This window comes from Leptosomus discolor, chromosome 9, assembly GCF_034619465.1.
Source record: "Leptosomus discolor isolate bLepDis1 chromosome 9, bLepDis1.hap2, whole genome shotgun sequence".
NCBI lineage: Eukaryota > Metazoa > Chordata > Aves > Leptosomiformes > Leptosomidae > Leptosomus > Leptosomus discolor.
This window is the reverse complement of record NC_141399.1, coordinates 17,357,506-17,501,684: the sequence shown is the minus strand read 5'-3', so window position 1 is coordinate 17,501,684 and position 144,179 is coordinate 17,357,506. Positions and strand designations below refer to the sequence as shown.

Here is a 144,179-nt window from a genome sequence, read left to right as displayed (position 1 = left end):
AGCACTGTGTAGGACTGTGTTTGCTGCAGCAACCTGCTTCTCCCACTCACCTCTCTGGGGATCTTCAGAGTCTCCACAGGTTCCTTTCACACAGACAGAACATCATGTATGTACCTGAAGTGCTAGGAAGCAACCAATCTATTTGTTTGATAACTGTCACAAAAGGCACAACGCAATTGGTAGTCCTCTGAGATGAGGTGTTAAAGTCTCTTTGTAATGTCAGATGGAAAAGAATTTTCAAATTATAATTGTTAAACTTGTTTCTAAACTAACAGGGAAGAGCAGAGGTAGGAGGCATTTCAGCAACCTCTTCTTTAACATAGTAAGTTTAAAGAAATGAGGGCATTCTCCTGTATGTATAGTCCCAGGGACAGACCTGTCCTCAATATGAAACTCTAAACACAATTTTAAAAGATACTCTCCCCAGTCCTGATCACTGCTTGCTGCGCTAGGATGTTGGAGGTCTCTGCCCAGCCTCTGTCTAGTACCCTAACTGGCTTCAGGACCTTAGACTAGACAAGGCAAACAAGGCCTCATCTGAGGAATCCTTACAGGCATGCTTTTTAGCCAAACTCACCTTTTCAGGACATAGTACTCCACATACATGCACCCCTCAACCTGCCAAGGAGAAAATGTAACCATGAAAGAGCAGCAGTAGCAGGAATCAACAAGGCAGAATCATTTCCCCAAAGAACCAACCTGTGTCTTCTCTGACCAGAATTTTAATGCCTATTTATCTTTCAGAAAGCACAGCACATCTTCCAGGCAGCTTTACTCATACCCTCCCTTTAAAAAAATCAAGCAAAACTCTCACAGGCTTGGCAGAGGGAGGCTAGATGTCTGGCTCACTGGCAAAGATGACAAAAGGAGGGCTCCCTTCCTACAGTCCATATGCACAAGACACACCGGAATGGACGACAACTTTGTTGAAGCCAAACCAGAGACTTAATGGCTTTTCTGGCATTTATTTTGGACATGAAAGCCAAAAAACGCACACAGTCATGAACCAGGATGGTGGGGGTTTAACACAAAACACAATGAGCAAGTTTTGTTCCACTTGAGTTAGCGTTTGCCAGCGTTAATGTACTGGTCACAGTGCAAGAGCTGGAGTGGCTGTGCAGCAGCTTACCCCCCGCACACATCTAAGGATGAAGCAGGAGGTGGGCACTGATAAAGCTACAGTGTGAGGCACTGCTGAGGCTGTTCTTGCCTTCTTAAGGAGCACTAACGTCAAGTCTGTGGGTCCTCTAGCTCATTTCTTTGTTCTTCTGTGGCTTCCTAGCTCATAGCTCAGAGCCTTTCCTCTTCTGAGCCCTCCCAGCCCCAGTGTACTAGATAACCCCTGACTTCTCTCTGATTTTGCATCTAAGCTCCCAATTGAAAGGAGACAGGTCATTCAGAGTAAAGCCTCAAAGAAACTTTTCTCCCTGGAAGCAAAGGAGTTTATTTTAAAAACACAAACCAGATATCTAATATATAAAGCATCTCTCACAGATAGAGCTCCAGGCAGGTAGGCTCAGCCCATGAGCACAGGCATCCATTAGCCCCATTTTCAGCTGTTACACTGCTGAGAATACATGACCATCCCTACAACAAGGAGGAACAAACAAAAAAAACCCTTAAACCAGACCAGCTGGTGACATATTCTTCAAAAACTCTGAGAAGTTGTAACTGTGAGTTTTATAGCACCCACACATCAGCATGCTGTGGGGCACTTCTTACTTCCATGGCTTCCTCAGCACCCTGGAAGCTAGTGCTGGCCTTGTTCAGACACTTTGCTCAGTCCTTTTGCAAGGTCTGCGTGTCTGTGTACATCTCCCACGTCTACTCCTTCTGTCGGACTCAAGCTGTAAATCTTGCTATTGCTACAGCAATTTCCCAGTCTAATCACATGCCTTGTTGCATTACCACAGCAGTGATAGCTGGTTGAACCACACACCACATCCTTGCAATTGTTTCTATTACTCACATTGACTTATTTATTAAATTTCAGCTTGCCGAGCCTTGCCAAAAGATGAGCAAGATCCCTGTCACTGCTCCTTGCTGTTGATCAGAGTGGCAGAGGGCAGGTGAGTAGGCTGCAAGTTTGAGCCGTGAAACATTCCCAGCAATTTTGTAAGGACATGTCTTCTCCAGCAGCCAAGCTCCCTTGCATCTAGACACCAGGGCTTGAGTCCTGGGAAGTAAACTCTTGAATTGCAACAGAAATCAAAAGGGAAAGTAGATGCAAACGAAGCCTAAATTAATTTGTTATTTTAGAGCAGACAATTATTTCTGCAGACTTGCTTATAGCAGGGCACCAGCTGCAGTCCCTGCATGCAGGTCTATCTCTGCACCCACCCTCACTTGCAGATCCACCTAAGAGCAATTCATAACAGAAAAGTGAAGTGCCTCTAGATGCAAGTATCTCTACTTATGGGGGATTTCCTAGTCTTGGAACAAACAGCCTGATGGCTCCTGGCTGCTTCGGAGGCCCAGCCCACCATCTTGTGCCTCAGAAACACTCCTCTGACAAAAGACTTTGACGCCTTGCTTTCAAAGGGGAACAAACAGAAGGCAAGTTCAGACAAGGCTCATGGCTGCTTGCCCAGCCAGGCCTCAGCTAGTCCTTCATAGTAAATATTTGTTCTTAATTACGGTGCCTTTTGCCCCAGGAGCTTGCCTGCGATCTGTAGGAGGGAGGGGGATTATGTTGTTGATAGGTAAATAATAGCTCTTTCATCCAAAGAACCCAGTGCATTTTCCAAAGATGAAAGCCTCCTGAATACCTTCCCCATAGGTTAGGGTAAGGATTTTAAATCTTTGTCCCACGCAGGGGCATGTCAAAAACTCCCAGAGTAGCTTCAGAGAGAGGGAGATTGGAGCTTCACTGTGACAACTCCCCCTCCAGCCTTGCTGCAAGCATGAGTCAAGTGGGACAGATCCAGCACTAGCAATGGCAAAGCGGGTGTTAGGCAGGATCTTGTCTGTCATCGTAACACGAAGTGAGGACATTGCCTGCTACTGATCGGCAGCATGAAGCACATGCTGCTGTGCCATGCCTGGCCATCACACTGAGACGCTGAAGCCAGGTGGCTGACTTCAGATAGAGCCAGGAACAAACTCCATCCCTCCTGGTCCCCAGGTCCTGCTTCTGCCCAGCAGAGAGCCATGCTCCTTCAGGCCCAGCTCCTGTTATGCAGAGAATCCAAGGGCCTGGAACATCTTCTAGGGAAGGGCCAGGCTCTGCCCAAGCACAGAGCAGCCCTGTGAAGCAATCCCACAGACAACATGGGAAGCAGACAGTTCTCACTCTCCCTGAAAGCTGACAAGCCCGAGTTTTGATCTTCCTGCACTCAGCTTCCAAAACATCAAAAATACAAATATTTATCAGTGAGACTAAGGGAAATGTAAGCGAGACAGCTGACCTCTGCTCTGTCTGAGAAGGAGGTGAGAAGTGACTTCCTCCCACCCACCACAAGAAAATCCATCTGACCCTCTGGGAAGAACTGAAGGAACACAAGCATTCCCCTTCTCCCCAAGCCACCTAGCTAATGTCACTGCCAAGGCATCCAGTAGCTCAGAGTCAGAGGTCAGAGCCACGCTAACTCCAGCACCAGAAAACAATACCTATTTCTTCCATAAAGAACAAACAAAAGCAATAACAAAAAAAATGGCCATAGGCTATCAAAACCAGTATCTATCCATGCTACAGCTCTTACATTCCTAATCCGTTTCCAGTTACCAAGTCCAGGACAGAGAGCAGAGGATAAATGGCTGTAAACACCAGAAACAAGAGGAGCCTTTGAAAAGCAGGTCCTGAGCTGAGACAGAGAGCCAGACATGCACAAGTCTGACAATATAATATTTAAAAATCCAAGATAAACTGCACTCCTTTCCTCCCACATTCAGCCCATCATTCACAAGAGGTTTTTTGCATGTCCCAGCTAGGCAGTAGCAGCCACAGAGATGATACTGCACTTTTAATGCCCAAGAAAGCAACACAAACCCTCTAGCACCACCTCTGCTACTCTCCCCCTCTTTGTCTTATCGTTTACAGGCAGATTTGATGGGCTTGGTTTTGTTCCTCTTTCCAAACATCACTCAAGCCTTTTTTTTTTTCCTCTAAACTCTGCATAAAAAAAATATTTTAAAAAAAATAGAGCCATTCCCTCCCCCCAGCTGTTACGGACTCACCTGAAATCTTCTGCTAGAATGCAATAAATATTTGTACAGTTCCTTTGTAACTTCATTCATCTCTCTCTACTGCAACACTGGAATAATTTATCATTTTTCTCCTCTTACCCAAGGTCTTCAAGTTCCTAGACAGAGATTTAATGAAGTCTCCAAAACCCCCCAGTTCAATATCCTCTAACACCCTCTCAGCGAGCAGAAGTTTTTTCAGCTTGACCCATATATGAAATCAGTTGTGGTGTAAGCAGTGGCAAAGAGAAAGATTTGCTCTATGCATCATCCTCCCCTCTACAGGAATACTCCCATAGTTGGGGGACAGTCAGACCCCAGCCTCACATCTGCACACTTACACAAGCCCGAAATCTATAAGCAGCTAAGACAAATGGTTCATTGCATTACGCCCAGTAAAGAACAGCACTGGAGCTATGGGACCAGAAATGTAGCTGGTGTCAAGTCTTTCCTCTGGTATGTTGTTATGTTCTACCCACCTGAATCTCCTTATTACATCCTTTAGATGTTTACTTTGCTTCCTGCCACTAAATTCACCAGACAGGCTTCCTTGCTATTATGGTAGTTATAAGGTACGTGGTTAGAGACACATTTTATAGTGTTCCTAAACAAGGAATTAATCCTATAAATCTATGTAAGAAACACAGCACATTCAGAACTAAAGCCAACAAGGAGAAGAGTTTTGAAAGGCCACTTTCAAATAACCTTTGTTTATCCCTGACTGAGGCTGAACCTTTAACTTAACAGCCTGCCAACAAGTCCCAAACTATCTAGACCCTTCACCTGTAAAAGAAAAAGGCACCTTAAAACCAAAATCACCATTAGATCCATATTGCTTGCCCAGACTACTCCTGAGCAGTCCTCAGCTTTCCAAATACAGATCACTAGCTTACAACCTTGTAAAAGATAGAAGAATGCGTGTTTTCCTTTTGAAAGGGGGGATGGGGGGGGGGGGGATGGGGGGGGGAATGGGTAGCCAGGGAGCATAAGCAAGTTTACATACAAAGAGTTGAAATGGAAAGAAAAAGTGTTCCAACAAAACAAATTACTTTCAGACTAATGTTTTTTCCTTTCCTGATGCAAGACAAAATACTTTAAAATGCTAGCAAGAAGGAAGTGTGTTTCTCCTAACTCTGTTCTCTAACATAGAAGCAGACTACTACGAGGGAAACAGACAGCAGGGTTGAACAGATTTCTCAACAAAACCTATAAGCCTGGAAAGAGCTATCAGGCAATAGCAGCTACCAGTGACTTCTTGAATGAACTCACCTTGAGACCAAAGCAAAAAAAAAACAGGCTCTTGGTCCTTACAAGTCCCTTGAAATAACGAGAGGAATGATGCACATATATTTAAGTTAATTCATTCAAACTTTAGGCACACACCCCCTTACCTTTGGCAATACAGAGCATAAATATTCACCAGTGAATGGAGCAGGGCAGGGGAGACCAGAAGAAACACCACACATCTTGTGAGTCACAGCAAGCCGTAACAGAGGATTCATTAACTGGATTCGGGTTTGCAATTTCTGCACATCAGGCTGCAGAGTAATTAGGGCTGCAATTCAGAAGGATTTACCAGAACATTTTTTATTAAAACACAGTTGTTGTCAATCAGCCTGACTAAAGTCTTCAGAGCTATTAGCCTGCTGCACAGAAGTCATAATTACTTCATCCACTGGGGAAGAAGGCATCAAAGAAACTGCCTGGGATCATCTGTAGGTTTAGAGGACCAAAGGAAAGCCAGGGAACTCAATGGGACATCTCCCTTTGGCATCACCACAGGCTTTTGATCAGGTTTCCAAGTGGAGCACTTGGGAGGCCAGCGGAGAATGTAAGAACATCAAGCCTACACAGGAAGGATTTGCCATCGGAAGTATGCCAAGGCAACACCCAGATGTATTAGTTGACTCAGAGTTACTGCCTAAGTCCTAATTGCTGCCTAAAAGTTTAGTGGTCCACCTGAATTACATGATTTCTATCTGCTGAGGATGTTTGGCCACCCTGCAGCATCTCACAGAAGCAGGGCCCATATTCATCTTCCGGAGGCAGAGCATTTTTCCGGTCAGACAGACTCAGCCACTCCAGAGGGGGGTAAAGGGCAAGTGTCTCCTACCAGAGCAGTGGAGCATAACGGGCTCCTGGGTTTCTTAGCGTATGGCTAGCCGTGGGAACAGGAGGATGCATTGCAGCTCCACTTCCTGACTTCACTTCCACCAGGTTAAAGCAGGCTTGATTTGGGTGACAGAACTAGGCTCAATGAGTCTAGCCACAGGATTGAGAAAGAGCAAGGCATCCAGGCACCTGCTGTCTTGCCCTGCTCTGCTTCCACAGACACTATACACACAGTCCTGTATGAGAGCAGGAGGGCAGAGACACCAACAGAATAAAGAGAAGAAATTATTTCCCTCTCCACCCTCCCAAACTAGACTTGCCGAGTGCAGGACAGGGGCATTGTGAGTCAGACTATCCCTCCTCTGCCACCAGCACCGCCCATTCCCCTTCCTAGCCCCCTTTGCTCAGAGGTTTACTACCAGTACACAGAACATCCTTTCCCAGTTTCATCCCCACTGTACCAGCTGGCATCTGCAGAGAGCACACTCCCGACAGGAGGGAACTGGCAGGCTACGCTGCCTGACTGTTAGACCACAAGACCACACTTTAATAGTTCCTGTGCATCCTGGTACTCCATAACAAACCCTGCCAGACCCTCCAAAACCCAACACTCTCACCCATGTTAAGCAATACAGACAGTTTATCAACAGTCTAAAGGGAAGCTCAGAAAGTGGAACACGACAAAAGAGCAAGTGGAAATATGCATGCACACACTGGCTGTGAGGATGCAGAAATAACATTAGGGCAGTAACAAGTAGCCAAGCCTCACCACAGGCTCTGGAAGGGAGGAGACCTGCATGTAAACCAGGCACCTTCAGAAGAGATACTTTGACTTTTATGTTCTGGAGAGCCAAGACTGATGCATTCTGCTTTGCCCAAGGTTTCTACATAATTGATCTGATGTGCCCCTGAACCACCTCGCCTGGTGCCTGGCCTGGGCTTGCTCTGATGGGAAGAGCATGGTGGACCTCTGACAGGGTCTCACTCAGAAATTACCTGCTTGGATGCACAACACAGAAAGCATAAAGGAAATTCTAACCAGTGCAGGGACGCACCTCTGAAGAAAAATATTCTGTTTTAATGAGCAAGCTAAATGAACATGTTAAATACCTTACTCTTCTAGGGGGAGGGGATATGGGAGACTTTGCCAACTTCCCCTCCTTGAGCATTTCCAAACTTCAGCACACATGCCCTACAGTGTCTAAACCTAGTGTACGTTTTACATCATTAGCCTTGTACAACACCTAGCACAGGATTAACAATGTAATGCAAATAATTAAACATAAAATCATGGTTGGCAGTTGACAGAAGAAGGGAGTTGGTTGGAACAGCTCATAGCGACAGTTTGTTCTTCCTTTGCCCTAATTCCAGTCGCAGAGGTGAAAAAAGCTGTCCCACCTGGCAGGATCACAGTACAGCAGAGAGGAGGATCACTCAATTTCCAGACCAAAAAACCTGCTTGTTAACTGTCTGACCCACTACAGAAGGGATAACTGTCTGGCTCTGACCTGCTGGCATCCTGCCAAAACGGGTTAAAAAAAAAAAAGGAAAAAACCAAAGACATTCCAAAGACTTCTGAAGTCTTTTCTAAATAAAGCAATAATAATAAAAAAATAGATCTGATCTTCTTAAACCATCAATACTGAGCTTAACTAAACATTTTGCTCTTTTGCAGCTGGACAGTAGAGCTAGGTGTACAACTCTGAACCAAATGTTCATCAAATGATTCAGCTCCTTTGTCAGTTCACAAATTAGCCATGAACAGACTTCAGTTTTGATGACTTTACTCATCATGTTCAATTACTCAGTGTATAATTTATGTGAATGAATTTCAGCTAATAGATAATTCACAAATTATTCCTTTGGTCGCCCAAATCACATGGTGACTTTCAAACATAAGATCACCTAAATTGCCTTTTAAATTTGGATTCCAAGTGGAGACAGCCTTAAGGGACCTGGTTTTCTAGACACTGTTGATAGGCTGTCTCACCATTGGTTTGGGGGGAACTTCCACAGTCACTTTTTATAATCTAGGCCAGATTTCTCTTTTATTTTAAATTTGAAAGTCATGCAAAAAGTTTTCAAATTACAAACTCACATTCTGCAGACACTGCTGAGAATAAACTATTAACATTCCCATGAAACTCTTAAAAGTGCTGTATACACACGCAGAAGCCCTATGTGCCGTTTCCCTTTGAATTCTTCTCAGTTTGTTTTTTCTCTTTTCCCTGAAGGCTTCATTGAGCTCTACTGAACATAAATAAAAAAGTTATTTCCTTTTCTGGTACATCACACCAATTGATACTTGACTCGCAGACCTTCCAGGCCTAGAGGTTTTGCATTCTTAAGGGAATATGTCTCCATATTAAAGGCTTTTTGGTATGTTTTCCTGTTTACACTTGCATTGTGTTGCAGTCATAGCTTGCAATTTTTTCGATGCAAAGCAAGAAGCAGTTTCAATTAACAAATTACAGATTCATGTAAATATTCTTTACTTGAGGAGGGTAAAGGAGAGCTTTCTGGAGCAGAGGAAGAATTTAAAAAGTTATTCTATTTTTATAAAATATTGGTTTAAAACTGAAAAGTAAACAGGCTAAGCGACTTCTTAAAATCCCTTTCACAAAAGACACCTGCATGAAGATGCAAAAGGGGATATGCTGAGACCAAACAGCAACTCAAGAGCCATGAAGCTTGCTAAAAGCCATTGGCCTTTATCAGAAAGGCATGCCAACAGCAGAACCACCCGTTCATCTCAGTTTGTGTCTGCAGGAAACACGATAAAAACCTTCACCAAAATACAAATAAGAAGTCAGGACTTGCCAGCTCATTATTTCACATTACAGCCATGCCACTGGGGTGCTGCCTGGGATCATGTCCCTGTTGACTGGGGTACTGAAGAAAATGAAGGGCAAAAGATGGCACCCACCCTAAACTGGCTTTTGCTGCTTATTTTGGAGCCATGCACGTGAAGTCATGTTTAGAGCCAGGAAGGAGGAAGTCATACAGACTAGAGGCAGGCTGTGCTCTCCATTCAAAGCTTTGCTCTGCTCACCAGGAGTACCTGACTGCAGGCAATTAAAACTGGCTCTCTGCTCTTTGGTGTTGTTTGTTGCTTTGTATTCTTGTCTGTGGTCACTGGTAATGGAGCACACAACAAAACTCCCCACTTTCTCCACCCTGCTCTTCCAAACATGGCAGTTCACCCAAACCCCAAGACTGGGGGCTCACTCAGAAAAGGCCCCCACTTTCAGGAAACTGGTTACTTCCACCAAAGCTGCCTTGGTAGCAAGTTTAATGAATGAAGAATGCCCTAAGGAAAAAGGAGACAAGCGAGAGTTTGGCACAGAGCATCCACCCTGCCCTGCTTACTGAACACCAGTCCCTCCCAGTGCTGTGAAGAGCATTTACTAGGGCTGCCCCAGAGCTGGACCTGGAAGTCAACTTGTCCTGAAACACCACCCCAAGATACTTCTGTGTGCTCTGCACCTCCTCCTGGCTGAGCCTTCTCTTCTTGACGGCTTCCCACATGGCTGGATGCTGCTGCCTCCATTTCTCCAGGGTACATTTTCCCAGGTGGCGATGGCTACAGATCAGGATTCCAGCAACAGGGTACTCTGGCATGATACCTTACACCTATGCTTACAGCAAGACTTGGGAAAAGAAGGCTGGGTCATGATGTTGTGGTGATAGCTGGTTTGTTAGAAGCTCAGGGCCCACGCCCTGCTCTGCCACCAACTTGCTGTTGGTGGCTCAGTCCAGGACATCCCTTTCCATCCATCTCCTGCCTGGCTGTACACCCTGTGGCTGGTGTGTGCCTTCCACAGCCTGCAGCACAAGGACTCTCCTTCCTGCAGCAGACCAGAACTCAACAGCACACACAAAACAAGAGTTCTTGAATCTATCTTCTCTCTGCAGCAAGCCTAAACTCTCACTCCAATCCTTCCACCTTCCCGAACTCCAATGCCTCAAGAGGCCACTCGGGGCTTTGCACGAATGGTGACCCCTTCAGCCTGAGTTCTTCACTGCAAGGTATCTGTCATCTGTAAAGGGGGAAATATCACACAGCAGCACCTGGCTAGCAAAAGATCAACATTTGAACATCCACGATACAGAAGGACTCGGAAAGAAAACTAACAGACAAGGGCGGGCTTTGACCTGTGCAAAGGTGTGGAGCATCTGGCAAGGAGGAGAAGACAGAGAAGGCAGCAAATTCCAGTGAGCTCAGCGACCAGCACAGTCAATGTTTCTAGACCTGACTGGCAACCAGGCAGGATTAAAGCTCCACTTATAAAATTACAAGGTTAATAGATGTTACAAGCATGTTACCAGGTGTTGTGACTTGCTGGAAGCACATCCCTGAAGACAGCAGAAGAAATTACAAGCACTCTGTTCACTATCCACCTGCAGGCACTACTTAGCAACTCTTTATCAAAGAAAACTTAGCACAAAGGAGGACCTGGTGTACCCACACCACTGGGTCTGTCCTCTGTGCCAGCCCTGCTACCTGACAGAATTAATCTTAAAAAGAACACAAATGCATCAGTCATTTTAAAATTAAAATATACCAAAAAACAAAACACCAACCCAAAAAACCCACAACAAACCAGCTATTGGAGCCAAACTGTGCACTGTTTATAATCAAGTAGAACCCTTACATCACATAACCTGCTATGGTGAAGAGAAAATAACAAAGAAAACCACCTGGAGAAGGAATGGAAGCCCACATGGCATGACTCTTCTGCCAAATTTCAGGTGAAAAATCAGCTATCTTGGGAGAGCCAGAAATGATAGGAAGTGGGAAACTAAGATACAGATGGCTTAGGGATGGCTGAAAGGCCTTGTCCTAACTCACACAAGAAGCCTGGGACAGGGAACTAGTGTATCACTTGTCTTAGGCCAAGCCTGGTGAGATCTCCTGTCCAAGCTGGACTATCATAAAGGGACAGAAAGCTTCTAGGAAGCAGCAGGGGTTTTGTACATCCCCATAGCTTCACAAACTTGTTCCAAGACAAGGCCTGTAAAGCTTCTGAAGGAAGAAGCAGTGACCAGCCCAGAGCTGGGCAATAAATAAAACATCAACACCATCAAGCACCTGTGAGCGGGACGTATAGTAAAATGCCAAACGAGTCCAAACCCGCAAGGATATGACGGCATTTTCCAGGAACTTGTGACACCGCCTTCAGGGTGGGGCTGAGCCACCAGTGTCCACACCTTGTTGCGCTGTAGTCATTCGTATGGTTATGGGATCATATTTAGAATACCAGCTGCACAAGAACATGTGGTTAAGGACCCTCAAACAACCCTGTAACGACAATTCATTTCTCAAACATGCACATGCTCTCACCCTGCTTGCAAATGAAATGAAATGAATGCAATCACAGCCTCTGTGCATGGTGCCATGATGTGGACAGGACAGGTAGGAGGCAACTCTTCATTTTAACAGATTGTCTAAAAAGGTTCATAAAAGCAACTCTCTGTAGAGAACTCCCCACCACAAACACCTTCGGCACACTCCACCCAGCCCACATGAAAGGTGAGCATGAGGGACAGGCCAAGTCTCTGACTGGTATTGTCTCCAGCTACAGGCCTAGGTAGGAGAAAGAAATACCCCACCAACCCACTTACACTAGAAGAAAAGATTTGTGGTTTTCTGCATTTTCAGAAATGCTATGCAACATTAAATACCCAATGGGTATATTAGCACATTTGCTTCAGGAAAAAAATCACACAGCCTTTTCCCCTCCTTATTTAGTGTTTTATCCAAATCAAAACTGAGAAATAAAGCACTCCATCCATGCACTGCAGCTTGAATCAGTACACAAGTGACAAAAAATTGCTTTTAAATACACTTTTCCCTGTCCTTTTCTCAAGCTAGCCCTCCTCTGGTGACACAAAACAGAATCTGCCTCTTCCTCTCTGCTGAAGATGAGATCAAACAGCAACTTTACCACATAATAAGTTACAATTAAGGCTACTCCTGGCAAAAGATGATCCTTCCCTAACTAAATGCTAAAGCTCTTCCTATTGTCTGTATCCAGACCTGTATTTATAAGATTAGACTCAAATTAGGACAGTTTCCTCATTCTTCCTTCACTCTTACTACAGCCTGGTTCCTGGGAATCTGATCCTATCTTCCACAGAGGTTACTCCCTGTTGATAGGAAATATCTAGTGTATGTGGGCAGGAAGCGCCAACAGGGGATAATGAGGATTAAGAGAGAGTCCTTGTTATGACTTATCACCACAGCAGATCAGGAGACTCAGTGGGCCATTTGATCAACAGGAACATTAGGAACTTGTCTCACGCTCCCACACAGTGTCTCGTCCCACTGTGGTGTGGGTTAAAGTAGCACATGGGAGCTCTGAGGGCACGATGACTCGTCCTAGCCCATCCAGCTACTTCCATGTCATCCAGTTCTTCCTAACCAGAAGCATGGTACTAAGAAGTGATGGGAAAGGACAGATCAAACAAAGCAAATCCTTTCAGAGTTCGTTTCTTGCCCAAATGTTCCTCAGAGGCTTTCCATCACCTATGGAAACTGTTCATTTCAGAGTGACTGGTGCTGGTGAAGAACAAGATGTTTCTGTTGGTACAAAGCCCCTCTCCCCACTTTGGCTGTCCTACACTACATTACAATGTCCCTTTGATAACAGATGTACAATAACCTCAGGAGTTTTCTCCTCCAGCCATGCACTTCAGCAGCTCTCTTCACTGAACAAAGGGAGCGCAATACCTCCAACCTCCATAAAAGCTCCTCACACACACACACACAATTGCAGTGTACCACACATGGCTTATTCCAGGACAGCATCTTCTTGGAAAAGCAGAGAAATCAGAGCCACTAATTGTGGCTGGAGCAAGCTTCATCCTGCCCTGTGTCCTGCCTTCAGTGGTACTTGATAGCAGCATCTAAGGAAGAGTATAAGAACAGTCGAAGCATGCAGCTATGTTTCATTAAAAATGCTTTCCCAGACTCCAGCTACTTGCAGCTGCAGGATCTTCTCAACAAGAGACTCTGTACTGATATTTAAAAGCATTTAATGGATTTTCCTTGCATTAGTTACTCCAATCTCCCCCAAACCCACATAAATGCTTTTGTTCACCACAGATTCATACAGTGCATTTATACAGTTTGTTCTCAGCTCTTTTCCTGGAAGTCGATTGTTTTCAGGTTTTTTGACCATACTCAGAATCAAGCCTTGCTCCTATAGCCCAGTTAATTGCATTTCTGAAATCTCTCTCTGAAGTGACACTACCCCATTTTGAGACCATTGCACTGCACTTTAGATTTAGATGGCTCACTCTTTCCCTTGGATTACTCTGCTTTCCTCAGCATTATAAGCTACAACCCCACCACTCCACATTGCAAGGACTTCCTACACCTGTTCAGTGCAGCTTTTGGTTTTTGCTACTCTGAACAGTAAGCAGCAAACTTCATCTGATACTTACTCCTCTTTATCATTAACAGACACATTCAACTGCTCTGGCCTTTGACAGGCACTTGTCACATTTGACTGATGTCACTTCTCCATTGGGAAAGCTGGCCCTTCACCTCTTAGTCTTCATTTCCCATCTTTAAGCTTATTTACCCATTAGAGACCCCCATGAGATATCCCAAAGCCCTGGGAGCACAATAGGACCTCTGGCTGGCCAGGGCCCAGCCACCTATGGAGTATCTTGAAAAAGACCTGTTTTCCCCACCTGCTCTCTCATCCCAACTCCTCAGCTTGCAGGCCTCAATAACCTACCCCAGTAAGGCTCCCAGTTGAGTCAGCAAGGAAAGGAGAGCAGCTGTACCTCAGGCACAGCGCAGTCGTTAACACTGAGTACAGACTAACACAATATGTAATGGCAGCAGCCAGGTACCAAGGAGGTTGAGCTCCTCTGGCTGAGCATCTTTGACTCTGCTGAACTCAAGCTATGCCAGACCACTGAAAGAAACTCCTGGAGCTCAATTTCTTTTTCCTGGGGGGGAGCTTGAACAGGTCCCCACAGAAACACCACCAGGACTTCCTCCAGCAAGACCCTGGGCTTGGAGCACACACAAAGAGAACTGTCATTACTCAGCAACCCTGCTTGCTCCCAAATCCTGGAAAACATCTGGAGAGAAAAAAAATGTGGCTTTTCCTAATATCCCTTCGCTGGATACTATTTCTCAAACCTAGGGAGACGAACAGAGAGCTGCCTTTTCCCCCTAGTGACAATCTTCCATCCAGCCACCCATCCCCAGCTTCTCGCTTCAGTTGTCCCTGTGGATTTCAGTCTTCACCTCCCAGCCACACCATGCTTTTGCAAAGTGCTCCTTCAGCCTCCTCCATCCCAGAGCTACCTGCATTTCAGCACCCAGACAACAAGTACTGGGAAAAGCACCTTCCTCTTCTTTCACAAGGAATAGCCAATTGCTTCAGAGAATGGCATTAAGTGAACAAGTAGGACACTGAGCAGCAAGATTAGTTCCCACAAAGACTGGGTAGTAATGAGAGTGGTTAAAGACAGGTAATGAGTGGGTGGCATTTGTCAGCTTCATAACGTAGATCATAATTTGTTTATTACTCTTGTTACTGCTTTCGCTGCTGTTGGAATGCAATTAAATAATAGCACCTATGAGTCCTGCCGACTATCTGTCATCCCTGACCTACAAACATCTCTGGGCCTCTGCTGCACATGCAGTAGCACTGGACACATGGTGGCATCCCACGGCCAGTAGGAAGTATCCCACGGCTCAGGAAGAAAAGTTGAGAACTCCATAGACAAAACCAAACATACCTCCCACAAGGAACAGGCTCACAGAAGTTTTGGAGATTCAAGAAAACTAACCATCATCCAGAGTTTCTTTCATAGTTATTTCAGGACAGCGACACCTAGGAGTTATTCCAGACTGCTGGAGATCAGAGCTTGATTTTAACACTGAGGCAGGAAAAGTGTTCTTGCGTGCAACTCGCACAGCCGGCACATACAATCCAGGAGCACTTTTCACAAGACGGATGTGCCTCTCCTAAGAGGATCTGTCTTCTCCCTTCCCAGCTGATAGGGGCTCAGCTAGCCCAGTTTGGGGCATGAGGGCTGCAGGCACCAGACCAATACAGACACTCCAAGAGGAGCAGGGACAGGGAATAAGATGGGGCTTTCCTGGCTACTGCTGGTTTGAGCCACAGATAGGAAGTGACACTCCCATCACATTGACTGGAAACTGTATCTCAGTGGAAGCACTGATTCTGTATCAGGAATGCACACTGGCAGACAGCAGCTTCAAACATGACTGGATTTGTTTTATTAAAAATACTGACATTTGTAAATCTTGCTTCATGCACACGCATGCACTTCTCTATACCTTTACCAGATTTAAAACTAGACCGGGAATTTCTCTAAAACTACCTGACCAGCTGGCAACACAGGAAAGCAACAGGCTGGCTGCTCTGGGCTTTTTAAGATACGGTTTCTGTGCAGTTTAGGCCCCTATCTGGAGCCCCATCAGTATGGCATCCCTCAACACTAGCCCCTTCACCACCATGTTCTGCTGCAGGACTCACTGGGCAGAGGCAGACAGGGTCAGTGGAGAACCTCTGCCACACTCGACTTTCAATAACAACATTCCTGCCCCTCGCCAAACCACTTAACTCCTTCCCTTTGCAAAGAAAAACATGCTGCAAGGACATAAATAAATTTGGCAGCAAATTTCAGCACTGAACTGCACTATCAGTGCATGCTTGGGCACAAGCTAGCACCCACTGAAGTCAGCAGAAGTTTGGAAAGACAAAACACCTCCCACACAAAGGAGAGACAGAGGAAGCAGTCAGAGCTGCAAGGCAGATAAGCTGCCTGTCAGAACAGGCTTGAACTGTCCTAGCAGGAAGATGTTGTCCAATGAGAGGGAAAGCTATTTGGGGAATGAATGAATAGTGAAGGTTCTCTTTTTTTTTAAAAAAAAAACAAAAAAAACAAAAAAAAAAAAAAAAAACAAAACACAACAACACTAAAAAAAACCCTCATAAGACTTTCCCAAACATCTCTCTCTCAGCTTTCTGCCAACTGGATGCAAGGCCAAGACATGCAGGAGCCTGCTTGAACGTCTAGCACAGGCTCATTCAAAGGCAACAGCCTGAATGGGGGCAGAGGGAAGGTGATGAATGGCAGAGAGGACACAGAGATGGAGCTGATAACAGAGCTGATCCTTGTTCTGTCAGAGGACAGGGCAGCTTTCTGTGGGCTCAGCAGCCTGAATCCCCTCAAACTCACATCCAGCATCCCACTTCGCACAGCTCTGAGAGGATCCTGTTTGGCTCTCAGGGTGCGATCCTGCCTGGACTGCTGCCTGCTCCAAGCAGCGGGGAATCTCTCCATCCAGGGAGAGGAAGTGGCAAATTTAGAGTAAGACACAAACAAACTGCCTCACTGGAGCAGAGCTGTAAATCTTCCACCAGGTACTGAGCACTTCACTGGCAGGACTGCATGGTAAAATGACGGGTCCAATTCAGAGCCACATTGGTGAAAGGAAGGAGAGTGCTTATCCCAAACCCAAAGTCACAACCCCTCTAACTGCACCCCTTCATACAAATTTCAACTCAAAATCTCCCATACAGAAAAATGCTGTGCTTCTAGGGTACTGCATCTGCAATCAAACCTCAGAGCTCAGCTTCTCATTGGCACAGGGCTTCCACTAATGCTGTATCTGTGACCAGGGTCTCATCAATGCACCAGTCTGCTCCCTCCCACTTTCTGCAGCGTTTATCACAACGATTCACCTCTCAGAAGAAAACAAGGCAAAACCACAAGCCAAACCAAGCAGTCCTTACAAGAAAAGGAAAGGAAAGAAAAGAAAAGAAAAAGACAACACAGATCTGAAACAAAGAGCAAACTTCATAAAAGCAAAACCCCAAATCATGAAGAATCTGCCCTTGAAGCAGTGATGGGAGATGAGAAGAGTGGGGACACGAAAAGATCAGAGTGCCTGAATGCAGAGATTTTCAAAATAAAGCAGCAAGAAACCCAGCAAATGGCTTTACATAAGCCAGACGTTTCTCCAGGGAAAGAAAGTAGGAAAATAAATAAATCTCTCTGGATTCCCCTTCCTCCACTCATACTTGGTTCCCTCACCATATACTTCTTAAGGCCCTGCATGCTCTTGGATCATTTGCACCACTGAGCAGCACAGAAGTAACACACATCCCCCCCAAATCTCCCCCAAATCACAGCCAGTCTCCATTTTCAACATGCCCCGATGTCTCTGAGAGAAAGCAGAAGGACCACAGCTTCACAAGAGCAGCTACCAGCTGAGTGTACCTCAAATCCCAACGATCTGAAGAAACAGAGAGCAGTAGAGAAACCAGGGAAAGCAAATAAGGATAATGCAGAACAAGTGTAAGTTCAGCTATGAGCACAACCAACCAGAAGAGAGGAAGAAAGGCCAGAGAGCGCTGGTGGTCTCGCCTTGCACCAGGCAGGGGAAGGGGAGGTCCATATTGCCCCAGTACTAGGGGGCCCACACAGCCCACAGAGGCTGGGCACCAGCAGCATGGGGCTGTACAGCCAGCCTAGGTGTCTGCGCCTGCCGCATGATTAATTCCCAACTCATAATTAATCCCCAACCCTTGACTGAGCCATCAAAGCTGAACCACAGCTTCCTCCCTGACCCAGCTCCCAACCTAAAAACACAATCGTGACACAGCTGAGCAGGGCAGCATGGAGATGTCAGGGAGGCACCCAGAGGCACCAGAAACTTACAATTCCATTGCAAGCAGCTCATCATCTCTGACCGCTGGTGCCAGCACCATCACAGCTGACAAGGGCTGCTGCTGCCATCGCAGGCTGAGGGGTTCAGCTGCTGCCAGCCGCACAGAGCCTTCTTCCCCTGGCTGTTCATCCTCCCACAACTCCTTCACAGGACCCAGCTGCATTTCTGTACCACTGTGATGGCCACAAGTCTTTCAGGCCTTCCCAGGCCACCAGTCAGGGTTCCCTTAGGTGCCACCCGAAGTGTCACAGCAGCTCCTCAGGTGTTTTGGAGAGGAAAAAGGTAAGAGCAGAGACAAAGCCAGGCTAGGAAAAGGTGCTCACCAAGATAATTCCCCCCCCAACAAGCCCTGGTGGCCCAGGAAGGGGGGCTAGTGCACCCCCCTCACAGCAGCAGCCACGTGCTATGGAGGGGAGGAACACAAAATGGCTGCCACCGCCCACCCTGGGGAGAGTGCTGCCCTGAGGTCCAACGCCATATTGCTCCCCACCTCGCGGTTACCCACCGATTTAAGGCAGACAACACACAACCAACCATTTAAACTTGAGCATGGCCCCCAGGAAACAGGAATGTTTGTTGCTTCATCATCATGTCACTAGCTGAACCACACGTGGCAGCCCAGCCAGACACAGCAGCTCTCAGCACCCGCTTGCCTCCATCCCGGCATGGTAAGCCTCCTCAGTTCAATGCAACTGCCAGCACACAGCACAGCTGTTCCCCTCACACGACACTTGTCATGGTGTCTCCCACCCAAGTTTCACACCCGGGCTGGGGATCCAGCAGTGACTTCATGGTGGCTCTGGGTGGCCTCACTGCAGCCCGTCCTTTGGGCCAGTGCTGCTGGGTGACATGGCAAGAAGGTCAAAAGACAAAACCAGTAGAAAGGAACTTTGAAGTGTGAATAGAGGAACTCGCAGAAACAGAATACAGAGACTGGATGGAACTCCATGAGCTGCTCTCCCCACCTGCTGAATGTTTCCTCACCCACCCTCTCATCCCCAATTACATTTAGCCAGCCCAGCACTCTGACTTCAAGCATGATTAAGAGAAAGATTTGAGGAAACACAGGAGCAAATGGCACAAAATCCAGAAGAAAGCCCACTTTCACATACTTTCTGAGCAGCCCTGAGCACGACTATTACAGCCTGTGCCAGCTGGCTGTAAATACATAGATGTGTTGAATAGCCAAACTATTTACATGCCTTTGCAACACTGCAAATAGCCTGATTTGCTCACATAAAGGATAAAAAAAAAAAAAAAAAGAAAGAAAATAACAGCCCACAAATAAGCTGGTTACCTTGGAAATGTGAGCACCCAAATTCAGATGGTGGCAGGAAGAGTCTGCTTTCCCACGTGCGTCTCTGGGTGACGCAACAGCAGGCAAGTTCAGAGATGCAGAGGTTGACTTGCATCATGCTCAGAGTGTGTTTGATGCCACACCAAGAAATAAGAGCCTAGGAGAGGGGTAAGGGTAGACACAAGCGAGGGAAAGAAAGCCCAAAGCCCCTTCCCCAAGCTCATGTCCTGCTTGTTGGTCTCCTGATGCTGCCTCCACTACCCCTTCACACATCCCTCCTGTGGTTGGTTGTTGCACATCTCCCCTGCCTTTGTGTTGTCTCTCTATCATTGTCTATGACCACAAGTAATTGTCACTGCACTGCAAACCTACTCCTTGTTCTCCTGTTTCACAAGATGCCAGTCACCCTCATGCTCAGGACATCCTGCTCTCCTTGCCCTCCCTCTCTGACTGGGGTGAGCAGTGAGGCTCTGCCAGGCAGCACAGAGGAGGGCAGGATGGGATGTGCTGCAGAGGGCTGCTGGATATGTTCAAAATCAGCTACCTGGGCTTCCTCATGGGGAACTGCAGAAGTTTAGCTCTACCTGTGTTCAGACCTTTGTGGTTTTGCCATGACTTGAAACAGAGGGAGAAATGCTTTGAAAGAATGCGGGACCTGTTGTCCCCCTAACTTCAAGTCGGAGAGGCAAGACAAAGCCATCCATGAAAAAAAAAAATTCCCATTCGTATTGCCTGAGGCCTTGTGGCATCACAAGTGAAAACCCAGAGACCACAGATCTCTGTGCCCAAGCAGGAGATTATCTGGTTTTATAGAGCAGAGCACCATAAAGCATCTTACAAATAGCTTGTCTGGAATCAATGGGTTAACCTAGGAGCTTCTCCCTGCCCTGCTTTGTGTGGGAAGCCATATCTCCTTGCCAAATTCCACCAATCTGAACATAACCAGCTTTCTCACTCAGCCTGTGCTCCTACACTCGGCTAGTGCTCGTACCCGCCTCTGCAAGGGAGCGTAGACAGACCCTACGCTTTTTTCTCTGTAACTATTTCTCCAGCATTGCCCCTTTCCTGATGTCAGTCCTTGTTTCTTCACTAAATTATAGGACACCAGGTCTCCAAGGAAACCCCTCCAGGCCAAGAAGAACTGTGCAAGACATTCGTAAAACACTAATGGCTGAGGACCAGCCAGGCTGGCTGTTCCCTGCTGTCGAGGCCAGGAAGCTTGGAAAAGGCTACTTTGGGTCATAGAGAAAAAGGCACTTGCAGATGGCAGGATGGTTTTCAGACGAGCCACCTCCTTCCTTTGGCAACAAGGCTTTTGAGTGTGGCAGGACACTCGCAACAGACATGCATCTCCCAGGATCAGGTACCCGAAAGGAGCTGCCTGCTGAGGAGCAATCTGGCAGCTGCCTGCACACCAGCTCTTACACAGAGGCTGTGGCAAATAGCAGCTGTGCTGTTCCAGCCAGGCACAACTCTACCATGCAAATGTGCTTACCGAGCTAATGCTAACTGCTGATATCCTATTCCACACCTCAGTAGAAAATTGTAAGAGGAAATTAGATGGCAGCAAATAGTCATTCACCTGACAAGCTGTTCTGCACTCCTTCAGCACACACCAGCCTCCAGCATGGTTTCATACCTTCCTCAAGAGCTACTATACCGTGTAATTACAAAGAAAAACTTAAAGGTCTTCTCTTCCCTGCATACCAGGTAGATTTTCATTTGTTAAGCCACAAACAGACCCCTAAATCAATATAGAGATTTCCATCATGCAGTACGGAATAAACAAAGAAATTCTCATGCACACACACACATTCTCTGACTATCTCCCTTGCTCCGCAACAGACTCTGTACTCAGTCTGAGCTCCTTCTGGAATAAAACTAGCTATGTTTGGCATCAGCCCTAAGATTAGAAGAACAAGATGATGCACACACTCACTTTGAGGAACTGAACAATTGAATAGATAGTCATTTAATTTCCTGCCATTGAGATTCAAATAAGGAGTGCTGGGGAGGGGGGACACGACACACAGACCCACTCCTGCTCAGTCCTGCCCAGCTACAAGCAGAGGCATGGGGAGCCATAACTCCCTTAGCCTGGCTGCACTCAGACCCCTGGAGCCACCTTTCACCCTAAAGCATCTTCATCAGTCCCTCCAGGTTTCCCACAAACCATTTATACCCATGGCTGGGGAGCACAGGGGGACAGCACCGGCCATGCGTGACACTGCTGGCCCCCAACCTGAGGATGCAGAAGGCAGGTCTCACTCTCCATGAGACCCAGAAGTCATCAGGTGGCTGCCCACAAGGCCACAACTTCTTGCTTTCCTACTGAAATAAAGTCTGCTTTGCTCACAACTGTTGTAAGCAAGGCCTTGCCATGCCTTTGTAGGCCACACTTAAACAGTGAACAAAAGTGTCTTTAGTTTGTCTATTAAGTTTTGGTGCAGAGGAACGGCTGGGGTCAAAGCTAGTCCCATTCTCAAGCTGTTCTTTGTTCTCTGGTTTATCCAACACCCCATATCCCTCTCCTTGCCTTCCCACCTCCCCCTCTCCATTTTACCACAGGTCTTAAAAATTAAGCTGTCCATGAAACTGAACACCACACTTGAACACTGCCCAGCAAATGCTCTTCATGGTCACAGAAGAATACTAATCAACCATAAAATACAGATCAGAGCAGCGTGCCCTTATATGGGCAGAGGCTAGACAAGCATCTGACACAAACATCATTTTTAAAGAAAAAATAATATTTATTTGCAATATAAACAAAGTCCCAATATTGGATCAGTATATATAGGGTCACTAATTTTCCTTCATAACTCAGAAAGCAGAACCATTCCTCACTAACAAGCTCTCATTTGTACTAATCAGAAAATGCATCTTTTTTTTTTTCTTTAAAGAAGAAAGATCACTAACAGCACAGGAAGCCTTTACAAACCAGCTTAGCTGTAATGCAATACAGATGCACTGTCAAAAAATCCCTGAAAAAATAAATTCCTCCATGAGGTAAGATGCAATTAGGATATTTTCAATTTTCTCACTCATAACTGTAATTATGCCCATACTCCCTTCCAATGACCCACAATCCCAACATGGTTGCAAACAAAACCCCACAAACAAACAAACAACCAGAAAACAAGAAAGAGAAGCTCATTCCAACATTCTGGTAACATCTTTAACAAAAAGAACAGTTTCAGGATGTGACAGCATCAAACATTCCTCCAGATGGAGATTTTTTTTAAATTATTTTTTCTTTTTCTGAAAAAGTACAAAAAACTGGATATTTAGAAAAAATCCGTGGCTTTTTTTTTTTTCAGTTACATGAGAGTTAAAGTGGACAGGGAGGGGGGAGAAAGGAGGGACTACATTGCAGCCAATAAAGAAATCTCCAAATCCGTTCTGCCCTCCTCCCAGAAATTATTACCACTTCCTCCCCTCCCGGCTTCGTATAAGGTGTTTGCCAAACACTAGCCAGAAATATAAACAAGTCTTCTCAGAATAGAAGGCACGGCATAAAGTTATTCGAAAGAGGAAGAAAAAAAAAATCAGAACCTCTGTTGAAAGCTCCAATCTCCTCAGAATTTGCCAGTTAATATATATATTCATATATATATATATAAAAATCCTCTGTTACAATGCTCTTCTCATCATTTCCACATCTCTTCACTCCCCTCACACGCTCCACGCATGACGATTCAGTCCCGTCCTGCTATGCAATCCTTGCTCTGCTCCAGGCGCTTGCAGTGTTCCCCCCTCCACCCCGCACACATGGGAAAGAATCGAGTGTGCACAAGAAACGCCAACATCACAACTACCTTCTGTACTTGGGTAGCTGGAATGGTTTCAGGCCAGCTGGATGACGTTAAGTCAGTCAACAGGCAGCAGAGAACGAAGCTGGGCTCAGACATGCTTCTACCAGCTCTGGAGGCTACAAGAGTTTTACCTCTGGCAATAGCAAACAGTGTTTTTGGCAGGGGTGGCATTAAAAAAAAAGCTTGCGGCTTAGTCACCTTGGCTGAATCAGTGCAGAGTTTGTGATTGTGAGTGCAGGAGTGGTGAAGGGGTTGCGTTTAAGCCCAACTGGCCTTCACACATAACAAAGCTTCCTACCAGATGCTAACAACAACAGCAGCAGCATGTATCTCTCTGAAGTACCCAGTAATATGCCAGGACATACCAAGGCTTCACAAAGTGTGCAAAATGCATTTGGTCAATATAAACATTTGATTAAAAAAAAATAAATGATCAAACAAGAAACAATAAAATACTGGTTTTGCAACCTTGTCTGTACAAACAGTCAGGAACGTACATATTTAAAAAGAGTTTGAACCCAAAGCTTGAGTAAGATCTACCTTTTCTTTTTTTAAAATCAAAAAAAGTAAACTTGGGTTTTAAAACAGTCTTGGCCCAACACCTTTTGTTCAAGGTTTCCAAGTGCATAAATCTCCTCACTTTCCACAGCAAGCTAACCCCTGGTAGCTCTTCACATGTGTGCGTGCTCTGACAGTCACAATGCACCCAGGAAAGCGGTTATTGCCGGTAACAGCTGCGTTCAAAATGCTGTAACATCGCCCGTATTAGACAACCCCCTGTAAAAAGACCACCTCTTCAAACCACTTTGATCAGGATACTAATGAATGGCAGTAGCCTTCTTAAAGCAGCAATCAGGCACCTCTGCCCAGAGAAGCTAGTCCTTTCAGAGCTGCCTGGCAAGACAGATACTTTTGTAAGAGTTGAAATGCTCAAGAGAAGCGATTTGATGCTCGAGTTCCCAACCAGGTGGCATCCCCTTCATGTGGACTCCAGAGTGTTCAGCTGAAACAGGTTGTGGTTGGTGGGGGTGGTGAAGTAGAGCTGTTCACTGGGTGAGCGGTTGTCGCAAGGGCTGTTGAGTCCCAGAGTCCTCTCAAAGTCCAGGAGCTGGCCCATGAAGTTAAAGTTTGGGGAAATGTTGGATTTTTTCCTTTTCACAAAGTCATAGGCATCATTCAGGGACAAGTTGAGTTTTTGCATCAAGTAGGCGACAGTGACTGTTACGGACCGGCTGATGCCAGCAAGGCAGTGAACAAGGATCCCACACTTCTTGGAACGGGCCTCATCTGAAACAAGACAAGGGGAAGGGGGAGTCTATTATTCTGCACCAAAAACGCATGGCTTTGGAGCAGGGCCAGGTGGCAGCTGCAAGCTCCCAGAACCAGGACGACTGCCAGAACTGGATCCCCTGCTCCTAGTGGCACCATCTTGTGTCCCTTTGACATCCACATCTCTCCCCAAAGGGCTCCTGAGATATTCCCAGTGCACAGCAAAGCTGCACATCCCTGTTCCGCACAGCAAGGCCAAGCATCTCACATGCTTGAGAAGTATTAATCAAGCCTGGCAACATAACCCTTGCCTAGGGAGCACCAGTACCCTCTATTTGAACAGAGAAATGGTGTAACCCACAGAAGGCAGGTGGGGTTGGAGACTACAGCTCCAGGGAGATGCTGGTGGTCTGGCATAGCACACCCACCGCAACGTCAACTAACCAGGGAAAGCTGCACACTCAAGGCGAGGCTGTAGCCTAGCACCACGCAAGCTATTCTCTTCTGCTGTTTTTGTCTTCCTTCCACTAGAAAGTTACGTGAATGTAGTCAAAGCCAATTTAAGCAGTCTGAAGTGCAGGAACCTCCCTTATTGTGAAATTGTTCTTTAGGATCGACAGAAACGTACTTCACTACAAACAAACGCTTGTGTTGGAAGAGACTCTCAGGATGAATGGTAGCAGGGAACAGGAATGCAGGCTGGACCAAAAAATGGCGAGAGAACAGCGACAAAATTTCCCCTCCCTTGCCACTGACTGAAAAGCACACATACACTCATTGTCTCTCACACAGCCAGAACAGCGTGATCCCTTTATGAATTGACATCTTAGTGCTGAAAGAGGGACATGCCGCTGAGAGCGCTGAATGCACACAAGTGCCCAGCACTGCTTACTTCTGGGCAGCCCTATTTGAAGTCAGTCATTTGACAGAGCTTGGGAGGGAGGGAGAAGGTGGCAGGAGAAAGAGGATCCTTGGGCAAAGCTGGATGTAAGAGACTCCTCCGGCAGCAAGAGCACAGGGAAAGGCAAAACAAAATCCAGACCTAAGCCACAACAGGTTTTCTGCCCCAGCCTCCAAAACAGGCAAGAATTTCCAGTACAGTGGGGAATCATACCCCAGCATAGCCAGCCTTCCTCCCAGTCTCTCCCTGTTCAACGTTGTTCAGAGACATTTTTACCTTTTATCTGACCTGCATCGCATTTCCTGGTGTTTGGTTTTAGAGGAGGTAATCCTCTGTTTCCTGTCATTAACGGGAAAGCACAAGTGCTATGTTCACAGAGACATCGTCTGACTGGAGCAGACAGATCTCAAATGCCACACGACAGCAGGGACCCCGCACCTCACCCCTGACATTTAATACCACGCTCCATGCAGGAAGTGCAGATGGGACATCAGACAGGTCCCTGCTGCCACACTGAAGCACCTGCTTCTGACCACAATAATGTTACTAGAGGACAGAAGCTGCAGGCAAAGGAGAGCGTGTGGAAACCAGGGTTTCCAACAGCTGAAAAGCAGCCAAGGACCTACCACCGCCCTGCCCTGTATCAGCCCTTACAGCACGGCAAGCAAGCGCATGCAGTGGGGTCCAAAACATGGGGGTAACAAAGCAGCATTGAAACAGGCTGCACAGATTTCAGTCTGAAGGTAGAGGTCCCCCTCACCTTTACCTATACCAGGTATGAGACCATAGATCTTCTAATAGTTAGTGGTGCTAATGACTACTTGTGCCATTCACCCCCCATAAATCAGAACTCATTAGGCTAACAACCGTCACCAGCAGACAGCACAAGTCATGCTGGAAGTGTACATCCCTATTCAGTCCAACAGACACTTCTCAGAATAAGAAGCCATTTTCAAAGTCAACACTAGCCTGGGAGAAGAGATCTGCCGCCCTCCCCACAACCAGCCAAAGCTGGTTGTGTCTCAGGGGCTGTCTGCACAGCAGTTTTTCCAGCTGAGCTCTGCAGTCTAAGTATAATCATTCACTCATTGTGTTGACACTTACCTTAGCAGAAGTATCCATACAAGGAGCTACGCTAGGGCAACTTACAGCAGAATCACAACTAGACTAGCAAATCCCCTCAGGGAAAGAAAACATCCCCCCCTAGATTTTAACCACACTAGGGGCTAAGGAATTGTTGGCACCAGTCACATTAATGCAACTCCCATCAACACTCACTCCTCAGAGCGAAGCAGGCAAAGGAGCTCCTCACCACCCTGGTTCAGCCATTTCACACAAGCACAAATCCCCAGACAAGGGCAAGAGACAGCAGGGCCAGGTCCTACCACTTGCAAGTAACCCAGCTGAGGTGCTGTAAGAGGGCTGAATTTTGGAAGGGAAAGGCCTTCCTGAAGCCAGCCAGGGTGACAGGCACCAGAAGCATCACCTCAGCAGCATGATGCTCAGCTGCTAAGCTAAGGCCGACGCTGTGCCCCAGAGAGGTGAGGCCAGAGAAGAGCAACAGCCCTGGGAAGCTGCTTGCCACATTCCCAAGCAGTGAGTATGAAAAGAGATGTTCTGCCAACTACCTACCAATGAAAGCAATGGCCTCGGGAAAGAACTGCGAGAGGTTCTGGCTCCAGTGATCCGAGATGGGGATCTGCTTGTACTTGAACTCTCCATCATGCTCAAACATGTTTGGCAGGTTGGGAGTCACATTCAGGATGTATTTAATGCCATATTTGCCCAGGACGTCCAAGTTGGTCGAATCTTTGGCACAGCCCAGGTACAGGTAAGGTAGGATCTGGACCGGAAAGGCAGGCTGATTGTTAGGGATGGGGCTCCCGTCAGACTCCGTGGCACTGCTGGGTTCCCTGTCGGATTCGCCATCCGAGCAGTCAGAGCTTATCCGCAGCCCTCCCAGGCCAAGGACTGATGCCGGCGGAGAGTTGCTGGGTGAGGAGCTGTCAAGGTTCGTCTCGCAGTGCTCTGAATATTCGGTCTGAAACTTGTTAAACCCACCTGAGAAGGGGGAAAGGAGAGAGGGAAGGGGAGATACAGAAGACAAAAACATATTTTATTCTTCAGAATGGGAAATCCTTCTATCTGGACACACGTCCACATTACTTAGCAAGTATTTGCCAGCAAAAAGTTGGTATACCTTCAACTTCACACCAAGAAAGGCATCTCCCTGCTCCCTCATCTTCCCTGAGCAGACTGCTACGACACAAACAGATCCCAGGAAACCAAAGAGCGTTTCTTACAAAGTTCAACATTGCTTGTGATTAATAGGGGGGAAACCTCAATTGCAAAAGAAACAAACATCCAAAAATAAAATCAATGGCAAGAGACAATCTTGCCTTGTTTATTTTCTCAGAAATACACGTCTGGGGCAGTTTAGGCAAGAGCTATTATGCCACCTAGACAGAATAGCACTGCATCTGAAAAGCTAAAGCAAGAACAACCACCACATACCCAGCCCAGGCACTAAAACACGCCTATTTTATCACTACAAACACGTTTTGCAACAGAGCAGTGTCACAGGTTTGTTCTTCACCCAGACAGCTGCAGGCTTGAGGACGGATGGGACCCTTCATGTCTGCTCCCAAGTCCTTTTCTCCGCCTTCTCCGCTAACCAGCTTGTGAAGGAAGACAGAGAAGCAAAAACCCCACCGATCTACCTCCTTTCCAGGCAATATTAAACCAGAGCTCAGCCATCGGTATCTGACACTGACAAATGGTTTAATTAGAAAGGCCCCCTGGAAACTTTGTTAGTGGGTTCGGCGGTTGTGGCGGGGTCACTGAGCAGGACAGACAGCTCCTGCCACATCCATTCATGAAAAAGGCTCCTCGTCGTCGTCGTCCTCCTCCTCCTCCTCTTCCCCCCCCCCCCCCCCCCCCGCTAGACAGCGCCGAGGAGCCATTTTGGAATTTTAATTGGAAACATTTCCCACCGAGGTTCCCGGAAAAAGGCAGAGAAAGGGGCTCGGCTCCTCCCCTGCCCATCGGGGAGAGCTTAAGAGTAACTTCAAAGCTGCTCCTTGCTGCTAGGGATGAGGACGACGGAAAGAGAAACGGGAAGACAAAGCGAAGGAGCCCATCGGGAAACCCCAAAGGGGGATGGGATGGCGGACTGACCCACCAGCACAGGCAGGGAGCGGAGGGACTGGGGCGGGGGGCGGGATCCACCCCTGTGCTTGCTCCCCGTCACCTCTGAATGAGGCTTGTGCGGGCAGCGCAGCCCTGAAGGGTGGTCGTAAAACACCTGCCTGTTCTCCAAGCCTCTCACCAGGGGCTCCCCCAACTATCTAAAAAAGGTCTATCAAGAACCAGCAGTGGTTTTTTAAATAGCTGCAAGCGGCAACTTTCTTCACTGCTCTCCCCCCACCACCAGTCCTCCGCTCTTCTGCTATTTCTGCCTCAAACCCGCCACCCAGCGACCGGACTGGGAGAACTGGGAGGATGGGAAGGGTCCCAGCAGCCCAGCTGTGGGCTCTGCTCAGACCGCTGCGGAGGCCTGCTGGGATCTTTCAAAATGGCCAAAAAACACACACACACCCCCAAAAAAAAACAAACTAAAACCCCAAACCACCCCCAGCCCTCAGGACAGGGCATGTGCGTGGTGCGGGGGCTCGGATACTCCGCAGCAGGGCTCCCCGCTCCTCCACCGCCCTACCCTGGGGGAGCAGCCGGGCTGCCCCCTCCCAGCCCCGCCGGCATTTCCAGGGAAGAGTGGAGAAAAACCCAAGGGCTCGCTTTTCGGAGATGGGGTAGGGAAGACAAAAACAAGAGGGGGGCTCTCCTGCCCCCCCCCCCTAAAATCCGGCCAGCCGTTCCAGAGGGGAGCCCCCAAAGGGCCCCCACCGGGGAGCGGAGACCAGGGGCTCCCCAGGGGGCGGCGGCGATGCCCAGCCTGGGTCGGCTTGGGACAGGGCAGCGCTGGAGAGGACGCCTCGGTGGCGGGGTTGGGGGGCTCCCTCCCGTCTCTGCCGGGGAGGCGACGCAGGAAGAAGCGGGGCGCTCCCAGCCGCTTTCAGCCTGCGACCATTTTGTGCGGGGGATTAAAGCGGGATGCAGAGGGGGGAAACAAAAAATATAAAAATAAAAATGAATCAGGCAGAGGGAGGCGGGGGGAGGAAGCAAAACAACCCAGCCACCTCCGGCTAGGCAGGAGGTGGGCGCCCGGCGATGCAGGGGCCAGCCACGGGCTGCGGGGGGAAGGGGGGGGGGGGGGGGGGCGGGGGGGCGGACAGACAACGGCTGCGAGAGGCGGCCGGGGCTGGAGGAAGGGAGGGGGGCACCTCACCTTTCAAGTAATACGCCTTGCAGCCGTCATCGCGCAGCTTCTGGAGCAGGAGCCCCAGGACGGAGGTGGCGGCGCCGCCGTCCTGCCAGTCGGCGGTGGCCTCGTCGTAGAGCAGCACGGTGTCGGCCTTGCAGCGCTTGACGAAGCGCTCCTTGTCCTCGTGGTTGGGGATGATGGAGCGGATGGGCAGGTTGCCCTTCTTGAGGCGACGGAGCATGAGCCCGGGGATGGCCAGGTTGATGGCCGTCTCGATGTGCGAGCTCTCGAACAGCTCGTGGGAGCGGCAGTCGAGCAGCAGCAGCGAGCGGCCGCCACCCGACTCCAGCTCCTCCTGCAGCCACTCCGCGCTCTTGCACGGCATCGCCGCAGCCATGGGCGCCCGCGGGGAGCTCCCCCAGACCTGCGTTTTCATGGGGCTCGGCAGCGGCGGCCACCAGCGCCCGGCCCACCGGCCACCCACGCGGCGGCCGGACGCGGCCCCGCTCCGCTGCTCGCCACCCCACCCCCCCTCCTCCCGGAGCCGGGGTGGACTTGCTCGGTGCCGGACGCAGCGCCGTTCCGCTCCGCACGGCGGTGGGTGCGCGCTGCCTGCGGCCCGGAGCACGGCGGCCCCCGCTCTGCCCTACGCTGTGCGCCCCATCCCGGCGGCCTCAATTAAAGCGAGGCTTCGCCGGCGGCTCGGCGTGTCATGCCTCGGGAGGCGGGGCGGGCGGCGGGGCCGGCCGAGCGGCAGCACGCCCCGCCCGGCGCGGCACCGCGCACACGCACCGGGCGCCGCGGCCCTCACCGAGAGGAAACCCCGCCCCCAGCTGCGCGTCACGGCCTCCCGCCACGCCCCCAGCGCCAATGAGGCGAGGCGGAGGAAAGCGGCTTAACCCAATATGGGCAGGGGGGCGTGGCCGGCGCGGCGCCGGCGGCGTGGGCAGAGCTCGGGAAGGCGCGCGGGCGGCCGCAGCCCCGCGGACCCCGGTCCACGCTGCCGGCAGCCGCGCCGCCCCGGACAGAGCCAGCCCGCCTGGCCGGGCCGGGACCCCCTCCTCCCCGCCCCCCGCCAGGCTTCAGTCAAAAGTTTAAGCAAAAGTTATGGGAGTGAAGCGAGACGGTGCTGGGGCCGGTGGACGTGGAGGCCTGCGTGGGTTTTGAGTGGGTCATGCCCAGCCCTGCCTTAGTCTTTTGACAGCAACGCACCGTTCCAAAATAAGAGTGACTGAGACTCATTAAACCTCCAGATTCCCTTTCAGTCTCAGAATGAGCTTCAAAGTAGTCGGTTTTATCTGTGCATCCTTGTTTATTTTTAGAGTATCTTCCCTATTGGTATCCTCTACTATAAATAGAAACCTTTTGTGCTGCAATACTGAAATTTCAAGACAGGAATGTAACTGGAGGCATCCTTCTTTTTTCTTTCCATCTTTTACGTGCCTTTTAATGTGAATCAGTCCTCTGGTACCAGAAGATTTCCGTGTCTCACACAAACTGTTCCTCTTACAAAATAGATTTGATCTTTCACTTTTTTAATGAGCAGGATGACATTAACAACGTAGTTTTGTATGAGCTGCTTCTGTTGCAGTCTGTTTTCGCCATGCGGGCAGCCGAACATTGATGGGTGGCTCAGAGAGGTTGTGCAGTCTCCATCCTTGTTGGTTTTCAAGATACAATGCAGCACAGCCCCAAGTAACCTGATCTTACCTCGGGGCTGACCCAGCTTTAAGCAGGAGCTTTTGACTAGAGCCCTCCTATGGCCCCTTCTCACTTGAGTACCCTACAAGCCCTTGCTCTCCAAATTTCCATGGGCATGAGTGGGAGAGGGAGCAGCTCCTCCTCCCCTGTCTGGGACAAATGAGCCATTCCTTTTTTGCCCTAACTTCTGTTCTCTTTAGCCTCTTACTATAAACTTTCTCAGCAAACACTGTTAAAAAGGGAAGAGCCAGGGTCTGTCTCACCAGCAGATTCCCAGGCTCAGCGACTTGTCTAGGTCTCAACAGGTTTTTTTTCCCAGCTGGCTGGATTTCAAGACCTAGGCTGTATCTTCTGTAACAGGAAAGATATTGTTCTTTAAAACACCCACATACACACAAACACATGCACACACACACACACAAAGAGTCTTAGTCGTAATATTATTTAAAACTGTGTTGTTCATATGACATTTTTCATGGCAAAGGATTGTATTTGAAGACACTTTTCATCCAGTCATGATCTGCTTTTCTCAAAGCCAAGATCCACTACTGAAACCATAACAGAGCCACTGTCTCCCTAGTGGTCTTTTATACACCCTAGACACATAAAATATCCCAAGGAGGCTGTTTTCCTCTGTCTTTAGTACAAAAGCAGCAATCAGCTGTGCTGGGGTCCCTGTCTCCCTTTAGTCTAATTCATAAGTCTGGATCCTAACGAAAATACAGACTCAACACAGCACTTGAGCACATGCTTAACTTCGAGGATGATGAGCATCCCATCGCAAAACACTTCGCGATTTCAGCGGGACCGTGCTCAGAACCATTCGTGGATTTCATCGGCATCAGCAAAATAAACGGCTTGTTCTACATCTCTTTTTTTTGTGGCTCAAGTGTGCCCAAGAAAGCGGAACAGCCAAAGCTGTCCACTTCCCCTTGCCCAGTTTATTTTTACCGCTGGTTGCTGTGGGAAGCTATTGTGATTCAGTGTTGCAGTAGGAAGTTACTAACGCTGCTCTTGCAGCAGAGGATGTTGAGGTTCTTATGCAAGCCACAGTCACAGTGAAAATAGCTGACCTTTGAGTATGTTTATCAAAGCACCTTCAACTCATAAGAGGAACAGCGGTGGGTGGTGTGAAGAACTTATAGCTGGGTCTAAAGCCCCTGGTGTACTGAAAACAGTGCCCAGAGATCTTGTGGGGACTCCTTGGCTCTTCTTCGGTGGTGTGAGGGAGGCAGGTGTAACCGCTGGTGCACAGTGCTGTGAAACCAGAAGAGAAATGTTTCACCTCCATTTTGTGGTCGCATTAGCAACCACATAAGTTTCGGGACAGGCTCCAGGTGCATCACCTGCAGGGGCAAGACCAGATTTCACCCTGACGAGGGCGAAAGTAAAATAATGTCACCTAATGCTGGTGTGGCATCCTCTGCCTGCCCAGCCAGGAGCTGAGGGAGAGCGTCCTCTCGCTTCTCCCATCGCCGGGCCCTCAGAAGTACGGCTCGTCCTGGTGAATTCCCCCTGCAACCCCGCAGGCAGTCACAGGCAGGGCTGGCAGCTGCAGGCCGGGCAGCGCAGCGGGCAGCGTCTGGTGCCAGCCTGTCGGCATGCTGCCCTCTTGAGTCAGCCGCTCCAAAGTGCACCTCAGCCAAAAGCCAGTACCGGTTACCATCCTCCCAGCGCAGGCTCCCGTTTCCAGACCCTGCATCCTCCCCGCAGCAGACGTGGCTGCCATCCAGGGGGATTTCTTCCATGAGAGAAGAAATCTCTGCTCTACAGAGAGCCGTGGGCATTCCTCTCAAATCCTCTCCCAAGGAGAAGGCACCTCGCACCTGCGAGTTTTCCCGAAATGTGGCAGATGAGAAGGACGCAGGCTGGAGCCAGGATGCTGTGTGCCAGCACCTCCTTCAGCACAGCACAGCTGGCAGGGACTCAAGGGTCTTGGTGGTGTTTGTCTCACCATGTACATGGCTTTGCTGATAGCTAGAAAACCAGCACATGTCTACAAATAAGCAGTTTTCATCTCAAATCCAGAGTCCCAAGTGCTTACAACAAGCACAAAGCAATAACCACTCAACACATGGATTGCCATCATCTCTGTACCACCACAACTGGCCTCAGGTTCCTAATACACAGGGTTGTGTGCATCTTTCTGGTTATTGTTCTGCTGCAGAAAGACTCTCTCCTCCAACAGTCTTTCTATTCAATGCCCAACACGGTGACCAGCGACTTCCCCATGCCCACAGCCATGTCTTGCTGGCCTGGCTTCAGGTTGCTCTTGTCCTCATCCATTCCAGTCTCCAGTGATGCTGATGCAGCTGCCATCTTGGGTTCCTCATTTCCATGATCACCAACTCTCTTTTCCCATGTTCTCTGACTGCCGTACCCACAGGCTGTGTTTTGGTGCCTCTTTTTCACCTGGATCTTCATCTCGTGTTTTAGAAACAAAGACCACAAGTCATGGAAGAATAGAAGATGAGGTAAATGCATTGTTAGCAGACATCTACCCAAAACTTATTCCAGGTCCTGACTTAGGCTGCATGATGGCATTTCTCCCAAGGATGTGACAGACACTGCTTTGAGCTGAGCAACTAGCCAAAATCTTCGTAAAGGGCAGAAGGTGTCACACCACGAGGGGACTCATGATACTAGCTACAGCTTAGGTGAGGGCTAGGGTTCCCAAGGACTTGAAGAGTAAAGCAAAAGTATTTGCAATCGGAAACTGGTCAGAAGTTAAACCACATTTTCTTCTTAAAAATTAACCTCTGAAAAGCATGCCTTTCCTCTTTTTTTTTTCTTTTTAACAAGCACTTTCCTGAACAACATTGCACCCCAAAAGGATTTTTCCTTCCACACAGCTGTCAAAGCAGTGCTTCCTGCAACAGCTCTGGGCTGTAGCAGCTAAACCTTCTTAGGACTTACCTTCTTATTGCTCAGTCAGCTGTTTGCAACATCTAATAACAAGTATGAGGTATGATTCATGGCCCAGATATCAATCCATAAGCTATTAAGCTCCTTCTAGCAGGAGTCTTCACCTGTCTCAGGTGCCTGTGGTCAAATATCCATCAGTACCAAGAGAGGATGATCCTTCCTGGCACTGTAATGATGGACTGGAAGCTCAAAGCAGTATTTTGCAAGCAGTATTTCAGCTGGGGGTTTGCTCGGGTGACTTGGGCTCCCAGGGTAGCTTCTGATTTTCTCTGTGATGTTGAGTGAAATCACAGTTTTCCATATTGCACTCTTCCCACCTGTAGAATGGGGCCAGTGCCTCCCCATCACCTTTGCAACATTTGGGTGCTAGGGAAGCAAGCAGGTGGGCTGGTGTGATGTTAACATCCTCTTGCAGTGCTGAATTTCTTGGATTGAATCACTTTTTTCTATCTTTTAAAAAAAAAAAAAGACGACTTTTTTTAACTTCCCCTTTCCTTCCTAATTACTTAATTGAGGTAGGAGTTATTTTGTCCGGGAAGGGCACTTGTTGATGGTTTACCCTGTGTTTCATTAATGCATGTAAGAGGTTAACTCCTGGTAGAGAACTAGATGCATGTTTTTCACAGGAGAAAAATAAAAATTAAAAAAAAAAAAAAAAAAAAAAAGCACTCAAGTTTGCTTTCTACTCCTGCACTAATTTGTGACTATTTTTATCAATGTTAACACCGAGCCAGTGTAAAAATACTGCCTAGAAAGTTTAGAATTTACATTTGTCTTCATATATATTCAGCAGAAATCTAGCTCCCCAGCCTCCGCACTGCCTAATCTGGATTCATTAGCTTCACCCACCCCCGAGAAAAATGTCAGATGACTTTGGCCTGGTGAAGCACTTCACCCACAAATGCTCGGAGGGAGGATCTAACCACAGTGCTTTCCTTTCTGCGGCAACCCAGCCCTGTGGAGCATCAGGTCTGACACTACAGACATCTAACTTGGCGACAGGAACAGATTCACCCTTTGTAACACAGTCTCGCTTCAGGGTGAAGTCTCCAGTGGGCTCCATCCTGCAGGGATGCTGAGCCCTGGCAAGCATCTTCCCCCACTGCTGCCCCAGCAAAGGCAGGTAGATGCAGGCTGGGGAAGAGCCACCATGAGGAGAAACCTTCATGGAACATCTTGTGGAGCGTGAGGCAGCCACGAGCATGTGCAACCTGCACCACCAGGGCGGTGCCACTTTTCCTTTATTAAATGGGCATAGCACCATTTGCCTCTCTGAGATGCACTTTTGCTGCAGAGCTGGAGACTTTCATGTCAACGTGTCAATGAATTCTGGTCCAAAGACAACAAAATTGTTCACTGGCATGTTCCTGCAGAAGAAGCAAACCAACCCCTCCTGTGCAAAAATCAGAAGGCATGTGCAGTGGCTAGGCAGCTCAAGGCAGTTGTTCCACCTTTGCATCTGTGCAACCCAGCCTTCTCCTTGGGCTGGTTCTCACCTTTTCACCATGCAGGTCTCCAGGTAGATCCAAGAGCTCTGTGGCAACCGCAGGGGGGCAAAATTGTGTGCAGAGTGCTGCAGGCCTTGGGGAATGTGGACATTCGCTTCCCTTTAAACATCTTGCAGCAAAAATAGAGGGTCCAAGAACCTCATTTTTCTGTTTTCTGCGATCATCTCTTAGCGGTCACAGAAGCCCAGAAGGGCTGAGGCTGGAGGTCCCTCTCAGGAGTATCTGGTCCAACCTGTGTCTCGCAGCAGCATCTGCTACAGCAGGTACTGCATCCCAGTTGGGTATCCCAATATCTCCAAGGATGGAGACTCCACAACATCTCTGGGCAACCTGATGCAGTGTTTGACCACCCTTACAGTGAAAAAAAGTGTGGGTTTATGCTTATTTGTCATATCCCATGCATCAATTTGTTCCCATTGCCTCTCATCCTTTCGCTGGGCACCCAAAGAAAGTCTGGCTCCATCTTCAGGGTTTGAGGAAACCTCTGCATTTTTATGGAAAGCTGTGTGCTTCTGCCTGGGTGCAAAAAATTACAATCTGCAGAACCAAAAGTAGTTTTTTTCTGGGAAATACTGGCCTAGCTTTTCTCACAATGCTTTGGCTGGGATAGTTGGTTACACAAAACCTCAGGAGTTCCCCATGCTTTCTATGAAACCCAGGAGAGACAGGAGCCTCATGTTTAAGCAGGAGTCAAGAGCCCCCATGCTCTCTGCCAGCAAGCGGTGGCAGCTCCAATCTAATTAAACTGGGAAAACATTGTTGAGCAACAACCACTTCCCTTCTTCCCTGCCTCCACCTCCTGGGCTCCAGGCCCCTTCCAGAGGAAGAACTGGAGAATATTTAAGATTATTTATCCTTTTAGCAATGGGCTTTAAATAAGCAGGTATGAAATCCGTACGCCACCACCCTTACAAAATTCTCCCCTGCAAAGGATTAGAGGAGAGGGCAGCTCTGATGCTCACTTTGGCATTAGACTGCCTAGAGTCTGTCACTGCAATAATGGAGCAGGACAGGATATTTATGGGACTTAAAAAGCCAGTAACATCTATTCTCAAGCCTGTCTCATGCATGTATTTGACACAGACTGCACAGCGTGTGGTTGCGTATATACTACATTTATGATAATTCCTCTTTTTGTATGCCAAAAAAAGCCCTTCCTCCTTAGAAAACAGTCAGGCAAGAGAGGAATGGCCCAAGACAGTGAGTGCAGGACCTGTTGGTGCTACCTGAGCACCTCCCCTCTTATCTGCTCGTGTCTCCATCACCTCCCTGGCTCCACAGTTTTAACATCCTCACCCGCCTGCCCTGCACACATGTCGGTTCCTCAGCAGCTTCTCCCAGGCGGCCAGGCTGTTTTCAAGAAGCAATTTCCTGCAGAGAAATACTTCTTTTTCAAGAAGGCTAAGTGGCAAGCTTCCTGGTGCGGGCTTTTCACAGGAAACAATTGTGAAAGCAGCTTCACCACCCACCAGGAAGGGCTGTAAATGAGCAGGGCGGGTGCAGGCTGCACCCAGCTCTTTGTCCTATCCCAGCTCCCCCCATGTGTGCCCAGGGAAGGGTGAGTTTTACACCCCTTGCCCACTTCTCCCAAGTTGCTTCAATGCTGGCTTGGGGCAGGGGAAGCACTTGGATGGGGAAAACCTGGGATGGGTGCAGGCAGTGCAGAGCCTCCCAGGGAAGGTGCTGCATGGCACCTCCAGCTCCCAGCCTATCCCTCTGGTTCGAGAAGGAGCGAGAAGCTGAGAGAAGACACGATGTCATTGCAAGTCTTTGGCTCACCAGCCTTGGCACTCTCCCCTCCTCACTATGTTGCTGGGTCTGATTTCAAGCAGAGCCACCAAATACCAGGACAGGCTTCTCTCCCCACCCTGAGCTACATGGTTGCTGCTCCTCAGCCTGGTCCCATGAGGTTCCTGGCTTTCTGGGTGTTCCTCTGAAATGCAAACCCTGCCAGGACTTCTCCCCACTGCTGAACAGGTGAGGCAGTCCAGCTCAGCTCTGCTGTGGCGGATCCAAGGCAGTCCCAGGAGCTTTGGCAGTGCTGTCTGGGATTTACACCGTGACAAGATCAGAGGCAGATTCAGCAATGTGGTGGTGCGCCACATCCCTGCCTATCAACAAAACCCCAAACTGCACCAATTAACCCCTCAGCAGTTGCAGAGATGCTGGGAAAGGAGGTTCACTGTGTTGCCGCTTCTCACCGTGGGTGGCTTTAAAATCAATTATTATTCATACCCTTTTATTCCAATGAGTGGGGCAGGTCTCCCAGCCACTGCCTGTGCCCCCACAATGCTGCTTTTCATCCAAGTAGTTGTTCTGGCTGGATGTATTTGGTGGCTACTAATGGACCAGCAACCCAGACTCCTGCCCCGCTTCGACGTCTCACCAGCTGTGCTGTGGCAACATTGCTTTCATTGAGAAGTTTTGCTTGCCATCTATGAAAGTGCTCTGGTTCCTGAGGGGTTTTTTCCTTACACCAAGTCCTCTGGTTTTGCAACCCCTCATTGCAATTAAAATAAAACTGAACAAAACCCAAGAAGCTATTTCCGTGAAGTGTTCCGGGAACAAGCGGCTAGTTCCCCTTTCAAAGCATTGGGAAACAACTTCTGTTTTCCTCCCAGTGTTAGAAATGTTCAGCTGAACCCTGATCTTTTTTTCCTCCAAAGTTTAGTTTCCAGGAAACAAGGCTTTATTTTGAACACAAAGCATCTCTTGGGACAATCTCGCTTTTTTTTTTTTTTTTTTAAATCTAACGTATTTAACAAAATTCCAACTTTCTGTGAACTTATTCAGCAATCCCTGGTGGTCACTGGTCCAGCCTGTTTGACACTCTTGGGTACACTCACAGCTTTTGGATACACGTGTATGACCTGTAAGAATACAATCCAGCAGAGAGGGAACTGGACCAGGTCCCCAGGAAGAGACTAGTCACTTCCCAACTCACCACTGGCCTAATTATGTGATGCTGGACAAGTCCCTTCCCTCTGCCTGTGTCCTGCTTCCTAACCCTTGAAATGGGGTTAAAGCCCCTTCATGCAGCACTTTGCTGGCAAGAAGTACCTGAAACACTCACAAGGTGCAAGTCCAATTTCCACCCGCAGCAGCAGTGCTTGGTGATGAAGGAGAAATCAAAACCTTCTTCCTTCTTCTGCTGTGGCCTGCTGGCAACGCTATTCCTAATGCAGCCCATGATGTTGCTGGCTGTGAGAATGCATTGCTGGCTCATGGTCAACTTGTCATCCACCAGGATTCCCCAGGTGTTTACCTACAAAGTTGCTTTCCAGCTGGTTGGCCCCTAGTGTATACTGGTGCGTGGGGTCATTCCTCCCCAGGGGAAGGAGTTCATCCTTTGCTTTGTTGGACTTTATGAAGTTCCTTTGTGCCCATCGTGGTCCCTCTGGCAGCACAACCCTCTCATGGATCAGCCACGCCTCCCAGTTTTATATCTTCTAAAAGCTGGTGCACTTGGTCCCATCAACCATGTCATTAATAAAGAAGTTAATACTGGGCCCAGTGCCAACCCTTGGGACATACCACTGGCTTCCAGCTGGACTTTGTGCTGCTAACCACGACCCTTTTAAGTATGGCCATTCAGCCTGGTTTTAGTTCGTCTCACTGTGTACCAGGAAGGACACATCAGCATGATGTGGAGAAGAAGGCCTGTCCTCTGAGAGCTGTGGGCCTGTCTCGCTGTGCCTGCCCAGCTGCTGAGCCGTGGCAAAGGTGTCCTGGCTACAGCTCTTGCTCCTCCTGTGCCCAGCTTTGCAGCCAGTCCTGTGATTCTTTCAGTTCCTTGCTGTACTGTAGGCATGGGCAGAAGATGCCATGATTTTCCCAGATATCCTCCAAGCCCCTCAGTGCGGCATCAAGCAATTTGTCTATTTCACAACAGTCAAGCCCTGGAAGCTTTGCTGGACCCTCAGCCCAGTCTACCACCCCAGCAAACATGACACAGGGTGGTGTTGGTGCGAGGAAGCAGTGCACAAGTGGTCATCATCAAAGACACTTGCTAGATCCTACCCAAGACGCCATGTGCGTTGCCAACAGCATCATCTCTGAAGGGTTCTTGAGGGTCTGGATCTTGCTTAAGTGTGGCTTCGAGGGGGCAGCTTTGGTGGCCAAAGGGGACTTGGTGGAAACCATCCCAGGTCTAATAACAGCCTGGCTTTCACAGGCAGCTGCTACAGCTGGGATGGCCCCAAGACACATGCAAAGCCAGGGATCAGGGAGAGCTCACATCATTTGATAGCTAAAGAGGTGGAACAGGGAGAAAAGGGTGAGCTTTGAGATATATGTTTCGCCATGTCTGACCACTGACCACAACAGGGGTCACACATGGCCTGGGGACACATAGGGCACAAGGGAAGTGGGATCCTGCAAGCAGCTTGTGCCATTTCAGAACACGCGTGCGTTGTGCCGGTGTGTCACCGTTTCTTCACTCCCAATTTGAAAAGCGAGGAAGCAGTAATGAGAGAAAGAGGTGATCAGGCAACTTTTAAGCAAACACATCCTGGAGAATGAGTCACCAGCTTTGCGTAAAAAGCCAGACTCATCTCTGGCAGGAGAGGCGCAGGCAGGGCATCAGGCAAGATGAATGCTCTGGGGAGATGCCTGCAGCATGATTAAAAGGTGACATGGACCTTGCGTTTAGGAAACCCATCTGAGATGGCAGGTGGAGGTGTGAGATCAAAGACAAGCGGGCTCTGGGTACAACCACGCAGCCCAGAATGCGGCAAGCTGGCCCCAGCCCTGTAAACCAGCTGGCCATGAGGACGCTATGGTGGAAGCACAGCTCATCAGCATAGGCTGCTCCCAGGAGCTGGAGAAATCACAGCATCCACTTAACCCAAGGTTTTTTCCGGAAAGCTAGGGAAGGCTTGCGTCTGGGTGCTGGCATTTCTCATGGGGAACATTATTTCCTTGAAAACCATGAGTATTCAGGTCAAGTAAAAGCTATTAGCAAAGTGGCATCAGACTCATCGAGCTGGTTGATTCAGAAGATAATTTCCAACAGCATGTAAGGTAATTTCCGAGGACCAGGAGTGTTTCACCACCGTGTTTTCCTGGTGATAGCTTCAGCTGTTTTGCTTTTAAGAATCAGCCTTTTGTTTACTATTTTAGCTTATTTCCCCATGAAAAGCCTTTCATTTACTCCCAACATTACCTGTAGCTTGTCATCTGAGTGGGTGAACAAGGAAGTGGAAGAGGAACAGATCTTCAGCAGCATGGCCAGTGTGCCAGAAATGATACTTTTTTTTTTAAGCTAGTCAAAGATAACAAGAGATGAAAAGGTTGTGTCGGGAGAGGGATCTTCTCTAGTTGGAAAACATGAAATATGAAAGCACTGCTGTCTTTTCTGCTGGGACCCTGGCATTTCTGATATCTCTCCCAGGGTTTGCCCTGTGGGGCAGATGCCTCAAAAGGGCAGTCAAGGTGGATAGATGGATGGGAGAGGAGCCCACCGAGGGCCTCACACCCATCCTAGAGGGGCTGCAAGGCGTCAAAGAGAGAAGAAAATCTGGGTGAAAACAAAATCTCAGAGCCCAGACTCGTTGGGTGAAAGGTGTTGGAAATGCAAATTATTAATTTAAAGAACTGGGACAGGAACCAGGGGTGCCAGGCTGAGCTGTTATCTGCTGCATCAGCTGCGAGTCTGGTTCAATATTTCAAAATAAAAATTAGACTTGCAGTATATGTCTTTAAATATTTAAATTACTTTTGGTAATTCATATGGTGACATTTAAACAAAGCACGCCAAGCAAACGGCTCCCAGTGCTAAAAGGAAATGTTTGCAGGTAATAATATTTAATTTAAGAGGGAACAGCTGATATCAAGGCAGAATCTTAATGCTGAATTCAACCTACATTCTTCCCTGAACCAAGAAAAGAAGAATAAAACCCTGGGCCTGTGAATGGTTAAACATATGGTGCTGGGCCCAGGCATCCCAACAGAACTGTGAATTATGTGTGTGCCAAAACATTTGCAGGATCAGGGCCTCTGTGCAGAGTTGCTTTGTGGGCTCCCAAAGGTGGAGATAGGCAGCTCCTCACTAGAAGGTGAGGATCACAGGGCCTTAGTAATACCCCTCCTGCCCCACTCACCTGCCCAGCCGCATCCTTCTTGGGCCCTTCGCTGTGAGTCTGTTTTAGTAACTGAAGGTAAAATCCATCCCGCATACAAACAAGCAAAACTCAATGAAGTCAACTTGCACACAGGCTGCACTTTGCTGTTGGTGCTCCCGGCCAATTTGGAGAGCTTAGCCGGGTCTGTTACATCAGTCACACTGGATTTCATAACATTAGACATTTCAATGAGGGTGACTCATTCTCTCTTGAAGTGTATTGTATGTATGAGCAAAGATGATTAACTTTTGCTGAATGGTATGATTTCTGGGATGGGAACTGCTATTAATTAGGAATGGATCTCAGATGTTCACAAACATTGTTTTCATGGCCTACTTTGTATATTTTTCTCCACTCCACTTGTTTTTTTAGCTCAGGATAAATATTAAAGTGTGCTTCCCTATCTGTCGCTAAAGAAGCCAGACGTGCAACAAAGGCATCTGACTTTCATGACCAGGCACAGCCCAGGGTTGTCAGTTCCTGTGGCCAAACTTCAGCTACCTGCCCCAAAAATCGCAGTTTTCACATTAAAAGCAAACAAAACAAAACAAAGGAGAGCTGCCAGCCATTGGAAGTGCAGCAGATAAAGTAGCAAGGGAGGCAAAATAAGCTTAAATGGCTCAGAATTTAAAATACAAAGAATTATCCTTCCTCATCCTCCCCCATAATTTTCTTTATCAAAAGAAACTCAGTTGCGAGCTTATTCTACTCTTGTGTTTCCGGCTGTTGAGGGTTCAGCTTTCAGGGTTTAACACAAAGGATGCTTGGGATAAAGCGTCTCCCAAGTTCGGGGAGAAAAATACCCTTTCAGCTGTACTGGCTGCAAAGCTGGACAATTTGCCAGCACAAAGGTCAGGATGCTCAGTGGCTTCAAAGGCACCTGCGGCACCCAGCGCCATGGGCCTGCATGAAGCACCGCTCTGCCCAAAGAGCCTGAAGGCATTAAGACCAGCCTGCTTGCAAAAGCCAAAGCAGGGAGGCATGGGACAGAGTCATCCTTCCCCGCCCCGCCATTGCCATGTGCACTGGCCTGGGGGATGCTAAGGAGCAGCCAGGGCTGAAGCTGGGTACCCAGCAGGCCAGCATGGGCCAGGCTGTTTAGTGGCATCTTGCCTCTACCTTGTGACTCCCATCATGTCCATTTTGATGACAAGGTCCCCTCCCAGTTCCAGCCCGTGGGCTCCCTCTTGCCCGGTCTCATGGCACTGGCAGTGATTGACACACCATCCCACAGGGCCAAATGCTCCACCCTGCTCCAGCTCCATTGCTGTTGTGGGCAGCAAAATGGTCTTGGGAACAGACAAACTGGGGCCAAACTCTCTGTCTGGCCAGCAAGGAGCTGGAAGGCGGGTTTCTTGTCCTTCGTTCCTGGCAGGACACCACAGTGCATGTCAAGTGGGATTTCCAGAGAGAGAAAGGATAGGCCACAGCTCAGCCTGGGACTCCACCAGCGAAGATAAGGTTCATCTGCTTTGCCCTGCACCCCCATCACCATCACTGAGCACTTACGTCGCTCCTCAAAGGTCAGGCAGAGACTGTGGGCAGCAGTTACGCAAACAAAGGTTACTGGATCAGCTCTTTTCCCTTTCATCAGCTGAGGCTGCAAGAAGATCCTGGGCACAGGCTGGCGGTCTGGTCCTGCTCCATGGCAGGCAGTGATGATGAGCACCGGCAAAGCTTGAGAGAATCAAATCTTGCCCATGTTTGTAATTAATCGAGATGAGAGCAGCTGAATTTTTCAGTCAAAACTGAGACAAGAGGGCTGGGCATTTCAGTGCAAATGAGGGGTAAGCAGTGAAACTGCCTGTGCGGCTGGTCAGCCCTAACCTGGGGTATTTTGGAAATGTCCAGGGTAATGACTTTCTTGCTCTTGTCCACTCCTCCTGCCTGCAGCCAGGCAGTGGGCAGAGGCAGCCCCTCTTCCCCTGCAGCTCGAGATGACTTGCTCTGGCTCAGGCACTGCAGACTGGTGGCAGCAGACCTGGAAGCACACGCTGTCCAAGCTTCCCCACAACCACTGCAGCTCCCAGGCTTGCTCTCAAGAAGCTGGGAGGTGGGGAAGCATTAAAAGGCCTCTCCTTTCAGACTCAATGGTGAGGAATGTGCATTTGAAACAGAGATATGGCTGGTTTCTCTTGAGCTCACCAAGGAGACATTACTTCTCCTGCACATCACTCCAACTATGAGTGTCTTTGAGATAAACTGGCATTTAGGGGTAGGACAACCCCACAATTTGCCTAAAATGGGGTTATTTGCACTAGTGAAATGTCACTGGCAGACGGAAGTATGGATATATGATTGAGGCACAAGTTTGGGACACATCTTGCCACTACCCAAATTCTGGGCATGCAGCAAAGGCTGAGCCTCGCGGCCCCAAGGGTTTCCTTGGAGACTGGTGCAGAAGGGGCTGCTCCTCCAAAGTCTCTTCCTCCCTGCCTTACCAGGCAAAGAAACACCCATCCCATTCCCACCAAGAGAGCCACCAAGGCTCCACTGTGCTGCTGGAAGATGGGGCAGCGCTGGGAGCCTGGCAGGAGGTTTCCCTCCCCTCGGAGTGGTTTTCCTGCTGCACGGCTCACTCACGCTTCTAAAATTGTATGCTAAAGCAACTGCCTCTAAGTCATTTTCCATAACAATGGGTGCAGAAGAACAATCCTTGCTGCTAGCGTGCCTTGCTTGCTCACAGGCACAACAAAGAATGGGCACACTGCAATTTCAGCAGCGAGGTGCCCATGTGAATGTGAGAAAAAGAGTCTTTAACTGATTTGCTCTCAATAGCTACTAGAAAGCTCCCCAGAGGACTCACTGGTCCATTGCCAAGCCAAGGGGCATGGACAGGGCTCCCACCTGCTTTGCCCCGTGGAGGCAGCCTGGCCCTGGGTTAAAGCCAGACTGCTGGAGCCTGTAGGCATAAAACCACTCAACAGCAAATGTACAAAACCACAGAAATCAATTCCACATCTCCCCACTGAATTATCTTACTGGTGCACCACCACTGTCCAGTAAACATGCACCAGTACAGGCCGACAGCAGAGGGGAAGGACCAGTGCCAGAAGCAAGGTACTTCAGCAGCAGCACTCCTAACAGCCAAAAGTTCATGCTTCATCCCAGGCCTTGGTCCTTGAAAGACCATGAGTTACACAAAGCTCCCCCTGTGTTGCTATTTTATCTCACAGTTCTGGGTGCTCAGCCCTAGCCAAACCCACCTGGCTTTGCTCCTTCCAGACGTCTTTTCCAGTTGACCCATAAAAGTCAACACTCAGCCACTGCCTCCGATTTGAATCACTTGCATCCTACCGTTACAGCTTTGTTTAAATCCGTGCAGAGCTCAACCTGTTGTCAGACATACACTAATTTGTGTGTTTCTAATTATTTGTTTCCATCTTAAAACCTGTTTTTCAGCAGATTGCAGCTTTATTTTAACACATGCTTGGCTTGAGCTCGATATACTTGTTGCCAGTAACCTAGACATAAATGGGCTTGCATTGCATAGGGGGAGCAGGGGGAGAAAAGAGACTCAGTTAAACTGAATTAAAAGCCTGCTCATTAAAAAGAATTAAGCAAAACCGTGAACCAAGCAGCAGTTTTGCTTGACAGAAGATTCTGCTTTTATATTTCTCTGTTTCTGCCCCTCGAAATAAGATGAATCTCAGCACTCACAAAAGAGCATTTGAAACATTTCCTTACACAAACACTTTGACCACATCCATTTCATATGACCAAAGCTCTTAAACTTCTGTTTAATTCCTGTTTTTTTAATCACATGCTTGGCGTTAAGAACTAGCTCAGCAGTGGACGACCAAACCAGGATCATTTTCCACCTGCTTTCCCAGGATGTGAATGGAGAAAGTCAGGCACTGTCCTCAGCCTCTTCATTCAAGCAATGCTCTACCAATAGCCTTTTACTCTTCCCATAGCAGGCAGGACACTTTGTTTCTCAGTCACTTCCACATTAGTCTTCAAAAGGCAGAAGCAGCAGCTGAAACCAAAGTGGGGTGCTGGCATCTGGCATCACTGCAACACACCAGACAGCATAACCAGTGCTCCGGGACCCATTTTTGTTTCATTCTTTCTCTGTAGCTCTTTCTCCTGTGCTGAGGATTTTGGGGTCTCTGATCTAAAACGCAGATTAGGAGGCTGACTCTGAGGCAATTAAAAGAAAAACCATATGTTATTTCCTGGCAAATACTGATGGTGTACAAATGGTGGAGGCTATGTTCCGCATAACACACTGGTTTGGCTGCATATCCACCCAGCCTGGGAGAGCAGGAAGGGTGCTGCGGTGCTTGCAGCAGGCTGGGGAAACCCTCCCCAGCTCCTGGGCAGGACTCTGGGCCAACCAAAGCTGAAACAGCTACAGAAAGGTCCAGGCTAGATTTTGCCCATGATAGTGCTGGTTTCTCCTTGCATTAGTGCTGAGATGGGGTGAGTCATTTGCAGGGGAAGATGCTCAGCAGCAACAATCATTGAGCAGTTGCCTACTCCAACATGTTTCACCCTCAGCTCCTGTCTTCTTCAGGTCCAGGACATAGTGCCCATTCCTTCCCATCCTTCATGTGCATGGCCCTGCCCTTGCTGGCGATGGTCGGACAAGTCACCTGCCCACTGCATCTGTGCTAAACTCTCCCCTGCTCAGCCATGTCAGCCCTTCTTGCTGGAAAGCTATGTGGAAGCCTTGATTTTAAATGGCCAAATATAGCAACATGAGACTCCTACATGCAGCTTCACAGTTAAATCAGTCGTATCTTCCACAGGGATGGAGAGGGCTCCACAACTGACCCTGTAACTGAGTGGTTTAAGAATCAAGCCTTGACTGAAGCTGCTCACAACAGTCTTGCCTTTAGCTTCTCCTCCGCAGCTCCCTGCCTTTACCTGGGCATGTGAAAATGCAGCAAGAGCATCCCACAGGCAAGAAAGCTTCAACCCTCCCAGCGCAGGCGTTGGGGGTTGCCCTCCAGGACAGGCAGGAGCTACACAAGAACCCAGCAGTGTTCAACCAGCAGTGCGTTGTTTCCCCAGCACAGCCTGGCCCCTGGCTGTTGCCATAGTCAGCTGCAGAGGGAGAGTGAAATCCTTGTTCAGTTCTTTCCTGCAGTGAACACAGTCCAAGGACATTCTGATTCCTCTGCAGGCCTCTTCCCAGCAGACAAAGGGGCTCAAAAACTTGATACAACCAGTGGGGTGTGAGGAAACACCCCCCCTCAGGAGGAACTGCTACAGGCAGCTTTTCTGTGTCAACAAATTGGCCTGGGACTTTGGAGGAGACACTCAATTTGAGTAAACAGTCCAGAGCAGCTGGAAAAGGCACCTTGCCTCTGAAGTGCAGAGGCTTAACTGGAAAGCTGGTGGTGCGCAGCATCTGCAGATGAGCACCAGTGACCTCCTCCCTCTTGCAGGTCTTGGACTCTGTGGGATACATGGCCTGGAGCAGCCCCTCCATTCTCCAGTTGTATCAAACACTTGGCAGCAGCATAGCGGTCACCTGGGAAGAGGCCTTTTGCCAGGCCAACTTTTGGTGTGGGCACCAGTAGCAAGGAGATCAGCTGGAGGTGGCCATGGCCTCCTGGTTTCATCCTGGAAGAGGAGTATCACATCCAGACACATCTGCCCTCACCTGCCAGGGGGGACACGGAGAGGCCATCACCTCCTTGTAGCCCTTCCCTATTTCCACCCAAAGACATTTTTGGTGAGATTCTGCTCCTTTTTTTTTTGCTAAAAAAGGAAACAAAAAGGGAAGAGACACACTTGATATTAAGGAAATCTAACAGAGCATGCAGCAATCTAACTGCTCAGACACATATGCCACCTTCCTTCTGCTCTGTACCAGCAAGGCTGTGCCATATTTAGATCTGGCTCCATCTTTCGCAAACTTGACCAACTGTTCCTCCACAGTGTCATCTTCACTTGTTTACCCCCAAACTGTTCACTGAAATCCTCAATTTGGTGAGGGGAAATGGAAAAAAAAAAAAAAAAAAAAAAAAAAAGTATTATTTTTAATGACAGGAAAAGCTTTAAATGCCAAGATGGCCAGATCACAACATTGCTGGACAGACATATCAAAAGATCCCTTGATGAGTCACCATCTTCATCAGGGACCTCCCATGTGTGCAGGCAGATGTGCTTCCTAGAAATCACTCTGCTGCGGCAGCTTGGCCACCCCCGCGCTGACTGTCAGGACAGTGTCTGGCTGGCCGAGTCATCAGCCCACGGGATGCTCCTACAGCAAGCGTGCTCCCACATGAGTGGCAAGTTTAGCGACCACACGTGAAGGCAGGCAAAGACCTGTAGTCTCATTAGTGTAACTCCCCCAAGGAGCTGCCCCACGAAGAGCACTGTGCATCTGCAAAGCAAATGGGTAACAGCCTCCTTGAGGGAAAGGCTGAAAAGTCCAGCTTTGTTACAAGTAGGAAACACGGGAAAAGAGAGAGGGCGTTTCCCTACCTTCTTCGTTGTGCTAAACCACTACAAGTTCACCCCAGTGTTTGGGCACCGGCTTTGGGACCAGAATTCCAGGTAATGATGGTCTTGCCCAACGCTTTCACCCACGGTTACATCACGAATGAGGCAGAAGTGAGCCTTTGTCCTCCCACACGTGGTGGGGAGTCTTGGAGGCTTCTCATTAAACATCCACTTTCTTCCTGGCTTGCCCCTGATGTCAAGATACTGCTGTCTACTGGAGGATCTGGTGACAACATGTCCTGCAGCCTTGCAGGATGCTGCAACGTGCAGCATCTCAGCCCTCCCACCAGCTCTGGGGCTTGTATACGAACCTTTCTCACGCTTGAGGCAGATCTTACAGAGTTAAGAGCATTTTCTTGGCTTGCTGTGCTGGTGGAAGAGCGACTTACAGCACAGCAGATGGATGAAATTCTAATTTGGGTTTCACATGATTTATATAAATAGGCTTAGACGAGGTTGCGCATAGATGGCGCAGTCATCTGCCAGTTTTCCTCTGTTTACCTTAAGACCCTCTCCTCCCTTCCTGTTAATCTTACAGAGCATCCCAGTAACATCTAGTGCGTTCACAGTAACAAGTCATCTCAGCCTGTGTCATCCTCCTGCAAACCACACAGCCCAGGTTTGGCCTCCCACTAACATGAAGCAGCCTCCTGGCCACCCTAGCTAGCTGGGGACAGCATTTATGCTCATCTTTCTCAAAACAAGGGACAACTTGTCAAGGAGCACATCAGAGCCACAGTTGGCTCAGGAGACTGGGGAGGGATGTATGCACCATGCTGCTTCCTACCCAGGTGAGTGGAGACAAGAATGGAGCTTCCCATCTCCTCCCCCCTCACTCATAGGACACCAATTTCTGCCAGGGCTTCTCCCCACTGGTGGGTGCTTGGAGTGAGGGGACAACAGTGGCCCCACTGCCACCCTCGTGAAGATGACACAGCAGCTCCCTCCTCCTCCTTGACAATGTGTCACAAAGGAGCCTCCACCACATCCTGATGAGGAACAAATCAGCAAGCACATGTTTGTTGGGTTTAATTAGAAACCCCTGCCTCATCCTCATCACTCCTCTGTCCCTTGAAGGGTGGGCATGGGCTGGCGCTGCTGCCAAGAAGGGGCTTGTGACAAACAGATGAAGGTCTAGCTCCTATGGGACTCCAGCATACATCTGCTGAACATCTCCAACACACCTTTGTTCTCTCCTAGAAAACAAGCGTGATGTGATCCCAGCAGAAAAAAATAGAAACTCCAAGCTACTGTTTTCTTTATGTGGATGCCAGAGGCTGGTTATGCAATAGCTGCATCTTCCCTGCATTGGATACAGCTCAGGGGGTTACTCCGCTCCTGGTGCAGAGGATGGCGGTAAGGTTCTGCTTTTAGCATCCATCAACCCTAAGATATCCCTAGGTCCCAGCTGCAGGGGCAATTAATGCCGAAAACACCAAGACTAGGCTGAAACAGGAAGTCAGACACAGGTTTCTCCAGTTTGAAGGCCAAAAGCCAGACTGTTAGACAAAACACCTCCACTCACCTGTGGACCTAAAATACCCCAGCCCAACACTTTGTCATGCAGCACCTCTGCCTTTCGAGGTGCCTTTGCCTCCAGCAAAGTGAGCATCATCACAAAGCAGATGCATAGTTTGGAGCAGAAACTGGTGGAAACGTCACTTAATTTCCCCCGAGGATGCTTTGCCTGCATCCTTCATTTTACAACCTGATTTTCTATGGAAACAAGGTTTATGCAGCCACACCAACCATGCACCCATGTCCTCTCCACCTTTCCTTCTTTTTGGACACTTTTGGCCATGCTGCACAGGGGCTCCTAGTTATTACAGGAATGTAAATTTTGTGAAGTTTGGTGGCTGATGAGCACGTTGTTAGCTTTTACTGGCCAGCGAGAGTCCACATGCACCCTTTACCCCACAACACTAACCGTCAGAAACCAGGCTTTGCTGATTTCCGTTGCTCATGGAACAAGTTGTATTATTTGTATTATTGTATCCTAGGAGCCCTAGTTTCTGTCCTGCATTTAGTCTCTGGCATGAGTGGTATTTCCCATGGTCAGCCTAGAAAGAGGGAGCAGACTTTAACCCCTTCTGTGTAAAAAGCAGATTCCCACATCTGGCTATTTCCATGCAACCCTCCCCATGAGGAAAAAAAAAAGCCCTCCTAGGATCAAGGCACATGCAGAGAAATCCTGATACCAGTGTAGGGTTGCCTCTAGGAGAGGCGAGATAGCTCAGGAGAAGCTGGGGAGGCTCCTGCGGGTCTGCTTGAGCTTTTGCATCTCCTGCAGCTGGTACCGTGCTCAAACCCCACCTTCAGCCTAGCCACTGCCAAAAGTCTCTGATTCAGCCTCTCTTTTCCAGCCATGCATCATAAAACAGCTCTTCTCCAGCTGGACCAAGGCACAGGTCACTGCACAAATGAAGAAACACAGATTTCTCAAGAGACAAGGCAGATAAAACCACATGTTTTGGTCTAGTTTCCCTGGTTGTACATCTCGGGTGGAAAAGAAGAGTGATGCTACGCTGGCAATTGGAGCTACCTCTACTTGGGCAGATGCAAGCAGAGACAGGGGCCCTGCTCTAGACCCTGTGGAAGATAACAGGAGCTTCATCAGGCACCTCTGGCTTGAGATGTGCAGGCCAAGGCTCTGCAGAAGTGACACATGACTTGGAGCTTCTTGGGACCCAAGTCTGGCCCGTGCTGAAGAACCCTGAGTCAAGAAGGCAAAGGAATCAGGGAGGCCTTTGGGAAGATCACACTCATCCCAGAGTACAGCTACCCTGGTCCGTGTGGTCTGAATCCATTACTGAGGTACTCCTTAGCCAGCCCAACCCACATCAACTATTGTTCCCACTCCTACATGGGTCTGTTGTCTGAGATCTGCCCCTAATTATGGGCAGCAAAGAGAAGAAAGGAAGCACGGAAGGGCTACAGATTCAGGTCAAGGAGTGGAGGGGTCCTGGGACACTAGCAATCCCCAAGGGAGCTGCAAATGTGCTGTGGATGGGGGCTAGGAGAGATGCAAGGTGCAGGGCCATGTGGTCCATGAAGCCTCCCACCATCAGCACCTTCAAGAGCATGGAGCCAAGCTGGGCTATGTGTAGTGTGGGTTGTGGCAAGCGTGGGCCTGAAAAGTTGGACCACAAAACTTCTGTCAAGCTTGGAGACTCAGTTCCTGCTGCCCTGGGAAAGAAAAGCAAGTGGCAAATGCAGGGTACTGCCAGCAGAGCAAAGTTTACAATGGCTGTTGGGCAAGTGCTCTTGCATTTCCCCAGTGACCACAACAGTGGCAGATGAGAAGCATGTCACCCGGAAAATATTTGGGGTTTTCTCCTAACCTTTGCTTCCTCTGTGCTGAGGACACGCAAGAAAAAGGACTGGATCTTCTGTCAAAATCATTTCCCGCTATTGCAATGTTTTTAAGCAAAAAACAAAATATTCCAAAAATGACCAAGGAAGATGCCCATAAACCAGAGAAAATAACTTAGGGGACGCAAAGCAACTCATGGGTTTGGGTGTCGTGTGTGTGGGGGAGAAGTGGCAGCCTCTGTCCCAGCATCACCTGGAGAGGAGGAGAAAGTGAGCCCTGGGCTCAGGACCTGGCATACCCTCCTGCTTCCACCTCTGGATGGTGTGGACTCGGGGGCACGGTGCCTCAGCAGTCCCATTGCCTAATATGTCTCCCTGTCAGAAAGGCTTTTGGCAGAGCTGGGGACATGTTAACTAGGAAAGCCAAAGCCTCCATGAAAAATCATTTGGAGGGAAGGGGCAGCCTGAGCATTACCAATGCAGAGAGGCGAAGGCAGCAGGAATACTGACCGGGGATGATCCCTGCCCTAGAACCCAATTTTGGGCTGAAAGGCAATCCTTTCACCTGCCAGGACATCTCAGCTGATGGAAATTCAGCCCCCACCGAAGCTGCATGTGTTTCTCACCCAAGTCGTGAACGATTTGTGGCTGGACTCAGAAGAGTCGATCCACATCCATCACAACGTTTCAAATAGAAATTTCTCCAAGAAGTGTTGGGTTTAGAATAAATTTCATAACTGGATGATTTGATTATTCCTGGATTTCATTTCAGCCTTAATTTTTCTAATCCTTTTAAAAAGCACCTACTTAGTAGTAATGGCAAAGATATTCCCTTGGAGAAGCTTCAGTAGCTTGTAGAGGCAACGCTTGAAAAATAAAAAATAATAATAATACTTTTCTAGCTCCCAGAAGTGAAAAAAAAAAAAAAAAAGTCACATTTGTCTAGAAACATACTTACGCCAGCAAGATTTTACTAGCATGTAGATTTTACTAGCATGTCAACCAGCATTTAGTACAGATACAGTCTCTGAGGGTTTCCCTGGGTATTGACAGTAAAGTGACATTATTTCAGTCCCAAGCAGTAGAATTTCTTACAACATCTTCAATAAATATCACATCCTGTGATCAAGCTGAAAGCTTTGGCAAACAGGACAGCTGATTCCTGCAACAGATTAAAAATCACTGCTTCCCCTTTGCACGACAATGTTAAGCACAGATTTCGGTGTGAACCGTCAAGAGCAAATCCAGACCTCGATCCATGCCAGCATAAAGGCTTGGATGAAGCATCTACTGAAGCCTCTTTCTTGAGCAAGGGGCTTTCCTGAGGTGGGCGCTCAGGGTCTTCGCCTCTCCCCTGGGGTACATAATAAGCCTCAGTTATTTTGGTCTCGCACCGAGTGAAGTCACCACTGCCGCAGCGCTACTTGCACAGAGCCGTTCCCTTTCACAACTCCCGTTCATTCACTCCAAAGCATTCCCGTTGACCAGATATTTATCATTCTTGTATCACCCTCCAACTATTCTGCAGGGGTGGTAGGAGTGGCTTTTGGACGACATTCGAGCACACACACAAATACAGGCTTGGGCTTCTGTGTGTTTGGATAAACAAATAAGTGCAACTTAATCAGAAGAAATGTTTTTGTGGTAGCTATGAGCGGGAAGAGAGTATCCCAGCCCCGCCAGAAAAAAAATCCCCATGGGGATTTCTGAGTGCACCCAAAATCAACTGGACTGAGACCCTGCCTGTCCACCCCACTGACATGCGTAGGCAAGGAATTTGAGAAAATAGGAAGTTTTCAAAAAACAAAATTAAGCAAACAAAGTCTCCTTACCTTCATAAACACAGTCTAAACTGCCTGAAAAGCAACACAGCTGTGCAAGTCGGGCAATGCAGCCACTGGGCCAGGTCTCCCCAGCCCCGAGCTGGACATGCAGAGCTGATGGGGGTGACCGCTCCTGCAGTTCCCAGTACCCAGGGACCAGCAGCTTCTGCCCAAAATAGCCACTCATACAACACACACACACATATATATATTCAAATATATATATTTTTTTTTACCCCATTTAGAACATACCTAAGAAGGTCAGCCTGCCTGGGAGTGCTTTTCCTGGCCCCACAGCATGGCAGCAGCAGGTAAGCAGCAGCCCTGGTGCAAAACTCCCAGTGGTAGCAGTTTTCCACCCCCAAGATAAAGCCACCCAGACCCATTTTCCTCTATGTCCAAAACTGATGCTGGCAGGATCTGGCATTCCTGCTGGTTACAGGCAGCAATGAGCTGTTTCTGTCTCAGGAGATGGTTTCAAGAAGGCAACTGAAGAATTAGCAGCTGCTGTTCGGTGAGGTTTCACAGACAGCTCAAATGGAGCAAGGTGGGCTTGGTTGGGAGACAGGATCTGCATAGGGGAGGGAGAGCACAACCAGAGCACCGGCCACCATCGAAGTGCTCCGTGAACATTGCACCACCCAGGGAGCAGGCTCCCAGCCCTGCACTCGACCCCGGGCAGGGCAGCCTGTCCTGCTGAGGTTGGTAGAGCAGATGTGGCTAACACTTAGCAGCAGGTCCCAACCCTGATCTCTCCAAAACCGGCAGCTAAAGCTCCCATTTAACTTCAATGGAGCCAGGATTTGGCCTGGGTCTCAACTAAGCGCGCAACTGTCAATGGCTTTGCTTAGGATTTAATTCTCTGGATTAAACGGAATTTGCCCCGCAGTCCCCTGGGGAGCCCCAGTTCCCTGGGCAGAGCTCAGCACCCGCGTTCCATCACCGCTCCATCACAGCCAACAAGAGCAAACCAACCCGAGGTCCCTCGGTTTTAAACAAACAAACACCAAAAAGAGAGAGAAAGAAAGAAAAAAAGAAGAGGAGCATTTATTTTCCCTGCAGCTGTGCTCCCCCAGACAGAGGATTTCTGTGGCAGGACAATAACGCTTTATATGACGAGGTTAAGTTTCAGTTACTTGACACTATCAGCTCTTGTGTTCGAATCATCTTATTACCTCTACAATCAAACAAGGCTTCCCCGTCGGCAAGTATTCGGTCATGCTGTTTAAATGGGACACAGAGGCCAAGCAGGGCTGGATTAAAAGTGATCTAATGGGAGCTGCCTGAGGCCACTTTGGGGACAGGGGTTACAACCAGCGGGTTATTCACCCTGTTCGGCTGCCCAGCCCCTTTCCTTGCAGAGGGAGAGGCAGATCCCACATGCTGAGCCGTATTCCTAAGAAAGAGGAACCCAAAATCAAGCTCTAGAGCTGGGCTTTTTGTTCTCAAATATCCCCTCTGACAGTTATGGGCAACCATCTAGCATCAGTTTTCGTTGTCTCCAGAATACTTAAGGTATCTTCAGGCATGGTGGAACACCTGCAGTAGAGCAGGCTTGCACTTTATCTTTCTTCCAGCAAACCTTCAACCCAATTCTCTCTTGGCTATTGCCTCTCCCACCAGCAGGTTGGGGAGGGTGGACATCTCTTCCAATTATCTATCCAAGTGCTCTCTGTGACCCAAGTGGAAAGAAACAGTCCTAGATCCCATTGATCCAAGCTAGATCCAGCTTGGGAAGTTACTTAATATTTGGGCACATCCCACAGTCAGCAATACTAAACATGTGATGAAGCCAACACGTGTTTCAGAGCTGCAAAGCTAAAGATAGATGCTACAGCTCGCGAGGTGCTTCTGAGCTACAACAGCAAGGAGGTGGTGGGAGTGCAGGGAAGTGTGTGCCAAGCATCGCCTGGAGAGGCAGTGGGTGACCAAGCATTTGCATTTGTCCCCATGCAGGGGACAGGGATTTACAGACAACCTGGTGCCATGCAGATACCCAGAGACAAGGGGAACATGCCAGTCTGACATCTCACTACACAGGCGTGGAAGGCAGTCAGCAGTGAAACCAGAGGAAAACAATTTGCCTGCTTCTCATTTATTCCCACTGAAAAATCGCTACTCCTCCATCCAGCCTCACCCTGCCGGCTCCCCTTCCCTCTGCCCCAGCCCAGCGTGGGAGCCGTGGTTACAGAGAGGAGAAGCTGTTGGTAAAAATCTATGCTGCTTCAGCAATAAGAAGCAAACAACTACTGGCTGCTATCAGTACCTTCTGCTGGCAGCGAAGCAGTCTGCTGCCTGATCCAGGCAAGCTCCTTGTAACGGTGTTTGGGTTTCAGATGTAGTGTGACACCCTTTCCACCAGGCACCCTGGGAACAGGCTGAAGCCCGGCTGATGCTGCACCAGCATCGGCTCAGTCTGTCTCCTAGGTAGGATGCAGAGATTCATTAGCAACAAGCTGTGTGAAGGGAGCAGGCAGCGATGAAGGAAACAGCCTTATGAACACGCACATGGGCTGGGGATACTTTACCCACCAAGGTACCATGGCATGGCCCCCATAGCTGCCCCAAACTGATGCTCCAAGCTGAAACCATTCCCAAAACATCCACTTTTGAAGCCATTCTGCTCTTTCTCATCAGCAAATATTCTCTGGCCCTGCTCTGCACCAGGAAGATGACTCCTCCAGAAGCAGCAGCTGAGCTGGTCTTGCAGCAGGATCCTGTGACCTTCATCACACCGGTGGCCTGGCTGGCTACTTCTGCCAGCCAAAACCTGGATGCTCCATTAGCCCCTGTTACCATCACAGCCTGGCATGGAGCAGGCACCAAGGCTGGTAGCTGTGCTTGGAGCTGCCCCAGCTCTGCACAAGTCTTCAAGGGACACCTGCAGCTCCCATGACCTGATCCACCCCCTTGCCCCGAGATAAGTTATTCTCCACTGGGGAGCTGTAGGATGAATATGTGGCATGAAATCTCCCCTGCAATTCGCTTGCTACCCTACAGTCTTGACTACCAAAGGAAAAGACGTTGCATTATCAGACTCCAGCGCACAGTCCTGGCTCTCAGGAGTTCTCTCACATGCTGGGAAGGGAAGGGAAGGCAAGTGAGCAACACAGAAACCCATGGGGGTGCACACAGGCATCTGCTGCTTGGAGCAGCCTTCTGGGCTGCATGCAGAAACATGCTAAGGAAGCTCCCAAATGCATGAGGCTGGGACATGGGTCAACTCTCCCTGTGGCTCCTTTCAAACTAAAAGGCTTTTTCTCACATGCAGCTTCCTTCCCAATTCCTTGGGATCTCAGTCCAGGGGAAGGAGGAGGCCAGGACAGGAGGAAGAACAAACACAGAGGAGTTAAGCAGCGCCTTTCTAAAAGCAGCATGAACATTTCCACAAAGCAGGACCAGCTCTGCCTGAAGACCAGCACCTGGGGTCTGTGTTCCAGATTTGCGTGTCTCTTCCTAGAACTTCCTCAGGTCAGGTCCTAACAGGCACCACCAACCTGAACTCACTGGCTGGCTCCTCAATGCGAGGTGACATCCTGGCCTTTTCAGGTGAGCCCCAACCGCTCTGCAAAGACAGATCAGAAGCTTAGCTGGGCTTTCTGTACGAGCAAGCTCTGCCTGTCCCTCCAGGGGCACAAGCTAAGAACCAGAGCCGCTGCAAACAGCGGCTCTGTTCAAGGCAGGCAGATGCTCAGGGGATCGTCTAGACACGATTGCCATTTCATATGCCTGATTTCACATCTTCCATCTTCAAGTAGCTCTTAAGTAGCTTGATTTAATGATTCAACACATTTCCACCCAAGCCCCAGGCTATGGGGAAACTTGCACAGGTGTGGCAGTGTTTCATTACACAGCAAGATGCAACAGCTCCCGGACACACACCGGAGCTTCCCAGGGCTCCCAGAGCGCTCCAGATGCTGCTGCTCCATTATGTCCTGCTTGAGATGCTCAACATGTGGCTGATGTAACCTCGACACCTCTGAGCTCATCATCATCAGGTGGAAGAGCCGGTGCAGGTTCGAGGCATGGCCACGTCCCATAGCAGTGGTGGAGCTGGGCAGGGAGTCCACCTCCCCTAATTGTTTCATCTTGTACTTGGCATCACATGGTCACCCAGAGTGTGAAAAAGCACAGAGTAAATGAGCTAATCCCATAATTATTTAACATAATTAACTGCAGGATTGAAATGGGTTTGTTACCTAGAAGATAGGCTGCTAGAAATCTTCCCTGTTCTTAGAGCACTAACCTGAACACAGGGAAGGCTCTGCCACATCTTCCCCATTGGGGGAGTAGAAAAGAGAAGGTACTGCTTTCTTTTTATTTTTTTATTTGCACAGACTATTGATCCTGACTTCAAAGAGGAGCCATCTCTCATCTCAAGCTCTGGCACTGCACGATGCCAGCACGACCCCAGGTTTCCAGACGGCCAGCATCAGTGCTCAAGCTGGTTTGGATCAAAGCAAGGGAGGCAGACGCCTTCCACAGCCCTATCAACCACTTCCCTGGGCCATGGCCAGCACCCTTCCAATGAGGCTAGTGAAATTAATGAATTAATTTCCTCCATCCTTTGCTGTTTTCTGTGACACAGCTTAAAAAACCCATCCTTTCTGCATTTCCCCACCCCCCTTCCCAATGCAAATCAGATCATTTTAAAGCATTTTTGACACTCCAGTAGAGATACCTTTGATGAACCTGTTTCTCACTCTTGTAAAAGCAGCCCCGCATGGGAGGGGGGACAGGATGGCGGTCCTCCCTGTGCAACACACAGCACATGGGCTCTGGCCACGTGCAGCCCTTGCACCAGGACCAGACTGTTTCTGCAACACTTCTGTTGCGATTGTGGGTTGCAGGGATCTTTCACAGCACGCTGAGGCCTAGGTTCACTTTGCCAGTGATTGATTCAGCACGAGGGAGCTGAGCTGCATTCAGAGATGCCCCCTTGTGCTTTAAGTGCAGCTGGAGAACATCACTACATCTGTAAATGGGGAAATCCTTGTCTTGCAGGGCTGTGGGGTCCAGAAACAGCCATACTGGGTTCATCGTTCAGGCAGAGCTCATTTACTTCAAGAAAAGAAGCCAAAGAGCCAGCTTTCTCCTTTCACCTCTTCCACTCCCACAGAGCCATCCAAACTCACTTCTATGACCCATGAGCCAAAACACACCATGAGGTCAGGGCTTTGAGCAAAGCCACCAAAAGCTACGTTACCGGCCGAGCTGGCTGGCTCCTCACTGAACAGCATCGCCTCAGCATTTGCAAACACTGCCTGTAACGGGGTACGAGGATGAAGACATCATTGGCAGTGCTTCGCCTGGGCTCCCTTCCAGCAGCCCTCACTGCAAGGAGGGGGTGACCGATTCCCAGAGCAGCTCCGTGAAGTCATTCTCTCCCGACATGCCTTCTCCTTCCCAACATCATCAGCTGGGGAAAGCAGGCACAACAGCAGTCCCCTGCTGCAGGATTTTCTTCCGAAGGCTCCAGCAAACGATGCCTCGCTGCTCACAGGGAGTTGGCCAGCACCCCAGGGAGCGCGGCTGGGCAAACCTGACACCTTTGCTCCAAGTAAACTGCTGTGGAGGAGTGGCCCCGGAGGGCTGGTGTTTGGCAAGCTGGGTGACACTGGTGGGAAAAGGCAGGAAGGAAGCAACTCACCCAGCTCAGTTCCTCTCGTTGAACCTGGCTTGGGAGCACCCTTATGCTGCGGACAACCATGAGTTCACAGGCTCCGCAAAGCCTCCGTCTACCCTGAGGCCAAGGTCCTGCAGTGGAGACCCGTGTGGTCCAGAGCAGGGGTGCATGTGGATGCAGAAACCTTCATTTAAATGAGAGAAACGTGGCATTAGTGATGAACGTCTTCCAGAGGGGCTGCGATGGGAAAGGAGGGCACACACCTCTCAATGCAGCTGGGGTTCCTCCTCCAGTCCCTTTGATGCCCAGCAAAATACCCAGGCAGTGAGGGCAAGCAGCTGTCCTGGGGGATGCTGGGCGCCCAGGCTGCTGACCCTGGGATTGGGGCATCCCCTGGACCCAGAGGGAGCAGATGGGAGTAGCTCCCAAATTAGCAGGAGTGGGTGCTGAGCTCCTGTGTTGGAAGTATTTAAAGGTTTTCTGGGCTGGCATCTTCACCTCCTTGTCCACCCCAGCAGCACCCACCATGGTTTTACCCAGAGTCCCAGTATAGCTCATACTGCAGTGCTGGGGCTGCATGCTGCCCTTCCAAAAGCTTTTATCTACTCAGGATGCCCCTGCCAACACACCCACAAACACTCACCTTCTGCCCCAGTTTCCAAATCAAACATTTTAATTTAGGGCAGGATGAATTATTTCAAGGGTGGTGGGGGGAGAAAATTACATGCAGAAAGTGGAATTTCTCTTCCTTTCTCCAGAAATTAGCATGAGCCACTTTTTAAAGTTCTTAAGAGATTAACTAGAAAATGAAACATTTGGCCTTTTCATTACTTCTCCCCCTTTTTTCCTTTAATTTTTTTTTCTGTAACAAAAGAAAAGAGAAGAAAATGTTGAAATCGTTGGAAATCAGTTACAAAAGGAAAACCTTTTGTTTCTCAACTACAACACAAGCAAGACTCAGTCTTTTTTAGCATGTTCACTCTCTACCTTCTTACTCCTAGAATTTAGCAGAAAGGGGAGACTTCTTGAAAAGATTCAGGGAAAAGCTGGATTCCAGAGTTCCTGGCTCCCCGTGCTCTAGAGAAATTGCTAATTGAAGACTACATACTAGGACTGGAGCCATATTGTTGGTGGAAATAGCCAAGAATTTATTTGAAAGTGGGTTTGATGATGGTGTTTCTACCTTTTTGTGTTCACTTTCATGCTGTCAGGGTTCAATAACAGGCTGAAACATAACCCTGGGCTTATAGCTTTGTAACGGAGGCAGTAATATTCCTCCAGGCTGAGGACAGCGGCAAAGCCATGTGATTAGCTGCAGCAAAGCTGCATAACTAGGATTTGCTCATTTGACTTCCAACCAAAGATAAAGTGCAATTTGAGAATAAGCTTCCCCTGAGCAACTTCCGTGACAAAGTCAGAGATAATCGTGGATCTGTTTGCTGATGCTCTGCCAGCAAGGGAGGATGTTCTCGTGAACAACGGGGTCTGTTCTGACTGCTGGCGGTCAGCTGTCCGCAGTTCATTCAGATGGCCAGGGGATACTAGCTTGGGAATGAGGTCTCCTTGAATGCTCCAGACCTACAGAGAGAAAACGCATCATGTGAAGGCTGCGTGCAGCTCAACATGCTTTAGAGGTGCTCTTTAAGAGGCCTTCAAGCTCTTGCAAATCAAATGCACCTAAATGCCAAACAGATTTCAACCTAATTCCAAAGGTAACACCACCTACTCACATGCCAAGGCAAGGAGCAGATGGCTTGCTAATTAATGTGTCTCCTTCATGAATATTACACTTCCCAAGGAGGAATTTGGTGCTCAAGTGAAAGACTGCTGAAAGGGAACCAAGCTCAGCTGAGCAGAGAGGATACTTTGAAACTGCTGAGATCCCTTCAGCAGGGCCACTGCTAAAGCCAGCCCCTGGTTTTCACACCCACTGGGACAGTCGGTGGGTGCTACCCAGGTGACACCTCCAAAACACAGATGCAGCTCACAGCCACATCACAGGGGACACAGGAGGGGTGGTGGCAGGGATGGGAGGAAACGCAGTAAGCCACAGGGTGTTTGTGGTCCTGAACCTCCATGATATTTGACAGTACCTGGGGCCTGACCTTTTTTAACCCACATCCAAATTCTTCCATAAAATCTTCTGGGAGCTTCCTTGGGCTGCAATACCCTGCTGGTTCTTGCCCCAATTTCTGCCATAAGCAGCTGCCTGGGGCAGTTGCCAACAGTCCCATCCACACGCAGTAATTACACACCCCAGGAAAGGGTTAGCACAGCCACACACTTTGTGTTGGGAAGAGCCAGCTTTGCCAGCCTGATTGGAGCCAGGCAGGCGGGCTTCCCTCGGCCAGGGCTCCCAAGCCTCTCCTGTGATGAGGTGTTACCTCGGTTTCCGTTTGTTTCTGCTGGCAGCCTCCTTTGATGTTACCTCGTGAGACTGAGTGGAGAAAGACCAAAGAAACCTCACCAAGATGCATCTGGTGTTCTCGGAAAGCAGCAAGTTCCCTCGGTGTCCTCCCCAGCATCCCCGCTCCCACTTCAGCACAGATCAGATGTCTGGTTCTCCAAAACCCACGTAGTGCCTAAATCCCATTGGTCTTGTGCACAGTTTAGATATTTAAGTAGAAATAGCAATCCTAAACCCCTCCAGGAATCTCGCTTTATGAGTTGTAATTGAACTGGACAGGGAAAGCCAGGTCTGACCACATTAAAAGGGTTCCTGCTTTTAGCCAAAGTGCTGGAACTGCCATGCTGGGGTCAAAGGACTTTTCGTTTGTATGCCTGCAAACTCAGCTGCCATGGTGACAGTGATGGAGAGCAACACACCAACAGTCCCGTCATGGCCTCATTTGGAAGAGGCTTCCAGAGATACCAAAAGGACACCTTTGGACTACAACACATGATCCAGCAGAGGAGACAACGTCAGGGTGTTGCAAAGGCATCATCTGCCAAGCCCTGTAGCCCCTGGCATCAGCTGCAGCCCCTGCCCTACCAGTATAACATGTGCCACAGGCTTTGCCACTCACACCTAACCCCACAGGAGGCTAGCAGCTGTGCTGCAGAGGGAACAGGGATTGTGCAAGTCCTCTGGCTCAACGAGCCTTAGGTCACCTACGATAAGAGAGGGTAGCACCCTGTTTACCCCAGCAGAGAGGTGATAGAAGGATGATGGAAGGAGAGCAGAATGTACCAGCTTTTGCAGAACAAATGAACCTTTCCATTTTCCTCCCAGGTCAGCTTGAAGGATGCTGGTAACGCAGCTGAAATCTAACAGAGCAGCTCTGTCCACCAGGCTAGCCACGGCAAGAGAGCAATCATGGTCTCATCTTCATCACTGGCCAAGCCAAAACACAGTCCTGCCCAAGTCTTGCTCTTAGGAGATCCAATTCAAGGACTGTGGGTGAGCTCTCCTTGCAGCCTAGCTGTTGGCATTTGGCCCATGACAAACAGTCATCCCAGCAGCAGACTCCAAGCTGAGACTGGATCCCGCAGCAACCTTTAAAGCTACTTCTAAGTAAATACACAGCCCATGTTACTGCCCTGTGGGACAGGTAGAGACTTCAGAGACCTGCTCCATAGCCCTTTCTGGACAATCGCCCCTTAGATTTAGCTCCTACTACAACGTGCATGATAGCTACTTGGCAGAGCAAAAAAACATGCCAGAAAACTTACTCCATCTCGTTAGCATTTCTAGCACAGTACAAACAGCCTCCCTAGCCACTGGTAAGTCTGCCTTTCCCCAGCCAAAAATACTCCTCTGCAAGTCATTTGAGCTCTTACCTCAGACAACTCCTTTCCTGCCTGCACACACGGGGAAGCAGCTGTAATCTGACTTTATTATGGCCACACGTGCCGTTGCCATGGAAATGGCCGCAATGCTACTGGGGCCCACCGTGGCACAGCTGGGCACAGGCAGGGACCACAGCCAGGCTCCCTGAGGCAGTGCTGCTTGAGAACCCCGCCTAGGCCAAGTCTCTAAAAAAAAAAAAAAAAACAACCAACCAGCAACAGCAAAACCCTCTCAGGCTGCGGATGAGAGGGTTTCATGGCTGTTTGAACCCTCAGGGTACCACCAGCAGCACATATACCGGGACACCACTGGAGACCACTTGACGTTCATCTTGGTAGCGATGCAGCACTACCAATGCACCTGCTTAACTGGCTCCAATGAAAACTCATTAATAACCCTTAGGTAAGCTAAGGGACAAACATCCCCAAATGTTTCTTGTTCTTCGGACAACTATTCTCAAGGACTTGGTCTCTTCAATGGTTTAGCCAGTCACGTCACCCCCATGAGGGCGTGACATCAGCCACCACAAGGAAATAGAGGTAAGTCCTTGCCAGTGAAAAGCAGGACATCTCCCAGACTGACACATCCTCCTCCTCGGACCTGAACCTACAAGGTGAAAGAACAGGAAGAAATAGAAAGGTCTCACTGCCCTCATCATCCTGGTGGAGCGGGCATTGCCTGGATCCTGACCCAGAAAGCATAGAGCAGCCTTGGTGATGGAAGCATTTCTACAGAGCCTGGAGGACAAGCTTAAATAGTGATAAAAAAGGAGGCTACACATTCATGGAGAAGCAGCCATCCTCTGTTAAGCATGATGGATTGGAAATCATCTATGCTGGGGAAGCAGAGCTTAAACCATGGCTTGCCGAGGGCTGCCCACCAGGGAAGGACGGGTCTACACATGCCCCTAATTTTTCTTTTAACCCCTTGTCATCCCTCACAGTTGCTGTTGGAAACGGGAGATATTTCCAGTTGGACCCTGAAGGCTGCCCTTATCTCCTCCTTCAGGCCTGTGCTCAAGCCCTGTGCTGGACAGGGCTGGGGAGAAGCCCAAATCCAAGGCTTGGGCCATGCCAAAAGGGACCATGCACAATCCTGCACCGATGTGCCCTGGAGGGCAGGATTGGGGATGGCTGCCCTGGAGGTGAACAGCAGCAAGGGCTATGTAAGCACAGAAGGACGCAGAGACAGACAAGTCCTGTGTGTTTAAGAGTTACCAGGGTGTCAAGCAGAAAAGGCTCTATTGCATCCGAAGCAGATTATGAAGGAAAGCGAAATAAAAGTTTGATCCACTGAAAACAGAGAGAGGACAAAGCTTCAGCTGTTAAGCGTGAGACCTGAAGAAAAAAAAAGCTCCTCTAAGGCACGTGGAAGGAAGGAAAGGCATCACAGCACCAACTTGCCCACTGATGTCCAATTGCTCCACCACCACGGTGCGGAGGGAGTGTCAGCAATCCAAACCCCTGGCGCCCTTGAGCAGCCTGGAGGTGCATCCGGCACCATGTCACTGAGGTTCGTCTCTTTGTCTGGGCAGGAACGCTTTTAGCATCCTCCCATCCTGGAGCCAGCGTGACTTATCTTCCATGTTTGGTGTTTGGCAGGTAGAAACTGTGGCGAAGGGAGATCCCACATCAAGCATATGCCTCTCTGCTGCACCACGGCTGAGCACCCCACTCGCAATTACAGATCTTCTAGTTTCTTCGGCCCTTTCATCATGCCAGACGTGCAATACCAAGCAAACCTGGCAACTGCTTCTCATTTACCTTCAGAAGAGTTGAAAGAACCCAGCCAATGTTTATAGCAGCAAATCAAGCTAGTAGTGCCCTGGCTGCTTTGAGAAAAATAGCTGAGGCTTTGCTGAGCCCAAGGTTGTTTATTATTCACGAAATCGCATTCCACCTTGCCCCTGCAATTTTATCTTTTTTTCTTCCTAAAACATGGATTTTTTTCTTTATGTTGAGGTTTTACTTAAGGATTAAAAAGGAGGATACACAAAGGGAAAACAGGAGAAAGGGGAAGTATAACAGCAAAAACCCATTGTTTTGTAAAAAACCCAACATTTTCTGCTGACAAAATTTACCCTCACAGAAACCTGCAGAGAAGAAGACATCGACAAAAGGCACAATGTACATTTTTTATGAACTACTTCTTATGAACTACTCAACAGATCGAGAAAACAGTTTACACCAACACCTCCACCAGAAGCAAACTGATATGGCTGACAGAAAACAGTGTCCCAAATTGGCTGCAGGAACAAGTCCCGCTGCGAACCAGGAGGATCCCGCTAGGAGGGCTGGAGAGGGGCAGGAAGTGCAGGAGCAGGTGCTCAGCTGATGCAAGGCTCCTGCTCAAAGGACTTCACTCCTCCATCAGCTACCAAGAGCACATCTGACAAAGCTGGTTGACCACAGGGCCGTGAGAAAAGGACGGGATCTGCAACTGAACTACCACATCTAGTTCTCCAGGGCTTGCCTAGGAGTGAGTCACGTCAAGAGAAGGCTTTGAGCACGGTCTGGACCTGGGCAGATAAAAGCAGCATTATTTGTGTGTATTTGCCTGAATTAGACAGAGAGAAAAGCACACAACGCATTGATTCTGCAAAATAAATACAGCACCATAGAGGCTTACCCGGAAGAGATTTCTTGGGAAATGCTCTCCTTCGTTTGTCATCTGGCCAGGGAGGAGAAAACACAAAGCAAGAACCAGCCACGGCCAGAGGAGAGGTGCTGAGGCACAGGACACCCTGTGCCCACCCGAATCCCGCGGTGGTGGATGATGCCCGCTCCAGCATCAAAGGCAAGGCAAAACTGACTACAGTTACTTCCCGTTTAACATCTCCCCATGCCATGTGTCAGGCTGCCTGTCCCGTCTGTATGAGGCCACGATGGGCACATGGTCCTTTCTCCCTGCACCAAAGATATGATGCTAGGGGGTCAGGGTAAGAATTACCCACGGATGCAGAAAGGCACACTCCTACATTGCTGCCCAGCCTTGAACAGAGAGGGAAAAAAGAGCAGGGGAGTTTCTTCCCTGAGCAGAGTCCTTTGGGAGAGCCACCGTAAGGGCTCAAATGCAGTCAAGCTGAGTCTGTAATGGTTTCAGGGTAAAGAAAGTGACATTTTTCTTCAAATTTGGTGTTCACCAAAGTCTTTCACCCAACTTCACTCTACTCAAATCAAGTAGACGGCTGGCAGCAGATACCAGCTTAATGATGTTGCAGAACAACTCCCACCGAAGCAATTCAGACTCCCAAAATTTTCACCTTCAGAAAAGAAAATTTTCCCCAATGCTATGTAATGGAAAGTCTAATAGATTTCAACAACAAAAAACCCCACATTTTGCCTTTTGGAAGGTTAAGAACAACTAACCAATAATAAAGCAAGCAATTTCAAAAAATACAATAAATTTTCTCTTTGGCATAAAAAACAATATTAATTTTTTTTTTCTCCCAAAGACCCCCAGATGTCTCTAAACAGTGAATGAAAAACAGAAAATTGCTGCTTGGTGCATCCTCCACAACATGACTCTAAGTATATGAAAACGTATATAACATCTATGTAACATAAAGAAGGAAGAACAGAATTACCTTTAAAAGAGCAATAAGGCTTAAAGTTTCTGACATCTGATTGCACATGTTACACCTTATACTTGCATTTCAAAATCAATTTGTACCAAGGCTGACTGATTATCCCCCAGCCCAAAGCATTTCAACCAGATGTAGAGTCAGCTGGAAAAAGAAGGCACTTTTTATGACAAAAGATTCACAATGCTCTTCTGTTCACACATGTCAAAATTTGGGGGAAATTAGAAAAATCCAAGTGTAGAAACCAGCTTGTGGAGAGTCAACAAGGGAGGAGGTTTGGTGTGGGAGACAAAGCTTCTTGAGAAAGCGTGAGAGATAAGCTGTAAGACGCACAGGAAGTCAAACAGCACCCACAGGTCAGCATCTGAGCTGTGACCCAACCAAACACATTTCAACACAGCCACGAGCTATTTCCTCAGCCATGCACAGACACTGGTGAGGGTTGCAGGCAAGTGTGAGGACCTGCCTTTAGGATGCTGCTCTGCAGTCTCCAAAGAGACTGGCTCACCCTCAGCGACCTCTATTTTGACTGACATTTCTGCTTCCTGAACTATATCAGTGGAGAGGAGAACATCACCACAGCATGGACTTCTCATAGCTTTCCAACATCTGCAGGTCTTTCAGCAGTACCTCTGCTCAATTGGCTTTGACTTTCACACACCCCCATTAATAGAATTACCCCTATCTACAGGAGGAAAAGGCCTAGGTCTTCAGGACTCAGCTCGCCAGTTCCAGCTCAGGATAGGGAAACCAGAGCCAAACCAAAAACTCTCCCTGCAGCACTGCGTCTCAATCCAGCACCCAAACGCTTGGGCACCTTCCAGCAGGCAAAGCCACAGGTGTCCTACAGGATGGCCTGGCCAAAAGAAACAAGAATACAGGTCTGATCTTGGCTCAGTCTCTTGCTGGCTCAGATACTGTACTGCACACAGGCTGCAAAAGTCAGCTGAGACAGTGCCAAAACAGCCAGAGGGTCCAGCCATGTTGTACTTCCACTGCCAGCAGCACCCTAGCCAGTCAGCTTGAACCAAACCTGCATCTCCATGTCCAAGATGAACCACGTGTAGACAAGTTACACAGTCTTAAGCAAGTCTCTCCACCTTCCAGTGAGTCAGGAACCTTGTCCACAAGGGGTGGTTTGAGTATGACCACTCCTATCTCACAGGGCTCCAGCAAAGATCTCAGGGATGGCCTGCACAATGCTGCGATTACGTGACATGACATCTATCTGATGGTTTTAATCAGACAGAAGCACTGACAAACTTACCAGCAGGGACATGGTGAGGCTCTGTGAAGGATTCTCCACTGCAGAAAAGGACTATTTCCAGGATTATCCAAGACTTTTGGGGGTAGGTTGACTCACTGGCGAGACCCATATACCAGCACACAAAAACGGTGCGTGGTTTTCCCCTCCAGCCCTGCTTTGTCAGGTCCAGCTCACAGAATAGTTAAATCACATACAATTTCTCACTAGATGAAAACAAGGACTGTTTGGTGGGGAAAAGGCAAAGGGATCCTAAGAAGAGGTGTGGCCAACACAGACTACAGCTCTCCACCATCCAAAAGCCACAGTTCACTGAAAGCACTGGCACTATTTATGCCTTGGGGAAAGTGGAGATACCTAGGGAGGAGGTGAAGCCCAGATCCAGCACCTCCTGGTACAGCAGGAAAGGAAAGTCTCGCATTCGCCTGTGCAGGCAGAAGGGTTTCAGGAGGATGGAGGCAGGTTCTGGGCTGTCACAGCAGAGAGGTAAGTACACCACATGCCAGGAATAAAGAGGGTTCACTGCAAAATCCTGCACTCCGGCTGCAAAGGCTGGGGAAACCGTTTGCAGTGAGCAGCATTTGTCCCAGGGCAGTGGAAAGCCTGATGCAGCCTCCAGCACACAGTAACCAAGCCACCGCTTACCTTGGGGACAACAAATGTGCTGCTCCCCAAGGGCCAGCCCTTGTGACAGGGTTACCCGCCGCCACTATCCCTGCCTTGCTGGGCAAATCTATTTGTCTCTTGTCTCAAGGCAGATGGTGACCTCTCTGGGCTACCTGTCAACTGCCGTTTCACATCAGTACAGCCACCAGCACAAAGATGAGGATGAGCTTCATAGCAAGTATAACGTGTTACTGGAGCTGGCTCGCAGCAGGGACAGACTCTCCTACCCATGCCATGGTTTCTTGTCTCCTTCCATCCCACCACAGACTGCCCAGGGAATGTGACACGTTTCTGTGCTGCCCAACACATGAACCCCCCAGGGAAGGAAAAGCCTCCCATCTCTGGCCTGAAGTTTTCTGTTCACAGCCATCCAGAAAACCTTAATGACAGAAGCCTACTGGTCAACAAGCACTTTGCCATGGTCTTACTTTTTCCTGCATGTTCAGGGATCCTTCAGGTGTGATGGAGCTCTTCTCTCTCACACCTGAGCTCTGCCCCCTCCCTGCTGGCAGAGGCACTGGCCTGGCAAGAGGAAAGGGAGTCCAGCAACGTTCTTGGATGAAGGAAAGAGGTTCCTGCCAAGGTCACAGCATGCACTTACCCCTGGGCTTTGTGGCTGCACTGCACCAGTGGCCTTGCCACTCACCTCACTGAAAACAGACACGCTGCCTCCACCAGTGGTACCACAGTCACAGTCCCTTTGTCACTTGCTCAGCTGTTGAGCTCTCCAACCACCTTATGTGCCACAGGATCCATTTCACATCAGTCTTCCAGATGGGGAGAAGCTTTTGCAATATCTGCTGGAGATCTACCAGTCGCTATTTCAGCACCTCTCCACCTCCAGCAACCTTCTCCTAGCCCAACCCCAGCAGCAACATCAGGGTGCAACACCTCTGCCGAAGCCTGGGACCCCACGATGGGACCAGAGCTTGTTGTAGGATGAGGGGCAGCTGACCCTGCAGCTCTCCAAAATGCTGGAGTGGATTAAGGAAAGATGGCTTCAGCTGGCCTTCATTTAGCTTTCTGCTGCTCCTTTCCCATCATTGTACATTAGCAAGGTATTTGCATCTAAGCGGCAGGCAAGCCAATCCATGAGAGGACAGGGCAACATGCACTTGCAGAAGGGGTCAAAAAGGCTTTTCATTTAAAAGATAGGGAGGAAAAAAGCCACCTTCCTGACTACTGGGGCCAGGCCTGAAAACCCAGGTAGCATGGATGCATGTAAAGCCGGTCACTGGCTTTCTCCTCCCTTCCGGTGCTGTGATGGAGCATGTTCCTGGTGAGATGATCATGTCTGGTTTCAAAGCTGCCTTCCAACTTCAATAGGTGGGAGAGAGGGAAGGAAAATGGACCCAAATCACCACACCAGTTTTCATTGCTATTAAATACAATCACCTCTGCTCTCTTTCATCTGTGCTTCTCCTCTGAGAGCTGGCGACAAAGGCAGCACACAGTAAGGAGCAGCAGGAGAGCCGGGTAATTGCAGCAAAGAACGTAACCTCCAAAACGTGCTGCTGAGCCGCTGGGCAGGGAGCGCAGGGAAACCCACGGGCTGCAGGGAAACGAACAGGCCATCACTATCGGAGGGGTGGGAAAAGGAAGCAGACACAGAGGCTTGTCCAACGTTGTTTTTTGAAGCAAAGCAAGTGACCGATTCCTGGTGCAAGGAGAGACTCGGCCCCGATCCCGAGCTCTAGATCTCGCTCAAGCAAGTTTTGCTGTGCTCAAATGTTGCTGTGTAAGTGGGCAGCAAGGTTGGCTCTCAGCAGAGGCAAAGCAGGCAGCTGCTTGAGGCAGCAAATTGCCAGAGGTGGCAAAATCACCCCAGGCTTACCGCAAGCTGCAGCCACACCAGGGCTGGTTGCCGTGGCCATGCCCACACCCACAGCAAACCCATCGCTGAGTTGGACAACACCGAGCTTCCCTGCCAGCTGCTTCCTTCTGCAGCACCAGGGAGGTGTCGGAGGTAACTCCAAGCAGAAATCACTGCTGGGGAGCGCAGGTGCCGGAGGAGCCATCAGCACAGATCCTGTGCTCTGTCTGGAGATGCTACCACAGAGAAACTCCAGAGCGGAGCAGCAAGGGGCCAGTGCTTCACCTAGGTGCTTGCTCCTGACCCGACAAGCAGATATGGCAGCACAGGAGAGCTCCCTGTCCTCCGGGAGCTGGACTTACATCTGCAGAAAGCCCTGCACCCTGCCCCACAGAGCTGTGCTTGCTATCCCACCCTCATTCCCTCCCCATGCCTGGAGACGGAGCGGGTTACTGCCTGGTGCTCAGGTTACCCAATTCATTACCTGGTAGCAGTAAGGGGCACTTTATCCCCAAGCCCCCCCGGTCCTGCTGCCTGTTTTTTCCACAACTCTTCTGCCCTTCCAAGGCCACCCCTGCAGCCCCCCAGTCCCCACTCCAGCTCTGGGGCATCCTCCAAGGACTTACTCCATAGGACCCAGACAAGCAGCTTCCCCTTGACTCGAACGTAGCAGACGCTCACTTGCAACAAGAAAAACAAAGAAGCAGCAAGGAAGAATAAGCATCGTCTCTTACTCAGCTCCACTGTTTGCAGAAGATGCCTCTGCCCACATCCCCAGCTGATATCAAAGACAGGTGCTACATCAGCGGGCTCAGAAGCTGGTTCTGGCGGCTTTGGTTCCTCTAAAAAAGCTATGTCAGTGCTGGGCTACTAATGCCTGCAGACAGCAGAGCATGGGTAAAAGCTGGCTCTTTGTGCACACCAGCTCGTGACTATACCCGAGCCAGGCTGGAGACTGAGGGCCCTTCTCCAGCTTGCACTGGTGCAGAGAGAAGACAAAGCCAGGATGCTCCTGGGCCTCACCTCAGACATCTCTGGCTATCCAGGAGCCCCTTCACCAGTGGATCCCACTGTAGACCACGGTTGCAAGGTACATCCACACTGGCTGGGTCAGCGGAGACTGCTCACTGCTGCCTCATTACACACAGAATTGGACTTTTCCTGTCTGCACGGAGCACTGGCCGAGCCTCAGCTTGGAAAGCAGCAGGCCAGTTTGGGGCATGAGTCCTAGAGGCAAAGGAACATGTGGAACCTTGCCAGGCAAAAACCTGGGCTGATGCAGGTGTATAAGTAAACAACAGTCCGGACAGTATTGCCACAGACAAGAGAGCTTTGTACCATCTTGTGCAGGGTGCTGCACAGAGCAATAGATCTGTCCTCTAAAAATAAGATGAAGCAGCCCTGTGGACTGCTGCAAAGTCTCCAGAGCAAACTGAGCCTGCTCAATGCCACCAACACGGCCCCAGTTAAACATATCTAAAGAATTTTCAGGGTCCTCTGCAGGATACAGCCTGGGTCATGCCTCCCCTCTCCCAGTTGGGCTGCCAAATTTACAAAACCAATCCCATGACCCACCCTTATGCCTGCTCCTGCTTCACTGCGTGATCTGCAGGCACTCAGGCAAGGATTTCTGCTTTTGCCTCCCATCACCCGGGACATCGTCAAAGCACTTTCATGGACAAACCACCCCTTTGTGCTCAGGTGAATTTCTCTCCCCCTCTCTGACAAAGATGCTTGGGTGATGAGAAAGGCTGTGCTAACAGGCAGGTTTTTACATTCTCCTCCAGCACACCTTGCTTCAGACACTTTGCAGCAAATGTTCCTTTTTAAGATCTATTGATTTCATAAATAATAGAGGAAAGAAACACATCACACAAATACACAGGTCAAATAATCTCTCCCTTAGCAAACAAACAGGAGCTACAAAAAGAACCCCCAGCAGGCTCACATTGATCTTTAAGCAAAAGATCAAGGGGCATTAAAGCTATTTGTTAATCAACATAACAGCATGTAGGTATGGCCATATTCAAACGGGTCACCTTGAGGGGTCTTGCTCCACAAACCTGCGGCTTGAAGTCTCCCTTTCTCACTCCTGAAGCTGTGGAAGCATCCATAGTATTTTGTCACACCGTACTGAAGACCAAGACCTTGAAGAATAGAACATCTCTACAGCAAGACAGCTGTACTTCTCCCAAATCACTCCTCTCCATCACACATGCAGGATTTTAGTCTCTGCTGCTGGGGCATTATCTTGAGAGCTTTTGTTCCAGTACATACTCCCCCATCCTACAGTTTTCTTTTAGCGTGCCACTGTCCAGCTGTGCCACTGTCCAGCTGTGCCACTGTCCAGCTGTGCCACTGCTGCTGCAGAGCACAACAGGGGAGATGCCCAGTGAGCAGGAGGGTTTGAGAGCACCTTTCCTGGGCAGTACCAGCACTGAGCACAGAGTCAGGCCCCACCAGTTCCCACGTGTGCTCTCGGACCTGAAGCCTAGGGTAAGTCACTTCCCAGCTGAAGGCCACCATTTCCACTCCAGCCCTTTGCCTCACTCCACCTTCAGATAAGAAAGCACCACCCTGTTAACAGGGACTTCACCTGCAGCCTAACACAGACAGTGGCAGAAATGAAGAAACAGCCAGTGGAGGAGGAGGTTGGTACAGCCTTGCTTTGCAAAGCTTCTCCACGTTAAGTGCCGTCTTTCTCCATGACCTCAAAAGCAGAACCCAAACACGATCTTGACCTTGCTGCACTGACCAACTTTGAAGCTGCTTTAGGGAAGGGTTTCTTAAGCTCTACCACCACACACGGACATAAGATGGGATGAAACACCGCAGAGGCGAAGCCGCAAAACCAAAGCCTGCCCTCCCACTCTTGGAGTCTCTCCAAGGATCTGCAATTAAGCCAGATGAAACTTTCAACCATAGTGGCATGTGGGCCACCAGATCTCGGTAGCGACATGTCACATGCTTCTGCTCCAACTACGTTTAGTACAGGAAAACAGAGCATTCAGCAGGTTCTGCAATAACACAACTACCTCTGTCTTGGTTGTACTGACCAATGCTTACAAGTGACAAGTGCCAAACCCCAAAGTCTTCCTCCCTAACTCCTGAAGAAAGCTCTCGTCTAGCAAGCCCAATATGCAACAAGAAGCTTTTCCAGCCACAGGCCTGCATCAGAAGACACTGATGTAGAAAGAAACATCTATGGCCCCCAGGACAAAAGGAACAATGTCCTCTGAAGCAACCACAGCCTTTCAGAGAAGCTGAGGAACTGGAAGGTAGGAGGGAAATTTAAAAAAAACCCAAAGAAACAAACAAAAAAAAGGATGTTCCTAGACTTTCACAGGATGAAGACCATCTTGGCTAACTCTGGTTAGCACAAGGTGCCTGCTACACCATATGGACCAAGCACAGCAGCAGGCAGAGCCTTTCTTGCTGTTCTGGCATCTATATGTAGCAGAGTAGATTTACAAAAGGGGAAAAGCAATGACGGCCCCCAGCTGATATCATGCTGCAAGGAGGTTTTCCTTCTGGGAGGATTTCAGGGGGCCCAGCACACTCCCAAGCTGGGAGGCCTGTAAGATCTGCCCATTTCAGCTAAGCAGTGGAGCTCCGCCTTCAGTCTGGAGATCTGTCCACCAAGGTTAGCTCTGGCCTTCAGCAGGGCTGTGCAAATGTGACAATGGAAACATTGCCAAAAGCAGCCACCTGAGAGGGGAGTTAGGCCATGCAGGAGCTCCATCCAGGCAGCTACTTTGATCAACCCTTTCGGTCACCAGCTGAAAGAACAGCTACCACCAACACGCTCCATGCAGCCGCAAGCTTTTGCGGTAAGCAGGGTCAGCCTTCGTAGCACTCCTCACCGGACATTTGCAGAAAAATCCTTGTGGCACACAGAGCACCACCATATCCTCAGCTTGATTGGTGTCCAGTGAGTTAGCTGCATAGAAGATGCCTGCAGGGAGCAGAAACAGCAAAGGAGAACAGAGGTGACAGGTTTTTGGCGGTGGGTCACAACACTGATTGAGCCTGTTTTGTGACAACAAAATGGTGCATTTCCAGCTGTATTGCATTATCAGGGAGGAAGGGCTGGAGGGCTGGAGTGAGTATAAAGAAATCTAAGGGTGGTCACTGGGGAAATACTTCCTTGCAGACAGCAAATTCATGGCCTCAAGCAGCAGTAACCTGGCCTGTCTCAGCTGCAGCTAAGCAGAGAGTGAGTTACCCTCTGCCAGAGCATCCCTGGTTGGTCATGACGTTCATCCCCCACCAGGAACTACCCCGCAGCACCCTCTCCCAACATGCTGATGTAAGCATGTACCCCTGATCTTTGCCCAGAAGCGATACCAGTTAACTTCAACGTCCACCTGAAGCCCTAGGTGACAGCCATCACTCATGCTGAGTAGCAGAAAGGTGCTCAGCACACAGCCCCAACAGTGGCTGCTGTGCTACAAGACAGGGAGAAAGTAAAGGGTCCAGAGACCTGTGCTCTGGAATCGAGCCCACCTCTCTCTTCCTTGACATCTCTAATGAGCTCTTCATCCACAGAACCTGTACCTCAATAGAGGAAGTAATTTATATGCATCTCCCCTGACAAGGAGAACAGGGGATTGAAGAGTGATGCTTGCCTGCAATGGCAGTTTTGTTGCAGAGCTAGAAATAGATCCCAGCTTTCCTGGAGAGATACACAAAACTTCCTACAGCACACCAAATCCAGGTTAAATACGCAGATGAGCATCAGTAAGAGAATCTTTGCCATCACATCTCCTTCCCAAAACTACAGCCGATCAGGTTGTGCCATTTGAGAAGCACTTGGAGAGCAACCATTTCTAAAAGCAAGAGCAGAAACGCAGCCCTGCGCTCACGTCACAAGTGACAAACCTTTGCAAAACGATTCACTTCCCTTCCCTCCTACTCACTCGTGTTTCCAAAGACACTTTGTTCAAAAGCAGCTCTTCAAATATGTTACATAACAAGTGATTTGTACCACAAGGCTGGCTAGTTTTAGCCCAGCTACTTAGATCATAGTTGGATTTTATTTTCTAATTAGCTGGCAGACTTATGTCCAGTGACGACCCTGCAGGCAGAAGATGCGCCTGGCCATCTCGCTTCCTGGCCAGAAGAGTCAACACCACAGCGCTCTGGTGTTTTTGCCTACTCCGTTATGAGCTCTGCTGTGGTATCTGCCCAATTCCAGCTCCCAGACAGGAAGGGAAGTGGGCAGTGCTTGAAGATTCTTACTTTTTCACAAATCACGGTTATGTTTAACATGCTCCATACTCATAGCAGCCAAAAAGCCATTTGCAGCAGCACCGGGTTCCCCAGGGGCCAATCTCAGCACAAAGAGCTGTTGCTGAAAGTTTAGTGAGGTCATACGTCTGGCAAATGTAATGGCAACAAATTAAACTACTTTTTTAAGAACTTGGCTTCAAGTGTGCCTTGGAGCCAAAACAAAATCCTTAACTCTTTGTAGCCTCCCTGTGCACAGAGCTCACCACAAGTGGTTTTCAAGGTAAGTTATATTCTCACACGGTATAAAAGCAACATCAGCCGAAGCACAGACAACCTGCTCCTCCTTGCTTTGCTGTTCCACTGCTCTTCAAGTTAACAGCTTCACTAAACAGTTGCTGCAGATGTTCTTGAGTCAAAAACATCATGAGTGTAAAAATGAAAGTGGATTTAATTCACTCAGTGGTCAAAAACTGTGGTGCTGAGTAGACAGAGTTAAGCATGGAGCCTAGGGACAAGGCAGGCAACAGGATCTGGGCTCCTCAGATGTTTTTCTGAGGTTATTGCTCAATGTTTAAGCACAAGGTTCATAATTTAAATCTTGTATTTTCCACACCTTGCCTGCCTCTTAAGCAATAGCCACCCTTTAGAAGTGCTGGTACATTTTAAGTCCTGATATCCTACTCCAGGTAAGATGTTGTAACGAAGGGAAATGAAGAGAGAGCAAGTTGCTGAGATTTGGGACAAGGAAATGATTGAGATGGAGAATACAGTCAGAAGAAATTCCCTTCAAATTACCTTTCTTGTCACCTAAACCATATAGAGGTTGTTGGATTCCCTCTTCTCCTCACTGCCCACACCCATCCACCCTGGATTACCTGTACAACAAGAGGTTGTATTGATCAAATGAGTGCTTTTAAGAAGTTGAGTCCAGAAAAGCAGCTTTCCCTACATCCCACTGTCCTGCCCTTTAGCACCTGAGCATCTCATCTAGTCTAGAAGCACAATTAAATCTTTCAAAGGGATTCACTCAGAACATCTGAAAAGAAAATGTGTCTGTATTGAATGTGCCCAAGTCATTTGTATTGCCATTCTCCCTAAAACACTACACACAAATTGTTTCTGTGGTCTCCAAGGCATTAGAAACTACACATCAAAAGGAAGCAAAGGCTATTTTTAAAGCAAAGCTTAAAAACTGAGGAATGTTGGAATAGCTTAAGTTTTCTTCTCCCCTCCACACCCCCACCCCAAAGGCCAGTCCACCACATTGAGGATCAAACTGATATATTAGGTTCTCGCAATTCATTTTTGTCATTGCTTCAGTGGCAGCAGATCAGGGCAGGAACAGCCTTCTCCTAGCAGCAAACTGGCCGCACATACCTTTGAGTCCCCTCCTCCTCACCCACCCACATCACAACATAAGTTCATTTCAATGAAAATGATGTCAGTCTCTCAGCAGAAAGCCACTGAAAGCTTATAGCAAAAGCACGGAAGAATATCACTGAATTGATTCCATTAGTGTAATCTAAAAGGAAGTAATGATTTATCAGACTCGGAGCTTGGAAACAGAAAACAAATAGTCTGTGGCCGAGCAGAGAGAAACTCAGATTTATAATCAACCCAATAAGCATGGAAATGAAAAAGCTCTCAGCCTCCCACAAATCAAAGAGTGAAATATTGTGATAATGCCAACAAGAGGTTCTTAGAGATGTACAAAGTACCCAGAGGGAAGGAGACCAGAAGTTTCGTGGTGATGGCAGGGGAATGCAAGCAGCTTCACCCACATGGGATGAGGAGTATTAGCACTATCAAGACACTGTACACCAGCAGACACAGCCTGCAACAGCAACAGGTGCAAAAAAACCCCAAGCACATCTGGAGATGGGGGCCTTGGAAGCTGTGTGAGGCTGGCAGGCAGTGGCAGCAGGAGGGACTACCTAGGGTAAGGACAGAGACAGCCTCCCTGCTTGAAGAGGCCAAACAGTGGTGAGAAGGGTTTCATTAACCCTGAGGTGCTCAAGTTCCTGCAGCTCACTTCTCCAGGAATGTGGGTAATAGTTTATTGCAAGAAAGGAGACCTCCAGTGTGTGGTAGCAAAAGAGGTGTTGGAGAACAGGATCTCGCAGAAGTCCAAATTCTTGTGCAGCTACATATTGAACACCTGCTAAAGCCCTGAAACAGTCAGAAGGAGCGATGCAGAGAGAAGGGTGAGAGCTTAGGTGTGAGTGATAAGCTATTTCAACCATGAAAACACTTGCAAAACAACCAAAAATTCAAGGCAGTCTGGTGCAAGAACAGGGAAGTTCCACAATGGAGCAAACATTCTGCTATTTGGTTGCCTCCTCTCTCCCTCTACCCTGCCTTTAATTTAAGAAGCAGATGAAGACAAAGCAAAATGTGCTTGGAATCCTGCATATGACCCACCAGGGCCTCTCTTCCAGCCTCAAGCAATTGTTTTCCACACGTTGCACAAGGGAGTAGGTTAAATCCCACCACTGGATTTAGTCACCTCTGCACAAATACCATCCAGGGTCTGAACTGCTCTTTGTCAGGTCTGCCAGGCACCACCTGGGGCTCGGGTGAGACAGACCCTTCTCCAGGTACCAGCTGCGCTGGGACCTCACCTGCTTGCTACGGTCTGAGAATGGAGGCAAACTCCCACTGCCTGAAACATCCTGGGAGCTCTTTGCTTGTCACCTATAGCAAGCACACACCTCAGCAACAAGCCTAATACAGCCAGTGACAGACATTTGGCAACTCCAAGATGCTTAAACATTCTAAAACTAACTCAGCAGCACCAAAGGCAGGAGAGATGCAACCTTCCTAGTTAATACTCAGACCGCACACTGGCTACTATATCTCTGGAAAACACAGGAGATCATAATCATCATCCGCACTTATGAATAAAATATTTTTATTTTAGTAAAGTAACAAAGCTTATTTACAGATACAATAACTGTACATTCTAATTAAAAAATAGATTGTGCTCAAAATCGTTAAAGCAAGTCACACACAGTCTGTTAGGAACACAAACAACCTCAAACCTCCCAACGCCTTCAGCTCCCGTCTTCTCTCAGGAAATCAGCTCATTTTGTTCTGAATGATTTTCTGCTGATTCTCAAGACATTCCTTCAGCTTGTCTTCAGTGAGCGTCAGCCTCTGCTCCAGGATGGAAACTGTCTACAAAACAAAATGAGAGCTGCTGTTGAGCTACCCACAAAAACAAGCTACATACTGTACTCTCAGTGGATAATAAAATACTAGATTCACAGGAGTATTTTGAGGAATTATTTCAGGGCTGTAACTCCAGTATCAGCATTTTAGCAGGGCAGAGCCCTGAGGGGCACAAAGGGTGGCAGGCACGAAGCTGTCCTGCAGACAACACCAAGCACATGTTTTGGCACTAAGCGTTTTCAAATTGAGCTCTGCATTTCCTTTCAGACAGATTCTGTCCTTCCATGTTCATCAGCCACCAGACACTCTTCTGCTAATGAGAGACAGAAGTTTTGAACAGTTTTAGCTTTGATTTTGCCTCTCTGCTTCTGACTTTCCTCCCTTCCCTGAATACCATACATCTGCTGCAACTGAAACCCGCAAAACCTGCTGGACAAGCACAGGCAAAAAAAACCCTACCAGCATAAGGCAGCGCAACAGGTGATGGAGGGGAATCGAAACCCAAAGTGGCAATACCTACCTCAACGTAATGCCTAAATATTTTGTGTAATCCAGTTACCCCACAAAGGATTGTTCTATCTTTCTCCTCCAGCTGAAATCATCATGTACAGGATGCACAGGAAGAACATTTTAATCACGTGGCAATAAAAGCTTCTGCTGAAAACATTTTATTGATCACTCCAAGACAACCAAGGGACCTAGGTATGCCGAACCACTTTCAGCTTCCAAAGATACCGGAACTGCTGATAATAGGCAGTGATGATTTAATGCTTTAATATCCATAAACTCATCAGCAACAATCATTAGCTTCACATTTTGAGCATTTTTTGCTGCATAAATAACATCCTCTGTTAAAAACAAAGGATGTTCTGAACCTTAGACTTTAATACAGTAATTCAAATAAACTTGGACAACCGTTGTTTGTATAGAAGTTATACATAGAAAGGCTTTTAATAGCGCATTTCGTAAGCACATCTCTAAGTGCCTGACAAAAGAACGCAGGTCTCATTATCCCCATTTTACAGCTGGCGAAACGAAAGCACAAAGAGAGGAAATAGCTTGGCTAAGGCCACTTGAGACTAGGGAAAGTCTCCCATGAAGTGATTTGGGGAATGAGACAAATGGTGTGGGGGGGAAGAGAAAACAGATGTAGTAAAAACAACATCAAGCACTACGGTAAAGTCATCTTGCAAGATCACATATCAACGAAGTCCAAAAGCCCTGTGCATCATAGCATTTACCATCATACACCCTCTTTTTCCTCCCCAAGCATAGTTCAAAGCCTATTCCTACCGCACATGTACCGCTGACCTGTGACAAAGCAGAAGAGCTAACTCTTGCTTCCTAATGCAACATTGCTGCAACTGTAGAAAGCTTCACCTGAAAGAAAACCCCCTGCATTGCTTAAATATTCCTGTGGGCTACAGCACTAGCTTCATTTGAGTTTTTTTTTCTTCCTTTCCTGCCACCCCTTTGAGGCACAAGAACTGCAGTACACAGAGAACCGGAAGAAACGTTGTGGAGCCAGCAGGTCACATCCCAGGTGCCCCAGAGCCAGCAGGAGCCCTCCTGTCTATTCAAAGGAAGGAGGATTTCATCTTTTTCATATCCAGCCATGCTAGTGCCTAGTGGCTGTCTGACAGAGGTCACAAATAAAGCTGGTCAGGGCAGAACACAGCAGGCTGAATGTCTACCAGGGGTTTACAGCAAAGATCTTATTCTGCAAACAACCAGAGAGAAAATGAAAAGCAGTAGGGATCCTAGCCTTTCCATTTAAAAAAGGAGAACTAGCAACTCAAGACTCAGTTAAAAAGGGGAGGGAGGTGGGTGAAACACTGCTTCAAATTTCCTTTAGAAAGATAACCAACTGGATGAATGCCCTGGTCTCACTGCCCTGCTAGAAGCAAAGCCCCAGGTTACTTGCAGTTCCTACGTCCCATGATTTACTGCTACCACAATCCTGCCGATCCGAGTTAAGTGCTGTTACACGCGCACCGTGAGACTATGCGCAAGTAAAGCAGATTTCAGAAAGTGTTGAATTTGTGAAAAAGCTGTAAGGAAAATGTTTATTGGAATGGAAATTGCACGTAAGTATAAGCAGAAAACTTGTAGTGAGTATTTTTTGGAAACTAGAAATGGAAAAGTAGCAGTCAGAAAAGAAATCCAGGAAGTCCAAAGTAGGAACTGATGACTACAGTCCATTTAGACTTGAATATATGATGCCCAAAATACACAGGGCATCTGACATCCTAGGAAGGTAAGGGAAAGCACAAATACTGCCCAGCTGCTGTTAGTGCTATATTGCAGCTTACACATAAAAGAAAAGCTCCTTTATTAGCAGCTGACAGAGTTTTACAATATTTCCATGTTGCTATTTATAAAGCAAGTCCTTGTTGGTAGGCAAATTAAACTGCACCCATTCAACTCCTGCCTGGTTTTGCTATTGCTTTTCATAAGATAACAAACAAACAATTAAGCCAAGGAGGAAAATACTGTTAGCCAGATTCAGTGAGGATTCCCTGGAGCTGGGTTTGCAATTGAGCTGTTTCTCTGTGGCAGGATCTGGGCTTCCTGTTGTGTCAGGAGCACAGTACATGTCTCCATTACGCACCAGGGAGTAGATGTTGGATAATTTATTGAAGTCCTGGCTCAAACCGGCAGAAGGATAACAGCTTAGGCTTAAACAAAAAGAAAGATCAGCCTATTTTTTTTAGGAGTATTTCTGACACTACAGTAATATACTAAGCATTACTATGAACACCAGAACAGAATATGCAATTTTCCACACAAAAGAAAACTTACTTAAATCACTTCTAGTAACACTTCCTGCAACATTTGTCTTCATTCATCTTCACACTTGGCCTAGAAAAAGCCCTGTTCTTCTCTTTGGAAACATGAATGAGAAACTACATAGCAAAAAAAAGTTGCCTCCCTACTTTTAAGTTCTGGGGAATATCCAGCTCCATTCTCTCCCAGGACACCTAAACTGAAGCACCCAGTAGTCACACTTGCTTACATGATGATAAGTCCCCTATGCAATTCCTCCATGTTATTTCTACTCCCTCAACCCAAATAATAGTGATGTGTGATACTGTTCCATCAGTACCTTTTTTCCTTAGTCCCTGTCAAAGATTTCACTGTCCCCTTAAGTAGCAGAGACAGTGTAAGAACCACTAGCCTCAGGGCTGAGGCTTTTGCAGCAGCCCTGCAGGAGCAATCAGTCCTGCCTCTTTTAAGGACTACAGATAAGGGGAACCAGGTGCTAACTGAACACCAACAGGAACCAGTTCTACAACTGCCAAAGGAAACCTGGAAAGCAGACTCCGCAGCAGCAAGCAGAGGCCACCAGCAACCCACTCAAGCAGTGGTGGGAGTCCCTGCCAGGAGAGGGAGATCCACCTAGGCAGCTGGCTGCTCATTACCTAAAGCAGTACTTAACCTGGAGCTGGGGGCTAAGTGGGCAAGAGCACAGAAGAGTGGTGGAATAATGTTAGGCTCACCCTGCTAAAGGATGACTGCTCTGCAACCAAAAAGGTGCAGCTCCTGCCCTGCAAGTCCCACATGGGTTTTCAGTATGCCACTCACACCAGCTTTGATTGAGTCGCACACATAATAGCACAGGGGACATGCTGATCCACTTGAATTGTGGGATACCCATAAAACCATGTATTGATAGAACAGTTACTCACATCAGGTAACAACAGCTTGGATGAGCCTACAAGGGATATGATCCTGCACGCCAACTGCAAAGTAGATGTGCTCTTGGCTACGTGAAGGCAAAGTATTACACTTGCATTTCTATCCCTGTTGCCATTTCATAACATAAAATCCCACTCTCCATTGGTCTCGAAAGGAGATAGTAGTTTCTTAGCTTTACTTAAATAAAAAGATTCTTAGAAGTTTGCTCCACCAGTTTTTCTAAGCATATACTACAAAAGATTTTTCAGGGCACCAACAGACTGAATAGCCCAAGAAAAAACATTACTTATATGTCTTCAGATTTTTCTTTCCCATCTGATGCGTTTATTTATGAAGGCAGCATTTTCTTTTCAATTTATCAGAAACGCACCTGCAAAAGCACACGCAACAAATGCCAAAGTTTCTAAGTTTCTGTGCACTCTGTTTCCCCGCTGCTCTGTGCTAGTACAAGGAGAGACTTAGGGATGCCTTTCAAGAGGCACAATGAAGTCTACAGATGGCCCATGGATTTGCAGAATAAGACTTGTCAAGCTTGACCTGGAGTTGCAGGCTTAAGAGCTCTGCCCTCTGTAAAAAGCAAGAACAATGCTGGAAGAGCTAGATACCCTGCTCTAACTTCTTAATGGTTTTCCCCAAAAACAGTAATTTCAGAGCTGATTTCAGTCCCAAACACGGCCAAGAAGTACAGCAAGTACTGCGTCATAAAAATGCTGCCTTAGCATCCAAAGGTCCCTCCTTGGCAAGTATTAATGAGTAGATTCAGAGGTACCCATGTATCTCTAGGGCACAAATTCATGACACTTGGATCACAGACTGCTGCACAGCACTAAGGAGATGTGTCGGCAGGTCTGGAAAGTAAAAACAGTCTTGCAAGAAAGGAGTACAGTTGCCAACCTTCAAATGCACCAGTTAAAGTTAGTAGTATCGACAAGAAGCAGCCCCGGTTATTGCATGCAGATCACTAAAATGGTACCTCCAACACCCACTAAATACAGTCCTGAGCACATAGGCAGTCCCATGCAAGTATAGGAATTAGCAAATACCCAGGTACTGGGAGCGCTTTCTCTAATGTAATGAGTGAAATAAACTACCATGGGAAGGGTTTGCACCAGGGTAGCCCTCCCTACCTTTTACAGAAAAAATTAACTCCTTCCACCAACAATAGTTTAAAATACCAAACGTCAGCTGCAAAATTAAAAGGCTCACGGGAGAACTCGTGCAGCAAGAGTTACTCTGAGGTTTAAGCATGAACCTGTCTGGTAAGAAGCAGCCTTTCCTCCTATCATATGAAGTTTTGCCCTGACTTGCTGTCAGCCTCCCTTCAGTCTCAGCAACTGCATCTAGCAAAACTCAAAGCAGACCCTCACTATTACTAAGCATGCTTGGAAAAAGTTAGGCTGCCCTCCTCATGTGCAAGTTATATCTTAACACAGTTTTGAGATGGGACCCAAACCAGCTACCGACATTCAGTATGCTTGGAAGCATTTTCAGCAAAATTTGGCAGTTTAGACTAACTGCGGAAGTAAGCCTCATATCAGATTATAACAAAGTAAGAAGCCTTCACAGTTACTAACACTCTGTAGCAAACAAAGGCATGCAAGGCTTTCTGCGTGCCGGGACTAACCTTACTCTGGCAGTCAAAGCTTTAATCTCAGAGATCAAATACACAATTAAGGTGGGTCTTGGTTGCATTTTGTTTTGGTTTTAACATGAAATGATTTCTAAAGAAATGATAGCTCTTCTTCTGCTCAGACTAAAACAAGATCTGCTACCCCAGAGACGTTTTTAAATAAGTTCTGTAGCTCCTCACCATCCCAATTTCTTTGAATGCAAACTCTAATGTGAATTCTCACAAAGCTTATTTGCATAGAATATTTCACCTCAGACTGATTTATGGAGTGTATTGATCATTTCAGAATGAAGAAGATAGCTCATGCAGTGCTTCAGCCTTCCCCTCAATCTTCCAGTGCAACTTTGTGAATTTTCCTGGGTTTAGTTACTTTGTAACACGCTTCAAATCCCATAAACTTCTATATTCGTTAATACAAAACACTAAGCTCCAGTGTGGCTAAACAGGAACGTATCCATCAGTGCTGCTGTACGGCTGTGGGTTAGGAGTCCCACAAGCTCCCTCAACACAGTTTTTGCACATTCATCCAATGTCACTGTTGGGTCACATGGACTAGGAATACATGATGATGCCTGCAGAAGTGCAAATGCTAGCACTAACTCGGCCTCATCAGGATCCCTACATAGAGCTCCAACTCTACTCAAGAAGTTGTGCGGCTAAACCTCAATGTCTGTTCTCTAGTGCAGGTCACAAGAGCTCATAGTCCCACCAACACTCTTCAGCCAACAGTCAGACACATACTACTCACAATACTTGAAAAGTAAAGATTTTTTAATATATATTTAGCAGCCCAAAGCACTACAAGAAAGAAGTGGGTAGTTATAAAATTCAAATCCAGTATTGCTCAGCTAACCCCTCCTTGTTATTACTGTGAGGGTGGTGAGACTTGTGGTGAGCACAGGTTTCCCAGAGAAGCTGTGGCTGCCCCCTCCATGGCAGTGTTCAAGGCCAGGTTGGATGGGGCTTTGAGTGACCTGGTCTGGTGGAAGGTCCCTGCCCACAGCAGGGGGGTGGAAACTAGGTGATCTTTAAGGTCCCTTCCAATCCAAACCATTCTGTGATTATCAGCTGCCATCTCTCCTTCTACATCCCAGTACAGTCCACTTTCTGCAGATGCTTGAATCACAATTAACTAGACCATAGAAGCAACTTTGTTAGACTCAGTACAGCAACGAGTCACCACTTGCAGTGCTTGTGCTTTTTACAGTAGGAAAACCATACAGGAGTACCCAAAAATTCTAGTATCATCCACTCTGCCAGACCAAGCAGCACAGTCAGTACCAGGATCACAATGACCAAAGTGACCTCGGAGGACAGAAAAGGGTGTCTGTTGTATTAAATCAATCCTAGACAAAGAAGATGAGCCACAGGGTCTTCCGGTTTCTTCCACACAATGTGTGGACACAAGGCACACAAGCCATCTGTAATAGCCTTTCCATTTACAGCTGTCTTACTAAAAATGTTTCATCACACATTGCTGTTGCTTCAGACTCGACAGCTGATCAGCCAAAGCTGAACTGATGACACTTGCCTCAGATCCTGCAAGTTTCTGGAAGGGAATGGCTGCAAGCTTCTGCACAGGTATGGGCAGCTTCCTTGGTGCAGAGCTCCTGGACTTCTGGGGCTAGAGCAGCACAGCAAAAGGAGCCAAGAGACTTCAAGTTTCACCACACAGCCAATTATGATAAGCTTACAACAAAATATCCAAGCATGTACCATGAGAGCAACTGCACTACATAGAGATTAGAACCCCAAATGACTAGAGGTCTCTCTCTCCAAAGACTTCCCATATCCTTCCCTGGCCACCCAATCTACCTCTGAAAGGATGCAAATCACTCAGATAAATTAACCCAGCTGTTGGTACCCAATGGCCAAATAACAATTTATATCAACCTTCAAAGTCTGCTTGTAAAAAAAAAAAAAAAAAAAAAAAATTGTGTCAGGCATTTAGTATTCCTCCCCATTGAAGGATCCTGTGGACCTCCAAGGATATGATCAGCACTTTTGAAAAGCCAGCTTTTAGACAGCATCCTGCTAATATAGCAATAACCCTAGGAGTGCATTTAATTTAGGCAGTCTTAGAAAGAAGAAAAATGTATTTGCATTGAGACTTAAGAGATTCTGTAACAAGAATATTTTGGAAGTGAATTTCAGAAAAAAAAAAGTAGCTCTGATTATATTATACAGAGAACTGGCAACAACCAGGGTACTTCATTTGTTCTGAGTGAGACACGAAAGCTATTGCATCTCCAAGAGATAGTTTTGTCTCATGAGAAATAGCCTCTATCTGTTAAATTAAGATTTAAAACCCAAGCTCATTTGGCATTTCACAAATTTTTCAGATGGGAACTTTTTTTATTAGTGTTTTTGACTTCAAACCATTTCTTTTGAAATAAAAACTGCTTGCATTTTTTCTCCTACATGTTGGGTCTCGCTGTAGCCAGCGAGTGTTCAGATCTTGAGAGCAACACATAAACCAAGACATTCATGCAAGGCAGAGGTAGCAGCACTTATGACACCACCACCCCCTCAATATCTTTCTTCTTCATTTGTAACTACTTGAAGTCATAAAACTGTTGTTTAATCTACATTCAATGCCTCTCAGAAGAGAGGGGCCACATTCATTCCTCACCAACACAGGCTTTGGAGACTACACCTCAAAAAAAAAAAAAAGTGTAACAAATTTGATTTTACTCATTTTCATTATAAGCGTTGCACACACAACCATTGTCAGTTTTAATTAAAAAACAACTCACTTGTTTCCAAGTCTTTTTTTTTTATGCTAAAGAATTTAATTTCATTCATACCTGAACTTGTGCAAAGCATTTCACACTGTCCTGCACGACATCCTTGTCTCTAACCTGGAGAGATGTGGATTTGACGGATTGACCACTCAGTGCATCAGGAATTGGCTGGATGGTCACACTCAAAGAGTCACAGTAAACTGCTTGATGTCCAAGTGGACAGCAGGGACAAGTCACTTTCCTCAGGTGTCGGTATTGGGACTGGTGCCGTTTAACACCTTTCTCAGCTATATGGACAGTGGGATCAAGTGCACCCTCAGCAAGTCTGCTGACCACACCAAGCCGTGTGGTGCGGTTGACACGCTGGAGGGGAGGCCAGCCATCCAGAGAGACCTTGACAGGCTGGAGAGGTGGGCCCATGCTAAACCTCATGAAGTTCAACAAGGCCAAGGGCAAGGTCCTGCACCCAGGTCAGGGCAATCCCAACCACAGATACAGTCTGGGCGATGAGTGGATCAAGAGCAGCCCTGCCAAGAAGGACTTGGGATGATGGTGGATGAAAAACTGGACATGAGCCAGCACTGTGCTCTCGCAGCCCAGAAAACCAGTCGCATCCTGGGCTGCATCAAGAGCAGAATGGCCAGCAGGCTGAGGGGGGTGATTCTGCCCCTCTACTCTGCTCTGCTGAGACCCCACCTGCAGTGCTGTGTCCAGCTCTGAGGCCCCCAGCACAAGACAGACATGGACCTGCTCAGGCAGGTCCAGAGAAGGGCCATGAAGATGATCAGGGGCTGGAGCACCTACCCTGTGAGGACAGGCTGAGAGAGTTGGGGTTGTTCAGCCTGGAGAAGAGAAGGCTCCAGGAGACTTTATAGCGGCCTTCCAGTGCTTAAAGGGGGCTACAGGAAAGGTGGGGAGGGATTCTTGATCAGGGGGTGGGTGACAGGACAAGGGGTAATGGCTGGAAGCTGGGAGATGGTAGATTCATATTAGATATTAGGAAGAAATTCTTCGCTGTGGGGGTTGTGAGACACTGGCACAGGTTGCCCAGAGAAGCTGTGGCTGCCCCCTCCCTGGCAGTGTTCAAGGCCAGGTTGAATAAGGCTTTGAGTGACCCGGTTTGGTGGAAGGTGTCCCTGCCCATAGCAGGGGGTTGGAACTAGATGATCTTTAAGGTCCCTTCCTACCCAAACCATTCTGTGATTCTATGATTTAAAAAAAAATTTCTTCTCCTCCCTCCCTCTGCAATCTTTTCTGGAGTGAAATAATTCTTTCATCTCACATGAGCTAGATTGTCCTTCAGTTCAGGCTTGGATTGTTTTACAGATGATTTATCAAGTCTTCTCCATTTCACTGTGTTGTTTTCTCCCAGTTTCAATGCAAGATTAGTTTGGGGAAGTATATAAAGCCACTTCCTGTGGGTGGATTATCGCAGCTATTTATGACTTTTTATGCTAACCTGATTCTGAACTCTCCATTTGGAGCAGACATCTTCCTTCCCACATAAACCCAGCAGCTTTTGCTTCAGTGCCTGTTGCCCACTAGTGCTACAAATTAACAGAGTGAACATGGAAGTGGCAGGTGTTTGGAGTGAGGGCAGGGGTATACAACCCTTTGAAGATGACTATTGCAAATTTAAGTTTACCACTGCAGCCGAGAAGGTTACTCAGAGATGATCATCTTTCAGAAATGCAGTTCAGCTGCAAGTGCAGCAAATGCATTTGAACCAAGTAAACTCTTTTATCTGCTCCATTTTTGTTTCAGCCAAAACACACCTTTCTGTTCCAAGTTATCCAAGAGATAAAGCCATCTCGTTTTCCCCTTAAACTAATATTCAGCCCACCTCTTCATATAGGCACTGAGATACTGAGATCCAGCGTTTGATTAAAAAAATTGATAAACATTTTGCATTTTCCTGCTTTTCACATCTGAAGTGACAGTAAAGAACAGGACTTTCAAATGTTGAGGCATTGACAAGATACTAAGCTGCAGGAAAGGGAAGAGAAAAGCAATATATTGTGATTTATTACTTCCATCTTCCTCATTCCTTTGCCAGATTTGAATCAGCTGCTTTCCTAGAAAGGGGCACCAGGGTACCTTCAACTAATCCAAAACTATTGGAAACAACTGGCTTATGTCTGAGTATCAACCTCATTCCATCCTTCAAGGCAGCAGAATTATTAATCACATGCTACTCTTCTGAAAAAGGCAGTCAAACATTAACTTCTTTATTTGCACATGAAGTACGGCAAAACACAAACCACATTCAGAAAAAAATTACGAAGACCCTGTCAGATCACATTAGACCACTGTCTTACAAGTAAAACCAAAGATGTCCTGACAGAGTTCTGGTGAGGGGGAAGAAAGAAAGGTTTCATTGAATCAAAGACCAGTTTAAAGAAAGTTGCCAAAAACCTTAATGAATAAAATCACAGCACAAAGTCAACAACATAAAAATGAAGCTTTGTAGATCTGAGAGGGCCGTATCTATTTGCTATAGTGGTTACTGCTAGATATACTGCTGGCACACAACAGCCACTAGTTTCTTCTGATCCATCTTTCTCTAACAAGAGCTGAAGTGCCTAACTGAAGGAGCAAGTCTGCTCAAGTGTATCCTGCTGCACGGAGCACAACACCTCTACACCCTCAGCATTTCTATTTGCAATTGGTGTCTGGCAGGAAGAGTCCTCTTAATGGAATAAAAATAATCCCGCTGTCTCCAAGTGCATGACACCCCACTTCACCTCGAAATCTATTGTCAATAGAGGGAAGGTACTGATAATTGGCAAGCAGCAGACAATGCAGCTTCAAGTGTGCAGCTCAGAACAAAGCTGTGCACTGGCAAGTGATGACAGCCTACAGTTGATGTCTTACTATTACCTCTTTCAGCAGAAATTGAAAGTATTTTCTCTCCTTCCCACTTTTACATGGTACCAGGTTTAGCATGATAAACCTTGAAGTGATAGCTATGGAAAAAGTATTAGGAAAATAAATTAGGTTTATATTTGCATAATTTCCCACAGTAGTTTATCACAACTTTAAGTTTCCCCCACTGGTACAGTGTATCTGTTAACAGTGTTGGAAACAAGAACAAAGAGCGCAGGAGCTCAAGGTACCACATCCAAAATATACCAAAGCTCACACAGAGCTAAAAAATTATAAATTCCTGAAAAATCCATGGATGGCTATGTCAATAGAGGGTTTCTGGAAACATGGGAACTCTGTCTTTTCCCTTCAACTGTATGGCCCTGCTTATGCCATTCGAGTTCTCTTTAAACAATCCACACTCAGGAATCATGAACCAATGATTTATAACAGAGCACCAGAAGCATCCTTAGTCCTTCTTCAAGAAGGGAAAAATCCTGTTATGAATTATTTAGGAAAGCTTTTTGTTCTATTTTTGAAGAAGTGGTGGTGTCCTCCTTTCACGGAAAGGAGGAGTCAGCAGGCCCAAAGCTGCCATATAAAACATACAACGTTCGTTTGACTCTGCTATGTACAGGGAGCAGCACCAGTTGTGCTTTGGCATAAACGGCTAGGAAAGACATCCAACCAACCACCACCAGCCACTGTTCCCATTTCATTTGGATCTCTGCTAGCAATCAGCAAGCCATGGCTCCTCCCAGTCAACACCTAATCGCACAAAAGAGGGGTAACAGTGGCTCTACCAGAGCTGAATGCACTTCTTACAGGCCATCAGCATTGGAAAACTCGAAGTTTAGCTATGCAAGCATATGTCCTCCAGAGTTACCTTTCATGGCTCTGTCCTGCTACCTGCTTGCACCTCTCCTCTTTGAGGAGACTCCTTCCTTACTCCAGGAACAAGGACTTCTTCCACGCTCATTTGCTTAAGTTTGTTTGGTGTTGGTTTGTTTCACTGCTAGATATCAAAACTTTAGCCTGAATATGAAGAATTATGAAACCATTTCAACAGTATATCAGGAACATCTACCTACTTGTACAAATGCATTAAAATGCTGTTAATACAACATACAAAGATTAGAACCAAGGGGAAATTACGTACTTCAAAAATGGCAAAAGCACTACAAAAAAAAAAAAGGTAAAAGGTGGCTGAATGCAGAGTTACTCAAGGCAGCTTTTTTTTTTTTTACTATAATTTCAGGCCTATTTCCAATTTTATCCTATAACCTACTAATTTATTCCTCCCCCACTGATCTCAATTTCTCTTTCTGCTAGGTTTAAAAAACATTTGGAATTTTCTACAGTTACACAGTATCTTTGAGAGATTAGTTTGCATTGCTTATATCCACTTTAAGTCCCACACATACTGATTACTGCAATATTTGCCTCCTCTAAACACCTATGAAGTTGAAGAGGAGCCATCACACATCCATCATCAGAAGTGTGGATCTGATTTATGTAATGAAAGATAACGATCACATTCCAAACTTACTAGGGAGATGTAAAAACAGCAATAAAATATTTTGTGTATACACTGGGTTGCATTTTACTCACAAGCGTGAGGGCCCAATGTCATACAAGATTCCACCCCCCCATCCCCCTCAGCGTTTTAGCAATCACAGGAAAAGTGCCGCCTTGCATTTCTGCCAAATGAACTTAAATACCTTTTGGTTTTCACTCTACATGATTTTAGACTGTCTGCAGTCCTGGAATGTTTTTTAATCCCTAAATCAGCCCTACTTCAATCCCCTGATGGGCCCTCCAACCCATCATCTTACACTTTGACAAGTACTTCTCAAGAGCAGAGAGCTAACTCAGACTAGTAATGAGTATGTTCAATACCAAGTTTTCAAAACCTGCTTGTTCTTCCTCAGAAACAACACTCAAGCTCACAGAAAAACCCTCCTACACAGATTTTTCCATCTTCTGACCATGGTCTTATCTACAGGAGATCACCAATGTTTACTATCCCGTGCTTTCTCCCTGCTTCTCACAGACCTCAAACACACAATGAAATTCAACCCCAGACAGTGATCAGAAACGGTATTTCTCCACAGGAGCAATGAGCAGCTGTTTAGTTAAAAAAGACAGCTCTATCCCCAAATTCTTATTAAGTAAACACATACTGTGATGATCTCCGTTAATGGTTGGTACTGTTCAATCATGGCTTAGCGACTCTGAGGAAGAACTGCACATTAATGCTTTAGCAAGATCTCAGTAGTTTGCCAGCTGTGAGTGACAAGCACATTTTAGAGATGAAGCACAGAAGGGCCCAGACTTGTTGATGGGAGGAGAATACTGCAGACACTGGACTGTGTAGGTGAACGTTGGATGAGGGAAAGGATCTGAACAGAGTTTACCTACAGACCACATTATAATGGGGAGGGAAGAGAGACAGAGGTTATTCACCAGAACAGAGTCCTGCTGCCAACCACTCCTTTAGGCATCACCTTAGATAAACTTCAGCTAATGAGCCAGCTCTGGTACCCTGTGCTATGTAGCACTCTGCTGTGCCGCAGCATAAAGAAACAGGGGAAGAGCAGGGCCTGAGCCAGAAGTCAATGCAAGGGAACTGCTAAGATATAAGCTGTCAAGCAGATGAAGGCAGATTTATCAAAAAACTACTAAAAAGCAGAGGTTTTGAACTAGTCACACTATTATTCTATGAAACCACTACAAAATACTCCCAGTTCTTCCAGACAGAGGTACCTCTTTCATTACAAAATTAAAGAGCAAACCATACCTCAGTAAGAACATCCAGCTGTCCCATAATATGCTCCAAGGTATTTGTGAGACTGGTCATCTCCTCTTGCTGCTCATGGTTCCTACCAGAATCCTGAGTTTTTGTTTTCTTAAGATGAACACCACAATCCATTTCTGATTGCTAGAAAAATAAACAGACATAATCTACTATTGCGATGCAAACAACAGGACAAGGATTTCTGTTTCACGGAGGGTAAACAGTAAAGAACAGTTTATGTTGGGACAGTCTATGCTATTAAAAATGGGCAAAGGAGAAAAAGAATTTTTTGTTCTTGTCACAGCTGGAAAAGGAAAAGCTGCTGCAGACTTGTCTGCCTTCCCCAGGTGGAGGGGGTTTTTTTGTTGTTTTCGGTAGGGGGTGGGGTGGGCAGTGTTGTGTGTGTGTGCATTTTTGTTTGGTTTTAAACCTTCATCAGGAAAGGTAATCTTGAAGTAATCCTGCAAGGTTCAAGGTTTTATATGTGCAAAGACCTTTGGCATCCTCATGTGGTATACAGGTATAGACTGTACAGGTAAACAAAGACTGACTGGAGCCACATGGAAGCACTACTTCCAAATTATAAGAATGAAGTAAGCTGCCCTGAGAGGAGGCAAATTGTTTCACTCCAACAGTAAGGTAAAAGCCTCTCTTCATGTTTGGTAGCTGTAAGAAAGCAAGGAGGCTGTACCGCAGTTAAGTTCAGCAGAAGCAAGATGTTCCGAAATGCATTAAAACAGGCAGCTTTGATTTAGTAATTTTAATTTTGTTTATATCTTGAACTGGTTTTCCCTCCTCAGTGAGGCTAAGAACAAGTTTACTTTGAAGTTTCAATTTCAACTATTTTAGTTATGCAAGCTTGCATAGTTCATTCAGAATAAATTAAGTTTTAAAAGCACAAATAGATCTCTGTTAGAGAACTTATTTTTTTTCTTTTAAAATGGTATCTTTCTTCTAGAACAAACACTATTTGCATTATTTATCTGCATTACCACCAGTACAAGTAGTTCAGTACAAGGTAGCCAACTGATACAGCAATTGCAGTTAAGTTTCTCAATCTACACTAACAGACAAGATCTGAATCTAAAGCCAAGATCACAGCACTCAAAGCACAGTTCTCCATGGCTGAATGCCTGGTGCAGCTCCATCCCATGCACTTATTATTCACATATGACTGAAGTTTGCAAATCAACAACGCAGCAAGGAATTCTGACAGATTAAAAACGGTATCTAAAAGTTCTCCCACGTGTACTTTTTCTAGGCAAAAAATGAAGAGCTGCTTCCATCTCTTCTCTCATACACACTTTATGAATGCATTTCTCATCAGTGCTGTATTGATCTACCTGCTCATCTCTACATTTGATGCCAGGTATATGCAGATGTACAACTAAGCTGCAACAACACCTTAGACCAGCTCACATAACTTCAAACACAAAACTGTTTAGTGCATTATGAGGATACCTGTGCACATATGCATGTGTATACACACATTAAAAAATATGTATTTAAAAATATATATATATATTAAAAAAACCTTGTGCTGCTGGGAGTCACTGATTTAGGCCACAGAAAGGCTCCCAAGGCTGAGGTCCAGCCCAGTAGTTAGACAAAATAATCAAGAAGCAGTGGAAAGAACAGAAACGCAACTACATAGTGAAGCTGGAAACCAGGGCAGGGCTGCAGCAATAGTAGGCTGTGACAGGAGAATGGCTTGCTGCTGGCCACTAACTGCTGGTAAGGGCCAACCATTCTTCGAGATCCTGCCAACCAAACCATCCTCATACAGCCAAGGACCACATGACCAGTTTTGCATAAGGAACAGGAAAGAAAGGGGAAAGTTTGAAGGATACACATAACTGCTCCACAGGGATCACTGTGCTACACCACAGGGCTTGGGATGCGGCTAGGTATCAGGTGGTACAAACCACATCAACGTCCATTAATTTGCTTCTTCTCATTTGCTCAGATAATTTGGATTATCTACAGGCCCTAGGCCAACACAGCCCACACTCCAGGTCACACTGCACAGCCTCAGCATGGGAGCCACACTTAAACTTCTCCTGTGCTGCAGGTAGCCCAAGAGTCACATGTTGCTCACTGATGCATTGATTTAATCAACAAAAATACATTCTAGCAGAGATGAAATAAAGCATCCTTACAAAGCTGTTATTTGCTGTTTAAATCTAAAAGTAAAAACAACAAAAAAACCCCACTGCTTTTCAGTGGGTAATTAGCATTAAAAAGCATGTTTTCCTGTTATTTTAAGGCTGACTACCCTATTTTGATGATGTAACTTTAGGCCAGTCAATCATGGCACAGCAGAAATTTGAGTGAGCTAACACTGCATACAACCTGCACTTAAAAACCCCAAATGATGATGAGCTATCCACTTCAAAACCCATTAGAACAAGCTGACTCACAGAAGCAGAAAAATGACTGTACCAACATATTTTCTCCCTCTATCTTTACAGCATATGTCAGACAGCTTTTCATAAAAAGCTGCTGGGTTGAACTCAGAGTTGATATTCTCTTTGCTACAGTCCACAAAGTTTAAGTCTGGCATATTTGCAAATACTGCATAGATGTTCCCGTACCCGATGCTTTAGGGGTCAGGTCGCCTCTCATCACGTCAAGTTGAAGCCAGGGACAGCAGCAGCTATTTGTTACAGATGCTACTTTCTGCTGATCAGCTCACAGGCTATGTGCTACCCTCATGAAAAGCCAAGCAAGCCACCTCCACAAAGTCCATAAGGGCTCCTGAAGGCACTCTGAATGGTGGCAATACCCCCAAGAATGGAATTACATCTACGTTTTAAAAAACCAAGCATGGCATGATGGCATACTGCCCCATTTCAAACACCACAGCTGCTTGAAAGGTTCCTTACAGCCCATCATCATCAAGAGGATAACCCATAGCTAGTGCCTTCAGCAATCAAGTTCTGAGTTAGTTTATTTACCAGAACTAGGGACACATCCAGACAGCAAACAAATACTACGTCAAACGTATCACTGAGTGTGCCTTCCAAGAGGGAGGCTTTCAACTGACCAAGGTCTTTGAATATTCAGTTCTAGGAGCAAGCACATTCTACCTAGCCTACCCTGACACAGCAGGTGCAAAAAAACAAGTATCCAACACCCACATCTACAGACAGCACTTTGAATTGCTGCCCACAGTCAGGCAGAGAAACTGAAGTCAGTTTGCTCTGGCTTCTTACTCATTGCACCCACTCTGATGGCATCAAGCTGCCATCTGGGACCTGTCCAAGTAGGCTTCTCGAAGAGGGCCCCTATATGCAGCATTCAACAGTTAAGCCTGGATTTGCCTAATGCAAGCGTGTCCAGCACAAGGTGGAGCTCAATGAAAATGCCTGCAAACTCTCAGCTAGACACACATGAAACACTGTGAGCTGTAAACACAGCCCACAATGTACAGAACAGCAGAATGATAACAGCAAAGGATTGGCTGATGGCCAATCTGGCCAAGATGGACATGCACACTGCTGCATCTCACAAAGGCACAGCACTTTCCTTTTCACAGGCTAAAGCAGAGCATTTACATCCATCTGGATCAGATTCACTAGACTAATTTCAACTTACTTTTTTTTTTTTGAAGAGGCTGAGGAGTCAATATTTGTTTTGACACTACCCAAAGCATGTCCCTCTGCTACCAGCCAACAGAACTCTTGTGAACAGAGTGGAACAGTGATTCCATGGCCTTCCTACCATGGCACTAAGTAGAAAAATGGGAGGCTTTTTTTGGTTTGGTTGGTTGGGGTTTGTTTGTTTGTTTTAATCCTTTCAGATTTTTCAAGCCAAAGTCTCCATTTTTTACAGTCAAGAAAAGCTTTGCCTGCTAGGAAAACACAGCCAGGACTTCATAGGACAGATACTAGGACATTTTACAAGTATCTTAAATCTAAACGGACACCCAGAATTTTGGCATTAGACAGCTGCCAAACATTTCAATGAACTCAAACACACTCTCTTTCATTAAAAAAAATTGGGAAGAGACTACAATGCCCAGAAGGACAGCCTGTCTGCCATAAGCACCCACCTGGACTTCGATTGTAATTCAAGTACATCGACAGGCGTTGATGCTGTTACAAAGGCAATAGGGCCACCTCTACTGAATTGTTAGTACATCCAAATTGGACAGTGCTAAGTATCACTGTGGCATCCTTCAGGGGAAGCTTTACCCTTTACATTTTAACAAGAGGGAAATGTTTGGAAACTTTTCCTTAACAGCCAAGCTACAACTTGTACTTACCACTACCTTAATGGCCAGCGCATTTAAAAGGAAATGTGCACCCAAGTGAGGAAGAACTGAATTGCCCCCAGACTGAAACCTTTTCAAATTTTGTGAAAGAATAAATCAGGCCCTGCTACTGTCCAGAAGAACAAACAAAAAAAAAACCCTTCACAGACCAAACTACAGCCACCCCCTAATAGCAATCTGTATCACGTGGTGAGTCAGCCACTAGTGACTTAAATTCTAGCACATTTAAAAAAAAAAAATAAAAAATGCAAAAATATAGAAAGAGCCCTGAAATATGCATTGGCTTTCTAACAGTCTCAGTACTGATGAGCACCACAATTACAGAGACACACACCTGTGCTCCCATCTGACTCACCTGCAAGGTGAAGTACCAGCTGAATCCTGGGGACAGGTACCAGCAACAATAACACTGCTGCAGAGGTTTAATTTATTTTAGTCAGAGTTCAAGTGTGCATTTTACCCAGCACAACCAAATGTATTTGCCAATAAATACCTTATTACAACATCTGCGTATTAAACACTGGGAGTATAGCGAGAAGCAGCTGAACATTAAAGGAAGAATAGATGAGCAGTTTCAGAATACAATACAGCTCTCAGTGACAAAGGGAAAACAGAAGGGATTTATTTATAGCAACCACTTAAAGACAGCAAAGTACAACTACTTGGGGGAAGGGGAAAATTAATCAGCCTTCATTCCAGAGGTCTCTTACTGAGCCTCTTATAAAAACTGTTCTGGCTAAACAGTATTCTGGCCAGCTATTATAGCACTGATCAGGGGGTGGAAGGCAAGTATTAACTACACAACACATGTATATCCATAGTAAAACTGCACAGGACAACTCAAAAAAAATGCTATTTTGCTTTCTAAATGGTGATTATTTAGAAGATATATTGACAGGATAACCACCTACCTGAAATTTACACCTACTAATAAAAATTCAGATCCTTAAAGGTTAATTCAGAGGAACTATTTCTTTTCCCTCTCTTCACCTCTCTCTGCTGGAAGGGAAGAACACAGTGGTGCAAGGGGGCTAGGTTCAGCTCTACCTTTAAGTCCCTTTAAATCAATTTCCAAAGTGTACCTATTGTTTTGAAGTTTTTTGTTTGGTTTGTTTTGTTGGGATTTTTTTGAGAGAATATGAAGTTCTCAAGAATTCATTTTCAAGTATCTAAAAAGACAGCATTCCCTTTAAGAAAATCATATATCCAATGCATTCAATACAGACATACAATTAAAAGTGTATTAAAATTCAGTAAGTGCAATTAAATTCACTTTCTTAGCTGAAAAAATACCTCTGGAAACAACAGAGGAGCAGAAAACTCCCAAAGGTGGTGCACGCTGTTTATTTAGATCCCAATTCTACCAATCCAAGTGAGAAATACCATTAGAAGTCTTCTATTTTGAGAAGTCATTTTCACTACAGGTAAAGTGATCCTTTAAATGGTTCCCAGAGAGCAACAGTGACACCCAGTGGAAGCATATTAGCTTCAAGGTAAGCTCCACAGGAAGGTCAGATGGAGTACACCATGCTACACCGGAGGACTCATTAAAAATCAAGAGGTAGCCTCACTTCTCCCTGCTATATACAAAATATCATTGACTGAACACAGCTCTCCAAGCATAAGCACTTTCTCTAGACTAGAAAAGCATCCCTTCTTCAAGGCAGCACTGAAATTTCTGGAGCAATCACATTCTTCAAGCTTGCATTACTCCACATCTACTGTCCAGACCAGCATAGGTTAACAACTAGAAACAGGATACAAGTTAAATTAGCTCTGTGAAACAATTCACAGCACCATTCACCCCTGCTTACCTCTTATTTCAGGATTCAAGTTGCAATAATGGAAAGGGATGTGGGAGGAAGGGGGAGAAAAAGAGAAGGGAGGTGAAAAGAACATTACTTCCCTCTTATTTTCACTTGTATTTCTGCTTCACACCAAAAGGTAAGTTGAGTTAGATATGCAAGAAGCCAGAAGTGATTTAGACAGAAGCCTCCTCAATATTGGTGCTACTAAAAACACCAAGTTAAAACATTAAAACTTGGCACCTCTACAGTAACAGCCATGTTTTGCCATAGGCCAATAAATATTAAGTCCGTGATAACTCCAAAAAGAAATAGAGTTAATAGCTATGTCTCAAATCCCTTCAAGTCCCAAGGCACATTTGTGCCAAAGCCTGAGTGAACCGCTGGAAGAGGCAGGCAGATGGAGCAAGGTGTATTTTAAGTGAAGCAGCATCATATTATCCAGTCCTGCTGACCAGGCTTCCAGGAAGGAAAGAAACAGGGGTAACAGCTAATAGCCAGCTACAGTACTCAAACATGCATGAAACCAGCCTGTCCATACATACAAGGCTGCACTTGGACAGAAATTTGTATTTCCTTACAGAAATCGTATCTCTGCAAGCAACACTGGCAACCTCTGGCCAAGAGCAGGTCCTCAGCCCACTCCTGCCTGCCAGAAGGGAAAATTTGCTCCACTCCCATGTTTCAGTGACCTTGCTCTTTGGTTCACTGTCTGTTGGTCCACTTAACTTACCTCTATACTCCCTTAAGGATCACTTTTAAACCAAGACAGACATGAGTTTCGAGGTAACTTCAGGTAACAAGCATCTCTGCAGACTGCTAAAAGCATCAGAGCTATGTGCTGTCCATGCTTTTCAGTTAGTTTATACTAAGCACCACTACATAAATATACTATGTCATCAACTGGTTGTGTACCAGCTGAGATCAGGTTCATGGTTTTGTGTTATGTGATCTTTGTTTTATAGAAAAAGTTGAGAGAAAGTAGATCCCTGCACTGATTTCCAAGGGGGAGTGTATCTGGCACTGGAAAGAATAGAAGTCACAGCTCCTGATAAGCTCTGGCAAAGGGGATCGCCACAACCCAAAACCACTAAGGAATATAACAAAGCTAGCGTTTCCAAATAACTAGTAATTAATGCATTGCTATATTAATTCACAGTCTTACTAAGGAAAAATAGGAACTAATCTTCAATATTAACTCAAACTGGAAAGAAGCTGACATTTTAAATAGCTAAGAAGCCCTCTACAAACACAGAATGGGAAAGTTTTGCATGTGTTACATTTCCAAAAGCATGAATGGCATTTCTGTGATGAATGAAAACGGGAAACAGTAATGCCAGACATTGAAAGCCCAGTAAAAGAGTGCATGGACAGGTAAAACAGACTACCAGCTGTTTAAAAAGATAAAGCAGGTCTCTATTTATTGAGAAAGAAAAGCTTTCAACATTTTAGATTTATCTTTTCCTACTTTGATTAGGCATTTTACCTCCCTTAACCAATTCTCCCTTCCCATTAGTCCTAGCATTTTCTTAGGAGATAGAGGTTTCTTCCTCAGTTTAGTACAGAATAATTAAGCTTTTTTGTCCAGGTGATGCTTAACTGGCTATCCTAACACTGCTCCTGGAGAATAACAGTACCAAAAATCTCAAAGGAACAGTTTTGTGTATAAACAAGCCACCATAGGCAAAAAGACAAATATGAGAACCGTTGGTAAGAAATTTCACCAAGAATTGAACTACTGTTCCCTGGCCCCATTTAAGATGTCTCTCAGGAAAAGCTCCCAAGAAAAAGTAGCCAAACACTGAAACAAAATGTTTATCCTCAGCCTTGGGTTATCCAACTGCAGGTTCCTTTACACCAAAAGCAACAGTCTCCTAGGCAAGAGCGAACACACACAGTGATCTCCTAAAGTGCAAACAACAGCTTCCAGCTCATCATCAGAATCGTCTGCCCCTTTCTAATGAAATAGGCATGTATATGCTGTGTAACATACATATGTGCATGCATGTTATGTATACACACACATATGTAAACATACACAGACATATGTTACAATATGCCCACTTGTATTGGTCTTGCTTGAAGTCTGGATTTTAGCAGAAAAGTTTAAGATCTTAGAAGCTTTTAAAGCTTGAACTATCTTCATCCACCTCAAAGCTGACACAGAATAGCAGCTTAAAAAAAAAAAAAAACATAAATCTTGCTCTGTCTCTTCTCTTTAAATTATGACTCAAGCATTAATATAGGCCACATACAGCAGCAATTTAAGTGGGTGAATTTACATTAATTAGCCTGAGATGCTGAACTTAAAAGGCAATTTTTACTCTGACCAATAATGACTTGTCAGGACTTGCCTTATTGTTCCAGTGCCTGAAAGAACAAATCTGTTCGCTGTAAGATGACAGACATTAAAAGCTGATTCTCTTAATTCTGAAAAAAAAATCTTGTCGAACCAGAAAAGAAGGGAAAACAGTTGTAGCAGCACAGCTGCTCCCACCCGCTAACAGGCAAAGCTGTTGTAGTTTGTTGCAGTCATTCAGAGCCTCTTGGAAAGCCAAGCTGAGGGTGCCTATACCCTGTCTTTTCCTCTCTCTTAGGTCCTTCATCAGGATTGAAAACTCTGATAAACAGTCTGCAACAACGTGTAAAAAAAAAAAAAAATATTACCACACAAAATCAAAGACTTAAGCTTTCATTTGTTTGTCATGCACACCCTTCTCTCCTTACACTGACCGGATCAAGAGAAAAGAAAATCCAGAAGTTTCAAGGGAAAGTGCAACAACATAAGGGCAAAAGCCATTCGTGAAAAATTCAGTTTCACACAGCAATAGCAGGGAAAAAAAAAAAGCTGAAAGAGTATTAGAGGGCTAGCCATTAACAGAGGCTTCCTGGAATATCCTCCAGAAAGAAGCTCCACTGTTAGCTCCTTGCGAGGTAGACACTCATTTAGTCGAGTGAGAGGAAAACATTTGTTTTACTCTGATGCAGCCTCCCAGTCAAATTAAGATGCAGAAAATCAGCGAGATCCACAGTAAGGCTCCACAAAGAGCAGCCAACTGATACACTGTCCTGGCTGTTTTGTGAACAAGAACGTGCATTTAGAAATGAACGAGCAGCGTGCACTCTCTGGCCCATATTAGCCATAGTTCCTACTAACCATACTACCACAATGGAAAGAATTATTATTTTCCCAGAGTCTGAGGATGCTGAACCAGGCAAGAAGAGATCATTCTCAACTGTCCAGGCTTGCTCACCATGACAGCTCCCTTAGTTAACTAAGTGTTCGGTAACTCTTGGGGGTTAGTTCGTCCCACTCTAAATCTCTGGTTTCCAGCAAGAAGAGTCAAAGATACCATGGGAGCATACTTCTGGTACAGAAAGAACTACTAGTTGCTTTTGCTAAAAGGACGTGAGCAACAAAGGGAAGTGACATCCTTCTGGCTCTCACAAGGTTTACAAGCACAGACTCTTCAGGCACAGGCCAAAGTAGAGACCCAGCTTTGCCCACACGGCAAAGGATGGACAGGAAAGGAGAAGCCTTTTTCTTCACTCCTGTTGAACCTCTGTCTCCTTACAAAAAAATTACAAGGTCACATCTTGCAATAGGCTTAAATGAGCAGGCTTCCTTCAGTGAAAGAAGAGTGAAGATTAGGCAGCTATGGGTAACCATCTGCAACTGCGCTGCCTCCAAAGGATGTGGGGAAGAGCTCCCGAGCATCTTACGATCAGTCGTAGTAAGACTCTTGCCCATCCCTATGAAGCTTCTGCTTGGACAGTCAAGCAGGGTAGAGAGCAGTAGAAACATCTTAAGCACTCATCACACTGTTGTTCTTTTAAGTAAATCTGCCTACCTATTTCAAGAGGATGACAACCATGATTACAGCTTGCTGGAGCAGGAATGCATCCTGAGAAAAACAAGGCGACAAGCACATCAGGAAAAAAAGAATACTTTGCAGACCACATTTATTCTGAAGGATGAAGGCTGAATCTCCTGCTGTTGAATATAGGATTCCTCCCTTACAACGCTTAAAAATAAATAAATAGAAGGGGTGGAGGTCGTGAAAATGACAACACACATCCACATCCAATTGCGAAGAGTTCCAGCTCTGTGCAATGAAACTGCTTCCCGGGAGGGGATTTCACAGCAAGTAAAGAAAGAAAAAGTGTACAAAGTATTCATAAGTATTAACGGATGCCAAAATTAGAGATAGTTACCAATTTGGAAGCCAAAAGGTCAAAAAAAGAAAAGGCACATCTGGCCTATGAGTAACTCAGGAGGAATTTATTTATACAAGGAACAAGTGGCTGACAATGAACTGCTGCAGTCAGCACTGAGACCACAGGCTGAGCACAGGAGGCACCCAAGGTCACCAAACACAAAGCAGAACCAGCAAAGGAGAGAGGTGGAGTCAACTTTGGAAATGCAGTTAGAGACCTCAGAAAACTTTATTATCAAATCACTTTTTTTTGGAATTAGTCTCCAATCCCATTCAACAGAACTATTTTGGAAAAACTGCCATTAAAGAAATAAGCGTAGTCCAATGCCTGGAGAAAATTTTAAACCCAGCAGTAAAGACAGAGGCCTAAATGCCTGTCTTAACTGACAGGCATTTGAAGAGTCACAGGCTACTTCTTCAAAAGTCCTTTCCATTGAAGTGCTGCACTTCCCAAGCTTCACTTTGTGAAGTCTGCTATGCCATTAGCTTTCAAATTTGGTAGCTCCACAACTGAGTACCATTTAACTTCAAAGGAGCTAGATATTTAAAACATTTGTGCTCTTGAATTTCAAAAGAGCAGAAAGACTTCTTGGCAAGAGAGTGACAGAGGACAATTCTGCAACTCTGCCCATGTCTCCCAAATTGCCCTACCAAGGGATTACCTGCTTTTGAGTCTGTCTGCACATCCACTCACACAAGCAGGTGTCTCAGAGTCCTACTAGGAGCTGAAAACTAAGCTGCATACATTTAAGTTACATGGTTACAGAATTCACAACTTAAGTGGCAACAGAAACACTTCTCCATCACCAGTAAGCTTATGTTCTGGTGTACCTATTATGTCTCTTGCCAAGATACCCTTCATTTGAGATACACAGTCTGCACGGGTTGTGTGTAGTCCGTTTATTTCCCTGCCTTTGGGGCATCTGAAGCTACCAATCCCCCTGTTCAAGATAGCTTTGCCTCTGAGATACTGCAACACAATTAAGTTTTAAAGTATTTTTCCTCAGAAAGCTATATAGTTTAGACTAAGGTCTCCTCATCAGCCTCCTCCTTTGCAAAGTAGTATTTAGCTCAGAGTTATAACACGCCTAAAGAATGTTTATGTTTAAATTTGAGTAAAGAATCTCTGTATCAATGAATATTTCCTATTCTCCATAATATTACATGAAAAACTGTTTACCAACTCAACTTATACTACAATGTTTTTCATAATTTGCAGTGTACACATTTAGATAAACACCCAAGCACTTTCTAGCTGTCCATGTGACATCAACTGTTCAGCATTTGCTCGTAACACTTGACCTTACATAGTCTTCTTGGAATTAGTCAACAATAGCAGCAAGTCTCTCGCATAATGAAGCAAGTGTTCTTGTATATTCACGTCAGCTGTAACCACAGGTACGAAGCTTTCCTTGTATTTGGAAAAAAACCCACCACCAAACCCCTAAAATAAAACACATTATCTGTCCTCTCTGGAAAGAACGAGTTGTATGACAAATGTTTTCACAACATATCAGATCTGTGAACATGTCTTTTGATCTGATCCTACACAACTCTTCATACAGAGACCCTTTTGCCAGGACAACCATAAGATCTCATATTTATGAAGTCACATGCAAAATCCATACCTCTTACTCTGACTTTCCTTTAGGTCCTCACCACTCAATACTGCAGCAATTTACTCTTAGCCCTTACATTCTAGAGCAAAGCAAACACAAATGCTTATAGGATGAAGACACATGACTAACACTTCATTTCTTCCCATCAGCTTCATACAGCACAAGTGCTTGCCCTTAACTTTGGTGTTCAGGGCAATTATGCAACACTTAATAGCAACAATCATAGCTTATAATTTAAGAGTAAGCATTTATTTCAGAGCTACTGTAATTCCAATCTAACATTTAAAGTCTCACATCTACGCTAACAGATATTTATATTTCTCTTCTGACAACTTTAGTGTTTTCTTTATCACTTTTGTGTCTATGCTTTCACACCATTGTCTGCAATTCCTGCTCATCACGAACTTCTCTTTCATTTGCATTAGTCCTTGCACAGAACAGTTTTACTTTCAAAGCAAGCTGCATCCCCAAGCCTCATATATTTACAGAAAACACAAGCAGGTGGGCAGAGTAACTTTGAAGTTCATGTCTATTGTTGCAAACAATACCCTGATTCATAATGAACTTTAACCAACTGCCTGAGAAACCAGCATCTTCTAAAGGCTCTACTCTTTCTTAGCACTTGCATGTTAGTCTGACTCTGCCCATTAAAAACCAGATACTAAACTGCGTGTTTTAACACAGCCACTGCTTTGATTCATATTTGTGCTTTCACAACACTTCAGAAAAACAAACCATACAGCTACACATGAGAGCGTAAGCTCTCCTTGGAAAAATATTCTGACTTAAGTAAAGGGTGAAAACAGATTCAAAATGTGTCAAGAATAGCATTCATGTATTTTAGGGACACCAAAACCAAGTAACAATCTATATGCCTGCTTTAAATGTAGTTATATCCCAAGAGGTCTGTGAAGTCTCAGTATTGTTCAAGAAGCACATTAACACAGCAGTAGAGAAAGATGAAGCCACTTTACTTTTCATTGAAGAAGGTAACCTTGGCATGAAATCAAGAGCCACAGGTGGCAGCTTCAAGCCTAATTTTGATGGGAAAAATAACTGATCTCAACTACAGAAAATCCACCAAAGTAAGTTCTTCATTATTAAAAAGTAAACATTTTGTTCAAAACAAGAAGGAACTGAATATATAGTGAAATTTAAGTCTTGCAGTAAGTTGTAGCAGTGACAGCACTCTTAAAGAGCCCAGCATAATATATTTCTAAAAGATAAAAGTAATGAAATTCACTTGAAAGAAAAAGAGTAGACTGCCATGAACAGAAGAGTTACTACGGAGCCAAGATTACCACACTCAGGTTATACTTAAAAAACTAACCAAGCCATTTTCAGAGATATCACCTTCTTTTTACCAGCAAACTTTTCATATAAATTCTAAATTTAAACTTAACCTATGGTATCCAAAACAAGCTCTCAGACTACATTGTTTATTCTTCCCCTCTTAACCCCAGCAATTAGAACTGCCTTAATATTAAGCATTGCATTCCCAATAACCTAATATGCAAGTCATATTTTGCATTTCCATTCTAATGAAGTGTAGCGAGCTCTTAGTAGCAACCAGGTATAGGCTCTAGCATGCTACATGATTGTTCTTGTAACAGACAGCCACAGTATAGCTGATATCCTCCCAAAAATTTACACTATATTGGCTTCGGCAGCACCAATCAGACTGTGTGACATGAGGCAAAAATTGAAACTCCACTCCTTTATGGGAGGACAGAGCTGCATCACACTTTCAAGGCAGAACAATGTTCGTATCTGCATAAAAGAGACCACCTTGTCGAACTGCATCAACAGACTTAATCAACTAAGACATTGGTCTTGGTTGTGCCGGCTAGCACTCAAGGCCTCTATTGCAACCACTGTCACCCCTGCTTTTTAACCAGGGATAATTTTACTGTTGAAGGCAGTCAAAGGTTTAGTTTACAAGTCTCTATTCATGCTTATAGCTAATTTGGCAGATCTAGTGGAAGCATCATTTGTGCTATTCAGATGAAAAGATAACACCACATTTGCCCAAGGAATAAATAGGAAGGAAGAATCCCACTGACTATCCCTCAGCTTGATCTTCTGTAAGTTGCACATAACACAGTAACTTTCCCACACTTTTTATATTCAGGTGGTACTGCTGGATCAGCAGCTCCCAGGCCGCATGTCCAAGCCAAAGGTTGCATTTGGGTAGCAGTTCAGAATACTCACTCCTTTGAGGTAATTTAGATCCCCAAACCAAAGTATGTCTCTTCTGCATGACTCAGCATGGATTCACTTTGCCCTCCGTAAAAATACAGCACCTGGTCCAAACCAATATATTACACCTCAAAGAATTTGCAGTACCCCATTTCCCATAGGCTCAGAGCATGAGTAGAGCAACCCCTTGTCAACCAAAACCACATGACACGGATTTGCCTGTCAGTAGCACACAAACAGTTGGTCCCGACAGCATTATTAGAGGTTTTGCCAGGTAAACCCTCTTCCACAGGGGAATGTTCCACAGATGTTCAGGGTGGTTAGTCATGGTTCAAGGGTTTTGTTCAGCAGCTACCTTCAATGCACATCTTAAGAGGTTCTATAATGAAGAACTAAGTTTTAGAAGAGCTTAGGAATTTCCTTCCTTTCCTTAAATTACTACTGGATAATATACTCTGGTAATAACAACAGTACAGGTGGGGGTAAGCTTACCATAAACTCCCATTAGTGGACACCTTGTCTGCACTATATAAGCCACTCCTTGGAATGATAAAACCTGAAAATGGTATTTCTTCCCATAAAGGCTTTCTTTGTCTCTGCTGTATTTCAGCCCAGATCTATACTACACAATATCTTCAATTAAAGCAGAGAGTGTTCAAAGTTAGCCCAGTTCAATAGGCTAATAAACAAAGAGGTCATTGGACTGCTAGTTTCATAGCCTGCATAATTTTAGAGTTAGAACATAGGAGAGGAGGTAAAGGAAAAAGTCAGTTTTAGCCAAAACGAGCTGAGCATCAATAAACACTTTCACTTCCTCCTTCCTTCTGTGATTGCTTCCTACCATTCTCTCCCACTCACCTAGCACTAACATCCTCTGGCTTTGACTGCTTTCTTTACAGAGCACTCTACGTAGTAAGGCATCAGGTTTAGAGTCGCAGGCTCAAATTTGTCGATCACAAAATACTACGGCTATTCTAACACCTCCAACAATGGACTGAAGTCATTAAATAAAAACACTACTACATTTAAGAGAGAACCTAAGTTTAGTAGCCCAGTAAAGAAGATCTAAGTTGATAAGATTAAAGACACTGCCACAAAGCAACAGATGTTGGCTAGAAGCTTACCTTCAACTAAGGCAATGCCACATATGCATAAACCCCCAGTTCACAAACTGCTTTCTAGCTTACAGCCCACGTGGAACAAGATGTAACAAAAACCAGCCATGGAATAACATATTTCAGAATCCTGTAGGTATTCTCAAATATATCAAAAATATCCAAAGATTGACAAGGCAAAACACAGAAGTTTAAGTGAAGCATTACCATGTGCAAAAATAACTCGTATGGACAGTAACTTTGAAGTGTTAAGTCTCGTAATAGCCATGACATCCAACATCAGTACTACGCTTAGATCAGTGCATCATACTGAATTACTCAGTTGGTGGATTTATCCACTAGATACAGTCAGAACTCAGATGTCTCTTAACACATGGTTCAGGGAACAGATACGAACTAATGTCTCCAAGTACGTAGGAAAGCAGCCCCAGTAAAATATGTCACCTATTTCTCATGTGTGAAGTCTACGCACAGAGATTTCTTTTGTCTTTGCTGACTGTCAGTGAAAAGATATCATGAACAATACCTATTTTCAGGACTGACACCAACTTAAAGGATCCATATCAGCTAGCAAGACTGCATTCAGCTGTTACTCACATCTGTGCTTTTTTGTGGACTATCATCCAAGCCTACCACACATTCTTTAACACAGGCTGCTAATAAAAAAAAAATGCATGCATACATGCACTAAATTTACTTCCCTTTTAAAACTGTTACATATAGTTTTCCTAGAACACAAGTACAGTCAAACAAAACAAACAATACAAGATTAGTTGAAAAACAGACATCTTGCAGCTCAAATACTGAGGAAAGACGACTCTACAGTTCAACTGCCTGAAAGAGTCACACACTTTCAAGTTGCAGAAATTATACTGAAAAGAAACTCTACACTATTTCTGTATGCTGACCTACCAGAGTGTGGCGAGTCCCATCCACACTAGTGCCAGGCTTCTGTGTTTTCAGTACATCACCATAATCTGCTGCATCAAAGTTAGTCTTCCACACCATCACCTGCAGAAGAAAGTTATCTCTATTAAAATTTTCCATCTACATTTGCTTAAAGGTCAATTTTGTCAACACATCAGAGAAGAGTCAGCAGATGCACACAAAGTTTACCTAAGAAAGCTTTGCCATTGATTAAATTAAGGATGTTTTTTGTAAATATACTACTGACTACAGACATAGCATAACAGAGTTCTCATTCCAGCATTCTTTGGGTCAGGAACATCATGAAACTAGACCTAGAGAACTTCAAAGCAAAACACAGAATCTACCATTAAAACCACAACTATATTAAAATACCATGCTTAGCGTTATAGCACTTATCAGCCACACCCCAAACAACTAGTCACTGGTTCATCATAAGATTCATTCACAGGAAAATGAGTTAGTAATCTGAGACTAGCATTAGAGGTCTTGAGCTAGTTTGTCAGCTGCACACCAAACAAATCTCACTTATAGGCATCTTCTCTCCATAATACAGTATTTATTTCAGAAGAGAAGAGAGGCCTCCAACACATAAACCACTTCAGTATATCAAGAGCAAATCTATGGAGTAAAATCTTTAGCAGTAGCTCTAAAAGCCCAAAAGAGTTTAAGAGCAATCCATCCACTATTTCAGATGTCTGAAAGACACTACGAACCCCGGCAGCTCATCTTGGTTATAAGAAACATCAGTATTTATTCTTCACCTAAAAGTTTTCATCCCTGCTTCATGTGAAATAAAAGCATTTTTCTTTCATAGCTGCATAGTTAACCAATGAGGCCGTTCCCTTGTGTAACAGGAAAAAGTGATGCTCTTATTGTATAGGTTGTCTCCTCACAGCCAGCAAAGGTGCTATTACAACAAAGATGGGCATTGCTACCTAACCTGGGGATTAACACATCTCAGTGAAGATCGATAACAGAAAAATGAATACTTACTTAGACCACTGCTTTGGGTTGAAGTCCATCCATATCTTTAGTGGGACAACTCACACTAAGTATGTTAAAAGCAGCGTATATTTGCAGCACGGGGTGCAAGTGGCACGTCCTGATTCCAGCAGGCTCACACAACAGGCCCGTTTGCAGTTCAGTAATATTTTTTTTCAGACAGGCTACACTTCTAAATTACCCCACACAAAAAAGACAATTTTTGACTCGTAGAGATGTTCTTTATTTCTCATATTTCTCTTGGATTCAGAAAGCTAGGATTCAGCAAGGCTCATTCCACCGAAAAAGCTTCTTGTATATACACAACTGGTAATTTAAGACTAATGCTGTTTTTAATACATACATGTATTGCATGTTAAAGTTCTCTCTCCATGCAAGACAGGAAGCGCTGCCTGCATTTTCAGATACAAATCTAAAAGGAAAGAGGCAGTTCCTTCATGGGAGCTAAGAACAGGAAAGCCCACAGCCACCCTTCCCACTACATGCATTCAGAAAAGCACAACCTTGACCTACAATGGAAAGGACTGCCAAAGAACTCAGTCAGGACCCCAGGCCATAAACGCACCTTTACAAAGCACCTTTCTGGGGAGGCATTGCCATTCAGTGTTTCAGTTTAATAATACCAGGCAAAACTTTGCAATGAGCATTACTTTGTTTAAAGAAATCCCAACCACACGACAGACAAAGAGGGACCTGATAAAACAAAAGCCTTTTGATCGAATCCACTTTACTCAGAGAAATGTAGGCTAATACATCCTTTTAAGTTAAAAATGAAACAAATAAAAGTCAGCTTCTTGGCTATGCCTAGAAATTGAAGACAAAATTTCTTAAGTTTTCTGTCGATGAATTGCTATATAACTGCAACTGCAGCTTCCAGCTACATCAGGGCTTTTAAGAGAGAAACAGCAGCAAAAAGGCATATTTATTTCTTGTGTTAGATAATCATTTCAAGAGCAAATCTTAGTGACTCCAATATAGTTTTATTAGACAGAAAAGCTGGATGCATCTCTTCAAAGCAGTCTGATTAAAGCCTTAAATAAAAAGTGGTCTTAAAGAGACACGATTACAAGCTGTGCCACCTATCTCAGCAAATGTATAAATCAGAGTTAAAATGCAGCAGCTCATGAAACTGTCATGAGCTACAACCCTAGGATTGGTTTCCTCCTCAACGTATATAACTGAAAACACACATTGCACAGAGAACCCAGCAAGTCATTTCAACATGGTCCAGACATACCAGGCACATTCTTGCTTTCCCCTACTGACAACAGAAAACAAAACACAGCAGCTTTTAAAGAAAAGTGAATCTGGATTATAACTCAGAACCAGAAGTAAAAGTAAGAGATCTCCCTTCCTGCCCCAACTGCTTCATCCACAAAAACCCTTCACCAGCAGTACAAGACACCCAAGCTCTCAAACCCAGTGTACATATCAAGGTCAGAAGAGAAAAGTCCAACTCTGACCCAAAAAGCTGTGCAACTGCAGCATGAGCACACCTTTGCACCAGGCTCCTGTTAACAGAGGCCTGCAGCCTATGTTTGTGTCCTGTCAGACTCAAAACCATCTGGTCTCAGTCACTGGAGATGGCTTAGTCACAGCGTCTCAAATAAGACTGAGAGGACAGAGCTGTGGGAGTAGGAGAGCATTAAGGAATACGAAATACAGACCAGTGGAGCCCGGAAGAGTATTCAGGGGAAGCATCCCTGCCTGCTTCCCTTGTACTTATGCTTGTGTCCCAGAATTAGCCCAATTAGCCCATGGCAGACCAGGCACACCAAAGGACAGGAAAAGTGGTGGTGGTTAATTAGAATGTATTGGAAAATGTGGAACCTGAGCATGACTTAAATGGTACCAAATAAGGGATGGATGCTGTCCTGGTTTCAGCTGGGATAGAACTAATTTTTTTTTCTTAGTAGCTATAATTGTGCTATGGTTGGGGTTCAGTATGGGAACTGATGAGAAGAATGCTGCCAATATACTGATGTTTTCAGTTGTTGCTAAAAAAAATATTCAAGGACTTTTCACCTTCTTGTGTCTTGTTAGTGTGCAGGTGCACGAGAAGCTGGGAGGATGTATAGCCAGAGCAGCAGACCCAAGTTGGCCAATGGAATATTCCATGTCATACAACATCATATTCAGTAGATAGGTGAGGGTTGGCCAGGAAGCTTGCTCTCTTCCACGATGGCAGTTTTGGGGTTTTCACTCCTCCAGGATCACTAGCTGGGAATGGACTGGGCATTGGCCAGCGGGCGGTGAACAATTGCATTGTGCATCACATGTTCATACAGTGTATACTCTATCATTACTACCATCATTACTATTTTATTTTATTTCAATTATTAAATTGTTTTTATCTCAACTTACAAGTCTCCTTACCCCTATCCCTCCAATTCTCTCCCTGGTTCCCCAGGGCAGGCGAGCAAGCAGCTGCATGGCATCTGGCTGCCAGCTGGGTTCAAACCTTGACAACAATCCATCAATATAGCTCATGATATTCAAGGTATCTCAGCACAGCCATTTGTACACCCATCTAACTTACTCCCCAGCTGCAGATGCCTCAAAGGCACATAACAAGGGCTGTATAGAGAGTAATATTTCCTGTTGTACATAACCATTCCCAGATAACCCAGCTGAAATGCTTCCTCAGTAAGAAAAGTCTGTTTAATCTCTCTCACTGTTTTTAATATTTGTTCTCTCTTTGAAAGCAGTAAGATGCCAAGAAAACAGTAACAAGGCACAAAACTATCAAATTAAACTAGTCAGATACCTGTTCATCAGAACCTCCAGAAGCAAATAAGTCTCCAGCTCTTGAAAACGCTACACAGGTAGCTGGCCCCTGCAAACAGATTTAAAAGATAGGTTTAAAAAAATGTGAAAGAAAACAAAGGGGTTATAAAGCTCCATTCACTACAGCTTTACAAGGTATTTCTCATTTGACATCAGCAATCTAAAGGCAAAATTCAAGAACCTCTTATCTGTCAGGTAAGTGGGCCAGACTTAACATGCTAGGCTTGCTGGCACTTATTTCCCACATTTTTAGCCCCAGTTTAAGAAAAGCACTTTTCAGTATCCGTGGCATTGAGAGAGACAAGAACAAACAGAGTTTTACAGCTTCAGGCTTTTTCTTGTTCCTTCTCAATCGTTCTCCCTTCCCTTCAGAACTAGAAATTTCTAAACCTTCCGTTCATTTAATAAAAGCAGTGAAACTGTTGAGTTTTGTTAAATGCAGTCTTTAAGTTTGCCAACTGACAAAGTTTTGAAGCAGAAAAGGAAGTTTAAACACAGATACATGCAGAGCAGCATCAAAATACAGATTGAAGAAGATTGTTAGACATAAATTACCCCCACTACTGACAATTCTAAGCATTCAAAAATCATAAACCATGTCCCACAAAAACTTATGTTTTTTTAAAACAAATCTGAGGAGTGATGAATCCACCTTTCAGGCTTCAATTGCTAAGCCCTCAGAATCTAATTTCTAACAATTTTCCTCCTCACAACATGAATCCTAGAACCATGAAAGTAAAATGCACTAAGCCAAGATTTTCACATAATAATGGAACTCCAGCGGCCAGAACTTGAAACATTACTCAGAATCTTCAAGGCACTGACACCACAAGACAGCAAATTTCATGGACCACTGTGTGCACCAGATTCACCATGGAAAATAGTGTCTACCCTCCACATGCTTTTCCCAACAGCCTTTCTTTGAAAATACAAAACTGTCGCTAAGGGACAGCATAAAACACACGACTGATGATAAAAAAAACCAACCCCAAATAGCCAATAGTCTACAGGCAAGAAGTGAAAGAAACAGTTCTATCACAAAGGAAAAGGGGTGTGGGGAGGTGTGTTTGGTTGGTGTTTGGTTTGGGGTTTGAAGTGTTTTTTTGGTTTTTTGGGGGTTTTTTTTTCAGTCATCACATGCTCACCTGTATATTTCTAGGATATTCCATACAAACTGCTTACTGCAGAAGACCCAAAGCTTAAAGCTCTTGCTTAATCCACCATGATGTAACTTCAAAACATGTTTGACCAGTGTCAGCCAAAGCAATCAATTTGCATCAACAAATTTGGCCAAGGTTAGAAGCATTTTACATCAAGAAATCTGTACAAGCAGAATAACTGCAAGGATAAGATTCAGTATTCAGAGCAGAATCCAATTACTCATTTTATTTGACACTTGGCAGTCAAAAAGCCCACAAAGTTTTCAGCGCAGGAGGAAGAAAAAGCCAAGGCTACCTGAGGAGCACTGGTAAAAAGAACAGGTCACTGAACAACAGCCAGAGCAGCATCAGCAGAATATACTGTGTTTGTACATTAGCTTCTATGTAGTGTATTCTGCAGTACTATCTAGAGTTTTGCAGGAGGCAGCTATTCTCTTTGAATAACAACTAGCAGGACAAAGGCAACATAGGAAGGACATCTAAAGGCATCAGAAAGATAACAGAACCACTGCCTCATATCCCCTTATGTGTGGAGCATGTGGCCAGGCAATGACAGGGGCTTCAAACCAAACAGGCACCTGCAGTAGCACAGGAGAATGCAACCAATAGGCAGGCACTCCTTACAATACCGCTGTTTGCCATTTTTAAGCTACAGCCTAATGATCTACACAAGTTTGTGTTAGTTGTCGGGTATTTAACCTGAGAAGGCTGACCTAAACTGCTTTTCTTTTAGCAGTTTTACAGAAGAGATGCCAGAGTTAATGCATCCAGGATCATCTTCATACAGCTCAGGCACTTGCATTTTGAAGAAGCTTCCTGCATAAAACAACAGTCAGTTCTGAGAGACTTTAAACGGTGCTGACTGCTAAAGCACTGCTTGAGTAAAAGCATACATTTCACACCATGCATCTATTTTAACACATTTTCAACCTCTCAGAAAGCACACAGGAAGACACACATGGGAAGCACGAGACAGGCATTCTGAGATTCAGTCAAACAGAGCTGGGAAATTGTTAAGCGTGTTCAAGCACAGGCACAACAGACAAACTGTTCTGCTCGGAATAAACAGCTGAGAACCCAGATAGGGAACTTTTGTGGCAGCTACTGAACACGTTACTTTGCAGGCCGTCCTAAGCCCGAGCTTTTGCCCAAGCCAAAACAGGCAGAGACAGGAACAAGCATTTCCAGAGGCTGCCTGTGGCCTGTAGCCAAGTTTGCTGGGAAAAGCAAGCTGAACTAGTGACAGGCTAAGAGGAAGACTGAAACCAACCCAAAAAACACAAACCCAACCAAAAAACCCCAAAACACAACCACGAGAAAACTCTACCACACACATACACCTCCTGACATCCGCTTTCAAGTAAGATCATATATCTCAGAAGACAACAAGCTTCTCCTCAGCCCATATCAAATGGCAAGGACAGACATTCTATTAAGAGTTCACATCTTCCCAAGGGGCATCGCATGGAAATCTCACACCCAGCTTGTTTCTGGTTTCCCTTCTTTCTCTTTGTAAAAATGAGCTCATCACTATAAATCCTGAAGGCACACAAATACCAAAAGATTACATCTGGGACAAGGACTCAATTCTCACTGCAACCTATGTATCACAGTCCTATGTGCTTTGAAATATGTTGGCACGAGGTTATGCCAGCAAAACTAGAGCCTTGATGTGGTCACTCCCCGTGTGAAGAGTTTTAGCTTCCTTAAAACACATTGAGATATTTCCACATTATCATTTCACCTGCAGTGATTGCAAAAGGTCTTGAGGCCTTTTAATAGCAACATCTCACTCAAGAGATCTTGCCAGAAATTATCCAGTAGCAGCAATTTCAAAACACATGCACAGTCATTAGTGTGACTAAGCTTGTTCAACTAACACAGCATAAAATACTGCAGATATTTCAAACCAAAGACACTGCCATCAATCAGCTGAGACAAAGTGTGCTTCTGCTTTCTACTCCCACCCACCTCCCCAGCAGTTCAGCTCTCCAACCATAAGTGTCAGGAATGGAGACTCTCAAAAAAAAGTAAATGCAAACGCAAGAGAAATAAGCAGTAAGAAAGGGCAGAAACAAGTACAAAGCCAGAAAACTGCACAGTGGTGAATACTGCTCAAAGGTAACAGAGGTAAGGATACAGAAGCTGCACTCTGACTCTAATAAACCAGAGTTGGGAGGGCAGAAAAATCTTTCAAGACATCAAGACAAAGTGTTCAGGAAGAAGCACAAGTGAGGAATACTGGCAAGGAGCAATGTTTCACAAAATTATTTTTATCAGTCTAAATATTTCAGTGTATTTAGACAAAATTTAGCACAATACAAACCACATCAAAACAGGCAATGAACTGACTCCAAAGTCGTGGCTTCCTAAAGCAGAAAAAAACCCAGCAAGTTCAACAGAACATATTCCTCCCAAAATAGAGGATGATATCAAAGACTGAATGTACCTTTATAAATTGAAAGAGGGGGAACAAACAAGTCTATAGACACAACATCCTCTACAGATTTGTTGACATAAATTAAGTGAAAAGTACTTTGCTACATACACTTACAGCACTCTTCCCAGACATAAAAGGTTTGCTATAGCAACATAAAAATAATAGTTTGCCAAATACTTTTGCAGTTTATATTAAACACACAAAACAAAAATATAAAGCTACACTTGCCAGTGACACAGCCTAACTCCCATTTCTTCCAGGTAGGCACAGCATAGATCCAACAGATTTCTGATGCAGTCCTCGACAATAGGTATGTGGTTGGAGACTGAAGAATTCAAGTCTTCCTTCAGATTTTTTTTTTCTCTTTAAACTTACTGTTCGTATTAAAAGTGTCAAAAAGCAGCAGTGGCATATTCTTCTATACAACAGAGAATTTTAAGCTTATTTCCCATGCAACTAGAACATGTGGGATGCTGCAACCTTCTAAAGGATCACTTTATTCCTCTTTCTGTAGCAGAATACAAATGCCCTTCTATTAGTATTTCATGGGAGTTCAGAAGTTCCAGTTCTGCATCCTCATTGTGTTAGATGCTAGCACCAGGTCCCAAATTCCTGCAGCTTCTTGCCTTAGATGAAACAGCAAGCTGCAGAAAGAAGGGGCTGGACAACAAGGTACACCAAGTCAGTGGTAAGGAATGCGCCTATTTAGTCCCCAGGAGGCCAACAACATGAGGACTGCGGAGCTTTTGTGCATGTCAAATCGGAGTTTGAAATTATAATTTTGGTGATACTAGGACAGAGCTGCAGAAAGTTTGAGGGAAAGTACAGGAGAGAGCAAAAAGTCATCCACTGGAAACGCTGAGTGGGAAGAACGGTGCCACTAATCAATATTCAACTCATCTCCTCAAGCGAAAGAGAAGTACCAGGCCAGAAGGAGATAAGCCCCAGGGAGCCTTGAAAAGGACAACCTGCTCAGACACTAAGTGCAGCAAAGAAACTCAAAACAGAAAAAAAACCCTAAGCCATACAGAAAGAATAACAGGATCAAACCTAGTCCTTTGCGGCAGCATTCCCAGTGAATAAGATTTGAACACGGTCAGATAACCGTGCCATGGTATCTGAAATGCCAGGTGACACCCCACTTCTAGCTGCACTCATAGGCAAGACGGGTGAGGCACAGCACGTTACACAACCTAATTGATGTGCAGGCTACCTCCCAGAGACAAAGATTATACATTCTCTATGTCTTCCCACTTCCTATAGAAGGAGGCTAGTGACGACAAGGCCTTTATTGCCCTAGCGATTCACAGGTTGATCAGCTTACTCAAACATTAACTGGGGCCTTAGAAAAAGGTGTCCAGAACTATTCTGAATGGCTTGAATGCATTCATCGCCTAGCAAAATGGTATGCAAAGCCAGGACACAGATTACAAAACACTGAATGAGTGACCGGCAGGATGCTTACAGTATCAGTAACAGACACAGGGATGACAAGAGACAACAGGAATCCATGAAAATGAAGTTTTCAAAGGTGGAGCTAAAAGTAGATCTCTCAGAAATAAATACTTAAGAGAAAGGCCAAGCGTTTAGTCTGGAGAAATAGGAATATGCCTGGAGCAAACAGTCATACCTGCATGCAGATAGCAGATCAAATGTGTACCATCTATAAATAATAAGCAGTGGACAATCACAGAGAAAGACCTCTTGAACACCACTTCCTCCCCCATACAACTGCTGGAAGACAGAAGCACATTATTTCAAGAACGGCAGGGCTAACACCAACAGTCAATTCAAGTCAAGAGAAGACAGACTTGGGAGCTTCAGCTAGGAACAGAGCTAACATTTTGGCTTCAGCATAACAGAAGAAACAAGAGTCAGGCTGGAGAGGGTCCAGGAATAAATCAGAGTAGTTTAATGATGCACAGTCTGCACAATGAAAGCAGAGGCAGAGAGGAAGGTAGCTGGAGGGAGAAGGGAGTCAAGGATGCAAAGGATACAAATAGATTTTTTTTTTTTCCCTTTTTAAGTCCTGTGAGAAACTAATGCATACCAGAGAAGAGCCAGGTGAGAGAGCAAGGGAGGTGCCAAGCGCTGGAACAAGGCATATCTAGAGGATGCAAATAGTTGAGTTAGAGACCTTCCTCTTCCACTACCCACAAAAGGAAATACAGAATTAGGAAGATATGAGCCAGTACATTCAGTCAAATTCTCCTGGCATAGATTAACTACTGCAAAGAGAAAAAGGAGATACAAGTGGTGACAAGGTCTGAGAAGCAAATCCAGCAGCAACCAGCACACTGGGATGATCAGTTCAAAGCATAAAAGACATGATAAACAGAGCAGTCATTGCTACTGTTCACAGTGCTTTCAACTGCTTCATGGCACAGGAGAAGAGGGCAAGTCATACTTGGACAGAAGGACATTGAAATGACAGAGGGTAGAAGAGCAAAAGATGCAAAGAATAAGTGATCAAGACAATTTTGAAAACGCCAAGAGCAGATAAAGAAACTTGATGAATGCACTCCCGATTGCCAAAGAAAATAGAGGGTCTGAGAGAAGACGCTGGATGTCACGTGTCTTTCACCTATCACTTTGTTTCAGCAGCAGAGGAAGCAGCAAGGAGTTCAGTGAAGACCAACTGAAATTAACAGACCTTTTGGTAAGGCAGGAGCATTGAGCCTGTATCTCAGGATCAATGATGAACTTGCAGCAAGGGAACACACAGCTATGAAGACCTATTCAATCTTATCAGAAAACGTGAAAAACAATAGCAGGATACTTAGCAGGAGAAGAAAGCTGAATGCAGAGAAGAGGACAGAGGCAGGAAGAAAGACAAGGGGCAAGACAGGTGACAAAAGTTAACACACATTTGCTTCACAATCTGGTACAGGATGCAGCACGTATCCTGCAGAAGAATCAGACAGCAAAAAAACAAATCTTAGAGGTAAGAGCTAGGGGAAAAAAAAAAAGCTATGAAAGCTATGGATGTTTGTTGCCTTTTTACAAACACCAGACACCCTAAACACAATGTGGAGAGGGAAAAAGGTGTCAGCCCAGGTATTGCACTTTGGCAAACCAAGAGGTGTGGGACAGAGCTGAGCATATCATCCCTCGAGTGGGGATGGAGTGGAAAGAATCCACATCTCCAACAGTAAGCGTAAGAAAAATGTTTAGATAAAGAGGGCAGATTCCTAGAAACTGCACAATGAGGGCGATAAAGGAGAGAAAGGGAGAGGGAAAGAAAACCAAAAAAGAAAAGCAGAGGGGACAGAGACAGCAATGGCAACAAGGGATGTTTTCATGCATAATACCCCTGACAAGAAGTCACAAGGATTCTCAGTCCACTGAGCTTTGAAAAATTCCTGTATTACTGTACAGAGCAACACTGTCACGCCTGCACTTTCCTTCACCAGTAAGGGCTACAGCTAACATAGGGAATTTATACTGGCACCTTCTAATTGAATCTTCAGCAGCTTTTTAACTCCTGAAAGCTTCAGTTTTAAAAAAAAAAAAAAAAGGGAAGAATAGAGCATTCTTATTTCCTTTTAATACTCAGAAATGCTAATCTAAAGGCAATTGCTTGTTGTTTGCAACTCACCCTTCTCTCCCTTTGCTAGTCTAGTTCTGTGAAGCCCTGAGATGTCCTCACACTGTTCAAAGAGCGCTAGGCCTGCACAGACGTTTAATGTCACCTAGGTTGAGCTGGCAGCAGATAGTAAAGGAGCACATTTGACTCGTGGGCACCTGCTCAGAAGATCTTGCTCTTTAGTCTGCAAGCAGAGAGCACTTGTGCCACCCAGGTAGGGAGAATGCAGCTACTTCATGGTTCACGTCAAGGTTGCTTGGAGAATTATAACTCCATTTTCTGTCTTCCTACTTATAAATATAACCATGCAGATGTTTTCTAAATATTTAGTGAGAACTTTCATTCCACTAAGGAAGTCAGTCTGGAAATGCTGTAACCAAAGGGCAAACAAGCACTATGTACATACCTGCTCTCCTCTAGCAACTCTCCAGAGGTGACTTACAGGCCCCAAAACATTCTGTCCCTCAACAATGATCAAGTGCCAGAGGTGGATCCACATACCAACCTGTTGTCTCATCTCTGTGGAATTAGGCAAGAGTACTTCACAGCTTGAAGCACTCCAGAACTAAAATATGCAGCACAATACAGAATGATATTCTGCAGCTGCAAGATGTCAGCTCTGAGTTGCAAACTCCTGTATCTAACAATCCTTCTGATACATTACAATTAATGACAGCAATGTAAACTTGGCAATCCTCCCTATGTAAACTACAGCTAATCAGCTGCTAACAAATTCCTGGCACTCCAGCACTTGCGTCAAAGTATGTCTACAGGACCTTAAAGGATTTTTTTCCCCTCAAGTGTCCACTTGCATTCAGCCTTCCCAGAACAACATAACAGCAGTCAGCTGTCAGAGCAGGAAAAAAGTCTCAACCAGCATATTTGCCCACAGAGTCACAATTCAAGAATGTCTTCGGAACAGGCTGTTCATTTGGTGGCTAAACTATAGCTCTCACTTAAAAAGGCAAATCTATTTAATGACCAAAAAATCCACACCTACTTCATTTTTAGCCACTTGGAGATACTGGAAGAAATCGCGACAAGAACAGAGAGGAAAAAACCCCTCAAGTATTAAGTAGCCAGAGTTTATCTATGAGCAGAGCAGGCTATAGAAGCAGCCAGTGCAGGAATACACCCCAGCAGCTTCTAATGAAAGCAGAGACTGTTGTCACTGCTGGTGGCTTACTGTGAATGAAGCACAGGTTATCACATACTTTTAGTGGAAAAGTGAGGTATCTGTTAATTAAGACACCAAAATAACCAACCCGCAACAATACAGCACGTGCCAGCAGAGGGAATACCAGCCCGGACTACGCTGGGAGTGGTTCCACACCCATCTCTGTGCAATACCCTTAAAGACAACCAGAAAGCACTACCAGCCACTTTTATACTTGTTTCCAAACTGAAGGAAGTGTAATCCCACAATGGCAACTACCTTTTCAGCTGTGCTAGTGTCAAAGCATTTCCAATGCCACTTAGATACCTAGGAGAGAGTGGCAGACGTTTTCTTACTGATCTGAAACAGTGGGGGGGAGGGGGAAGGGGAACACAGAGCTTTAACTGTATTTCCGAACAGATGATTCACAACCAACTGCTTTGTAGAAGCCCTGAGTTAAGTACAGCATCAGCCTAAAGGGACTTTCTATTGTCTAATTCTGAAGACCTTCATCACCATAATTAGTTTTGGACACTCATTCAAAACTAAACCTTTTTTTTTTGTGCCACTGCACTCTGAGGAGCAGCCTACAGCTCAGAAGCGAGGAAAATGGAAAGCAGGTTCAGTCTCCTGCTGAGCAATAACCAGGCGCATCCCTTCCCAAGGGAAGGACAAAATGTGTAAAGATCCACTGTCCCTCCACACTTACTCTTTTCCAGGAAGCCACTTGCTAAGAACTTACTTGGCAAACTAACACAAGAGACATATGAAAACAAGATTAAGACAACAGTTAGAAGCTTTGCAGCCCCTATCTGATAGGAGTATCCACTTAGTCCAGTTTTCAAAGTAAGAAAGTTTTATGCAGTTAAGGTTTACGTGTCAGGATAACTAGCATTTGCTATCTTCCCTCCATTCTTTTCAGCCTTTGAACTCTTTGGTCAGTTTTAATCAGATCTTTCCATGAAGTAAAGCTTTAAGTATAAGGTTGTCCCAATTTTTCCATTAATATTACAAACGAGGAGAAAAGTTCATTAATACACAGCAAAAGAGAAGTTACAGAACAAATTTGACCTTTTTTAGACATCAGACAAGGCAGTGGCTAAAAGCCACAAGAAGCCAGAATTACCAGTTTTGCAGCTTACACAGCTACCATCATTGCCCAGAACCATCCCCACCATCCCCAACACCTTCAGGCTGTGATTTTCCCCAGCTAGTTTTGATGCTTTAAGACTCAGACTCATTTTAACAAGGAGACAAGTGGGTTAATAATTTTTGTTCTCTTTGTCCCTTTAGAAAGGGAACCTTTAAAGCAGGTCTACTTTTTGATGCCTTTGAGCTCTACTCAGCACAGACAATGAAATTAGTCTATTTATTTTCATTTAACATTAAAAAGAGAGCTCCAAGCTTTCATATAATTAACCTTATAAGCAACACATCCAGCAGCATAATACTAATAGGCCAATCAGTCAAATTTAACCAACCAGCAGCATTTATCACCTTCAATTATTTAATTCAGCCCATTAACAAAATGGAAACATGTTCCCAAATCACATCCCAAAATGTATTTCCTCCATTTTACCACTACTGTTCTTAAGTCTCCTGTCAGGTGAATAGCATTTATCTTCACAACACCTCTGTCAGGAGGCCAAGTGTTATTTGCACCACTACAGAGAAAGAGACAGTCAGAGCTGCGGTAGAGAGAGTGCAGAACAGACCCAGGATTAGAATCTAGGGCGCAGCTCTGACTCTGCTCCTTAGGTCTTAGACTTGCATCTTCAACACTTGCATCCCTTTCTGTCTTGCTTTCTCATCCTCTCCATTCCTGCCTTGCCTCCTTCCCTCCCCATATACCTTCCTTTCAAAACAGTGATGATCTCAAAGATTATTAGTAGTATTATCATCCTAACCTTACACAAGGAAGTTTTCAAAAAATTTTTGGCCAAGAAGAATGAAAGGCTCAAGTACAGATTTGCCCAGCTTGTTATGGGTTTGCACATTACTGTATAAAAGGTTTTGTCTCACCTGATGACCGTGAAGAGTATACAGAAGTCTTCCTTCTAGCAAGTCCAGAATTTTAAGAGTTGAATCATTGGAAGCAGTAACCAGATAGTTTCCAGAGGGGTGAAAGGAAAGACTGTTTACCACAGCACTGTGCACTAAGGATGGGAAAAAAAAGTATGTAATAGTCACCAAGACCAGTATACATAAGCCCAAGGCAAAAGAATGAAATAAAGTACAAGCACATTCCAATTTTCTGTTATAAAGCTTAACAGGAAAATTATCATGGGGAAAACATTCCACAAAAACTCTTCAAAGCACTGGAAAACAAGGGCAGTACTCAATTCTCGTAAAAATAGGCACTACTTTATTGAAATGAAAAAGAAAGCTTTGCCAATTATTCTGTGAGATTTAAGGCTACAAAGCTTTCAGCATCACCCCAAAATGTAACTATACGCGCAAGTGAGCTATATGACTCTGCAAGAGAGCTGGACATTGACATACTTTACTACCGTGGAGCTGCTGTTCTTACTCCCAAGTCATTCTAGAATAAAATCTATATGCTAGCACATTGAGAAGACTGAAATTACAATGAAAGACAAACTCAAAGTTGGTATTGCAAAGGTTCTTTTGGTTTACTACCTGACTCTAACCAAGACCAGGTTTAAGAGAAACTAGGAAAGAAGAACCAGCAACTTAAAAATGGTCCAGTATAAGCATTATTCCTTCAGACATCCAATCTGTCTCATGAAAAATTTAAAACAAGTATGAACAAACTATCAAGAGTGTAAATTTCCAATAAAGCAATCCTTCCTGCATGAAGATGAAACCTAAGAGTTATTTTGAAAAGAGCTAACGAAAATGCACTAGGAAAAAAGTCAAACTACAACTAAGTTCACTGTAACATTAAACATCTACCTAATGTAGAGCTTTTTTCCCCTCTCGGAACTTTTACAAAACAGGCTATTGAACATATTTATTTATAAGAACACGCAGTACTTATGCACAGCTTTCTGAGCTTTCTGAGCTTATGTGACATTATAGAACATTAAGACTGTGCTTGAAGAGGGTTTTAACTATCAAATTATTCTTAATTATACTATGTGCCCTCCAAGTGTTCTATCTCGAATCTGCCACCACTAATACATCCCCCCTCAACTAAATTCATAAGCCCTTGAGAGTCTACTGTGCATTTCAAACCCAAACTGCACGTTAAAAAAGCTCAAAATACGATTTTAAAGACACTAGAAAATTATTTTCTGCAGGTGTAGATTTGAAGCAGAAATCTGAAATATCCTTGCTCAATTGCAAAACAGACAGCATCTACTTTTGAAACTCCCTTCAGGAACATTAGATACCTCAGCTTAAGTTCTGAGAACATAACTTCTCTTGACCTAGACTATTAAAAAAACACAGAAGAAAACCTTAACTTACAGGTAACTTCTAAACAGTTATTCTTATTGGTGAATACTGCCTCTTATCACACAGATAGATCTTCCTCTACCCCCCAAGCCCTGTATTACACTATGCACTAAAGGAGAAAAAGCCTATGTGGAGTCTTTCATCTGGAAAGAACATGAAATACAGTTCTCCTTTAAAAATTTTATTTCGAATGATTCATAATATTCATCACCCTTGTTATTGTCTATATTCAGGTAAAGTCAAACATACTTTGTCAACTAAGGCAAGTCCTGAAAGCGATCACACCAGAAACAAAGTTAATGATGCAGTATTTCCAGCTTCACCGAAAAACCTTTTCATAATGGAAAGAAATCACACAGACTGTGGCCGTGTAAGCAGTCACAGCTTCTGTGCGCAAGGAGTTCTTGCTGTCGTAAGCGCCGAGAAAACTTAATTTCTCTTTTGCCAAACCAGCTCATACCTCCCACAAGACCATTCACAATACCTCTCCAAGAACTTGCCAACATGTCCAGCAACCTCACTTGATTCCATGTTGTTAACAATAAATCTGGTGCAGCACAAGGTGGCACCTCCCAGTGACTTGTTGCTACAAGCCTACCCTTCTGCCAGCCAAGCCCCAGAAAAACAACAGCCAGTTAAGGGACTTATACTGGAGGGTTAACAACTAGAATTGAGTCATGCCAGTCTATGGAGTGACTGAACATAACTGTCTCAAGTCTGACAATGCTACTTTTATGTAATCAGTGAATGCAACAACTTAGTGATGATTATAAGATAAATTCTGATGGGCTTGACACAGCCGCAGTCCTTAGTGAACCAGTAACTGCCATCCAGCCCCACCTGCACAGCGTAACAGTAACAATTGTTCTTTTTAAACAGCAACTAAAAAAAAGGTTAGAGCTGTTTCTATAGACCTGCAACAGAGGTGGCCCCCACACTACTTTGCACAGGGAAAAAAGGCAGGAAATAAATATGGGCCTTTATTGTAGGGAGGTGATCTGCTGTGCAAAAAAAGTCAGCGCCAAGTAGAAGACTGAATAAAGCATGTTTGTTCTCCTGTACAGTAACTGTGACCAAAGCATACTCTACTTTGCTAAAAACCACACACCATACAAAAGGTTTTGCAATTTGCTCTCTACTTCCAACTTTCATTTTATGGCCGTCACAGTTGGAACAAGTCCTGACAACAAGAGAAACACTGCTAAAAGTCTAATCTGTTTTGGAAAACAACCCAACTTTAACACACAAGTGTCTGTGGCAGAGCTACTTATCTATTAACTTCTCAATGCAACTCAATCTTTAAAATGGATTCCCTCGAAATCAGGCAGCATAAGCACGTACTGAAGGAAGAGATGCCCTCTAGCGGGACCGAGATGGCAGCTTTACAAGGGAGAGGCACAAAACTAAACCCAGCTTGGCCAAAACGCATGTGCACGAACCCTCGGAGAAGCAGGAGTTACAAACGCATCGGTTTGCAGCCACAGGTGCATGAAGTGACTGCATACAGCTGTCACTGTAGTTTTTGGTTCCTTTGGCTTTTATGACTACTTCTAGTTCAAAGTTTAATACACAACCAGGATTTACACAGTAGCTGTTAAAAATAGCACTAGTAACAGGAAAAGATCGCTTCAACAGCAAGGTTATCAGACTAAAATGCCATTCAGTAAGGGTGGGATACAGGAGAAATATGTAATTCCAAGACACAAAAAATAAACCTGGCAGCCAAACCTAAACCACATTAGATTTGGACGATTTAATAGCAGTAAGTGGAAAGCAGGAAGAGATGGTTTTTGAGTCAAGTTATACTGCAGCTGGAAACATGCACTGCGGATCCTACCACTGTTGAAATTGATAAAGTAGGTTAAAGGACAATCTGACACTGTTCAAGTACTTAAACACACTACCTATTTTAGCAACAAGACTTCAGAAAGGCATTTCCATGTTTTCATATGGGTCGCAAGTTAACAATACTTATTACACAAAGAATCACTCTTCAGTATTCATCATTGTAATTGTACCAGCTTGATACTGATGAATTGGAACAAAAGTCATCAAAAGGTTTGATTTCCATCAGATTTTGTTACCTATGAGAGAACTGGGACTGACTGAGTCCATAAGAATAACTGAAGAAACAAGCAAACAAAAGATCGCATTATATAAGAGTTCAAGGAGCTCAGGCAGGTTTACAGTTGGAAAAAACCAAAACAGTCTGCAAACTTTAGAATGCTTAGAATGATAGTCACCATCAGCACTTAATAGTCAGATCTGATGATCATAATAGTGTTTCCATCTATATGTGAAGAGCAGAAGAACCACAGCCTATACACAGAATTACAAAAGCATTCTAAAGTTTGCAGACTGTTTCTACACCACAGCAATGTCTTTTTGGGGAGCTTTTATTTACTTTTTTATGCAACTCAAAGGACTTCCATAATCTTAATAGCTTCTCTGCAGACAATCTGCATTTGCTTTGAGATGAGTAACTCCCATTGTTCTTATCTACAAGCAGAGGTCTAGTCTTTCACAGGACTCTGCTCCTTAAACACCACTAAACTCTCTCTGCCTTTCTATGTCAGGGGAAACTAGAGAAAACTTGTATTGAGAGCCTGCAAATTCTTTCATTGCTTTGTGAGTAAAGGGATACACAGTCAAAAGCACTTAAAAAACCAATTCTAGTTACATAAAGCCAGGAGGATCAACAGTTTTAATTTAGAACTCAATTTTTGTCTCTTAACTTGCAAGTTAACAGGAATCAGCTGCAAGCTATTTTACCACTCTGTCTTTTCTGCCTGGCATTCAGCTGTGAGGCTGCCACAGGAGGAACCAACAGTATCTGATGTGGATGGCAGAAAGGCCAATACACCAAGCTCCAGCCCCATATCTCTGATCTGCTTTACTAGCATGCCAGAAGCAGTCTTCATGGAAAGCTAACAAAATTAAGTTTTAATAAGCTATCTATATTGGAAGCAGTGCTTGAGAATATATGTATTTACAAAATACTACAGCGGCCCTAAAAATTGTTAGTAGTAAAAGGAAGAAAAGCCACGTTTAGGCTCAAGAAACTAGTACGCATAAAGCTGGACGATGAAACTCAAAGAAGCTTGCAGGGATGGGAAATCACCCTTTTCTGATCCAGCTCTACCACACATCAGTTTGACAGGAACAGGCAATGGGAAGAGATGCCATTTGGAAGGTAAGGGAAAAAAAAAAAAAATATTTAGACTCCTAAACATAAGAGCTCCAAGAACAAGACAACCTGGACAAGTCACAACAAGGTCAAAGCTAATTGTGGAAGGTGACAACCAAACAGACACTGGAGAAGGAACTGTAAACATAGATCTTGGTATAGAATTGCATTTGGTTGATTTTGGTGTTTGTCTTTTTTTTTTTTAACTTCTCCCTTTTTCTCATGAAGGACGTAACCTTTTGCTTTGCTGGAATGCATCCGATTCCTCGTATAGGCTTATTCGGAAACAAAGGTTACATCCTTCTTACTGCACATCATCTCCTCAAGAACAGCGAATAAGAGCCAAGTGGCATTGCAAGTAACCCCTATGCACACCCGAAACATGGGACTTTCAGCATCAGGGCTTTTTTGCTTTTGGATGGTGAACAGAGGAGAAATCAGAACAGAGGTGTTTCTCACCAATATTGAGAATCAGTCTTGGAGCTAACACAAAGCAAAGTGTGCTGTTTGGTGAAAAAAGGCTTCCACTGGCAGGCCTTTCTGGAAAAGCAGCAGGTGATGGAGGAACAGTCCTTGGACTTCAGAGCAATTCATATCAATATGTTGAAAGGTCTGACTTTTCTAAAATCTTAACTTGCCTTGATAATGTTGAAGAAGTCTATTCATCCTAATGTCCCACACCTTCACTGTGTTATCTGTGGCAGCTGCCGCAATGCATGTACCACTGGGATGAAAATCCACATGATTCACAAACCTGTAAATTGCAGTTAAATCCAACTGTTTACATTCAACTCTTGCGAAGGATCAAAAAGGTCTTTTCAAGAATGGAAGCTACATCATGATGCATTAAACATTATAGAAAGGAGGAGATAATCTGGAAATTTGTATTGCTGAATTTCTCTTAAGACCTTGCTTATAACCCCAAGTAGACTGCAGAATTAGATCTAAGCATACCATCTTCAACGTTGGCATTACAGGTGTAGGAGCTGTAGATACAAGCCTCCTGAAATCTGACAGATCCAACTGTCACAACATTTTCAAGTGTTCATTTAATGTTTGCATAATATATGTCTTCTGTTAAATTAACAGGATTTCTAGAGTGCTGTGTACAAGACTGAACAGGTATTTTCCTTCTATTACTCTTAACTCATTTTAAGATAGAACTTACTGAATTTGTGCCTGAAACTATACATTGCCACTTGGAAGGTAGCGAGGCTGAGACCAAATTCCTTTCTGGACCTGTATGCAATCAATTTTTATTTTGAACACATAAGTACAGTAAAACCTTCAGTGAAGAGCATCTTGTAACTCCTCACCCTATCCACACAAGAAATTGAGTAAAATTAATTATCCTTTGAGTATTCTTGTAACAAATGCTGAGGAAGTTGAGATTTTTCAATAGGTTGTTTGGACAAGCTATATTCTTAAGAGCACTAGAAAAAATAACGCTGTCTGAATTTGTTTTAATATCATTGTATATTACCTGGAAAGAACACAACTTTGTACTTAAAAATTCAGTGCAGCAAGAAATAAGGAAGATTCTAGTCTCAGTTCTCTAAGGACTTGCTCTATGTTTCTGGACAAATTAACTTTTGCTGTGGCTCAATATTCTCCATGAGAAAAGTCACAGAATCACAGAATGTGAGGGGTTGAAAGGGGCCTCGAAAGATCATCTAGTCCCAACCTCCCTGCCAGAGCAGGACCACCTACAGTAGGTCACACAGGAACACATCCAGGCAGGTTTTGAATGTCTCCAGAGGAGACTCCACAACCTCTCTGGGCAGCCTGTTCCAGTGCTCTGTCACCCTCACAGCAAAAAAGTTTTTCCTTAAAAGTCCCGATTCAACAGCTGTTTTTCTGAATGCAAAGACTTTTTGGAATAACCTTGTTATTCAAAAATCTGAGGATAAAACAAAGCATGCAAGTACCAATCTGCCAGTACACTTCCACTCTTTTAAATTTACTTCAGCTCAGAGCAAAATAAAAAAAAAGCTTAACAGAACTAGAAGAAATAAAGAATTACAGCACCTCAAAAAATAAATAGGCATAAAGACACTAAGGCTTGACATGTTGGACAGTTATTAAAATATAACCCTCAAGGTTCCCATCTGGAGAAGTCATAAGAAAGGTCAATGCAGTTCCGGAAGCTCTTTTTGCATCTCATCCCCTGCTGGCTGCTTTTGTAATAGTTGCTAATGATTTTTTAAGATGTAGAAATGATTGCCAGGTCAAGGACCTCTGACCACAGTCACAAAACCAAGTGTACATTCACCAGGCTTCCCCATTTCAGAAATCAGAAGGCCAGTCCTCATGCACCACCAGGTACTTACCCGCCATGCTCACAGAAGGAGTGTATACATTCTCTGCTGGTTTTATCCCACAGTTTGACAGTTTTATCATCACTGGCTGACACTATCAATCGTCCATCAGGAGAGAATCTAAGATAAGAGTTACAGCAATTAAGAAATGCCCCCAAAAGCGTATAGGCTCAACTGGATTTGGCCAGCTGTCAAGGTACGTTGGTAAACACACCTTGTTCTCCAAGAAGTCACACTGGCATCAGTGAGACTAAAAATCCAATCGCTGTAAGTAGAGGGAAAAACAAAGCAAGCCAGAAGTCCTCAAACTATCCCTAATTCCACAAGCACATAAAATAACCCTAGGAAACTCTTGAGACTGACTTAAGATCTCCTGTCCTACTCGTTCCCTTTAAGTGTACTTCAAGTTGTTTCTCTACCCTGATTCAAAACAATTTCTACCTTTGCCACAAGCATTCAGAGCAATACAATTACTCCGAAGATAACAGCTGCAGCAGGAGAAGCTTCATCATTCAAGTGCCTTATAAGAATGTACTAAGCTCTGTCTCAAAGTTTCATATACAAGACAGCTCAATACAGAGGCATGCATTTCAGAGGGTCAGGACTTGAGTCCCTAACTAGGGAACATCATCACAAGTATTGGAAAAACATTCTTTCTGCTCTGCTGTGGCCATCTATAGTACTACCAGCCACTGTCACCACCACGTTCAAGAACTATAATGAACTTTTCACCTCAGAGAAGCTGTGGCTTTATCCTAGATGCATATATACATAAAAACTCCTCACAATAACTGAGATTGTCAACTGAAAACCAAATCCAAGACAGTTATCAGGAAATAAAGTTTTATTATGGGAGCACTTTCAGCATTTTGGAAGGAGCACAGGTGATTATTTTTAACTAGAGGCATGACAAGTCTAAAAGTAATTAAGCTGAAATAACAATATAAGTATCTCATTTTGCTTCTGTTAGCAACTTCAAGATGCAGAAGTCTCCATACTATGTAAAAGCAAAACAGAACAAACCACTAAGCTAGAAAGTCTCTGCTTGACAAAGATGACTGAAGAAACACAAAGCAGATACACAACTACTATCCAAAGGTTCGCAGTATATTTCAGTCACTAGGCAAGCTTGAATCATCCTGGACAGAAATGTGTTACACAAGACCATGATACTCAGTCTCTGCTTTGACGATAGATCCCCATCTCTATTTGACAGAAAGCCGTACGTACCTGGCACAGCGAACCCAGTTTATGTGTTGACTAAGTGAGAACAGAAACTTCTGCCTGTGAACTGTCCACACTTTGACTGTTTTGTCATCAGAAGCTGTAACCAAGGACTGGCCATCGCTGGAGAAATGAACGCTTCTCACAGTTGCCGTATGAGCCTTGAACACAGTAGATTCTCCTTTGCTATGCAGAAGGAAAGAGCACTTTAAAACTGCACAACAGGGCAGCAAGGACATTATGTACCTGAAAACACAAAGCTTCTGTATGCTGAGCAGTGCTATTAACCACCACTTCTATGGGAAATGCATGTGCTTACATTAGGAAGAAAATGTTGATCAACCCCAAACAAACTCATGCTTCACGAGCTATACAGAATACATAGCTAAAACCAGTTGTTCCAGTTCAATACTGAAGCCTAATCCAACAGGAAACAACCCATGTTCCTATAAAGGGGCAAAAAACCCTATTGTTAATTAGCGCAACTGTTTAAAACAACATTTATGGAAACATCAATATAAAAGATGCTGGGATTCTGTACTGCTGCCAGGTCCTTTGCTGCAAGGCAGTGAGGAGGAAGGCGTTTTCACTGCTCATCTAGATAGAGCCAAGCAGGCAACTACCTCACAACTCTTCCTGTAATGGCCCATACTCCAGCTGAACGCTTCCAATGCAGCATCACACAAGAAAACACCACTGAATTCGGTATGCCTGATGTTGAACAACTTTGAGCAAATTACCGCTAACTCAGCCAGGCAAGACAAAAGACAAGGTATTGTTATTCTTCTTTATCCATCATTTCCAAATAAATGCAAGTGGTATTCTTCTAGCAAACACAAAGCACATTTCAAAACCCAGAGTGCAATGTATTTAGAGATTCAGCAGGTATATGGGAATCTTGATCCAAAACACATCTCCAGCATGTACTACCAGGAGCTCCATATTCACAGAAAGAAGAGAACAACAGAAAGACACGGTGGTTTACTCCCTCCTCCGTTAGCATTTATACCAAGGACTACTAAAACTGTAAAGGCCAAAAAAAATCAAAATGCTACGTGCCTTTCAGCAATATTCCCCCCCTCCTCAGAAAAGGTCAGAGCTGCCTAGTTTTATTTAATCTTTATCTGCCAGAAGGCAATGAGCAGTAAAGGTTACTTCTCAGGCAAGTTTTCTTTCTGTTCAAAACCACAGAGCATCCCCAAGTCTGATAAAAACACATGCAGACACACAAAATTACAAAATTCTGTCAGCATGGCTTATAAAAAACAAATTCCAAAGACAGAAATCCACACACCAGGTTAACTACCTCCTTCAGTAACATACCACCCTTGAAAGAGACTGCAAGTTTTCAGATTCTTTGGAAATAAAGTCCTGGCCCACAGACTATGGGGCAGCTTCTCCCTCCCCTTTTAACAACAGTGCAAAACTGGCAAGCTGAAGGTCTCAAACCAGATTCAATATCAAGGCTTTTTTGTTATATTTAGAGAAGGTAAATTGACAAAGAACACTAAATAAACAGATTAAAGGTGCCATGCACCAAGGTATTCACAACCAGCATAACAATAACAACTCCCTTTCCACACTGGCCCTTTTCTGATATTACGGCCAAAGGTCCAACCTCAAGTTGTTTCTCCACCCTGATTTGAAACCTAAGCAACCAAGATAGAGTCACCCAACACGAGTTCAGTTTTCTCATCACATCCTAGTCCTTTCTTAAAACATATTAAGATAGCTTCTGGGAAGTTAACAAGTTTGTACTGCAATTTATTTTCAGTATTTTGTGTTAGCAACACAGCGCTGGAGGCAGCAAAATAACATTGTCAGTCTCTTTTTTTATAGGAGATTAATGAGCAGCAAGGATAAGTTTTAATCATAATCCACCTTGTGCCTTTTAATAATATATCTGCTAACACGTCATCATGATCATTCCTTCCAGGAAAGTTTAGTTAAACCGAAATAACTATAACTGAAATTACAATCTGCAAATTGTAGTTCTATTTCACTATAAGTTATTTTAAAAGCACTTTTATCACAGATTTTAAAAAGTCACTTTCAGAACCTATCAGTTCCATGGCAGAGATTACTTATGGTTTAATAGATCATCAAATAAAACTTCATATGAGTAATCATAACCATAAGAACTCATCAAAAATAAACAACCAGAAATGCTTTCCCAGGTTCCTGAAGAAAGATGTTTATTTCGCATTTGGGGTGTATGTTTTTGTGTGGTTTTGTTTGGGTTTTTTTTTTTAAATCCCTTTTATTTGCCACCACAAACATCAGGTCCAGACACAATCCTTTAGTCTTTGATAGCAGCAATTTACAAGCTTATAAGCAAAGGAACCTCCAATACCTTTTCATATGCCTGTCCATTCAGAAAAAAACAATTCCACTGTTTAGTGTGGGAACCAAGAGATCAGAGGAAACACTGGCAATTGCATTTCTGCATCTTGGCTCCAAAAAGCTTCTCATTACTTGCAGCAAGACTGTCTTCAAGCAGTTGTTCTTCAGTGCTCTCTTGTTCATGTTGTATTTCAATTAAGTGTTCCTTGCTGAAGACATATCACTTAAAACAACGCATGGCAGAGTAAAACAGTAGAGGTTGAGGCCTCTCAGCCAATGATTGCCAAGAACTTGACAAGTGTTAATGAGTTAAAGGAACTAAACCCTCTACTCAAAAATGGAAACTTCATAATTAGGCTAAGGTACTGAAAATAAATTTTTGTTAATCATATGCAAGCTCACAAAAAAGTCAATACATACTCAAAAGTAGTCTTATCTTAGTAATACACCACCATTTACTATCAGGAGAACACAAGAGTTACTAGCTTTAGACCAAGAAATAAAGGTTAAAGACACCTAAATGTTTTGTGGACTACAGCAAGCATGCAAGCTGGTAGCTTCCACACTGCTCACAGAACAAGTATCTCCATCACTAAATCTCAACTTGTGCTTCAGCATCTTGCTTAACACTTGCAGAGAAGCAAAGGATCAATTTGCTAGGAGGAAAGACAGACTGGGGGATAAAGGGGAAGAAAAATCCAACAGCTCATCACTGATGAGTTACATTAGTGACTTTTTATATCAGCACAGGAAGCTAATACTGACTAAGATCTGCAAAGGATTTTAGTTTTGTTTCAGTTGCAATTTCAAGACCAAATTACCTCTCCTTTGTCAGAGCTGTCACATAAAATGGTTCTTCCTTCCCTCAAACAGATCCTAGTCCCATAGCTGGAAAAATGCTATCAAGAAGCAAGGAGAAATCCCAAACCATAGTTAAAACACAAAAAGACAGAAGGGAATAGATACTTACACACTGGGAACCCATAAACGGACTGTTTTGTCTCTAGAGCCTGAAGCCACCAGGTGACCAGAAGGTGAAAACTGAACACACATCACCGCATCTTTGTGGCCCATGAAACGATAGGCTCTCATCTGAGGTCTCATACTCCAGATCATGAGGCATGAATCCATTGAGCCACTTGCTGAAATAAAGAGGAAAACAAAACCACACAAAACAAAACTTGCACTACTTCTGCTCCACTGAAACTGATTTTCACACTCAGTTCACCATCACAGCTTCCAGCAATCTCAAGTATGTTGTCCTCAAAGCTTCAGCAATGTATTGCATAATGTATATTTTATTAGTAATTCAAACAAAAAGTCAGTCATACATTGGCTTGGACTGACAATTTACTTCCAAGAGTCAGGTCATGCAACAGCTGCAGAGGCAAAAGCCACTGAAGTTGCAAATCTTATTCCAAACAAATACACACTAAGGAAAGACATGGAAGGTCTGTGAATGAAGGTTATTTCATCACTTTTTTTATTGGGAAGCAGAGGCAGCTATCAGCTGCAGCAGGTTAAACATCAAATAACACACTCATCTTCTCTGTGAGCCAAAGCAATGTCCACCACACCACAAAGACTGAACAGCAACTTCACCAAAAGCCAAAACACCTCCTGGTTCCTGCTCAAAGCACATGCAGGGAGTTACTGAATAGCAACTAGGACACAAACCTTGGCATAACCACAGGCAGCTGTCTAAAAGGGAGAAATGGAAGATGCAGAAGAAAACGTAACATTTTACCTTAAGTTGACTGCATGGCAAAGCCAGGTATGTGAAATAATAAGCAACGGCAGGTGTCTCTAAAGCTCTAGCAGGATACACACAATCTGCCACCTCTATGGTTCAATAACGGGATTTTTTTAAAAAGCACATACAAGTGTTCATCCTGAAATCTCTTCATCATGAAAACAAGTTCTTTGCTCTTGTAGACCTCAGTACCTCCACTGCTCCCTCTACTTATCTAAAGCAGAGAAGTTCTTTCTTTATCATCTGGCCATCAAAAACACAGAAACAATTACCCAATTGTTTCTTATTGAGACTGAAGTCCACGCTAGTGACAGCATCTCTGTGGCCTTTGAAGTGTCTCTCCAGGGATGGATCTTCCTAGAAAACAGTAAGGTTCAGACACTATAGATTCAGAACCATCTTCACACAATAAAACCATTTTATTTCTATGACAGGCAAACCAAACCACATATTCATCCCACAAAAGCCAGGCAGAGATAAGAACACTGTGCAACACAAAATGCAATTTGACACGTATCGACAAACTTTAAAAGAGGCAAATTATCAAGCTGATAACCCCCTGGATCTTCGGTGACTTGCATGAATCATTCCTGCATTTTTACAACATGCTGGTGGTACAGAGACTCCAAAGCTGCCTTTGGAACGTATCAGCCATGTCAGGACCACCTGAGCAGGCAGTCAAACTCAACTTTGCTCTGACAGCTGTTCATCTCAGCCCAGGTGTAGCCAAGAGGCCTCTGTTTGCAGAGGGGAGAAATTTACAGCGCTTAACACATCTGTCGAAACAGACAAGTAGAATCAGAACTGCAGCAAAACAGACTGACCCACTACCCTTCCCCTACATCTGGGGAAGGCAGTATGTCTCTACACAGTACCTTGCTGCAAAGGCCAAACAAAGCCAGAGGTCAGAGAAAAAAGAAAAAAAAACCCCACACCACTGAGAGAACCATTACAAGAAGTCATAACACTTGAAAATTGTCCAGACTTCAGAACAGGCTGATCAGCCTTCAATCCCTGCTCCCCCTCAGCCCCAGCCTGCTCAAACAAGCACCCAGCCCCAGAAGAATGGAGCCAAACTTCTCCCACAACACCCAGTACCAGCCCTCCCCAGATCCAGAACTCCCCCTACCTGCACCAGCCCCACCCCCCCAGCCTAGAGGTGCCCCCCCACACATACACAGACCAATCCCGGCTGCAACAGCACCCCAAGCGCCAGCAGCATTAAGCCCCCCCAAGCCCAACCCTATCCCCAGTCCCCCCGAGCCCCAGCTGCATGATGCCACCCCACGGCCCAAGCCCTGGTCAGCCGCTGCTGCACAGCCCAATCCTAGCAGCACTAAGCCTCCCCTAAACCCAGAACTAACACCCCCCACCACCTCGGGCCCAGAGCCTCCCAGGCCTTCCCCTGCACAGCCCAACCCCAGCAGCACCAGACGCCCCCTCCCCTAGCCCAACACCAGGCCTGTCTTCCCCCCCCCTCACCCAAAACACTATGCCCCCTCCCAGCACCCACCAACAGCCCAAGAGCCACGCCCAAAACACCCGAGACCAGGGGCCCCAGGTACCCCTCCCCAGTGCCAGGGCCCCCCCAACACCCTACCCGGCCCCAGAGGCCACGGCCCCCCCTCCAGCACTCTCCTAGACGCCCGGGCTGCCCCCGACCCGGCCCCAGCGGCCCCACAAGCCTTCCCCCTCTCCGCGGCAGCAAACCCCCAGGGCCGCAGCAGAGCCCGACCCGGCCGCCCCCTCACCAGACATCCGGCGGCCATGACACACCCCGCGCGCTACAGTTCAGTTCCCGCGCCTCCCGCGCCCGATAGCAACGGTTCCGCCCTTAGAGGGGCGGTGGCGCCGGGCCGGAAGGGGCGGGGGAGCTGCCGGCTCCGGGACGGGCGTGGCCAGTGAGGGCGGCCGCCTTTACAGGCCCGGGAGCGGGAAACCGCTGCAGCCGGGGACTTGTCCTCCTTCTCCCACCAGCCAGGCTGTAGAGCAAGCTCGGTTGGGAGCGTAGGGAGCCTCACCGGCCTTGCCATGAAAGGCAGTTCTTCTGAGCACCGCGGGCCTGTCGAGGGTGCTCACTAGTGTGATGAAAATCTCCTCTGACTATCATGTTAGTCAGTATCTTATATAGAAGCATATTAACTTTGTTAATATCTATTAGTTCCTATTATACACTGCAATGTAAGGAGGTAGTGAAATTTCACTAGAGACTCTGGTATTGTTCATACTTAAGTAAAACAAACTAAAGGACAGGCTGCCCCTGGGCGTAAGGCCTGTGTTGTGTGGAAACGTAGAGCTGTCCATGAGGGATAAAGGATACCCCTGGATAACTGAGATAACGCCAGCATTCTAGCCTTTCTGATATAGCTTGGGAACCCTGCCGGCGTCATACAGAAGTAACTCAAGCATGACTGGCTCCAGGGGTGTCTGGATCAATAGACAAGCAGCAAGAATGCTGCAGAGGTGGAGTCACTTTGCAAAGTTTTCCCATGATTAGGTGATTAGTCAAATCGTGTTGCACCTGAATGCTTGAAGGGTATAAGATAACCTGTGTAAAACCACATTGGGGTGCCCTGATTTGGCTGGGACACCTCATGCACATGAATAACTATTTATCCTTGTAATCCTAGACTTTGCATCCTGGCCTCTCTCCTCAGTCAGCACGGGCCTGTTGCGAATTTTCATAACATAGCACGTTGCCTGCACTGCTGCCAAGATGGCCTTTTCCATCCCGTTACGCCACTCCGCAGCATGGCTCTCGCCACATCAGCAGATGTGCATCCTAACTTTGTGCTGAAGTCCAAGAAGAGCAGAATTGCACGTAATTCTCTCACCTGTATCTTACAGGCCCCTTGTCAGACCATCAAATGTTGTGTTCCTTTCTCTTTGTCACCTGGGCAGGAGATTTTCCAGTTCGCTTTATCAGAATCACTCCTGCTTTGTTTGTAAATCCAGAGCACTTACTTGTTTGGAGGCCTTGTGACTTAAAAGCTGAGTTTTGGAGCCTACTGACATCCCTCATGGCCACAGCAAACCAATGCTGGTGTGATCCTGGCTGCCATGGAGCCGTAAACACAATCCCATGAATTGTTCTTCTCAAGGAAGCCATGTGTCGTTCTCCCTCCTGCACTGCCATCCCGTGGTTGATAGTCTGCTGGTTTGAGAGCGTTTGTGTGTCTGAAAAGCTCTCCATTACCCCCTGCCCTTTGAGTAACTGGGTCTGAAGAGATACATTCTGCCCTCAGACATGGCCTTTCTGCCCACATAGCTATGGATCTCGGATCTATAGATCTGAAGCAGTTTCCTGCATTACCTAACCTGTTTCTCATTAAATTATTTGGTATTTGACTATTAGCTTTTCTTTCTCTGCATGGAAATGAATCAGAACACAGAAAAGATGCTAAATATGCCTAAGGCACTAAAGAAGCCTTGTACAACCCATTTTAGAGAAATATGAAGTCAGAAACATGTTCTGGTTGCCCTCCCACTTACAAAAGCAGGAAATTGAAACATTTGCTTTTATTGAAGGATTCCACCACCCAGAAAACCCCCAACCCACTTTCTCGATGATACACTAGCAGCATCTATGGCGACCATGGATGGCTACTTCACTTACCAAGTCCTTAGCCCTGGGGTGCCACTGCATAACATCAACAGGCAGAGGAAACAGCAGCCTGTTGGCAAGACATTCACAAGTGCAGCAGTCCAGAACAAACGTCAAAAGAAAAAGAATTAAAGAATATTCTTGCTAAGGTCTTTGGGGGAAAAAAAAAAAAGGGCCCTCAGGAGCAATGGGCACACATCAGGTCCTGTGGTGGAGACAGGCTCTCCAGATAGCCCTGTTCAGCCAGGGCAGCACTGGCCAGGCTCTGTCCCAGCATCTGAATGTCTTTGTGGCATTATCTGCCCTGGGTTTGGGCAGGATGGAATTTTCCCATCCCTCAGAAACCATGGCCCTGGGAGCCAGCCCCTTCCCAGTGCCCCAGCCAGGGAGAAGGCTCTCAGCCCATGTGCTGTCACACTGCCACAGGCAGCACCCCGGTGTCACCACCGGCTGAGACACAGCCAGGCTTTTCTTCAGATGACCACCTGAGGGCAGGCTGAGGCCTCGTTCAGCCTTCCGTTTTCTAAAGATACAGAAATGAGCAGGAAAACCGGATAAACTGCAACATGAGTTCATTAAAGATGAATCATGCCAAACTAACCAGCTTCTTTGTTAAGACTACCATAACTCTAGGCGAAAAAAACGCCGAGCTAGCCTCTTTCAAATACTACTTCCTAGCTTGCAGCCTAGACATTATGTAGTAATTCTCAGAAAGTCCTTCCCTGGGGTTATTTGTTTGACTGTGAATCCAGAAGAGACCAGAAGCTCCAGGATCTGCCACCTCTGTCATAACGACAGATCCTTGCATTGCCAGCCTTGCACAGCATCAGACCCACTCAGAATTCAGGTGGGTCATTCTTGCATGAAATTACAGCTAACCTTTGACTTCAAGCCAAATACAGAAAGCCCTGAACTTCTCGCTAAAGTGAGTAGGTCTAAATTTAGCAACTAAACTGCATGTTTACCACTTATGTATTGCAAACCCCAGTTCTCATGTGCCCTGTTAATATTTAAACTGCTGAGCACACCAGCTTCTGCAGTTTTAAGAACATGCCAACTGGGGACTGTCATGCTAGGCTTCAGAAAGCCATGATGAGACTGTTTTCCTGGAAAAGCTGAGGTCCTCAACAAGACCAGTGGTGGGAAGAAGTATTTGCTGTCTACAGGGGAAACACCAAGAGATGTGGAGTTGGTCAAGGCAATGTGCACAAGCTAAGACCAAATCAACAACCACACCTAGGTCTCCCAGTCACTAGCAGCACTCTCACAACGAGGTCATCCTGTCCCCGTGACCACCATGATCCCAGCATGGGTCTTCCAAAGCTGTTTTGTGTCCCATCCCAATACACCCTAGACATGGAGGCAGGGGCCTTGAGCAACCAACCCTGCAGTGCTTTGGCATATGCCAACCCAACCAGCCAGGATGAGACAGCCACCCTGTTATTGCCACTTTGCATCCAGAGAGCACAGCAGGGGTTTAGGCAGTCTAAGCAGACAGCTACAAGGAGCCAAAAATTGCAGGTGAAGATCAGTGTTGTCCAGAGCCTTGCTGTTCATACTTCCTGTGTTGCTGCTGTGGAAGGAGGCAGCTGCGGACAGTTTAGGCACTGAAGAAGGGACCAGGTCCACCATGGGAGCTCAGCTGATGACAACGACATGGTCCCATTACTTCCATGGGGAGATGCTGCTTTACATCAGCTGAAGATGTAGCTTGCTGCCACATCAGTGATTTTGTATCTTACTAATGACTTCATCCTCCCATGTGTGCCAAACCCATTTATTTATAGGCCACATTTTTTTCTCCCACCTGTCTTTGTGCTTATTTTCCTTTCTTATGGAGTTAAGAAAAAGCTAGGAGAAAAAAATCTTTTCCTCAAGTAGATCTCTCACTGACCTAAATGCAAATTTGTTCAAACAAATTCAGAGAGCTTTGATCCTGTGTAAGAGGGGAAAGGGGAGGGGAGCAGACTCTGGTGCTATCGGAAGAGATCTTTACTGCTGCGTAACAACTAGGCAATGAAGCAAAAGCCATGGGAGTTTAAAGAGGAAGCTCAGCCAAAGGTCACCTGGCTGTCCTAGGTGGTTGTTATCAGAGCCTTGAAAAGAGGGAGGAAGGTGGCATTGAGCTGATTATAGCAACAACTGGAAAAGGATGACAGGGCTGGGGGAGCCCTTCACCCCTCCTCAGCACACAGCATGCAGGGGTGCTTTGCTGTTGTAAAGCAAAGGGTCATCAGAGCCTGGGCTCAAGCTGCTTGGCCCACGAAGAGAAAATTTGTCTGTCTCAGATCTGAAGCACCTGCTAGACAGAGAGCCAGAAAGTGCCCTGTTAATTGCAATACCATATTTTATTTGCTGCCTTGCCTTTGTGGGTGATTTGTACTACTGTCACTGCTTATCCATATAGCTGAAAAAGTGGGGGGGAAGGGGGGAAGGCTGGCAAGGGGACAGAGACATACTGACACCAGGACATATCCTAGGGTGCCAGAGAAATACACTGCTACTCCCTGTGCGAAGCTATAAAGTTCTTCAGCCATCTAAGAGAGGTGGAGGGAAGGGAGCTCATGCAGGCCTGTGGTTTCCAGAACTGGCCTAAGAGAGCAGAAGGTTTCAGGCGTGAGAAATCCTGCCAAGCCAGAATCCCATCAGCAGCCTTCTGGGCATTGTCTGTGACCACTTACATTGGTTCTAGTCTCTTAAGCCACTGTAAGATCTTCAAATCTGTTACACCAATGTAGATCAAACCCACCCTCAAAACATCTCCCAGTGCAGGTGGCCCCAGCTCTGCTGATCTTGCTGACCAAGGGCAAGCAGCTGCTTTCAGTCCTTGCACTTTCTCTGCTGTTGCCTGCAGGGGTGAGCGGAGTTCAGACTTCACTGAACTCACAATTGCATCAACCCAGAATCCAAAGTGCACAGAGAGCGGTACTAGGAAAATGCTAGCTGAGTTCACAGGAGTGAAGCTGAGACCTTCAGAACATGGAGTTCCCCACTCATGGGGCATGCACCCAGCATCCGCACCCGGCAGGGGCATCAACGCACAAACCCTGGTGCTGAGGCAGGCCTGGCCAGGGTGGGTAATGCTGCACCACCCAGCACCACCCACCTAATTAACCAGAAAGGTGTTACCAGCCTGAACAGAGCTAGAGGAGCTGCTTTGAGTTCTTAATCTTGCTCCACTGTTCTGTTGATCGCTAGGCTGGATCACATTTGGCTTTAACTTCTAAGCCTATAATCTTGTCAAAAATCTTTGTCCCAAAATATCCAAAGTCTGCGTCCTCACTCTGCAAATTAGAGGAGGGGGTCAGTCTGCCCCTGCTAAAGGGTGTTGAGTTTCCATTTCCAAATGTTACATGGGAAGAGCCAAAATGATCTACATCCAGCCATGCCCAGAGCAGAGTGGGCAGGAGAATGTTGAGCTTTCTAGAGAAACTCCTGTTGACAGCACTGAGTTTGATCAGCACAGGCAAGCACACAACCATCTGGTCCTTCTTCTAAAGCTCTAGACTCCCAGTGGCCTTGCACCTCCTGAAGACCCAAGGTGGCCATCTGCTATCCTTTCCACGCCACTCCTGCATCCTGCAGAGAGGAGTGGCAGATCAACATGACCAGGGCAGGCCACAGAACAAAACCAAGGATCTGTTGCATTTGCTGCCTTTACATGCTGAAGGGAAAGATGGATCTGTTTGCAAAAAGTCACCAAATGGACCGGAACTTGTTGCTGCAGGCAATTTTCCAGAGCTGCTTTAGAAAGGAGAGGTCTTCAGTTTCACTCTCCTTGGAAGAAGTTGGAGTGTCATTTTTGGTCCAGTTGTCATCACTCTGGGGTTGGAAAGACTATTCTTCTATTACTGCTCTGGATCATCTCACCTTACAGAGATGGGAGAAGCTGAGCCGGATGACTCCCCCAGCTTGTCCGAGGAAGAGGAGGAGGAGATTTCAGCTGGTGATGGCTCCCTTTCAACCCATCTGCTTTCATTTGAGCTTGAGCTTTCTTTGGCAACCATTGCTCTGGCCTGCCAGGCTTGGTCCTGCCAGACACCAAACAAAGGCTGACTGGTACCAACTGATGCCAACTGCAGGTTCTGACAGGGCATTCTCAAATGTCACCATGATGCCTGTACCACATAGCGGTGACATTGCAGGGTGGCACCTGTGACCCAGCAGAAGAGAGCAGCCAGAGGAGAAATTGCCAAAGAGCACTTGTTGCTTTTCACTACCAGAGCCACCAGTGGTGGGACTCCAGAGCCCAGAGGTCAGTAAAGCCATGTTGAACAGCTGTAGGCAGTGAAAAAAGGAATGGGCTGAGTGGGGATGCCAGCATGACTTCATGTCTTAAATGACAGTGAGGTTTTATTTTTTAATTTTTTTTAGCTTTAAAATAAATGGAAGGTCTGGTATTTCCTTGCCACACCCCAGCGGCTATTCTTGCTCCCCTGGGGGTTTGTGCACCCACCTTGGAGCCTAGGGGCTTCGAAAAGTGAAGTGAGGAGCAATCTGTGTGTCCTCTGCTGGAAAGCATGCTGCAAACCCAGACATTTGTAGCACCTGGCTCAGTAGCCATGATGTCCCCCGGTCTGGGTTAGCATTTTTAGAAGGAGCAATTTCATCAAGTACATTTTGGTCAGTGTTCCCACTTTGGTTTGTTTCTAGAGGAGTTTACACAAACGTGGGAAGTGCTCAAAGCACATGCAAGATCTCTGATTTCTAATAATCTCTGCTTGATGATTGGGCAAAATGATTAAAGTGCTGGTGAACCCGTTGCTTCTACTTTGGTCAAATATAAACTCAGTCTGGGCTTCTGCTGTACAAATGGGACAGAACAACTGGAAAAGGTTTATTGTCCAAACAGTTTATTACCAGCTCTCCTAGGCTCTGTTTCTTACCAACTCTATTAAACTCTATTAACGCTATTAGACACTATTGACTTGCTGCCGACTCTCTGCTCTCTCTAGGATGTGCTGCACTGGGGTCCATCTGTAGGGCTGGGGCTGCAGGTGCAGGTGGGGCAGTGGGGTGGTGTTGGCCTCAGCTCCACTGAGGCTGCTGCCAGCACAGGTATTGCAATCCATGGAGGAGCACGAGCAGCACGCTGGAGGCCCTCCGGGGTTTGGCTGCTGAGTGGCAGTGGAAAGAAGAGGGCCAGAGGGGCAAACATCTCGCTGCCTGCTGCTCCTGCTTCTCTCTCACACACAGCCCAGTGTGAGGCAGGTTGGCTGCAGCAATTTGCGAGCTCTGTAACAGGAGAGGCTCTTTCAGAGCCTCTTTGACAGAGACCCAGCAAACAGCTGAGAGCCCAGAACAACCCCTGAGCTCACCTAGTTAGCAGTCCCAGGTTACTGTTCTCTAACAATCTCTTCTAAGCATTGGCTAAGTTTGGAAACAGTGCTAAAAGCAGGCTTGCTGCTATCATGTCAATGAATGAAGAGCTTGTGAACAGAGGGAGATTCACCAGCAGCAGAACAAGGGAGCAGCACAAACATTACTGTAAAGTATTTCCTCTATACAACGGTTTATATCTAAACGTGAGTCCTTCAAAGTGCTGTAATAGAGCTTTAGTACTGCATTAAGTGCTGGGAAATGGAAGGAGCAGAAGGTATGTCACTCTCTAGCTTCAGACTTTTGCAAATGGGTGTGATTCCTCCACCCAAAACACAGATTCACAAACAAGTCAGTTCCT

General features: G+C 45.8%; 2 protein-coding genes across 3 annotated transcripts; both read right to left on the bottom strand.

The window, feature by feature from the left end:
* Positions 1-23,721: 23,721 nt before the first annotated feature.
* DUSP7 (dual specificity phosphatase 7) lies at positions 23,722-30,064 on the bottom strand. Its single transcript, XM_086469876.1, has 3 exons — positions 29,653-30,064; positions 26,940-27,368; positions 23,722-24,424 (listed from the first exon to the last, which is right to left on the bottom strand). Exons 1-3 carry the CDS (start codon positions 30,062-30,064, stop codon positions 24,117-24,119), a joined length of 1,149 nt encoding a protein of 382 aa, XP_086326002.1. The 3' UTR covers positions 23,722-24,116.
* Positions 30,065-78,450: 48,386 nt separating this feature from the next.
* On the bottom strand, positions 78,451-136,664 carry POC1A (POC1 centriolar protein A). Of its 2 annotated transcripts, none has more exons than XM_086469992.1 (11): positions 136,647-136,664; positions 135,168-135,252; positions 134,113-134,284; positions 130,806-130,985; positions 129,588-129,695; positions 127,896-128,011; positions 122,673-122,806; positions 112,289-112,357; positions 108,502-108,600; positions 92,362-92,502; positions 78,451-78,629 (listed from the first exon to the last, which is right to left on the bottom strand). In XM_086469992.1, the coding sequence occupies exons 1-11, from the start codon at positions 136,662-136,664 to the stop codon at positions 78,531-78,533; spliced, it is 1,221 nt and encodes a 406-aa protein (XP_086326118.1). In that variant the 3' UTR covers positions 78,451-78,530. The 2 variants fall into 2 exon arrangements, with proteins under 2 accessions (XP_086326118.1, XP_086326119.1); XM_086469993.1 differs by lacking the exon at positions 136,647-136,664 and adding an exon at positions 135,292-135,313 and having other exon boundaries at positions 135,168-135,248.
* Between the last annotated feature and the right edge of the window lie 7,515 nt (positions 136,665-144,179).

What these genes read in the sequence shown, in the direction of transcription:
- DUSP7 (XM_086469876.1), bottom strand. Translation starts at nt 30,064, where the DNA reads ATGAAAACGCAGGTCTGGGGGAGCTCCCCGCGGGCGCCCATGGCTGCG. An exon ending in CAAGGCGTATTACTTGAAAG is followed by an intron (nt 27,369 to 29,652) that starts GTGAGGTGCCCC and finishes CCCCCTTCTCAG; the next exon opens with GTGGGTTTAACAAGTTTCAG. An exon ending in CGAGGCCATTGCTTTCATTG is followed by an intron (nt 24,425 to 26,939) that starts GTAGGTAGTTGG and finishes GTCTTGTTTCAG; the next exon opens with ATGAGGCCCGTTCCAAGAAG.
- POC1A (XM_086469992.1), bottom strand. An exon ending in TCCTTCTGTGAGCATGGCGG is followed by an intron (nt 128,012 to 129,587) that starts GTAAGTACCTGG and finishes TGCAATTTACAG; the next exon opens with GTTTGTGAATCATGTGGATT. An exon ending in ACTTCTTCAACATTATCAAG is followed by an intron (nt 122,807 to 127,895) that starts GCAAGTTAAGAT and finishes TCCCATCCTTAG; the next exon opens with TGCACAGTGCTGTGGTAAAC.